The sequence below is a fragment of the Mytilus trossulus genome, chromosome 12, assembly GCF_036588685.1.
Source record: "Mytilus trossulus isolate FHL-02 chromosome 12, PNRI_Mtr1.1.1.hap1, whole genome shotgun sequence".
Lineage (NCBI taxonomy): Eukaryota > Metazoa > Mollusca > Bivalvia > Mytilida > Mytilidae > Mytilus > Mytilus trossulus.
In genome coordinates, this window is record NC_086384.1 from 53445636 (window position 1) to 53589814 (window position 144179).

The window sequence follows — 144179 nt, forward strand, 5'->3', positions numbered from 1 at the left end:
ATCAATCAACAACCAATAGATATAGACTATTTATCGCAGTTTGAAGACAATTTCAATCGGATTATTTTGGAATTAAGATATACTTATATGTTCAATCATGCGTTAAATTAAAAAAATGATGCTGAAGATAATTTTGTTCGTGACAAAAACAAACATGTCAGCATTGCGTTCAATTAATCTGCCAGACATTTAACAGACGTTTGTGAAATTTATTTTTTAGAGATCGATAACTTTATCCTTTCTATTAAAAGAAACATGAAGGTTTTTTTATCAAAAGCCCAGTAGTCAGCACAGCCGAGTTGGCATATGACTTATCGTTGGTATGGTTATAATTATAAATTATCGGTTTACAATACCTCGATTACTGTGGCTGTTTTTGGTCAAACCTGTCTTAATTTAATGCTCTTCAACTTCGAACTCTATCTGACCTTTCATTATTTTATTTTTTTAAATCGAGCGCAATTCATGAGTCTTTTTGTAGATAAATCGCGCCTTTGACTTACAAAAATTTGCGATCCTCGTTTCATTAATGGCTTCACTTATTAGTCCAATTTAATTGTGTATTTTACTACACATGTTTGTAATGTACTAATGAAGATAACGCTTATATTATTAAATCAGAATAAAATAATAGTTTTATCGTTTCAAATCGTACACTTTTGCCTAACCTGTTACTCGTATAATCATTCGACAGATTAACCGGTTAACCGGTAGTTTAAATTAAGGTTTGGAGGCCTTATCAATAGTATCCTACACATCGCTATAAGAAGATGTGGTATGAGTGTCAATGTGACTATATTTCATCCAAGTCATTCATTTACGTTTTTATATTATATTGTATATACCAAAACGGTGTTTCAAAATTTCTCTAGTTGTGTCAGCCTGTAAAAATTTCCGTGTTCTTGTTATCAGAATATATAATCTGTATAGAAATCACACATGATAAATACCCATTAGCATATAAAGGACTAGTCTGGGTCGTTTTACGGTCAACTATACTGGGGAACTATTACTCAATGCAAATATCAGTTCACAGCAGTATATCGTTGTTTTAAACAAGAAAACGTTGCAAAATGAAAGTGTCTTCCTTTTTTGAGGAACATACAGACAGCTATTAGAGTCCGAAAAGTTGTAAAATATCATACCTACCCCTATTTATCTAACCAATAGATAAACAAACACACATCAAAATGCACAGTTATACACAGTTTAAAAGAAGTTCAATTCCAATGACAGAATTGATAACAGAAGAAACTAAGGAAAAGGACAATTATAAACAAATTAACAAAGGACTACTAATTATACACAGTTCCTGACATGCCAGCTCCAAACCTAAATTTAACTGATCGAAAGACTATTTTTTTTTTCGTCATATGAAACTCAAGTTTAATCCCTTCCATTAGGATTTATTATCATACCATTAATTAAAACATAACCAGTACGTATCATGCCAACAACTGGTTTAAGAATAAATATTTTAATTTCCGATGCAAAGACCCTGGGTTGAAGTCATGAAACTTTGCTCAGTACTTGGAGCACCAAAATCATGCTCGAAACATGAAATCCAGCATTTTGATTGGTTGATTTTGGAATACGAGTACAAAAAACTGACTCGAAAGTTTTATGACTTCAAGGCCCTATGAGTAATTCAATGTTAATACCAAAATATGCCATCCTTAATGACCTGACAATAGTTTCGTCAGTATATCCCTTCTGATTAAGTCTGTTTAAAGGTTAGGTAAGCTTTAGAGGTGAATGACGACATTGTGAGCTTTGTATAGAATATTACCATAAAAGATTGGATGTGAAACACCGAAACGCCTGATGTCTCTATGTTTATTTATATTTACGAAAAATTTACTAGCAGCGATGTTTATATATAGCAAATGTTTTGAATAGTTTTTGATATCAAAAATCCTGGTTTAATAATTTTATCAATTTCATAAATATTTTTTTTTCATTTTTTTTATATTTGGAAGTGAAAATATTGTGGACATTAAGGGACCATAAAAATATTTGAAAACATTGTGTAACTAATTATAACTCCTTGTTTTCGGTTGCAACACTATCTAAAATAACCGAATTTATGTATTTTATATGATCATTTATCACGGTAACGCGTAGAACACGTCGTCGTGACGTAACAATTGTATTTTAATAGGTTGAGAGAACTTCCTGCTTCTAATACTGTATTACTTTTTGTATAACTTTTAAATAGAAATCAAATCGGAATCTAAAATCAAAACTTTATATTATAATTTATAAAAAAACTGGGTCAAGGAAGTCCATTTTCGAATCTTGTTCTTTCCATTCCAAACTATGCCGTAATTGTACCAAAGCTAACGTAGTGAATGTTGTTGATCATTGCATGACGCAAAGAAGATTATTTAGGAAACTCGGATTTTTTGATCGAGAACCGTATCGTAAGTTTCACCAGGGCTGTATTGCTATTTGGTTACTATCAGTCGCTGAAGTACTATCCTAAGACGCTAGTACTAAGGTATTACCATGGTTCAAATTGATATTGCATGAAATCTTTTCTTAAAGTGCACTTTTAGTATTCCAGAGTTATGAAGTTCGAATGTATAAAACCGTAGTACAAGCGAATTTTTCGAATAAATACAGCGTCGAAATTGACAAATTGAAATTGGATAAAGATTGAAAGTTCTATTTAACCATCCCGAGACATTAATTACGACAATAGGTATATAAATAAAAATCTCTATCTTTGTTTCAGACAAATGCAATACAGAATTAATTAAATAACTACTTTTGTGGTTCTCGTATCGAAAATGAAAATCTTTTTATTTCTCTAACCCTTTCAATTATGGCTATATATTTTTATTATAGACACTCGTAATATTTTTCAGATCAAAAACTGATATACGAGATAAAAGGCTACAAACAGCATATAAATATTATTTCCTTGATGCGAGGTCAATAATCCAATGACAGAAATATTTCTAACAAATTTATTACGCTTTTCTATAAATTGCCGTCAAAAGCCAGACATTTCCGACGTAATAGGTTTAAAATTGAGCTTTTGATGTCGATATTGGAACGCCGAAGGAAAAAATAACAAAATTATCAGGTTCACAAAGCGTATTGAATTATATTTAGGATTTGGTTGTCATTTAATTTGCGTGAGGGCTAGTCAACTAGATAAATATTTCTAATCTACCTAATAATGCCGGAAGACTGTCATGCCGTACTATTTTCTCAAAGGATAAAACTGATGAAAGATGTGATGAATTATGATAGTTTTAATACTTTCACTTTTTTTATCAAGATTAGTGTTTGTTGGATTATATGATTCCAGACCTGACCATAAAACTTTATAGGACTTCTTTGCACTTTTGTTGACATGTATATTTAAGATTAAAGTACATTTAAAAAGAATAAGAATCAGGAAGCGTTAGAACTCGTTGTAAATGCACTATTCACCGACTATATTACTGTCAGAAACATCTTTGTCTTCACTTAACACTGTAATACAAGCAGCCACGTGGTCCTCGCAACATATGGCTTGCCTTGGCTCACACCAAACAGCCGTATCAAGATCAAAGAAATCCCTCGCTAGGATGCATGCAATATTTGCCACTGGACGTTAAGCAACCTACTATCATCATTTCTCACTAATGTCAGACATCTAGATATCCTCACTACAACTTAAGGTTCGACAACTAGATATCTTAAAAAATAAAGATAGTGAACAACTAGATCTGGCCATTACTAGTGAATGTCAGACAAATATATCTCGTCAAAACAAAATAGATATCGTATCAACAAGTTTATCTCAAACAACTAAATATCGTCAAAACAAGTTTATGTCACACAACTAGATATCGTATCAACAAGCTTATCTCACACAACTTGATATCGTCAAAAAAAAATTATGTCACAAACTAGATATCGTTTAATATGTTTAACCCCGCCGCATTTTTGCGCCTGTCTCAAGTCAGGAGCCTCTGGCCATTGTAAGTTTAAACATATTTATTTATAGTGTATTGGGAAACAAGTTTTGCAACTTATATTAATCCCTTTCCACTTTGCGGGTGCGAGTGCTGCCTTGTAGCGGCATTAGCCTACTCTTTTTCGAAATCTACAAGGGTGTCTTTAACGTGCAAGAGATATGGCTCTCTCTTAACACGGGTCAGCCATTTATCGTCCCCGTCCGACGGACTATCATCGTTTCCCCAAGACCATACTCGCAAATGGTGTCAAGGGAGAGCCGAAAATTGAGTTCCTGAAATTTTCATCCCAAACGGGAATCGAACCAGGAACCTTTGTGTTAGTAGTCCAATGCATTAACCACTACACCACGGCTCTATCTCCTTTGTTAGTCTTGTATTATTTTAATTTTGGTTTCTTGTGTACAATTTAGAAATTAGTATGGCGTTCATTATCACTAAACTAGTATATATTTGTTTAGGGGCGAGACTCCGGGTGCGAGAATTTCTTGCTACATTGAAGACCTGTTGGTGACCTTCTGCTGTTGTTGTTTTCTTTGGTCGGGTTGTTGTCTCCTTGGCACATTCCCCATTTCCATTCTCAATTTTATCGTATCAACAAGCTTATCTCACGCAACTAGATATCGTCAAAACAAGTTTATGTCAGACAACTAGATATCGTAAGAAATAAAGATAGTAAGAAAACTAGATCTCGTCAAAACAAGTGAATGTCACACAAATAGACATCGTCACTACAACTTACACGAGTAAGACAAGCATTCAAAACATCAATGTTGGTAACTTTTACTTGGTTGAAATTTAACAAAAAAAAGAATTAACCATATTACTTTGGCTTATTTTATGACTTGGTCACGCAAATAACAGCCAACTTATTAACCTTCACACCGTTTAATTGGGTGACGTAAATAACAACCAAATATGACGGAAATAACAACAAAATATGATTGGGTGACGGAGATAACAACCAGATATGATTGGGTGACGGAAATTACAACCAAATATGACAGAAATAACGACCAAATATGATTGGGTGACGGAAATAACAACTTTAAAATATGATTGGGTGACGGAAATTACCAACCAAATATGACGGAAATAACTACCAAATATGATTGCGTGACGGAAATAACAACCATATTTGATTAGGTGGCGGAAAGAACAACCAAATATGATTTGGTGACGGAAATAACAACCAAATATGATCAGGTGACGGAAACAACAACCAAATATGATTAGGTGACGGAAATAAAAACCAAATATGATTGGGTGACGGAAATAACAACCAAATATGATTGGATGACGGAAATAACAACCAAATATGATTGGGTGACGGAAATAACTACCAACTACACATGTAGCTGACTTTTCCACAATAATTAAAAAAAAAGAAAATGAAGATATGGTCGAATTTTTATAACAAATATAGGACACGAAAATCTGTGACATTTTTTATTAGAAAAAAAATATTTTGATTTTAAGCAAAGTCGTTGTGAGAAAATATCTAAATTTTTTCAGAGTTAATTTCACGAGTTTTGTGATGACGAATGGGTTGTATATAAAATATCAACTATAACTTGAAATCTCAAGTACAAGAGACCATCTGAAGATGACAACATAGTAGATTTTGTTGATCAATGAAACTAAACAAAAATAAAATGAAATTGTTTAGGAACTTCCTTGAAGTATCTAATTATACACAACAAGTTTTTATTTGTCAACTCCAATTACATGTTATGTAGGATCATAGATACTAGGATTAAATTTTATATTCACGCCAGACGCGCGTTTCGTCTACAAAAGACTCACCAGTGACGCTCGAATCCAAAAAAGATAAAAAGGCCAAAAATAGATTTTTCAAATTTTATACATAAATATCTGTTTCCCGATAAAAATGTTATATGACATGTTTGATAAAAAGATTACGACTGTGTGTAAAAGATTGCCTTCAATGTATATTAACTAATATAAAAGTGTTGCTTCGTCTGAAACAACGCGATCATTTTGACTTTATATGGGGGAAAAAATTGACAAAATATTATGGTCATACATCTTATTACGTCACTGTTCCGACAAGTGCAATGCATCTCACAGCAGCTGTGCTTTGCAAGCAATCAATCACATTAAGTCGATCATAACATTATTTCGATCAGATCAACGACTCTCCACAGGAGAAATGCAGTCTTATTTTAGTATAGCTGCGGTATGTTTATTCATAACTGAAATCTAATTTGATTTTTCTTACAATCGTTTATGATTGACCTTTTCAGATTGTATAATTATAGTATAAATAAAATTGAGAATGGAAATTAGGAATATGTCAAAGAGACAACATCCCAAACAGACAGTATCTTCAGTGAACATTTCAAGTATTGACTTTTTGTTATTTTTAAATCAACTTTGCGTTGCGGAGTAATTGTCGTATGTTTTTTTTTTTTATTAATCCAATATTGGTCGATTGTTTGTTACTACACGTAGTATTTGCTCTTGGGTGTTCTGGGAGATAAATAATGTCTGTCTGTGTTTGTTTTGTTGATAGAAGTTTTATCGGATAAATACAACTTGGATATCATATCAATTTTATTCTACAAGTTAATAAATGAATACAGCTTCAAATATTACAAGATTTTTTTATACTGCCTTTTTGTTCTTGCAAGGGGACAAGCAAATATGAACTGATAGGTGACACTGACTCACTATACTATTAGACTATGATATACTGTTTTTCTACGTCACTGGAGGTCCTGCAATGACTTTCTTTATAGACTCTTTTTAACCTAATTTGGATTATGTACATTACTTGATCTTTCAACACGTTACAATATTTAATCATTTACATGTCGATGCAAGGTTGTCGGGATTTGGCGTCAAATATGAACATTAGTTTTCTATATAGATTATATGTAAGATTGCTTTGACAAAATGCATATATCCAATTTTGCCAATAATATATTGGTACATTCAAACTTTCGCCAAAGTGGAATCATTTAATGATGATACTGATTATTTAGCTAGTGACCCGTGGCAAATATTTCATTATCATTTGGAAGAGCAAATTAAAAATAATTGGTAAAAAGCAGGACTGTGTACGTTGGCTTACTTGGATGTATGATAGAAAATTAAAAGCCAACAGAAAAAAAGGGAATTCCGTTCAAACACGTTTAAATAACAGTTTTTTTCTGTGTGTTTAATTCCTTACTGTGAAATTGAAATGAAGAACAGAGCAAAGTCTATTTAATTTTTATTTTACTACGGCTATGTGAATATACATCTATCACATTAAACTTGTTGTAAAGGCCACAACAGATACAAGTAATAAAAAAAAAGAAGATGTGGTATGATTGCCAATAAGACAACTTTCCACAACAGGATATAAAAAAAGAAGAAGGCCGATAAGACAATGTAAAACAATTTAAACGAGAAAACTAACGGCCTTATTTATGTAAACAAATTAACGAACAACATATATGTAACACATAAACAAACGACAACTACAGAATTTACAGGCTCCTGACTTGTGACAGGCACAAACTAAATAATGTGGCGGGGTTAAATATGTTAGCGGGATCCCAACCCTCCCTTTAAGTTTGTCTCATATATGACTTACATCTAGAAATTAACTTTAAGATGAAGAGTAGCATGCAATCGCTCAATCGTTTGCTTAAAGTTGTTTTGCTGTGCATTTACTGATTTTTGTGTAAACATATTATTTGCATGTGGAGCAGGATCTGCTTACCCTTCCGGAATCCCCGAGATATAATCGTTTTTTTTGTAAGGTTCGTGTTGGTCCGTTACTTTTCAGTCTTTAGTTTTCTATGTTCTCTTTTGGTCGTTTTTGATTTTTTTTTCATGGTATTATTAGTTAAAATTTTTTGTCGATTATGAATTTGAATGAACCTTTGATATCTTTCGCCTGTCTATTAATTAAAAGATACGCTTTCAATAATTATAAAATTAAAATTAAAACCTCAACCGGAATAACATCTTAACTTATCTCATATCTTGCGGTAATAATCCCTGTTGTTTTATTTTAGTAAGAATGTCCAGCATACAGTTATCAAGTATTAATAGAATAGCCAAAGTGATTAAAGATGAAGAATAATGAACGTAAAATTAAAGAATTCACAAATGGTAGAGTAAATGTGACTTTATTTTGAACCAATCTGATAATTACAAGGTCGTTGTCATCTTCAAGGTTACTGACTTGCAACATGATGCGCGTAACATGATGCGCGTATGAGTTATCTAGAGTAAATTTGTTGTTTCAATTAGATTGTTACAAACCTGTATATGTTCATGTCATACTACTCAAGTATAAGGCAAATATCTATCATATTTTTCAATCGGCAATCATCGGGTGAATCCGTTACGGAATCGGCCGAGTTGTGACGAAGTGCATGTTTTTATAACCTTTTAATGAGTTAACTTAGCAGAAAACGATTTCTTCACCATTACCTTAATAAAGTCATTTACAATGGGTGATTTCGCTTCAGTATGATTTAGCCCTTAGCTGTTCGATTCACGCACTTTCTATTTATGATGTGTTTAGAAAATAATCAAAATCAAATTGCAATTTATAAAGCTAAAACTGTCTAATGGAGAGATTTTAATTTCGATTAGACCACCATTAATAGACCGTTAATGAAGTTTATATTGTTTTAGTCTCGTGCAGGTTTAAACCTATGATTTACGTCGTGTTCCGCTGGCAATAAATGCTGTTATGTTGGTAATTAGCTGCATGTTGTTAAAAAGACACAAGTCATTTATCAAAGTGCAATTGCAAGTACAAAAATTACAATAGGTATTATTAGTCAATCCGTTGTAATATATTTACAAAAGTGCACTTTAACAAAAACCTTCAAACCACAAAATTGTATTCTACCGTGATAATGATATTTTTTGACATTGTTCTATCTCATTTTGTAACGATGAAAGTAAAAAAAATATAGTTGATATTTGTCATAAAAATGTTCCACATAAAATTGTAAGGACATGTATGAATTAAAAAGTCGAATAACAAAAGTTATGATTTTGTTTTATTAATATACGAGTTTTTTTTGTTTTGCACAAATTCCATAACTGTTACATCGGAAAATAAAAATACTATTATTTGACATTTATTATATATATAAAAAAAGGGCATCTGGTATTTCTAACTTTTTGATAAAACGCATGTGATCCATTTTCTACATTAACGTTACAAAAACATCTTGAAAAAATAGTCAATATCAATCTTCATATACTAGATATCAGAAGTCATATGTTTATTTTTTAATCGAAAAATAGAATATCAAATATATTCGTCACGTGATTCGTCGATTTTCGTGGATACCATTTTTTATGGACTGATAAATACTAGTATTTCGTACAAATTTGAGTTTGTGAATTTGTCAAAGTTTGTATATAACCTTTTAGAAAATATGCACCTCGTTGAATATTTATATTCGTGGTTTTTCAATTCCTAAGAAATGAAAAATAATGAAAGTACTTTTATAGGAATAACATAAGATACCTAACTTGCCTTTTAAAATTTAACACCTTCATAACCGCTTGTAAGTATTTTTGTCCAATCACAGTGTTTAGTTACATTGACTTAGGTATACAAAATACATGTAGCAATCTAAATTTTGGATGTAAAAACTACTAGCTGCCGACATTTATTTCCCTTCCTTCAAGTTGTACTGCTTGTTTTAATCTTTGAAATAACATATTGTCAAGTTTATCTAAAAACGTATCTAGTCCTAGTTGCTTTTTTGCTTATTATTTAAAAAAAAATATATATTGTTTAAACTAGTATTTAAGAGGTGAAAAATGCATTTCTCAACTTCCACTATACTATATTATACACGCTTTTAATAAACCCAGCTAGGGGCATTATGTGTTTGTGAGTGCGTTTGTTCGTCCGTCCGACCGTCCGTCCATCCGTCTGACCGCTTCAGGTTAAAGTTTTTGGTCAAAGTGGTTTTAAATGAAGTTGAAGTCCAATCAACTTAAAATTTAGTACATATGTTCCCTATGATATGATCCTTCTTTTCGGTTTTCCTCTCATATTCGTATGTTTTGAAATAATACCTGTATCAGTGGTGTATAATCCAGTAAAAATCTTCCATCCCACGACCGCTTCCCGAACCGATTAAAGAGAAATAACCCATACACATTTAAAATATAAATATAATTCACAATGTTACTGTGGAAATCAAATCCATCCCCAGAAGCAGACTATTAGTTACACAGTGTGCAATTGTCCTAATACAAGAATTTATCGGGTCAATTAAATTCATATCGGGTCAATTAAATTCATATCGGGTGAGGCGATAAATTCCGTATTAGGACAATTGAACACTGTGTAATGAATTTATCCTGATTTTGTTATATAACATATCATTATATTTCAAATTCAATTTAAGAACAATATCAACAAATATATTTTAGATATCTAATCTAAAACTGTGACTATAAAGAAACTCTTTTTTTTTTAAATTTATTACGGTCAATGGTATAAGGGAGATAATTCCTATTGACGTAATAAATTAGGGAGATAATTCCAATTGACGTGTTAAAAAATTTATAAGGACAATATCAGCCATTCAAATTGCGAGAAATTACTCAAATCAGAATAACATTTTTAACTTTTCCTATCACTTTGCGTCCGTCGTCCGTCGTCGTTAACTTTGACAAAAAAACTTCTCTGATACTACTGGGTCAAACTAAACCAAACTTGGCCTCAATTATCATTGGGTATCTAGTTTCAGAAGTGTGTCCGGTGACCCGGCCAACCAACCAAGATGACCGCCATGGCTAAAAATAGAACAAAAGGGTAAAATTCAGTTTTTGGCTTATAACTCAAAAAACCAAAGCATTTAGAGCAAATCTGACGGAGTAAAAATGTTTATCAGGTTAAGATCTATCTGCCCTGAAATTTTCAGATGAATCAGACAACCCGTTGTTGGGTTGCTGCCTCTGAGTTGGTAATTTTAAGGAAATTTTACTGTTTTTGGTTATTATCAAGAATATTATAATAGATAGAGATAAACTGTAAACAGCAATAATGTTCAGAAGTAAGATTTGCCAAAAGGTCAACATAATTGAAATGCTCAGTTGACCCCTTTAGGAGTGATTGTCCTTTATAGTCAATTTTTAACCATTTTTCGTAAATCTTAGTAATCTTTTACAAAAATCCTTTCCTCTGATACTACTGGGCCAAATTAATCCAAACTTGGCCACAATCATATTTGGGGTATTTAGTTTAAAAATTGTGTCCAGTGACCCGCTCATTTAACCAAGATGGCCTCAATGGCTAAAAATAGAACATAGGGGTAAAATGCAGTTTTTGGCTTATAACTCAAAAACCAAAGCATTTAGAGCAAATCTGACGGAGTAAAAATGTTTATCAGGTTAAGATCTATCTGCCCTGATATTTTCAGATGAATCAGACAACCCGTTGTTGGGTTGCTGCCTCTGAATTGGTAATTTTTAGGAAATTTTACTGTTTTTGGTTATTATCATGAATATTATGATAGATAGAGATAAACTGTAAACAGCAATAATGTTCAGCAAATTAAGATTTGCAATTAGGTCAACATAATTGAAATGGTCAGTTGATCCCTTTAGGAGTAATTGCCCTTTATAGTCAATTTTCAATAATTTTTCGTAAATCTTAGTAATCTTTTACAAAAATCTTTTCCTCTGAAACTACTGGGCCAATATAAAAAAGAAGATGAATCAATGCAACTTTGGGCTGATAACTCAAAATCAAAAGCATTTAGAGCAAATCTGACATGATACAATTGTTCATCAGGTCAAGATCTATCTGCTCTGAAATTTTCAGATGAATCAAACGACCCGTTGTAGGGTTGCTGCCCCTGAATTTGAAATTTTAAGGGAATTTTGCTGTTTTTGGTTATATCTTGAATATTATTATAGATAGAGATAAACTGTAAACAGCAATAATGTTCAGCAAAGTAAGATTTGCAAATAGGTCAAATAATCGAAATGGTCAGTTGACCCCTTTAGGAGTGATTGTCCTTTATAGTCAATTTTTAACCATTTTTCGTAAATCTTAGTTATCCTTTAACAACTAAGTCAACATGACCGAATTAGTCGTTTGACCCCCTAAGGAGTTATTGTCTTTTATCGTCAATTTTTACCAATTTTCATAAAATTTGTAAATTTTTACTAACATTTTCGACTGAAACTACTCGGCCATGTTCATTATAGACAGAGATAATTGTAAGCAGCAAGAATGTTCAGGAAAGTAAGAGTTACAAACGAATCACCATCACCAAAACACAATTTTGTCATGAATCCATCTGCTTCCTTTGTTTAATATTCACATTAACCAAGGTGAGCGATACAGGCTCTTTAGAGCCTCTAGTTTATTGTGAAACCGTACAAAGTAGCAAATATGTGTTATGACGCATAAATGTAGTGATTTGTACTTTCTAAATTTAATTTTGAAACAATCTTTTTTCACAGAAAACGCCAATTTTTTAGAAAATGTCAAAATATGGAGACCGTAATGGATCGATGTCTTATACGCTTTCGCACATGCTGAGTGTCGATTTCTCACGACATTTTAAAACTCTTTAATCTCGATTTCGAGGGCATCTTCTAGCAGTTCTTATTTTAGTATTGTTTCTTATAAGAACAGCCATGGTGATCTAATGAATAGAATTGAGGTCAAAATTTGTCGAAGACTTGTCACTAATATATATGGACATCTCGGTTGCACAAACAGAAACAGGATTAGGACGTTTGTATAACAGAGGTGGAAACTCGAAAGATCCGAGTACCACTTTAACATTTTATTTTTTATCCCTGTATAGGCGAAGGATAAACGATGATAAACTCGGAGTTTTAAAAATAAACAAAAACAATGGACCCGTAAAATGGAAAATGCAACAGTAGTTGTATACGCTTTTCTATTTACAGTAAAGTCCAAACATATCTAAAAAGTTAAATGACTTTTAAACATCAATGTATCCATTTAATTACGTTCAATCAAGATGTTCTGATATATTATGAATTCCTTATTTGCAATCACTTATCTAATAACAAAAACAAAAACAATTCAGCAACGTAGTTTTGTTGACCTGTCAGCCTTCTCAAGTTCATATTAATGTTTTTCTATTTCCAAATAATGCAACATGTTTTATATTTGCTATATCGTTTTCTGTGTTCTTGAAAATATTAGTTTTTATTGCACTTCATTTTCGCTCTCATGTGGTTTTTTTTTTTTACAATATTTGAGTTAGTTCTTTCACTAAAGTAGGGTTTATTCTATATCTGCTAGAGGTATTAGGGGGTGAGATCTCACAAAACATGTGTAACCCCGCAACATTTTTGCGCCTGTCCAAAGTCAGGAACCTCTGGCCTTTGTTAGTCTTATGTGGTTTAATTTTATTTTAGTTCATTTATAATATGTTTTGGAGTTAAGTATGACGGCCACTTTCACTGAACTAGTACACAATTTTATTTAGGGGTCAGATGAGGAACACCTCCGGGTGCGTGATTTTCTCGCTTCGTTGAGGGCCCTTTGGTGGCCTTCGGCTGTTGTTTGCTCTTTGGTCGGGTTGTTGTCTCTTTGACATATTCCCCATTCCCTTTCTCAATTTTACTTTATGGTCAGAAAACACCATGGACAGCAGGTAAAGGGACGTCATAGAAGGAAGTGGATATTTAAGTGCCAGTGATATTTACATGCCAAAAATATGTTCGATGTTTACTCGAACTTATCCAAGGTTGTATATTATCTGACGGTTAATTTTATTCTCCTTTATCTGACGATAAATGTTATTTTCTCGTAGTAACTGTTGTATGCCGGAACATTTGTTTATCTTTTCAAATATTTCAAACTTTATTTTGAAATAAATGAATCAGATGAGCTATATATCGTAACCTTAACTATGCAATAATTCTTGTTCTGGTTAAGGTCGTTCAACTACGTATCAACATTTTCTTATTTTATTATATAATCCTACGGTCATACAGTTCATTTAGAAATATATTGAACACATTCATTCGGCAATCCTCGGTAGAATCCGCTACTCTACTTCAATATTAGATGCATGCATATTAGATGAGGGTACGGAATCAGCCGAGTTGAGACGATGACAACAAGGTATTCATTCGTCAATCCTCGGTAGAATCCGCTACTATCCTTCCATATTAGATGAGGGTACGGAATCGGCCGAGTTGAGACGATGAGGGTACGGAATCGGCCGAGTTGAGACGATGAGGGTACGGAATCGGCCGATTTGAGACGATGAGAACACGGTATTTTTATGAAGCAGTCTTCTACTGATTAGTAAAGAAGTCATGTATACAAAAATGGTAAGTCTTTGGCTGAATAAACTTTTTTTATGCATTTGATTTTGATTTTTTTTTTAAATCTTTGATTCTTGTTTAAACAGAACCATTAAAGTTTTTGTTCATAAAATAAACTTTGATAACAAAAAATACATATAGATATCTCAAATCATAGTTTTGTAAAATGTGAATGAATTTGTGTAGATATTTCTGTTATTTTTACATTTTTTATTAATAGGGTAAATAGTCAACTTTTGTATTTATTTGTTGACACAATAATCTTTTTTTTTTTACAGATTTTTCAATTGTTCCTCATACTTGGTGTTTTCAATTTGGTGAAATGTCACGCGGGATTTGATTGTTACTGCAACCTGAACCACCCTGAAGCCCTGATATTTAACTGTCCAAATGGACAAGGATTTCCGATAGCAGCCTTACGGTTACCAATGCATGATATCATATACAGGGATGTAGATTTACAGTCGCCATTTTGTGTGCCTTTACTGGTCAACATACAACCACAAGGAACATGGGTTCCAGTTTATACCAAGGGCAAGGTTAGATAATTTTGTTTCTCTCGTAACAAATAATTTGAAAATGCAATTGCAAGTATTTATTCAAAAGAACTTAATAGTATGGTATTTTCTCATTGTTAAAGGCCGTTCAGTTGTTTATAATTGCTTACATCCATTTCGTTTTAACTTTGGTGATACATTTGTCGTGTCTCATTGCCATGCACACATATTAAATACATAAACATATTTTTAATTTTAGTTTCTTGTGTATAATTCGGAGTTTAGTATGACGTCCATCATTACTGTACTAGTATACATTTTTTAAGGAGCCAGCTAAAGGACGCCTCCGGGTGCGGGAGTTTCTTTTACATAGAAGACCCATTAGTGGCCTTCGGCTGTTATCTGCTCTATGGTCGGGTTGTTGTCGCTTTGACTCATTCTCCATTTCCTTTCTCCCTTTTATACCTCGTTCCCTTAATTTTATAGAAGTTATTATTTTTTAGTTTTATAGGAGTTAAGGACAGAAAATCATGTTGGAAAAAGCACGCGGTCAACACTTTTGCAACCATATGACATTAAGGAAACTTTCGAATTTTTCAATTACATTTCAAAGACAAAACATAAAAATTCGTGTTTTCGTTTGTTTTAATCTTAATATTCACCACTTGGATATAAATGTGTGTGAAGGTGAAAACTATATTTGTTTAAAGTATATAAAGTAAAATTTGGTTTGAGGAAACGTCAAATTATTGTCAATACACAGTCGCCCATCCAATAAAATTTTCGTCGCATTTTTTAGAGGACTTAACAGAGCACCTTAAATTTTGTAACATGCTTCAAGGCAGTATGCTAAACTCTGTAAAAAGTTTTCCATTGCTCATCAAAACCCTCAAATTTATCGAGCATTTATATTGCTGGTATCATTAATGAGAAATCGTAGCTCACAGTTCGTTTTGCTTTTTTTTATTCTGTGGAATTTTATTGAACATGACCTTTCATATAGGAAGACATCTCTTGTGGAGAATTGTCTCTTTTGCAATCATACCACATCTTCTTTTTTACAATAACAACCAATACTACTACTCTTTGGTCATAGCAAACGTACGGTTTATTAATTGTGGAAATTGCAGAATATGTATACTATAGAATATAACCTACCTCTAAGTATTATATTTCAGCTTGGTTATTTGAATAAAGATGCTGGTTTTACACAAATGAAATGTCCTGGAATGTTGACTTTTAGTCCAAGTGAGTTTATCAGATGGTCTTATATACTTACCAGTTGATGCACACTACAGATACGGGATTTTCTCGCTATATTGAAGACCCGTTGATGGCCATCGACAGTTATCTGCTCTTTGGTCGGGTTGTTGTCTCTTTGACATATTCCCCATTTCCATTCTCATTTTTATTTATTGAAATGTATGATAAAATTTAATTTACACATAACTTGATCTTATTAATTTAAACATCAATGGATCTAGGAGAATATGAAAATATGTTTCAAAAAGTAATAAAATTATATGTAAAAAGCGCAATATTATATATTACGAACAATGGGCATCTTACATGTAATTCCAACGCAGTCCCGAGATCTCCCGTTTACGACATCATATCTCCCGTTTACAACATCATATCTACAGTTTATCATACATGTATTTCAGTTGAATACCCTACATCCTGTTAGATCTGCGTGTAGAGGTCAACAAACGGTCCAATAATTATAAATTATATATTTAAAAAAAAATAACTTGATGAATCAGTATGGCAGTTAAACAATTATAACTTAAAATGGGAAATGATAAGTGCAAGTTTTTTTAACCAAAAAAATAGTAAACAAGAGGGTATCCATCAATGACACTCAATCAGTATGTGCATGTAGCAAAATAAACCCACACACACAAAAAGCAAAGGTATAGTGCATTTATTGCTGTTCTTCATTTCAAAGTCACAGTGAGGCCCATTTCCTTCATGTCTCTAATACATATACTTTATGAAAGTCTCACCACTTGTTACTGTTAAAATATACAGCTTTTTAAAACACAAGATAACAACAACAGCAACTATATAAAGTGTTTTGAGAGACTATAAAACATTTTTTCTTAAAATTATAATACAAATACAAGTCAACTATCACGAGTATAAAATACATTTTCGCTTTATGAACATTTTTACAGCAGATTTTGGAAGTATACAATACCACATTTTCATTTGTAAAAAGAAATATAATTATTTCATTATCAGTCTCCAGAAATTAGAACGTCAAATGTTGATCTGCTAGAATAAGAAAAGCAACCAATATGTTTTCAGAGCGACCTTCAAAAATAATAAATTCAGAGATCTTCAAAATTGAAGAAGAAAATTTAGAAAGAAAGATTTGAAATAATTATGTGCGTCAGTCTATGTATAAAGTGAGAAGAAAACTGCGTCCGGCTTAACCTTAAAATCAAGCAGAATTTCAGAATATTGAATGATATTGGTGTTGTTACAAATAAAGATGATGACTTTGTATTAGTAACGATCCACAAAGCGGGATTATTTTATAAGGATGCAAGGCTATTTTCTGTGTACAATGTCAGAGGAATTTTTTGCTGATGGTACCTAGTCAATCTTTCAGTTGTTATATAAAAATAAATTAAATTGGCGCAATTAGAGGATTATTTTATTGGCGCAGATGATACCTATAGTTTTGAAAATAAGGTGGCGCAAAAGAAGTATTGGCGCAATTAAGTTGTGGCGCAAATGAGTTACTTTTTGGCTCAAAAAGATATCGCCCATGTACAGACAGCAGTAAAATAAGCAAGAACTCGTATAAACTCAGACAAACCGAAAATCTACTGCTTCACATAAAACATCATAAACAATAAAGGCCTGCATCTTTATAATAAGCAGATTATATTTTCAAGCAAAAACATGACTATTTTTTTTATTAAAGATGTATTTTAAAGTTTTTTGTTTACTTTTTCCTAGATTCACTAATGAAGTCTCCTATATGTCAACACCACATAATTAACACTCCAGGTATGTATATATATAGAGAGAATTAATTTTATTTTGATTTTTTTGGTGTTTTTAACGCCACTTTTAAACACCGCTTTTGTGCAATTTTGTGGCGGCCAGTTGACAGACCTTCAATTGTAAATCTGACAATCCTAGTCTATAAAGATTGTAGTCCAGTGCACCCGCACAACCGGAGGTCGAACTAACAACATCAGTGTTGACTCGCTAATGATTAAAGTGGTAGTACAGTACTAAGACCACACGATCACAGAGGCCGAACTAACAACATCAGTGTTGACTGGCTAATGATTACAGTAGTAGTACACTACTTAGACCACACGATCACAGAAGACCTGGTATTAAATGCGTTACATGCATCGGTCGGAAGTTTTCAATTCATTAGATTTTACTTTTTAAAAAATTTAATGCTGCAAACATCATCAGATATTTGTCGTTGACATTATTGAAATTTGTTGTTTTCTGTTTTCAAAAAGGAAATAACAAAAATACCAAACTCAGAGGAAAATTCCAAATAGAAAGTCCCTGGTCAAATGGCAAAATCAAAAGCTCAAACACATCAAACGAATGGATAACAACTGTCATATTCCTGGCTTGGTTCCGGTATTTTCTTATGGATGGTGGATTGGTCCTGGTTTTATAGCTAGCTAAATCTCACTTGTATGACAGTTGCATCAACTTTCATTATATTGACAACGATGCGTGCATGATACTGGTTCGTTTGGGTAGATACATAGTTATAGTGAATATGATTCATAAGTAACCAGGGCCAATATGACAAAACTAGTACAAATAAGATTTGTATACAGTTTGCTGCAATGTCACATACGTCAAGTTAATGTTGTCATCCATTATATAAACTTACGATATCTTAGAGATTCGCACATGCATGAGCATTCCAATTTCAAATTCTCATTGTTCTAACATAGATATAAATAAATCGGGTGGGGGTCATTTTGGGTAGTAACCAAACTATAACAAAAAGTATTTAAATTTCTTTTGTTGGTATTATAGTGGTTTAAATTCTGAAAGATTAACATAAATATTTTAGTATAACAATTATTTACTATCTTTCATGTATTTATGTTTGTCTTTGGTTTCTAGGATTGAGCGTGACTGGTAACCAGAATGGTGGTCCCGTTACCATACCAACCACAACTACATCTAGTCCTCCAAAAACCAGCTGGATTAAAATTCCTAATCAGCCGAGAACACCTCGACCAACTCAACCAGCTCCATCCACAACAAAGTTACAATGGATCAAAATAACATATCCACATAGACCTACACCAGTCTGGCAACACGTTGGAGGGAAGGGCAATAGTAATGGTAAGCAAGTTTGTAATACGTTTGAACTGTTCCATTACAAATTTTGAATGTCTCAACTCTCATTGGTTTGTCACTTTGAAGCATCGCAACCGGATATAGGTACCCGGAGGCACAAATTTAATGATAGAAACCAGATATGATTATTTACATATAGTATATAAAATAGATGTGGTGTGATTGCCAATGAGACACCTCTCCCCAAGAGTGACCAAATGACAAAGAAATTAACAACTATGGGGGACCGTACGGCCTTCAACAATGAACAAATCCCATATCGCATAGTCAGCTATAAAAGTGAGAAAACTAACGGTCATATATATATATATACAAAATATGAACGAAAAACAAATATGCAACACAACAACAAACGACAACCACTGAATTACAGACTCCTGATTTGGGAAAGGCACATACATACAGAATGTGGGGGGGGGGGGGGGGGGGGTAAACATGTCAGCGGGATCCCAACCCTCCCAAAATCTCGGACAGTGGTGTAACAGTACAACACAAGAACGAAATATTAGAATCAGTTGAAAAATGTCTATTAAACGAGTTATGACAAATGTATGAGACAACTATCTTTTTATAAGAATGTAAGTCGGGATTTTGAGTTTCCCATCATCACAAATTAAAATGTTTACCAAGTAATTTTGTCAATAATTCATAAAAATGTTACGTTAAATGTTACACAGGAAAATAATGATAATAACATTTAAAAATATATTAAATCATCATTGCATGTTGAAATTGCAAAAAAAGATTCTTTGTTTCTGTTTAATTAAAGCAAGGTGTTATGGGCCTGACGTTGAAAACGACGTCCAGAAGAAGCAGTCAATATTTTATCATCTGTCTCGCTCCTGCTCGTCAAATGGTGTAGCGGCTGATGAAGTCACTGCAGCTAAATATTGTTCTGCTCCAGAGCCTAAGAACTGGATACCTGGGAAACAGGTAAGAAAATATCAATCTTCCTTCCATACAGACAAATGACAGAGTTGTCGTCCTTTCCTCCTCAATCTGGACGACAACTCTGTCTGTATGGGAGATTGAGAAAATATCAGAAAAGACTTTTCATAATGTAAACGAACAAAATTATTTATATGTTTTATATGTAGTTGAGAATTTTCATTGTAGGGTAATGTGAATCGTCAAGTTAACCCCTTAAATCATTAATATGGTATGTGTGAAAGTTCATCATGTAAGTAGGACTCTATAAAAATATTGACACGGATTGACAAAGGAACAATGGAAAGACAAACGAAGCGAATTAACAGATGGACGGACGTGGGGAATTTTTCTTTTCTGTATATTGCCTAATTTAGTAAGCAGGTGAAGATAGATATCATCGTAAAACCATTTGTTCATAGCGTTTTGTCTGCAAAAGAATCGCCAGTTATTCTTGAATGAAAATGGTTAAAATCCACATAACGTACGAAGTTGAAGTGCATTATAGATGACCTAAAATTCCGAAAGATACCAAATGTTTTGTTGAGTTCCATATATAGCAACGGGTAATTATTTCCCTGCTGTGTATGACTGGAGGGATACTAGTATAATGTTAATTTTGTCGTGTATTATTTGGTTAGATCATTTAGCCAATTAACTTACATTATGTTCGTTTGTATTGGGTTTTTCTTCTGTTACAGATATATAGCAACTGTAAATCAATTCCAAAGTACACACCCATCTCTACGTTTACAACTGGTACAGCCAACGGTGACGGAACAGCTATCTTCTTAGAGTGTACACAAAAGGGAACACTTATGGTATGTCATTTGAAATTTAAATAATTAAGTTATCAGAAATATAAAAAAAAAGTTTAGCAGAATACGGGTTGTTTAACTTCATGTTGATACCATTTTGTTCTATATTGCAAACTGAACTCAACTATAAGTGATTGATTATTTTTAAAGATTAATTCATAAACCCTGATTATACAAGTTATCAATTACTTTTAACGCTAAAATAACAGTAAAATTCTGAATCTGTGCTTTTGACAGAAGTTGGTGACTTTATAAAGCAACCTTTAGAATCTCGAAAATGAAATCCATGTCCATCAAAGGTTACATTTTCACTAGGTTTTTGTTATGTTATATTTGAATTTCGTCACTATCTGTAATAGTTATGTTTGTATTGGTATTCTGTTATATTTACAAAATATAGCTATTGTATGATGTTACATAGATATAAGAAGATGGGATATGAGTGCAAATGAGACAAATCATCACCTCAATCACAAAATGTAAAAGTATAACTTGATAGGTCAAAGTACTGTCTTCAACGCGAAGCCTTAGCTCACACCGAACAGCAAGCTATTAAGGAACCCCAAAATGACTAGTATGTAACCATTCAAACGGGAAAACCAACCATCTTATTTATATAAAAAAACCTAGAAGTCGTGTAAATTAGGCCGAGACAATTTCGGCTGCCACAGAAAAATGAAGGTATATTGGATATGGACAGATTTTTAACAATGTATCATGCCATCTACGGACCTCGAAGATGTTAAGGGGATTATAGACGTGTAGAAATATGGCACTATCTCTACACGAATCATTGGATTAAAAATTCCAATTCTAACCATACGTGGCTGCGTACTTGTACATTCCGCACAACCAAACGGACGACCCATATTTGTATTCTCCGGTCACCCTTAAAAATAAAATTGATTATGAAGATATTTCAAAATTTTTAAAATTATTTTCATTACAGGTTGTTAGGCAGACATGTAAAAGCAAAATGTTGGAATTAGTAGAAATAAGTCCGACTCTAGATTTGTTCGTTGTTGACTGGTAACGCCACTATTTGCTAGGGTTACATTCAAGACTGAAAGTGAATTGAATTGGAATGACCATTGTACTTTTAAATATATATCGTTTTAAAGAACGTGATGAGTCAAAACTTCTTTTCATTGTTTATTCGCAAAGTGCCAGATTAATTTTAGATATTACTTTTATTATGTTTTCTGGTCTTTGGGTCTGTTCGTCCATCCGTCTGTCCCGCTTCAGGTGAAAATTTTTGGTCAAGGTAGTGTTTGATGAAGTTGAAGTCCAATCAACTTGAAACTTAGTACATATGTTCCCTTTGAAGTGATCTTTCTAATTTAAATGTCAAATTAGATTTTCGACCCCAATTTCGCAGTCCATATAGTGCCTCGGTGGTGTCGTTGTTTGCCTCGAGTGCGTGAGGTCATTTGCTCGAATCCCGGCCGTGTCAAACTATAGGTTTTAAGATTGATATTTGCTGTTTATTTCGATGAGGACGCGTCCTTGATAAGTATGAGCAAAGACTGGTCTGCTCGCAGTCAGAATAAAGTGTCCGGTGTACGTAATCGCTATAGACTGTTACCTTGTGGACAAGCATGTTAAAATCCGCTGTCTAGTACAACACAGGGTCAATATGCATATTATATTAACATGTGCTCGTCTGGAATATGCATTTTAATTTGCCGCTTGACGTTAAGCAGCCATCCATCAACAATAATACAACATCTGGCAAAGAAATACATGTTTTCATTGCCAAAAGTTAACTGAAGGACGCCTTCGTGTCGCTACATTGAAGACCTGTGGGTAACCTTCTGCTGTTGTTTTTTTTTTCTATGGTCCGGTTGTTGTCTCTTTGACACATTCCCCATTTCCATTCTCAATTTTATTGCAAAGGGAAATTATATTTATACCAGAGATTCCTAAACCTATTTGGAACGAAATTTGTTATTATTCAAAATGAGAGATTGTAAACACTCCCTTCCTGTCCCACTATTAATACCCCTCCAAGGTCTTTGTACCCTTCTCGTTGCATTCATACTGTAAGTAAATCATTTCCTGCCATTCTGTTATAACCTCTTCCATTTCCTGCGACATATTATATAACCTTCCCCTTTCCTGATACACACTTTTTGCTCAGTGTTGAAAGCCCCAATGTGATTTTGAATTGAAGAATAACAGAAAAAGGACCGTTACGATGCCTTTTGATTGTTTTTTTAATGTTCGTGAACTGAGCATGTACTACTTCGTATCATGGATACTCCGTTTCCTTTCTTACCTAATGTACTATAAATAAAGGCAGCAGTATTATACCGCTGTTCAAAAGTCATAAATCGACTGAGAGAAACCGAATCTAGGTTATCAACTAAAACTGAGTTAAACACATCAACTTTTCTAGAAAAACAACGAAACAACATTACCACTGCAGTGCAACAAAAAACTAAAACGACAATGCAACACACACAAAAAACACAAAACACAAAAACTATAAAAAAAAAAAGTTTTGTTTATTGTCATTCTGTTCCTTATCTGTGCCAACTACTCTTTAAATATCCCTCTCTTTCGTGTGATAATCTTAGTTTTGCTGCCCTTTGCAATTATTATATAATTAAGATATTGCTCCTTCTTACTAAAATACATACTTTGCTACGCTGTTATGTTTTTTGTTTGTGTGTGTTTTGTTGCTGTGTTTTCTACTAATTTTGTGTCATGTATGGATATCTCATATCATTTTTTTTGCAGGATATGGTTCTATTTGTCATTTTGTATAATTAGTTGGTCCCTTCCCTATGGTACTCAAAGAACTTATCCGTTTCCCTATGATACTATAAAAAAAGGGGCAATTGATACCCGAGGACAGTCAAACTCTTAGATTGAAAATAAACTGACAATGCCATGGCTAAAACATTAAAAAGACAAACAGACAAATACTAGTACACAAGACACTGCACATAAACCGAAAGACTAAGCAACACGAACCCCACTGAAAACTGGGGGTGATCTCAGATGATTCACATGTGGCACCCGTCGTGCTATTTATTTTATTGCAAATCCGGTGAATAGTCTAATTTGGTAGCTCACATTCGTGAAAAGGGAAGGTTATTGTAGCTACGACATAATGAACATATCAGATATCATCTATGAAATGGTTATTCCATAACGGCCAACCAACTCGTCATGGCGTCCGTAAAATTTACGAAGGGATGATTTTAACTTCGCCCTTTGGAAATCATGGTTTAATAGCTTCCTTGTGAGCAGCAGCCCTCTATAAAGAAACTCATGATATGAAATACAAGCCGTGGAATATCGTATCGATTGGGAGATATATACTTCGTTTTCAGGCGCAGCTGGAATGTTGCTACATTTGTATATGTTAGAGTTTCCATACCCTTTCGAGTATCCATATCCTTCCCTTCGATGCGATAAGTATCTCATTCTGACCTGCCATACTCATACTATAAGTAACCATTTTATTGCCAGACTTGCATCACGCTCCTTTTCTTTTTGTATGCTCATCATGACATACTGTAAGTATGCCCCATCATGTCTTACTTTGACTACCTCTGTTCCTTTAATACTATTAATATCCTTCCTCCAAACATGACTTAGTATTTGGAACCTTATTCATACTGTCATGAAAACCCTTTTTAACGTTGGGCGGTCATTTAAGTTTGCTGGGTGTACATGCAGACAGCCTCGTCCACACACAATTGAGACGTTAAATCCGATTAAACTTCGATTATGATTCAAAACATCACGAAAATTATAACCAACTTACCTTTTAAATTAGACAAAGTCTAAGTTTTATGAATTAAATATTATCCAAATCACAAAGATGATGATGGCAAAACGATGCACATTTATCTAATATTAAAAACCACTATCGGACGGAAGTGAATTTCTCATGGACGTCAAGTTGGTTACTTATTCCCTATTCCGGTACACATGAAATCAATTAAAATATTGTAATATTGTAATGTAACATCAATGTACTTTTATTAGATATTCTCCCTGGATACCTAATAACTAATATATCAGGGATACTTAGTGCAATGCTGTACACTAAGTAAATTGTTAACAGCAATAGAGTGCAATAAAATATATTATCCACGTTAAATCCGATGAGTTTTGAAGAGAAAGTGGCTCGCTCTCTTTCAACAATTCTTAGAATGAACCATTGATGGCCTGTTGTAAGTAAAAATTCCTCTTTATGTCTATTTTACCATCATTTTCAAGAGTCAGTCTAAATGGCGCCAGATAGCCATCCCTATATATCAGGACCTACTATTTGATTTTATTGTTGATTTGTTATCGTCCTGATTATGCATGGAATATTTCCCACTGGACGTAAATCAATCAATTATTTGTCAATCAATAGTATCCCCCCTCCCTGTGATCTTGTGTGTATTCCTCCCCTTTCTGTCATAACTAAAACTATCTCTCCCCTTCTTTGTGTTACTGTAAGTATTACTACCCGTTACTGTTATTATGTGACTAAGTTATATCCTGACCTTTCCTATATTGCTCTAAGTATAGTGTTCCTGCCATACTATATATAGCCTACTTTCCTTTACGTACACCTCTCCTTTGTGGCGATACAGTCAGAAACAATATGCTTTCCTGCATGACATACATTTGAATGCTTTGAGTGTCCTTAACTTCGATACTGTAAGTATCCTTCCGCTTTCCCTACAAACTGTAAGTATTCTCTTTAAGTTTCCTGTCATACTTTAATCAATCCAAAAAGGAAGACATTCTAATAATCATAGATGTCGAGGATTATGCCTTAAATGTAACATACTGTGGATTCATTTATTTTCGTGGGTACCAATTTTCGTGGATTACGAAAAACTCACATATTCGAGGATATTTAAATTCGTTGCGTTGGGAAAGTTTGCATGCATTCCTTTGGTAAATTTGTATTTCGTTGAACATTTAAATTCGTGGTTCCCCTGTTCCCACGAAATCCACGAAAATTGGTATCCAACGAATATTAATGAATTTATTGTATTTGAAGATAACATTCAGTTTTATTAGATTGTATATTAAATAGGTAACTAAGAAACTACTTTTTGACAGTTTGGAATTAAACTTTTCTTTTAAAGATTTGTCTGATGAAAAGAAGTGATTTTAATACTCAATCCACCGACACCATCACAAGTCGAGTAAATAAATTTGGGTCCTACATCAAAAAGTCATTAGAACTAAGAACAGGGGACACTGGGCTATTTACTGTTTTTAAAGGATTGTGTATACACAAAAGCAACAGTAGTATATTATTATCATGTGCATTTTAATTATATTGTCTACTTATTATGTGTTTGTCAAAACCTTAATATTGATAAAGGTTATTTGGCAATAAATATTTGATTTTAATCATGTTAATTGAATTGAAACAAAAAATTAAATAATAAAATGCACAAGCAGATCCGAGTCCGAATAACCTATTCATGTTCATCTACGTTAGTTTCCTTTTTACGTCAAAGAGAAACACTTTCCCGGTCTTCATATTACAAACAAGCAGAATATTTTCTTTTCTGTCAAAAGAAATCCCAAACGGCATATTCAATCCATCTGATTCATTTAGAATTTCACGGTAATGTTGACCATCCTCAGATACAACTACTACAGTGTTGGTTTTATACCTAGTCACAAAGACATTCCCCTCATTATCTGTTGTCACACCACCTAAATCTTGAATTTCATCATTTTGAAACTTCCAAATTAACTTTCCATCGAACGAGCAGCAGTATATTGATGACCAGTATATACAGACCAACCTGTCTTTGTCTACTGTAATGTCGTGGATACGGACTGAAGGTGCCGGTATAGTACGCATAACTTTACCTGTCAGGTCCATCACTTGTACTATACTCTTATCAATGACAACGTACAGGTTATTATCATTATATGATATTCCGAGGCATTCACCATTGGTTTTGATTGTACGGATGACAGAACCTGGAGATATATTTATTATCAGTATGTTTCTGTAATAACCACAGGATACTGCTACAGTATAACCATATATCTCTGTTATATTATATGGTTTACAGGACAGAGGAATGAGATGGATATCAGTTCCATCTGAATTACAAATAATAAGTCGATTATTAATAGGATCAGTAAACACTAATGTATTGCCTGCTTTGATACATTCAAGAATGTCCGGATTTGTAGTGATTTTTGATAGTTAACTTCTGACGCAAATTTACCGAAATAGAAAGGGATGTTTGAGTCCGAACGATAACTTCTTCTGCAGTTGGTATGATTTCTGAAATGAATAACAAAGTAACGATTTTTTTTTTTTGAATACATTACTGGTTTAGATTGAACTGCAGTTCATCTCTGAACAGGAAAGAATGTTGTAACATTTTGTTATTGATTGCATACTATAAACACATTAATATTAAATACTTAGTAATTGAATATAACTTAAGTATTTGTTTTTAAAATGACTATTAATTACTAGGAATAAATTAGGAATAATTACCAATTACTAGCTATTACTTAGGTTTTACTAAATATAGAACAATTTACTTGAAACAAGTAATAATTTAATTGACAGTTATTGCTTCATACAAAATTTACTCAAAACAATGAATTACGTATACATACAAATATATTACTTACAGTCATGACTTAAAATCATCTTAAAAATTAAAAACAATAACTCAAACTGTCATAACATGATCATGACAGCTATTTACATTTAGTATATAAACATGTAATATAAAATGTGTCTACTGTGATCAACTCATGGGTTGATTGTTGGAAGCCTACTTTGAGTTTAATCATTAAAGGCAACAGTAGTATACTGCTGTTCAAAAGTCATAAATCGATTGAGAGCAAACAAATCCGGGTCACATCCTTAAGGATGTACCTAACACTTTCACTAAAATGAATTTGGCTCGTTTAATTTTCATAAAATTTGACAAAGTATTTACTTTGACCCTTTAACAAAAATATAAAAATTTCAAACATTTTGAACCAACCGTTTTGTCAGAAAAAAATACACTGGTTATATAGTAGTTTGACAAACACCAATTTTGATCATTTGAGCAGCTTATCATTCCCTTTACAACACAAAGTAATTATAACGTTAAGCTGATTTTACAGAGTTATTTCCCTGTAGTGTTAGGTACCACCTTAAACAGCAGAGGGAAACACATCACCGACAACAGGAACACAAGGAAACAACAAAAAAACTGAAGTGAAACAAAACCCATTCTTTTATTTCAGTTTACTATTAAATAATAGGTATTGGTTCTTCCCTCCAATATAAAGTTTGACCCTAGCACATGATTATCAAATAATACATGTTATACCAATCTTCTTTTATATTCAAGATGATACCTGAGCAGGGTTTTGTTAACATATAATAGGTTTATAATTCCACAATCAATGTAACTGCCTGAAATTTTCTTATTAAAACCGAAGTTTTTAACATCTCTTTGTATAAAAAGAATAATAAAAAAAGAGTCTGTAGTATTTAAGAGTTTTCTCAATATTTAGCAGATCCAAAATAAAAAAAAACTACCTGATCTGTCTAGTACTTGTAAGTTAACACCAAATTCTGCATGTTCTGTTGTATCAATTTCTGCTTCTGATAGCATCGTAGACATAAGTTTGTTTATTTCAGAACGAAGTTCATGAACATTACCTAGGACCTGTTTTGCTATTTCTGCATACATGTTGAGGTCATCAATTGAAATAGCTTTAATTCTGATATTCATGTCTGGTGTTCCGTTTAATCTCAATTCATCTATAGCTTCAAAAACTTTTGTTCTATCCCATGAAGTCGGAATGTCAAGTTGCATGAACACTGGTATAAGGATTTTCTGAACGTCTGAAACATCAGAGTACGAATTTTAAACTCATAAATAATTTTCAAATGTTATCAATAGTTTTCTATAAATCGTGTTGATGTACAAAGATAACAAAAAGTAAAAACACAAAAATCTGAACTCCGAGGAAAATTCAAAAACGAAAAATCAATAATCAAATAGCAAAATAAAAAGCTTAAATAAAGGCAACAGTAGTATACCGCTGTTCAAAACTCGTAAATCTATAGACAAATAAAACAAAATCGGGGTAACAAACTAAAACTGAGGGAAACGCATTAAATATAAGGGGAGAACAACGACACAACATTAAAATGTAACACACACAGAAACGAACTAAGCATTAGACAAAATCCGATGAGAATAACAAATGTAACCTCAAAACCAAATACATAAATTTGGGATAGAAAAGTACCGTGACACGTCTTATAGTCTTCACACTCAAATATAAGGGAAAAAAAAAACAAACGACACAACGGAAACACTACGTTAAAATGTTGCACACACAGAAACGAACTATGATATATCCTGACTTGGTACAGGACATTTTTGAAGATAAAAATGGTGGATTGAACCTGTTTTTGTGGCATGCCAAAACTCGCACTTTAATGGCAATGTTAAATATAACATTGAAATGACAATATAATGTTACGGGACTACAATACAAATAAATAGGAGAACGCCAAAAACGCGCCTTGTCCACAAAAGACTTACCAGTGACGCCCAGAAATAAAAGTTCGAAAGTCAAAGAAAGAGGTACAAAGTTGTACAGCACTGAGGATCAACAGTTGAAAAAGGTTGTGCCAAATACGGCCAGGGTTTTCTGCTTGGAACAAGACCATCCTTATTATTTAGAACAATTAATGCTATTGCAAACAGTAAATTTTATCAAATGAATATAAAAGATATACACGATCAAACTGAAGTATTAACTAAGTACAGAAAACAAAAACAAAATTTATAACACAGACCAACACAAAAAAAGACACACCCGACTTAGTCCAGGCCTTAACACAAAAAGTCATAAAAATGACGTCACATACGAAGTAGTGAAAAGGCACAAAAATTACGTCACATTTGAATTTCTGAAACAGCACAAAAATGACGTCACATTAGAAAAACTATATCTCAAATATAAGATATAATTAGAATTGATTTAAGATTAGAATTGAACTAAATACTGATATAACATTTAAACACAATGCACATTACAATACTTATTAATAGCAATTAAGTTTATGATATATATGTCCGGTTTGTTATGAATCTAACTTCAAACGTAAAACATCGTACAGATTACGTTGAAAAAAAATCAAATATAATAAATGAAGGCGGTGATTCATTTTCTTTACCATAACACATGAATATATTTGAAAAGACGTCAGATAAGAATTACAAATATAACATCAAACTAAATACATAAAATTGGAATAAACAAGTACAGTAAAACGCGTTATAGTAATGCGAATTCACACTCAGCAAAACAGTCACAATCGGGAATAAGCCACGTTCGGTAATTAAAAGATTAGACGACGTAAAGACAAACCACAACCTATCATGTGGTAAAAATTTCCTTAGCTAGTTTGTTAAAGTCACATCGTATGTATCAACCAATTGGTGATGGTGTCCATAAAATTTACAGAGTGTGAATTTTAATCTGTCCTCCTAATAACTTTGTTGGAGCAGCTTCTTTCTAAGCAGCACATTCCTGTATATGAAGTCCGTATAGTGTGAACAAGCAGGAGAAAAAAATTGTGATATGTAAACACCATACGAAGGGGCAGAGGGTATGTTTCTGCTGAGAAATGGGAAATTGATAATTGGGAAGTTGAAATCGTCCCGATTATCATACATTTTCGTGTGAAGTTGTCTATTTCCGTCAATATTGAGCACAAAATCAAGGTATGAAGCAGTCCTTCTAGTATCAGTAGTGTCCCTAATCTCAAGTTCGCTGGGATATATGAGATGTAAGTATTGGATGGAATATGGGGTTATTCAATGATAGAACATCATCAATATATCGGAAAGTAAAATTAAAGAATTTAGCAACTTAAGCTGCTTTTTGTTTGTCTTTTAGAAGATTCTGCTTCATACGAGTACAAAAACAAATCGGCGAGCAGTGGATAACAAGTGTCCTGACTTGATATATTCTTATGTAGAAATTGTGGATTAAACCTGGTTTTCTACCTAGCTAAACCTGTCACTTGTATGACAGTCGCATAAAATAGACCACTTTCCAGTTCGACTTCAGTCAAAAACTTTGGTTTAAGTGAACATCATTCGTGCGTTTATGGGCTTCGTCACTTCCGTTCTACTGTTGATCGAATAGTTGGAAAACTATATTGCACGAATTATTCGGTAAATTGGATTCTCATGATTTACATTCAGCACTGCTATAATTTGGGAATTGTGATTAAGTACCTACAGAACAAAATTATTTCTAGTTAATCCTGCACATTAATGATTACTGAGACGCTCGATGAACGTTAATAGTTTAAAGATACAGGAGATCCTTCAATCTGGTAAATGACGTCAGAAAGGCGCGCATAATTAATGAGGTTTTTTTTCGGTGAATGAAAAAACTCGAAAGTGGTCTGTAGTGACATAGTAGGTAAAAATGTCAAAAATATAGGTACAGCAGTCACCATTGTGTAAAATCTTAATCACTTTAAACCAAACAAAAAAGAAGAAAAAAAGAACAATAGACCATGCACATCAACAAAAATGAAAGACAAGAAAACATAAATTTACAATACTAGTAGCACAATAACACAATGATACTAGTAGTATGTATAAGTACAGACCCAGGTCATGTATCAACGAAACACAAATAGGAATATAGACAAAGCACATTAGCAACACGAGGCCCTCTAAATCTGTCATATTTTCTTCAAAAGCAAATAGATGCATTTTACCAATAATTTTCTTTTAGCCCGAATGTCTATGTTTCTTGGCGTACAAGAAGATAAAATACCAAGGTAAAAAAACCATAAACAACCTGTGTAAAATAGCCAATAAAGAGCAATAACTCCCTAAGGGATCATTTGACAATCTTGTTCCTAACCTTTTTTGGTAGATCTTACTTTGCAGAACATTTTTGCTGTTCACAGATTATCTTTATCTGTAATAATATTCAAGATAATAACAAAAAACTTCAAAATTTCCCCTCAAATAATCAGTATAGTAGCAGCAACCCAACAATAGGTTCTTCGGTTTGTATGAAAATTTAGTGCTGATAGATCTTGGCCATTTAAACAGTTATACCTCTTCCTCTAAATGCTTCTGTTTCTGGGATATAAGCCAAAAACTGCATTTGACCCCTATGTTCTATTTTTATCCATGGCGGTCATGTTGATGAATCAGGAATTCAGATACTCTTCATAAACTAGATTCATAAACGAACATTCATTTAAAGTATTAGGTCACTAGTTTTAGAGGAGAAGTTTTTTAAATGTAAGCAAACTTGATTTCAATGGTTTTACACTAGTATTTTTTTGGACCCTTTATAGCTTGCTGTTCGGTGTAAGCCAAGACTACGTGTACAAGGCCGTGCCTTGACATACAATGGACATTTATACATTGTTACTTGAATGGCGAGATGTCTCATTGGCGTTCATACCACATCTTCCTTTATCCTACATTGTGTAGAATTGTCTTTACAGGACAATAACTCTTTAAAGGGTCAATTGACAATTTTGGTTACTGAACTTTTTTGTAGATTTTACTTTGCTGAACATTATTGTTGTTTACAGTTTATATCCATCTATAATAATATTCAAGGTAATAACACAGCAAAATCTCCTTAACACTACCAATTTAGTGGCAGCAACCCAACAATGAGATGTTCGATTCGTATGAAAATTTCAGGCCTGATAGATCTTGAACAGTTGAACAATTTAATCCTGTCAGATTTGCTCTAACAGCCTTAGTTATTGAAATATAAGGTGTAACACCACTAACTCGGACTCGGCCAGAAAGCACAGAAAGTAGTACATATTTAACACAAAATAGTTCCTACGTGTAACTTTTGAAAATGTGTAGAATATTTATATAAATCATATGCACAAAAACAAACATTTAGACAAAGCACACCAGCAAAAACGAAAGACAAGAATACAAAAAGTTATCATAGAACAGTAACACAATAACGGGATGTATAAGTACAGAGTAACATTGACATATAAACTTGATAACGGGGAATATATCATCGGATTCACAACTCGACCAAAGAGCAGAAAAGAGCCGAAGGCTACAAATTGGACTTCAACACAGAGAAAAAATCCCACATGAGCCCATTACATTGATGCACTATATTATTAGTGTAACCGTGTCACGTAAATCAAATCTAGAGATATGTATGTGTTATAAGCGTGTTTAGATGTTGCATTAGTTTTTTTAATCTACACTGTTATCAGCAATCTAACTCATCAATTTGAATATACCGTATAAGATAACGATTCAGTACATTATACAACCACTAGATATAAGTATATCATACAAAAAAAGGCTAAACAAGTAACAATCATACACGTCAAACTCAGTATGTTTGAGAAACGTGTCAATACAATAATCTTTCCTCCTATACATTTCTAGGAATATGATTGGTTAAAAGCGCCCTCGTGGAGACCGTGTATATTTCATATCAGGTTAGTAGGGAGGCGGAGCTTATCTCATCCACGGTTAGTAGTGGTGTTACGTCCCTTTATATTCCATATTAGGTAGTAGGGAGGCGGGGCGTATTTCATACACTGTAAGTAGCGGTGTTATGTCTTTTTATAAAAGCAACACGGTACTGAGGGAAAATCGTAAAACTTACAACAGACGAAGGAATTGATTACGATTGAAATAAATTCATAAAACTCATTTATATCTAAGAGTTTTTTTAGGATAAATGGAAGTATTTTCTAAATGCTAACAGATGAACAGTATTGAAGACTTGCTCAGTTTCATAGGTCTAAATTTCACACGTTAAGATAGTCGGTAAGATAAATTCGTTGCATAGTGTGATAGTGACATAATACGGTATATATGGGGTCAGTAAATTCAATATATTTACTGACCCAATATATACCGTATTAGGTCACTAGCACACTATGTAACTAATATTATGTAGTATCCTACCTCCTATACATTTCTAGGAATATGATTGGTTGAAAGCGTCCACGTGGAGACCGTGTGTATTTGTTATTAGGTAAGGGTTATTAGGGGGCGGGGCTTATTTCATACACGATTTGTAGTGGTGTTACGTCCCTTTATATGGAGCACACTATGTAAGAAATTATGTTACCGACTATCTTAACATGAAAAATTTAGGCTAGTTACCTATCAAATTAGCAATTATGTTAGCATTAAAAAACTACCTACTTCCATTGATCCTACAAAAACAGATGCCAACAATAACAACTTTTTAGTTTTAAATGTGTATCATGAATTTATTTCCATCTTAATCATCAATTCCTTCGTCTGTTGAAACCTTTAAGATTATTTCTCAGGAACCGTTTTGTTTTTATAAAGGGAAGTAACACCACTGCTAACAGTTTATGAAATAAGCCCCGCCTCCCTATAACCCAATATGGAATATAAAGGGACACAACACCACTATTTACCGTGTATGAAATAAGCCCCGCCTCCCTTCTACCTAATATCAAATATACACAGTCTCCACGAGGACAATATTTTCCTATCATCTTCATAGAAATGTATAGGAGGTAAGATAAAATATAATATTGCAATGAAATGTTCTATCTTAGAATGCATACCTTCTGTTACTAGTTTTCATGCATATTGCTATACTATTTTTTTGTAAGAATGCATACCTTCTTGTTCAGTAGCATCAACCATTTTTACATTCTCCTCACTGCCAAATATGTTTATCATTACATTTATTTTGTCAACCATAGTATTCAGATTGTCTGTAAGAGTAAGAAGGACACAATGATATTCAATATTAACATGGTTATGTTTGTGTACCTAAGCGCGCTTAGAATGACGAAACAATACAACTATTACAAAAGCTCCGAGTTTAAATCAACTCAGTGGTTCACCTGAGATACAATGCTTGTAATTGGGTACGTCTGGCGTGTGTTTAATGTCTACATAAAATATATTGGTGACGATAGAGACCGTTAAATACAGGCAAATATAAAATCAAGATATTGATTCTTGATCCTCAAAACAAGTGTTTGATTGGGTTTTGTGGACCATAAGAGGTTAATCGATATAACTACGGGTATACATATTTTATATACAATTTGGGTATTAAAAAGTAGTACTTAATGTTTTTCTTCTTCGATATAATTGTATAACACCCTTAATAATATGTACATGCTATTTATTAGTTTCTTGGTTAAATCTAAATACCTTCACTACGTACAGGCACATTCAGACATGGATTGAATTAAAACTTATTTGAAAATACTTAAAGGGATAGTTCGCGATTTTTCACTTTTCATCTTATTATGTTCGTTATACCATAAAAAACATATTCACCAAATTTTATTTTGATATGAAAGCTATTAAAAAAGAAAATTGGAAATTATTAATTTTATATCTTCAAACTATCTGACTTATGTGACGTAGTTTAAGACTTTTGGCATGCCGGGAGTGAAATAATTATCATTTAAGTCTTGTTCGTTAACCAACAAATAAATAAATGCGATTTAAAGCGCATCGACGACTTTTGGTGTAGTTATTTACCAACGAAAAATAAGTGGTAGCCATGCAATTTTTAAAATTAGATTGTAGGATTTATGTGTTGATTTTTTATACGAATTGTAGTAAATCATACAACAGAACATTTTTATGATTTTTTTTTCTACAAATACTTTAAACAAACATATGAAACTGACATGATCGATAGTGTATTAAAAATAGATGCTTGTATTCTGACCTTTTTGCTACATTCCAGCCAGACTTGGGGTCAATTACGTTGGAATGTAATTAATTAAATTACACATTACATTGCAAAAATGATCAATTACATCAATTACACATTACACTGTTTTGGAAATGTAATTAATTAAATTACAATTACTTTACTAAAGTAATTAATTAAATTACACATTACATTTCGTCATGGTATTTTTTAACAATTTTATACATGTATAAATAATGCATGTGTAAAATATTCATGTAAGCATAGTTTAAACGTTGCATTTGATAATCATAAGCTATTTTAATGTTTTGTCATTTAGTCTGAATCTCTCTGGTCTGAACACTTTGACATCAAATCTAAATAGTTTTTCGACAGGAGCTAATGCGGCAGATATTGCTTGGTCAGAACATGGAAGTTCTATGATCAGAAAATCATCATATTGAAAGTAAGGGGAATTGGTTCCTATAAACTTGCCAAAACATCAAGGGGTATTTTGACATCTCATAAATGAAGTCATTTAAATTAAACATAATATGAATAAAGATATTATACAGAAATCTTTTTTTTTTTTACATTAAAAATATCAAAAAGTGTGCTTGTCACAATATTGAAAATAATTTTTAGTACAAACAATGTATGTATAATGTCTAAATATTAGCAATATTTTGCTAATTAGATAAAAAAAAAAAAATACATGTAACAGTGGCATTGCCCCTGGACATTTTAATCTGATTAATTGCTGTTTGTTTTTACAGCTGTTAAGTTTTATTTTTATAATCCCTTTGTGTTTACTAATTTGACAAAATGATTGTGTGCAGTGATTTTAAATTCTAAATGAACTGTCTAAGAAAGATTTTCCACAGTGACACATTTTTTTTTTCTGTTTAACAAGGTGATTAATTACTTATCAATCTATTTAGTTAAAAGAAATTTCTAAAAAACTGAACACTAATATATGATTCTCAAATTTTTTTTAATTTAAAATTAAAAAATAATTATTAAAAAAAAAAACCTCTGTAGGTCAAATAAATATTAATTTACATTGTAACTTCAGTATAAATTATAGACTTCATATATATTAAAAAAGTATGTGATATCAATATTTGAAAAAACAAGTATTATTTTACAATTTATATTATTAAACACAAATCCTTATCTTTAACACCATAAAAGTATATGTAATTGAAATGTAATTGAGCATTAAATGCTTCTTTCAATGTAATTAATTAAATTACCATTACATGTAATTAAAAAAATGCTCAATTACACATTGCATTCAATTACATGGAAAATTGTAATGCATTACACTTAATTACCATTACATTTTCAATTACCCCATCCCTGATTCCAGCAAACATTTTCACTTACTTGCACTGTGGAAATAAAATGTGTATTGTTTTGTGACACTTAGTGAATGTTGAATGCGTAGTTAAACTCAAGGCAATTAAAAGATTAGCATTGTGTTATTATAATCTTTGGATCTTCATTCAGTGAAATCTAGGAAATCATTTCAGTTGTGAACCTCATTTCGTATGAATGATAAACGGGAGAGTCGGTGATAGTTTTAGAGACAGAAATTTAAAACAAAAGAGTAAAAATTAATTTACGGGAGTAATACGGTCGCACATTAACTGGATAGCTGTTGTATATTTTAATATTTTGCACAACTTTTTAAGCTCACTTTTAAATGAGTTATGACTTCTGATTACTTTTGTAATGATGAAATACTGAATTGATTTAATTGAATAAATTTATAAATAAAAATAGCCTTCTAATTAAAAGTACCAGGATTATAATTTCATACGCCAGACGCGCGTTTCGTCTACATAAGACTCATCAGTGACGCTCAGATCAAAATAGTTCAAAAAGCCAAATAAATACAAAGTTGAAGAGCATTGAGGACCCAAAATTCCAAAAAGTTGTGCCAAATACGGCTAAGGTAATCTACTCCTGGGGTAAGAAAATCCTTTGTTTTTCGAAAAAATCAAAGTTTTGTAAACAGAAAATTGATTAAAATGACCATATAATTGATATTCATGTCAACATTGAAGTGGTGACTACTGGGCTGGTGATACCCTCGGGGACGAAACTTCCACTAGCAGTGGCATCGACCCAGTAGTGTAAACAGTTATCAAAAGTACCAGGATTATAATTTCATACGCCAGACGCGAGTGTATAAACTAAACATTGTACTGATTTAGATAAGAATCGGCAACCTTTAATATTTCAAACAGATCATTAATAACTGCAATTATATAATTCAGCCCTTCTAAGGCGATCTTTATTTACTTATTTAGGAATTAATGTTCTCATCAAAGTATTTTAAATCTCACAACGCATGAATACTTCAGCTATTTGGGAAAAAAAGATGTTTTAAAGTCATAAGAAACCACAAATTAAAAAAAAAAGACGATTAAACAATATATTTGCGTAAAATATGAAAGATTCGTGCACAGAGGAGTAAGTTTATGATATATACATGCATTGGTTCAAAAATTGGATAAACGTTATTTTTCACCACTCACTCGTTTCATATTTCTTTTAAAAAATGATAAGAAATTTAAGGATCTTCGTGGAATGGAATTGAAAAATTACGAACAGATATTCTTTTCAAGTGTGAAAAAAAACTTCAACAAAATTTATACATAATCGTGAATGTCCTTATTAAAATAGTCTTCGTCTCACAACGTATAATACTTAAGCTATTTGACCAACGATGTTTTTAAAAAAAAAGACAGAACGAATTTTATGTCATCTTTCCCTATTGTTGAACGTTTTTTAACTGGTAAGTATCCACTAAAGTGGACAAGCAGTTTATACTATAAAAAGCTGTCATTGAAGATCAAGAAAGAAAACAAATCCCGAAATTGATTTAAAACTTTGATACTTAATAGTTTTCCTGTATAGTTGTGATGATGACGAATTTTTCCCTTTATTGGAGAACAATCTAATTGATATATAAATCTGTGATTTTACTATGTCCATACCTTCGATGAACCAAAGCAAGCTATATATAGACCTGTATTTAAATAAAATTGGTTCTCTTCTTCTTCTTATTTTGGTGTACTTTACAATAGTCTATCGACATTCGATGATTAAATACTGTTGGCATACGTAAACTAGTCTATTTACAAAACTTTTACCCTAATTTACACAAAATGTATGTTTCTTTCTAATGTTCAATGTTTACATGTATGTTTTTTAAATTGTGCTATAGTTCCGTAACTTTCTATCAAGGCGTATAAACGAATGGTCGACAAGTGCGTATATGTTTTTAATCAATATTTCTTGTATGGTCCAATCTTTCATTCACTATTGACGAGTATAAATTTACATTTTCACAAATTTGAAATAAAACCTTGGAAAAAGTATGTAAATAGATTTTTATTTCATCAAATCTTTCTTTTTTTGTTGGTATTATTTTCTACTTTTATAAATAATGTTCTTTACACAGAAATGGTTTTTATTAACAAACGTACGAGTTTAGAAGAAGAATAAAACTTTAATATCTATGAATTTGAGCATTTTATACAGAATGGACATACTATCAATTTTTGATTATTTTGTGAATGGGAAATTGACGTAAAACTATAACTTTAAACAATATGAATCAGTTGGAAAGGGGTGATTAGCTGCTGAAAACCACCATGATCAACACTACAGGTGCCACTTGTATAACCCTAACAGAGCAATCCATATCAAATTGGTTTTCTTTAAAGTTCGTGTTCTGTCTAGTTTATATAGTTTTCCATGTTTTCTCCGATTTTTTTCTGCAAAGTTAGTTACAAGACACTAACAACTCGCAAATAATTTATTTTAAAAGGCAACCTATGAACCACTATTGTTCAAGGATTTTTATATTGACATTACTTTCTTCCCTTCAATTCGTCGTGAAGGACTTTCTTCTATTAATTTGTTTAAAGTTTCTCGCGCTGGATATGCATTCAATCATTACAACTATAAAGTTAAAGAGGCTCGACGGTATAAAATTTTTAGCAAAATGTTAAACATTATTTTTTCAATTACAAATTTTATTTATTACACTATTAGTTTTAACTTTGTAATATTGTACAAAAACCAATTAAAAAAAAAATCGTTTTGGCCCCAGACACAATGCAAGATGACTTTTAAAATATTTTTATTATTGTAAAAGCTCCAAATTATCTCCTATTGATGCAAAAATGGCGTTTTTTTAACTGATCGGTGACCTATGTTTTTATTAGTTTTTTATAAGCTATACTTAATCTAAACAAGTGTAAAGTTTACGCGGTTTCTGTAATTTAGTTCTATTCTAATTCGATTTTTCCATTATTTCTCCTATTAATAAAACAGAAAAAAAGTGACCGCATGATTTTTATTTTGTTTTTCTATTAAGAATATGATAAAGTTGATAGAAAAATGCTAGTTTCAGAGTCTCTGCATATTCAGAGACCTTTGAAACACTTAATGTATGTACAATTTTTGCAATTCACTTTAAATTTTTAACTTTTGGAATAATTTTTCATTAATTAATACCACAAAGGTCCTTAAATATACGCAATATTTTATTCCAAATTCCATCTTAAATGATAATTATTAGTCAAATCACATTATGATATTCATGTTATTAAATATGTCATAATTACGTATTTTTCGCATGGTTTGCTGACAATAGTTTTCAGTCGATCTACTAAACTGCTGAGGCATGGTATGATGTAAAGCCGCTGCTTTCTCTTTAATGACTTGATTGTGTGCTCTCTTGATAAAATATATACGATATGAAAATAGAAAAATGCAAATACATAAAATATAACTGTAACAAGAGGAAAGATATTTTAGACGACTAGTCGTTATTCCTTGTTGAACCAATTTTACTATGATGATATGATGAGTTTTACATTTGCTATTGCCATACATGTTGGGGAAATCCACACAAATGGGGAATTATTCCCTCGTTGAGGTTTGTTTTTATTGGTATTTATTTTTCTCGTGCAATGTCCTCTGCTGTTTGTATGAAAAAAAGATGTGGGGTGATTATCAATGAGACAACTCTCCATAAGAGACCAAACAATACAGAAATTAACAACTATAGGTCGCGTACGGGATTTGGCTCGATTGTTGTCTATTTTACACATTCCGCATTACCATTCTGTATTTTACCTATTTATTTTAATCAGTTAATAGAAACCCATATTATTTAATTTTTTTATAGAAATAACAAGTTAGAAATATTATTGATGTTATTTCTATGTTATAATGTTTGTAACATACTTTTAATAAAAGAAGTTAAATTTATTCGTCTCATAAAATATTTTATTTTTTACAAAAAAAAATGCAGGGTGGTAAAAATAAAGGCAACAGTATTATACATGTTATACCGCTGTTCGAAATTCATAAATCGATTGAGAAAAAAACAAATTCGGGTTACAAACTAAAACTGAGAGAAATGTGTCAAACATTGAATTCCCTTTCAGAGTACCAGTCAAAACAAAATGTTTCTAGTCCTTCGTGAGTAGTCTCTATAACAATTGGATCATCTGTAAAGATTAAACTAGACATTTTTTTAAAGAATAATGGGCATACCTCTTATACCAAAAATATTATGATAATATTTACTATAACAGTTAAAAAGTGCAGTCTCGGACTGTCACCTTTTTTTTACAGTACCATCACATATTAACAGCTATAACCGTTTTGTCTTAGGGTTATGGTATGGTTGCTGCTTTAGTTTTAATCCTAAGTCATATGACTGTTTATTTAAATGAAATGTGTTATGGTTTTGTATCTTGTTTAATGCAAATATTGTAGGTGATTCGTTCATTGTTCGCACACCATAAATACTAATGCTGTGAGATCTGTTCAAAAATCACAACAAACAATATTAAAGTAAAGATTGCATGTGCAAAAGCCGATGTAAACAAATATTTGTTAAAAAGATAATCCTTTAGATTGACATTGCTCTCAGTTCCGGTTGTTATTCATACCACATTGCATTGCAATGCAGCTTTATATATATGCAATAACTAATCTTACCTCAAATTCTGTGCATTTATTTCTCCAGTAATCTCGACAAATGATTTCATACTTTAACATGTAATCGCCAATTAATGTAAGTTTTTTGGTTTGCATAATGTTTTTCTCTGTTTCAACAGTACATGCACTGCCTATTACCTTAGCTATTCCCATTATGGATCCCTCAAGTCTTGTCCATTGTCTGCTAAATTTATCATCCGTTATTTCTTGCAGATCTGACAGATGAAATATTTTGTTTCGCACGTCTTTAATTTGTTCTATCCAATTATCTACACCTAGCTCGTGTTTTCCACATTTCTGAATTATATAGTTTGCTAGTGTTATATCAACCACTCTGACGTCTATGTTAGCTTTTGCAGAATATTTACAGATGCAAATTTGGATCAATTTATTTCCGACATATTTTCTGTGATCACGAATCTGGTTTCGTTCGTCTGATTTATACAGTATGTGTAATTGCTTCTTTGATATCAGTCTCTCTCCATTGATGCTTAGTATTCTGCATTCGCAACATTGAGATGTTTCATAAATATGAACCAACTTGTGTTTCTCCTTATTCAGAAAATTTTCAAAACTTTCGGATTCGAGTATCTTTTCTTCTATATACTTTGAGATAACAAAGTATGCCACATCAACAATGAGAGCCACTAATTTAAAGTAGTTGTTTCTATGTTGTTCTGTCATATCTATTTTATTTGTTTAGAAGGCTGTCTGAAGAGAAAAGTAATTAAGTGATTAATTGTTTAATACAAGATGATTACAGTTACGTTAATGTGCACAAACGTCTACATTCAACGACAGGGTGCTACACCAGAACGAGGAGGTTTACAGTCGCCGTTTGGAAGGTGTTCTACGTTACGAGACGATTTTGTTTCGACTCATAAGCGACATGTTTTTGTTGCAAAATATCTCTATATTGCAAAATGTCTAATATGTAAAAAAAATATTGGGACTTTGAATGTATTTGAAAAGTAAAAGAGGGACAAAAGATACCAAAGGGACAGTCGAACTCGTAAATCTAAAACAAACTGACAACGCCATGGCTAAAAATGAAAAGACAAACAGAAAAACAATAGTACACATGACTCAACATAGAAAACTAAAGAATAAACAAAAATTCTACCAAAAAGTCGTGCCCATTAAATAAAACACTTTTTCGTTTCTTTGTTTAGCATAAATTTTCTATATATATGCATCTCAGTAGCATGGGTTCGAATCCCGGCGAGGGAAGGACAAAAAATTTGCGAATGCAAATTTGCAGATCTAACATTGTTGGGTTGATATTACGACGAGTTGTATATATATATATATATAAACGAGTCTAAATTGAAAACTACGTTCAAACCTATGACTGCGTTGGATAAAAACCGCAATTTTTATACGTGTGCATGTCAAACAAATTTCGTTGTAGAAGGGTCTAAAAACAGCACAAACAACATTTTCCAAAAGACCAAAAGAGTGAAAAAGTATATTTAAACAAAACGCATTTGACTAACAGGTCGAACAACTGATGTTCTTTAACCCTGCTGACTGCCATTGGCGATTGCCAAATAAAATTGATCACAGCTTGTAACAAAATGGATCTTATTATAAATTTAATACGTCACAGAAAGAAAAAAAATTGTTAACTTGTGGACAGGATGTTGTGCCACAAACATTCGGTGTCAATATTTCTTTGGTACACCATATCCGGATTTCGACAATAAATGTCTCTTCAGTGATGTTAGGGATCGAAACGGTATTTGGAAGGCCATATAAAAAGCACCCTCATTTTTAGAGAAAGTACCCTCATTTTTAGATTAACTCTTGAATTTTAAGAGTCAATATATAGGATGAACGGATCATATAAACCGGAGGGAAAATATGATACATGCCCAAACAAAAAATATAAACGAGTCTAAATTGAAAACTACGTTCAAACCTATGACTGCGTTGGATAAAAACCGCAATTTTTATACGTGTGCATGTCAAACAAATTTCGTTGTAGAAGGGTCTAAAAACAGCACAAACAACATTTTCCAAAAGACCAAAAGAGTGAAAAAGTATATTTAAACAAAACGCATTTGACTAACAGGTCGAACAACTGATGTTCTTTAACCCTGCTGACTGCCATTGGCGATTGCCAAATAAAATAGATCACAGGTTGTAACAAAATGGATCTTATTATAAATTTAATACGTCACAGAAAGAAAATATATATACGAGTCTAAAGTGAAAACTACGTTCAAACCTATGATTGCGTTGGGAAAAAAACGCAATTTTATACGTGTGCATGTAAAACAAATTTCGTTGTAGAAGGGTCTAAAAACGGCACAAACAACATATAAATCGAATTGAATTAATAGATAAGATTTTAAAGCATCCTTCAGCACAATTTCGAAGTATTTATTCGTAGTTGTCAGATTTAACTGTGGAAAGATGACGTTGTGAATAAACTCATCATAGATACCAGAATTGAAAATTTTCATTTACGCCAGACGCCCATTTGGTCTTCAAAAGACTCATCGGTGACGCCAGAATAAAAAAGGTAAAAAAAACAACAAATAAAGTAAGAAGTTGAAGAGCATTGAGGACCAAAAAGTCCTATACGTTTTGCCAAATACAGATAAGGTAATCTATACCTGAGGTAGAGGAGCCAGGTTAGGGGGAGGGGTGGGATCCCAAGTTTTGCAAAATACAGATAAGATAATCTATTCCTGATGTAGAAAAGCCAGGTTATAGGTTAGGGAAGGGTTGGGATCTCGCTAACATGTTTAACCCCGCCACATTATTTATGGTTGTGCCTGTCCCAAGCCAGGAGCCTGTAATTCAGTGGTTGTCGTTTGTTTATGTGTTACATATTTGTTTTCCGTTCATTTTTTTTTTACATAAATGAGGCCGTTAGTTTTCTCGTTTGAATTGTTTTACATTGTCTTATCGGGGCTATGTATAGCTGACTATGTGGTATGGGCTTTGCTCATTGTTGAAGGCCGTACGGTGACCTATAGTTGTAAATGTCTGTTTCATTTTGGTCTTTTGTGGATAGTTGTGTCATTAGCAATCATACCACCTCTTCTTTTTTTATATTTAGTATTTCAAAAGGTCAAAGTTGTGATAACATTTAGTTTATAATTATGAACATATCAATGATAACTCAAGTCATTACAAAAGTGATGACTACTGTCTGGGCGGGTGATACCCTCGGAAAATCAAAACTCCACCAACAATACCATCGACACAGTGGTTGTCAATAAACTCATCATAGATACCAGGATTGATTTTTTTGGTTTACGCCAGACTCATCAGTGACGCTCGATTAAAAAAGATGTTTAAAAAAAAACTAAATAAAGTTGAAGAGCATTGAGGACCAAAAAGTCCTAAAAGTTTTGCCAAATACAGCTAAGACAATCTATTCTTGAGGTTAAAAAAAGCCTTAGTATTGAATAATTCAAAGTTTTGTTAACAGTAAATGTATAATTATGAACATGTCATTGATAACTCAAATCAACACAGAAGAGCTTACTACTGGGCTGGTGATATCCTCTGGGCAAGAAACTCCAACAGCAGTGGCATCGACCCTGTGGTTGTAAATAAACTCGACCATTGACCTTCGGTAGGAAAAAGCCAATCATTTTCAATTATGACGTTGGGGCACGTGGTAGCACAGTACGTGAACTCTCAAACGCGGTGTAGACCGATTAGTGATACCAGTAGCTCAACATTTTAGACCCATCGATACAGGAGCCTCATATTGACTCAAACTTTACGCAACTTTGTGTTCATACTAGAGCTTTCTAACATTTTTTCGGAAAGATATGTACTTACATAAAGTAGTGCCATTGTTCAAGCGATCAAAGTTCACAAATGGTGTTTGAATACATGATTAACGCAACCAATCTGGTCTTTTGATGCGAGAAACAGTAAATTTAGCTTGAAAAGTATGTAATCAGGCGTTTTCGCCTGAAAAACATAAAGTTCCGTTTACCAGTTTGTCAAAGAAGACCACTCTTGAACGGCAACAGTGAAAATATCCAATACTATTGATTGTTACCATAAGTTGTTTAATTGTTAGTTTCCTAACGTCCAAGACAATCCTGTTATAGAACCCGTCAAGAATAAGAGTCTGGGAAATTTGAAACTGCCAGAGGAAAATGAGGATATGTATTGATCAGGACAGACATTAATACTTGCAATATGCTACCTTCAAACCCCCTCAAAGAGTTGTTGCAAGTGCTGTCAACGTGCAACCTACGTTACACTCTCTTCACACAAGGCATTGAATTTAACGTCTCCATTCTGACCGGACGTAATTGCAAATGTGTACATCATGCACAAACGGACATCATTCTTTAGCGAAGGTTATACGGCTGGTCGGAGGGAGACCATTTGGTGACCATATTTTTAGGTGATATGAAATGCTAGTCGTATAAGTTTTATTTTGACTTACCCTTTACAATAACAACACATATTGGTCCCGAGATGTTGTTTGATTATCAAACCATTAAACAAATATAGTATCTCTATACATTTAACATATTATGTATTTTATCTAATCATCCACAACTGAATTTTGTTTAAAGATAATAACAATATTGTCGTGTAAATATTTACCGATTGAAGTTTACGTTGCTGTTGAATGGTCTTAATATCTCACGTTGCTATGTCTTTTCAAAACTCATCATAGGCATTGCAATTTCAAAGTAGTGGGATACTGAAAATGTCTGACGTTTCTTTAGAGATAATTGTATGTCATGTTCATGTTAAAAAAAATTGAATACGAACAATTTGACTTAACAACAATCTTTCCGAAATTATGCATTTACAAACCGAACATTTTTTTATTTACACTTGCACACTTCTGATGTTTGTTTTTTTAATAGAATCTTGTCGGAAGTGAAAACAATGTGGCAAAACAAATGACGTTCATTTTGACAACACCAATGTGAACTGCCAGGGCTAACAGTGTGACGGAACCAGGACAGATGCGGAAAACATAAGGTAATTTTTCACCAGAACAAACCAAATGATCGACAAACAGAATACAGGTTTCGAGATCTTAATTAATTTCAATAACATTTGTATCAAACAATTAATAATGAATCCATAGAATTTATTATTATACTAGTCTTACATTCTTTTGAAAATATTTTCGCATTATATGCTCCGCAAACTATTTGTTAAAACGTTTCGCAGCATCGTGATTGGCAGTAGCACAAAATACTTCTAACAAGAATGTGTCCCTAGGACACGGATGCTCCATCCGCACTGTCATTTCTATGTTCGATGGACAGTGAAAATGAGTTTGGGGGGGGGGGGAGAATCTCGAATCTCTAATTGGGCATTTAAATTAGACAGATCATATCAGACGGAACATGTATACTGAACGGTAAATTCACAAAAATACTGAAATACTGAACTCCGAGGAAATCATATCGGAAAGTCCCTAATCATGTCAAACTTAAATGACAAAACACATCAAAAAAGAATGGACAACTAAGTTTCAAGCTTATTGGACTTGAACTTCATCAAAAACTACCTCGACCAAAAACTTTAAACCGAAGCGGGACGGACGAACAGATGCACAGACCAGAAACCATTATGCCCATCAATTGGACCTAAAAACCACCAAACATACCAACCTTAGCTTTATCCGAACGTACCATATTTGATTGCTAAAGTGTGTTCACCTTTAATTTAGGTCAAGATACCTCAAATAACATATTAACACATACCAACAACACAATATAAATAGAATGAAGTTTGGTTGTGAAAAAAGGCAAATAGAGAGATGAAACTTTCGAATAAGCAGGGGAACAGATCCCAACAGTTGATGATAGACCAGAGAAATGCTTCGACATGGTGTCTTGCCAAGGATACTATAGCCGTTATTGGTATACGAGTGTCCAGAGCCCAACATTGAGGTTTTAGAAAGAAAGATCAGTGCGTGCCTCGGACGTTGGTGTACCAAGAAGTATCAGCAGCATTGCAATTTGTCTTGTATAGTACAGGAACAAAATTGCAATTACCACTCAAGGTGTTGCCTAAAGAGTTTAAAATCACAAAAACACGACAGGTCATGATGTTGATGGACAGCAAAGACGCCAAAGTTAGTGGATCGAAAGTGAATATCTGGACAGGAAGAACATGGGAATCAGAGCAAGCAGAGACAAGACTTAGACAGTGTTATTGTCTGTGTCACAGCATTAGGGAGACACGGATTAGGTATTACACCAATAACACCAAGATGGGATACAGGAAATGAGAAGAAAAAGAGAGATTTGGCACAACATGAAGTACGACAGATAGAAGAAAGCATGAACAAGGCAGTAGGCATGACGCAGCAAGATAGTTGGTTAAATTGGAAGGGCGCTAGAATCAGGGCCTTATCTTAGAGTGAAATTTAGAGTATGGAGGAGTACCGTTTGAGATCTACCGAGTCCATCAAATCTCTATACATGGGGGCTGATAGAAGATCCAATGTGCATCTTATGCAAAGACTAACCAGCATTTCTACAACATGTGGTGATATCATGTCAAGTTGCACCGAGAGTATTTTCAAATATTAAAATGAATAAAAAGGTTAACCTGTTTTGTTATTAATAATATTTTTACAAAGTAACATAGTTGTATTGGTTAAGGTTTAAACTTTAAAAACTTCCTGCGTTCGAAGTCCTTATCTTCAGATATTATCATGTTAGGAAACGCTTAAACCATGACACTTGAGTTATAAGAATGTTTAAATACATCGAAAAATAATAACCGTTTTAACCAAAAATAAAAATAACTACTCAAATATTCATATATCGTATGATGTATCAAATAGACACACGAGTCAAACACTGCACTTCACAAAAACGTTAGAAAAACATCTCCATTGCAAAATTAAAGCATAATGAATGAGACAGCCCGATATATAATTCAGCAATTTTCATGTTTCTTTGTTGCAATTTTGTTTAGTTTTTATAGTGCTAATGATTATAACACAATGTTGTATCTCTATTTTGACATTTTAACCCATTATGTCTGTTTGTTTTTTTCCACACATGGTTGTTAATTTAATGGAATTTTAAGGGATATATATATATATATATATGTTATATAAGTGAGAGGTTAAGCTAGCTATAAAACCAGGTTAAATCCAATTTTTCCTACATGAGGAAATGCATGTGCCTGTTATCCATTTGTTTGAGCTTTTGATTTTTCCATTTGCTCAAGGCAGAAAAAATCTTTACCTGATGAACATTTCTACCTTTTGTTTCACAGATATAAGCCGAAAAACTGCATTTTCCCACCTTGTTCTATTTTAAGCCTTGATGGCCATTTGATAATGACCTAGGTCGTCGGATACATGTTCTAAACTAGATACCCTAAGGATGATTTAGTTTTGAGAAGATTTTATTGTAAGTTGTAAAAATTTACGAAAATTTGGAAATATTGATTTTTAGGACAATAACTCTTTCAGAGGGTTATTGCTAACAAGGACGCTATTAAACCATCCCTTCATAAATTTAACAGAAGCAATCACAAGTTGGTTGACATTTTGTGAATAACCGTTTCACAGATATCCGATATATTCATTATGTAGTAACTAAAAATTACAATCCACTTCCATTTTCACTATGAATGTGACGTACCCAATTTACCAGGGTTTGTAATAATAGTTATCAAAAGTTCCAGGATTATAATTTAGTACGCCAGATGCACGTTTCGTTTACATAAGTCTCATCAGTGACGCTCATATCAAAATAGTTATAAAGCCAAACAAGTACAAAGTTGAAGAGCATTGAGGAACCAAAATTCCCAAAAAGTTGTGACAAACACGGCTAAGGTAATCTATTCCTGGGACAAGAAAATCCTTAGTTTATCATGAGCAACACGACGGGGGCTACATGTGGAGCAGGATCTTTCCTTTCCGAAAAACCTGAGATCACCCCCAGTTTTTGGTGGGGTTCCTGTTGCTTACACTTTAGTTTTTTTTATGTAATGTTTTGTGTGTTCTATTGATTGGCTGGTGTGTTTTTTCTTTTTAATCTAATAAGTTGTCAGTTTATTTTCAACTTGTGAGTTTGAATGTCCCACTATCAGATCTTTCAATTTGGCAACTATGAAATAAAAGTGTTAATATGTGTAACAAACTTTGAACTTTTTTCTTTATTACTGTAAGATGGCATCAGTTTTTACATTTATAATTATTCAGACTGTCAATTTTCAGACAGCCTCACAAATCCATTGTATGATGTTACAAAATAAGATTTTTTTAATAGTACGTTTAAAATTTGCAGTTATTCCATTCAAATAATTTTCACAACAGTAATTAAATTCCATAAAATATAACTTTTCAAGTTTCTTATTTAAGAATTTTAAAATTAGTTTAAATAAGTTTTTCGTTCATGATCATAAAAACGACCATAAATTTGTAATTATTTTAAAAATATAAAATACATATTATGTTCAGAAATATAGTGAACTTAATGTTAATGTAGAATTGGTTTTAGGTTACATTATGCAAAACTTTTATTTTCTCTTTGCATCCAATTCATATTACATAGTTAATGTCAAAATCATTAAATACTCCTATACTATATATCAACATTAAATTATATCAGTTATTTCACTTTTGTCAACTAGTCATTCCTATTTCTGTAATAAAATAGGTCTTTTTGTCCAATCATAATTTCACTTTTCCTTCCCATCATAATTCCACTTAAAACAAAATATCCATAAATAAATCTCAACGTCTCTATCCCTAAATCTGACTGAATGTTATTTGACCGGAGAAAGTGAAAGTTTATGTAAGTGTCTCTTTCCTGTCCTTCTTCTATTGTGAGTTTTCTTAGGACTTAATGGGTCGTCTGATTCTTCACTCTCAGCTTCAACTTGACTGTTGGTCTCTGAAAAATGAATACATTATAATGTTAAAATGAAATATTAACACAGAAATATGTTTAGGGCTATACCAGTAACAAACCTATTGGAGTTGGATAAGACAAGAAATTTAAAGATCTCCTAGAATCATTTTAATTTGTTCTGCTTGGTTCTCATTAAATAAGAAGTTTTTTAGAGGGCGCGGCGCCCGCCCTTTTCCAAGTGGCGCCCTGTGCCCTTTTTACAGTTTCCAGGAGCCCTGCCTTTTTGCAGATCGATTGCTTATTAATTTGTTCGTATGATAATTGATATGATACGCTAATTACTAAATTTTGCCGGGGGAAAAGTTTTATGTCTTTGTTTACGACCCCAAGCTAATTAACGGTTACGACTGGTGTCATAATCTGTTGTTATAGGTAATCCGTTTATTGGATGGGTCATTAATGATCATCAACATCAATTCATTCAAATAGAATCGGTCAGTCGGCAATTATCTTTGAAGAAATGTGCATACAACAACTTGGGCACAATTTGCGATGTTTACCGTAGTTTCATGGAGGAAACGTAATGACAGAAAGTTGAAAACATTGTTTTAATTGTTTTCCGTGAAATAAACAGAAAATTCAGACGTATTTGTCATTGACTGCCTTCATTTTTGATACGAAAATAACAAAATCGGCCGCCATTTTGTAATCATATTTACCAGTCAGAGCTCTGACATAAACAAGTCAGAATAAACTGACTTCTTCAAGTCAGAAAATGTTTTGAAATTCTGACCTGTACGGGTCAATTTTTGTTTTGCGTAGTTTTCCATCGAGTCCGTCAAACCAGAAGTTATTTTGAATTTGCCGCCGATCTAAGACACATACGATCACGTGGTTTTTTGCGAGAGATCACGTGTTTGAGAGTCGTTGTTTTGGGAGTTTCTCGAACGAGAAGTTATTGAAAATATAGTGATTATTTACGTTTTTTTAGTGAAAATCTAGGTCAATGTGGTCATTTTCAGATGGTAATTCATATTACTTCCGTATTTTCATGGCCATTTTAATATTTTTTACGTGTAAAGAAGGTCTTTGCAAGTGATTTTGTTGCTGTTTCATGAAGGCGCGTGACCTGTAAATACGGACGCGTGGCCTTTGAGATGACCTGGTGTCTGACAATTCTGACTTGTTCAGGTCAGAAAATGTTGTTATGATAATGAACTGTTATTTTCGGGAGACAACTCGTGTTGTCTTAAACAGTATTAACATCATTAACCAGTCGGTGCAATTTTAAAAGTGAAATTATTGCTTCAAGATGAACATCGTCACGTGATTTTTCTATTTTTAAACTCAATCATGAATTGACTTTTAAACCTTTCCGAGTTTGCGGCTTATTAAATATATTTGTTTTTTCGTTTCTCCCAATGAGAAAAACGATCTTTTGAATATTGATATTCATGAAAATGAAATGAAAATCGGAATAATTTAAATAAAGGAAAAAGGAAGGGAGGGTTTAACTAAAGATCCAAATATTTTTTTAGTTTTTAAAAAAAAAAAAAAATGATTTTAACTTGAGAACATTAAAAGATTCACAAAACGGGTTTTCAGTTATGATTATGGAATATGATATTAAAAATAAATCAAATGAAATGTAGGGTGAGTCTCAAAGGGATAACCCCTATCCCTGTCATTTAACTTGTGAACAGTCGAGAATCCTGCCCCCTAAACTCAATTTGTTCTCTCTGTAAAGTATCATGAAATATACCAGGCAAGTCTCTATGGGTCGCCCCACCCCTTGTCATTTGAGAAAAATCTTACATCTTGAAAATGATAAGATCCCCTTTAAACCATATATATTCCTTTTTATAATGTCAAATTGATTTGAATGAAATATACTGGGCTAGTCTCTGGGTTTAACCCCCCCTTGCCATTTGTGAATGTTCTCATATTTTGTAAACGGTCGAGATCCCCACCCATAAACCATATATATTCTTGTATGGGAAAATAAAACAAACCCAATGAAATATAGGGGAAGTCCCTTGGGGGGGGGGGGGGTCACACCACCCCTCCTGTGTGAAAACATGTAAATGGTCAAGACCCCACAACTGTACCATATATATAAGTGTAAGTGACAACAAGACAAATCAAATGAAAAATGTCAGGCGACCATGGGAATGACAAATTATTGGAGCTTTGTTTGAGAGACCTCCTAACAGCATCCTGTTACAATTATTTTTATTTGCTGAGAGACCACCTTTTCATATTATATTGATCAGTGTTTCAGCAAACAACAGAATTGTCTATTCAGTATTATTTTCCTCTCACATGAATCACTTCTTATTAATTACATGGCATATATGTTTTCCTATGAAGTTACCGTACGCATCTATAATTCTTACCCCAGATGCATAGCCACATAAAGCATTAACCTTTTATTTAAAATATAGATAGTCTTTGTTTCTACAGAAGTGAGAAGAACATTGGAAGTCAGTATGTTCTGACTCATAAAAGTCTGAATGAAACGCGCGTCTGGCATACTAAATGACAATCCTGGTACTTTTGATAACTATTCTGACTTTAATTCAATAAGACTCAGAATGATCTGAAGATACTGACTTGTTTTTAATGTTAAGAGTATTTTAGAATATGAATGCTCTTGTCATGCTAGTACCATAAGAAATCCTGACAAGATTTTGTTCCCAAAAAATATATATTAAAAATAACAAGTGTACAATTGAACATAATTTCAAAGTTATAAATGTTGCTAAAAAATCTATTTAAAAACACCCAATAGATAGTTATCTTTCAACTTTTACATGTATTTAAAAAACAGTGTAAATATTATGTATAATATGTACCGCTTCTTGAAGGACAACAAAGTCACCAAACTTAGTCTGATTTTCTAAGTATTTTCTCCTTAACATTTTTTTGAAACAGAACATAATTTGACCTATTTAAGTCAGTTTACAGAAGAAGAAAAAAATCCGATCAAACTAGGTTTCTTCATCTTAGCCCCCCCCCTTTTTCTCCTTATCTGAATCTTCTACTGTTGAGTTAATTAATTGATATTTTTTTTTAAGAAACAATTCAGTCAAATGGTTTTTGGAATAATGTTTTTACAATCAAAAGTTTTATATGTTAACATAACAGAAAAAAAGTCATGAAAATACAAAAATAAAATAATTTTTTAAGATATTAATTTGATGAAATTTGTTAACAAAATACATTTGAATATAAAATATACCAAATACATTTTTTTAAAGTCCTCATTATTGTGACTTTAGGGGACCTTATTTCGTCAGTCTTTTATCTGGTTTCCCATACATTTTAAAATCAATATGAAAATCCTAGACTTAAAAGTTGAAATAAGTTTAGTTTTGACTGACTCTTTGAAGTCAGAACATGAATTTGACCTGTTAAAGTCAGTTTACAGAGATAAATTAAATCCAATGAAAACTATGTCTTCTTCTTCTAAGCCCCCCCCCTTTTCCCATTATCTGAATCTGCTACTGTTGGGTTAATTAATTGATAGGTTTATTAGAAACAATTCAGTCAAATCGTTTAAAATTAATATATTCTGATTTTCCAATACATTCTTAAATGCATATGACAATGCCAGACTAAAACATTGTACTAATTAGCTAAAGTGAAGTTTTTGACTGACTCTTTGAAGTCAGAACATAATTTGACCTGTGAAAGTCAGTTGACAGGAAAAAAATGTCCAATCAAAACTAGGTCTTCTTCCTTTAAGCCCCCTCCATATCTGAATCTGCAACTGTTGAGTTAATTAATTCATATTTTTTTTTAAGAATCAATTCAGTCAAATGGTTTTTAAAATAATGTTTTTTTAAAACCAAAAGTTCCAAATCTTAATTTAACAGAAAAAAAGTCATGAAAATACAGAAATAATACAATATTTTTTTTTAAATAATTTGATGAAAATCTTTAGAAATCAAAATGCATTTGAATATTGAATATATCAAATAAAAATGTTCCATCATTTTTAAATCAATATGAAAATCCTGGTCTTAAAAGTTGAAATTAGTTTAGTTTTGACAGACTCTTTGAAGTCAGAACATGATTTGACCTGATAAAGTCAGTTTACAGGGGGGAAAATCCAATTAAACTAGGTTTCTTCATCTTAGCATCCCCCTTTTTCTTTATCTGAATCTGCTACTGTTGATTTTAATTAATTGATAATTTTTTTTAAGAAACAATTCAGTCAAATGGTTTTTAGAATATTTTTTTTACAACTATAAGTTCTATATGTAAAAAATTCATGAAAATGCAGAAATAGAATAATTTTTTAAGATATTAATTTGATATAATTTGTTAACAAAATACATTTAAATATAAAATATACCAAATACATTTTTTTATAGTCCTCATTATTGTGACTTTGGGGGACCTTATTTCGTCAGTCTTTTATCTGGTTTCCCATACATTTTAAAATCAATATGAAAATCCTAGACTTAAAAGTTGAAATAAGTTTAGTTTTGACTGACTCTTTGAAGTCAGAACATGAATTTGACCTGTAAAAGTCAGTTTACAGAGATAAATTAAATCCAATGAAAACTATGCCCCCCCCCCTTTTTCCCCTTATCTGAATCTGCTACTGTTGGGTTAATTAATTGATAGGTTTATTAGAAACGATTCAGTCAAATGGTTAAAAATAATTTATTTTACAACCAAAAGTTCCATGTGTTAACTTACCAGAAAAGAAAGGTCATGAAAATACAGAAATATAATAATAATTTCAAGATGATTTGATGAAATTTGTAAACAAAATATATTTGAATATAAAATATACCAAAGACATTTTTTTATAGTCCTTGTTATTGTGACTTTATTATTGGGTGTCTTTTATCTGATTTTCGAATACATTCTTAAATGCATATGACAATGCCAGACTAAAAAGTTGTACTAATAAGCTAAAGTGAAGTTTTTGACTGACTCTTTGAAGTCAGAACATAATTTGCAAATTATACATTTAAATATTGAATATGCAAAATAAACTTTTTTATAGTCCTCATTATTGATCCGTATGGGGACCTTATTTCCTCTGTCTTTTATCTGGCTTTTCCGTACATTTTTAAATCAATATGAAAAAACTAGACTATAAAGTTGAAATAAGTTTAGTTGGGACTGACTCTTTGAAGTCAGAACACGATTTGACCTGTTAAAGTCAGTTGACAGGGAAAAAATGTCCAATCAAAACTTGGTCTTCTTTCTTTAAGCCCCCTCCATATCTGAATCTGCTACTGTAGAGTTAATTAATTCATTATTTTTTTCAATCTTATTAAAATAAGTTCTCATTACTTGCTCCTTGATTTTTTATATGTCGCACACGGCGACATATAAAAAATTGAGGAGCAAGTGATGAGAACTTATTTTAATAAGATTGAATATTTTTTAAGAAACAATTCAGTCAAATGGTTTTTAAAATAATGTTTTTTTTTTAAAACCAAAAGTTCCAAATATTAATTTAACAGAAAATAGTTATGAAAATACAGAAATATAATAAATTTTTTAAGATACATGTAATTTGAAGAAATTTGTTAACAAAATATATTTGAATTTTAAATACTATTACTAGTATACCATACACTTTTTTATAGTCCACATTTTTGTGACTTTATTATTGGGTGTCTTTTATCTGAGTTTCTTATACATTCTTAAATGCATATGACAATCCCAGACTTAAAGTTGCAATACTTAATTAAAGTATAGTATTTTACTGACTCCTTGAAGTCAGAACATAATGTGACTTGTTCAAGTCAGTTTGCACTTACAGGATTTACCTCAATGAAATATTAAGATATCAAAAATATACCAAATTATCTTTTATATAGTTCTTACAATTGTGACTTAATATTTGTGATTTTTTTTCCTACTTGTATCCATACATTCTAACTATTACATCACAATCATGATAATGCCTGACTTTTACAGAACTTTGCAAACCATTTAGTTTTTGACGGACTCTTTTTAAGTCAGAACATGATTTGACCTGTTCAAGTCAGTTTGAAGAACAAAATTTCAAATCAAAGCTAAGTGATCTTCCTCTTAGTCTTAGCCCCCTTCTGAATCTGCCACTGTTGAGTTTATTTATTAATAAGTTTTTTAAGAAACAATTAAATCAAATGGTCCTTTATCTTAGAGGATCTTGCATGTAGTTTACGTGTCTTTTATCTGACTCTTCCATACATAACATTAATATCATACATGTATGGCAATGCCTGACTTAAAAAATTCAAAATTTCCATAAACTTAGCTTTTGACTGATTTTTTTAAGTAAGAACATGATTTGACCTGTTTAAGTCAATTTGTCTGAACATGCCCATTTGACCTGTTAAAGTCAATTTGCCTGAACATGATTTGACCTGTTAAAGTCAGATTGCAGAACAAATTTTCAAATCAATGATAGGTGTACAATATTAATGAGTTCCTTTAAGCCCTGCTTCTGAATCTGCGAATTTATTATTTGATAAATGTTTAGAAACAATTTAGTCAAATGGTTATTTATTTTAGGGGATCTTAAGATACATTTCCTATATTCTGACGTTCCCATACTTTCATTTAATATCATATGTCAGTGCCCCACTCTAAAAATTGCAATACAATTAGTTTTGGACTGACTGTTAAAAGTCAAAACATGATTTGACTTGTTTAAAAGAAAATGCATTTAAATATTGAATACACCAAATATTTTTTTTATAGTCCTCATTGTGACTTGAGGGGACCTTATTTCCTCTGTGCTATATCTGGCTTTCCAATACATTTTTAAATCAATATGACAGAACTAGACTTGGTTGAAATAAGTTTTGTTTTGACTGACTTTTTTAAGTCAGAACATAGTGTGACTTGTTTGAGTCAGTTAGCACAGCAGTATTTACCTCAATGAAATATTAAAATAATAAATGTTTTGCTCTTGATAAATTTAGCTAAAGGTGGATGAGAATAGATCCTTTATTTTTTCCTTGGAAGATTGAAGGTATTGTCATGGTACTAGTATAAAATGTATCCAATATTGTATTTTGTAAATCTTTTGATATTGACAGAAAATTGTATGATCCATTTTTTCTCCCCTGGTTTTTGTTTGTATTTTGAAATGATTAAATTTAATGAGATAAATATTTTATATTAAGATTCTGGAAAGAAGAAGGTTTGATGAGCCCCACTTTTTAAACTCTTTGATTGGAAACAAGTAATCACTATATTTTTATGGAGATTGATAACAAAGTGGTTGTAATGACTGCTTCAAGTCAGAACAAAAAATGACCTCTCTAAGTCAAAATGCATCAAAAAGGGACATAAATCTAATTAGAATATGACGATATTAAGTCACAATATTTTGTGCAAAAGCTGACCTGTGGAAGTCATTTTATGATAAATTAAAGTCTGACATAAACTGACCTGTACAAGTCATATTCTGTTGAGTGCAAGAAGGGAGACAACACTTACATCAAATTATATCAGACCTAAGGAAGTCATTTTATTCTGACTTGTTTATGTCAGAGCTCTGACTGTTTACATCATATTTACGTGCGGTTTATAATCCTCCAAAGAAGGAGCACACCCGAATAAAGAAAGATAACTCAATCTGATTTTTTTCCTAGCATTGAGTAAGCCATTTACATATTCTTAAATATGTCTACATACTTCTTGCTTAAGAATATATACATGTTTAGGTATTTATTTTGAGTTATGGGAAAAGTTAAAGAGGGGCTTAGTAGCAGTGTTGGTAGGATGCCTTGGTCATCTTTTTCTGTATTCTTTATTTTTAATGCAATTTTTCACTGTTGCTTTTTATCCTAAAGTTGTGCCATTTACAGAGCACAGCTTTTTTGTGCTGTATTGCCATTAAACACAGCAGGGGTAGAAAGGTGAAACTGGTAAAATGTGGCAGACCACAGTATGAAACAGGTCACCTTTCAAAACATACTGCATATAAAGTTCAACTGTGCCAAGCAATGATAAAAAAAAAATTGTGTGACAAGCTGCTTGACAAGTTTTTCAGCCTTAAAAGTAGAAAGATAGAGTTCTTTATGGGCTAATGATGCTGTTCTTGTATAACCTGTGATTCAACGAATAAACACAATGTTTGATTAACATCTTTTATTAAAATATGCCCTTTTCATATTATCATATCGCACGTTAAATGCCCTTTTCAGGATTGGCACCCTGCCCTTTTGAAATCCTAGCTGGAACACTGTAAAAGTATATGATAAATTTAACCAAAGTCCATGTAATTACAATCACGGTTTTAAATGCAAACAAAGGACAAGATTTTACAGTACACATATTTCCATGTGCGTCTTTCAGATGTCATGTTTTTATGCAACCCCTGATTGATAATTTTTTTCACACATGACTAATGACTTCGTTTATTTTGCATCTAGTGTTTTAATGAAAAGGAGTGAACAGAAAAAACATACATAAGCAAACCAAAATTAGAAATACCCAAACTCCTTTTGACAGGCTAAATTGTGACCTTCTGTGGATTTAATTATTTTCCTGGGTATCATATTTTGGGATTCAGAAAACTTGCATTTTTGCGGATATTTGATTTCATGGTTTAAGCCAATCCCTACATACAAATCCTATAGAAAGTTTGTAATACATTAAGAGGGTGCTAGCTATGAGATTTATAAAATATCAAAAGTATAATTTTTTTATTGTTTAATCATAAAATGAAAGTGAAAAAGTGAAAAAGTAATTTGCTTCTATTAGCTAAAATGGTTCAATTTTGTCAAATTAAGCTAATAAACATGGAAAATGAATTATTCACTTGCAAATGAATAATTCCACTTCATTAAATGTGTATTCATGTGAACTCCAATATAATGCATGCATTGTCCGTATACGGCTATTTAAAGGGCAAGAAGGTCACCATTGAAACTGAAACAAAGATTAATAATTTGATTAACTGATTCGATCTTCAAAAAAATCGTTCTTATAAAGGTAAAAACGATGATAAACATAAATTCTTAATCTATAATACAAAATTGAAAAGACCTATAAAAATCCAATTGCACGAATTGCTCAATCTATTTATATCTATGTTTATGTTTACATCGCTTATATGGTCATAGAAGGTCAACTTGATAGTAACTTAGATGGCGTCTTGGCTAAAATTCACACGAAACAAAGCTACATCCTATTGAGACCGTCCTGTAAAGTGTAATTTTTATACTTTTGATAGTTTAGAAATGAATAAAAAATAAGAATTTTAGTCAAATCAGTGAACATGAATTTGGCAGGTAGTGCCCCTTTAAACATTTGAATTTGTGGTTCACCTTCACACACAAAATCCACGAACATTGGTATCCAACGAATAATAATGAATCCACAGTAAATATGTTTACATCCTTATTCTAGGACAGTTTTCTCATTGTCACTACATTGGATTCATTTATTTTCGTGGGTACCAATTTTCATGTTTTGAGGAAAACTTGCATATTCATGGATATTTAATTTCGTGGTTTCGACAAAGTCATCATACGTTCCTTTAAAACCTTTGTAGTTTGATATGTTTGTTGATCATTTAAATTTGTGGTTCCCTTGTACCCACATAATCCATGATATTAGTATTCAACGAATATTAATGAATCCACAGTGTATGTACTGATATACCTTGTGAAGATTTGTCCATGTCAAACATTTCTATATCGCTTTCCTCGTCGGAACTGAAGGACAACTTGGGCTGAGGTTTTTGCCGTGCTCCCCGTCGTGGCGCTGGAGTTCTGTTTTCTTTAAACTCTTCATCACTGTCACTGTCGACTTGACGTCGTTTAGACTTCTTTAACCCTTTGGCTGAAATACAAAATGTAAGCATTACTTTAAAAAAAAAATCCAAGACCTATTAGATATATCAAAACAAAAAAATCACAGCTTCCAGGAAGTTGGGATGCATCATTACATAGCAATATTTCCTGTTCACCACACTCTTCCCCTTTTAAGAAGCAGGCTCAAAATTTCACATTTTTGTACTTCTGAAATTTGGTTTTGTACTGAAAAGTCCAGTCTGGACATTGAAATTTCTTTGTATACAAAAGTATACCTATTAAAGGTAGTGCGGTTATTTAATTTTCATGCTAAATATTTAGAATATCTTTTTCATATTTCCCTGAGATTCTTCCTCTGAGTTACTTATTTTTTTTTAGTTTAAACATATCTATTTATAGTGGATTGGGAAACAAGTTTTTCAACTTATATTAATCCCTTTCCACTTTGCGGGTGCGAGTGCTGCCTTGTAGCGGCATAAGCCTTCTCTTTTTCGAAATCTACAAGGATGTCTTTAACGTGCAAGAGATATGGCTCTCTCTTAACACGGGTCAGCCATTTATCGTCCCCTTCCGACGGACTATCGTCGTTTCCTCAAGACCATACTCGCAAATGGTGTCAAGGTAGAGCCGAAAATTTAGTTCCTGAAATTTTCATCCCGAACGGGAATCGAACCAGGAACCTTTGTGTTAGTAGTCCGATGCACTAATGTATTACTTATGCAAACACTTAAAAATTTAACAATTATACCAAGCATAATGTTCAATTTTACTTTTATAGACATAAATTAAATGGTACAAGCACATTCAAGGGTCTAAGGCAAAACTGATAAACAAGGTTCATACCAGCTGAAAACAGGAATTTCAAAGATAATGCATAGGATACAAAGAAAAGAACCACTCCACTTTAAGGAAAAGGAAAACCCTACAAATTTTAAAGCTGATTGCCAACACATGTTTATCTTAACTTTATATGAAAACACTGTCGAAATAATGTAATAAAGGCTTTTCAATTGCTACCATGGAAAGCTGTGTAACATGCAAAATAATCCTTTGAAGTGTTGCTGTTTACTCAGAATGTATGATAATATATGAAATTAAGTGTTAAAAGTTTAAGGTACTTGACAAATGAAAATGTGTAAAGTAAGGTTTTTTTCAGGACCCAGGTTATACATAACACTTAGGAATTATTTATATAATTATCAGATTGTTAGAGCTATACCAAACAGGTCTAAAAGTTAAAGCTTTCTTATAACTCCCTTGTATCACCTTCTTTTTTGGGAGGGGGAGGGGGTCTATGAATCAGCCTCAATGAATTTCTTTTCAAAAGTCAAAACTTTTATAAAATAATTAAACAACAAAGTTTTCAAACAGCAGAGGAGGGAATAAAATAAATGACAGCACACTAATAAAGAGTTCTGTGCAGAGGAAGAAGCAATGTATGATTAGTTTTAAGCTGTTAGTGCTAAGCCAATTATGTTATTTTTGCAATCTCAATTCGCTTACCCTTCTGGAATTTCACTTCTCGTACCATTTTTTAGGGCGTGATCTTTTCACTGAAAAAAGTTATATTCTCAAAGTTTCAGTAAAAATTTAGCTCAGCAATAAGGAAAAGGTGCAGTTTTTAATTAATTTAATAGAAAATAGATTGTTAAATTTTGTTCTCTCAATGGTTTGTCTAAAATAAAATTTCAAAAATTTCACCAGTTGATTATAAATAGCCAAATAGTTACTAAGATCTATCTTAGAAAGAATGAAAACTAAATTATTTTGACTTTTTCTTGTTTTAAAGTATTATTTGAAAATAAAATCTATCTTAATTCATTTCTTTATGAAAAATGCAAATGAGTCTTGTACTATTTATAGAGCTGATGAAATTTTTGAAGGGTAATATTGAGAGTAAGCAAAAGCAACATGCAACATAGAGTCAATTCTACTGCAGCAGACCAAGCCTCTATAGGATATATCCGTATAGATAGTTATTAATTTGTTATATTGGTATACAAAATTGGTAGATAACTGCTGCCCAGTCAAAGATATCCTTTATCTGTTCAGAAGTTTTCATTTATAGAAAACTTAAAAGGTTTGGAATTATAAATGGGAATACATTAGTATAATAAGTGTATCCACAAATACATTTTGCATAAGTACAATGAGTCAACCAAATATAATGTTCCCATCACTAAGTTGGGAGGGGGTTTTAAAATATTTCTTTATGACCACAGTACAGATTAAATTATTAGTAAGATCTGCTAAACATCCATTGTCCATCTTTTTCTTTAAATGAACAGTTGAATGGAATTCATTAAATAAAATACAAACCAACTAGAAACAACATTTCATGGAAAAGCATCCTTCTCTTTTTATTCTAACTTATGAGGTTTGCCATACAGAAAAGGTTTAAATTTTTGAAAATAAACAGCACTCGTATTTAATGGGCTAATATATTTAACAAAATAATTCTTTACTTTTTATTACAATAAGATGCTCTTCCATGTTATAACCTGAACAATATAACATTATAATATAACAATTACCTGGTGTTTTGCCCGTTTTTCCTCCTTTCTTTTTAAGTTTCTGCGTATCAGTGGCTGCATCAGAAGCCTGACTGGCTTTATGAACTATCTCTTCTTCCTCTAAACCTTTCTGGTGACAAAGTTCTATCCTCTGCTCAAGCTCATCAAGTAAAGCCTATAAAAAGGTATAATGACATATTCATATAAAACTGTTTGAAAATTGAGTTTTATAGGACTCTAACTAATTTGTCGATTTGAAAATCATAGCCAGGTATTCAATTTTTAAATCTTTTTATCAGACTGAGGACTTTTCCATTAAAATGTATGTGGGAGGGTAGGAAGGAAATTTCAAAATATCCTTACAACCAAGAACCTTTTTTTAGATAATTTGTATTTCCGTTTATTTCACTTGATTATTTTGTCACATACAAAAAGACTTTTGACATACTAGTGAAGATTTGTTTTCACATTCATATTCTACTGTAAGTTGGTTTTAATACAAATTAAATAAATGAATAAATCTTTGAACAATTCAGTCCTAAATAGGGTTCTATTTAAAAACCCATCACTTAATGATCCCTGCATGATGCTACAAATAAAATTGAAAATTGAAAAAGGGAATGTGTCAAAGAGACAACCCGACCAAAGAGCAGACAACAGCCAAACATACCTTCATCTCTGGTTTAGCAAAGCTCTTTGATTTGGACATAATTGTACAGAACATTCCATAAACATCATCATCAGCCAACTTGTCACCAAAGCAGGTGAAATTCTCCTGTAGTTTACGTAACCCTTTGATGCTGTAGGACAGCATGGATAAACAGAATGATAGATCTCTCCATTGACGGTCAGTTCTGAAATGATACATTCAAATTAACAATCAAATCTTTGATACTAAAAACAAGACTGTGTGATTTTAATTTTGTCAATTAGGACAGTATAAATAATCAAAATGATAGCTCTTGCTTCTCACGGTCAGTTCTGAAATTTAACATTACTGTTTTTGTTTGTTTCAATCAAATTTCAGATATTATAAACAAGAATGTGTGGATTTTTATTTTCGATGTCTTTCCTGCTTTTGAGCATTTGTCTGGTAAGTAAAAAAATCATTTGATGATTTCCTTGGCAAAGAGATTTTTACAGTGCAAGATCTGACTTAAGTTAAAGGGTTTAATAAAATAGTAATTTCTATAACAGCAAATAATAAATAATATTTTTGTCTAGTGATTTTTTGTTACAGCTTATTTCCTAATGCTTGTAGAGTAAAACGTTGGTAGGCTTGCTTGCTCTGATTATATAAACATTATTTCAAGCTTTGTAATTTACATTGACATCCTCAAACAGAATATGTCATTAATTTAGGCATATTTCAACCTGTATTTATTATACTTCATGTCAAAATGCCAGATTTTGATTGGCTAATACGAGGGTGTCAATTTACTCTATTACCCTTCATGGAGACGCTTGATCAAGTGTGCGCTTTATTAGATACGACTCTATCATATGACAAAAACTCTATCACCCTTCACAGAGACGCTTGATCAAGTGTGCGTTTTATTAAATACGACTCTATCCAATGGCAAATACTCTATTACCCTTCACGGAGATGTTTGATCAAGTGTGCGCTTTATTAAATACGGATGGTTATGTACAAGATGTCATAGTTTATTACTTTGAATTTTAAATTTAATCGACAGTAATAACAGAACATTCAGTATAATAAATTAAATAACACATATCTGAGAGGGTGATAGAGCAGATTGTTACCCCTTCGCCTCAGTTGACAATGTTTTCTCGGGGTAACAATCTGCTCTATCACCCTCTCAGCTATGTGTTATTTATATAATATTATATTTAAATTTGATTGGATGTTATCCCAATTTCAATTGATTGTACAATATATAACCAAAGCAACAAGCTAACCAAAGTCTTGCTAAATACATGCATTAGGAAATAAGCTGTAATCATTAACTATGTTTGATACTTATAGATGATACAGATTGTAATAAAGGTCACTTGATGTTAAAAATAAAGATTCAAACAATCATAATAAGTAGAAAATAAATGGAGAATTTGTCCATCATATCCATGGGACATAGATGATGCCCCACTGGCATAAAAAAAAAAGTTATGCCAATCAAATTCTAACTAGATCTTAGTTTTGAGATAATGAGCATTAGGTTTAAGTTTTAAATTATTTGGTTGAGGCAAACTAAAGTATGAGAATGGAAACCAATTTTTGAACTTACATACAGATGTACAAGGATCATATTAATGCCCCCTTTGCTGCGGTGGGGGCATAAATATAGATAATGAAAACTTACGTTGTAGCTCTGAATCTGTGACATAATTTCTCCACTAAACTCTCACATTGTTTATCTTTCTGTATAAAAGAGAACAAGTACCTGAAAGAAATAACAAAAAAAACCAATCAAGATTACTCAAACAGCTCCTAAAACAAGTTACTTCCTCAAACAGAAATACTTCAAAATACACTATAGATTATAAACCATTATCAAGTCTTGCTATATTCTGAAGTTAAATGTATAAAATTTTATGCCCAATAGTTGCCTCATGTAAAGGCAAAATGCATAAATCGAAGTGCAGACCAAAAAAATTAGTATGATAAAAAAAAATGTTGCACAACCATTTTGTGACAAAAAATTATCAAGCAACAAGGAGACACAATAATCTGAAATGAATTGTCAAATACCTAACATGTATAGCTTCTCAAAACAAAATTCAGTATAATGTATTAAACTAACTACATTTCAAAAGCAGCCTATAAATATAGGAAGATGTGGTAAGAGTGCCAATAAGACAACTCTCCATTCAAGTCACAATTTGTTTGCTTATAATTTTTTGGATAGGACATTGTTCTTTGGAAAATTATATTCAATTTACAAAAATCATAACACTTAAAATATTCATCTAATCTATAGCAGAACACTTCTTTCTACTCACTTCATGATAGTCCTAAAGTTTTCTTCATCAACCCCAATATCTGGATCTGACAAGCGACTGATGACATCTGGCATGATATTGTATACAGCATTACCCTACAATAGGAGAGTAACATTATTATAATGCAATATCATAGAATATAACAATTTTTGACTTTGGAAACAATGTTGTGGAATACCCCTGTGATATTTTAATTGTTTAATAAAATTCTTGAAGGACAGTTCTCTTGTTCCTGGTAATGTTGTCACTTTTGAATTTGAAATATCATTACCCTTCAATAAAATTTAATCTGAGAAATCTATTAGTTAACAATTTACATAATTGATGTAAAGAAGTTAATAAATAGTAAAGGAGTTTAACAGAAAAAAACTAAATTAGACAGATCATAAAACTTTAATCTGCTTTTATTAAATAACCTTTCATTTTTATTCATAATTGTGCTTCTTTGCATTTAACAGCTTTTTATGCGATGTGGGTATTACTCATTGTTGAAAGCTGTACAGTGACTATAGAGTCACTAACTTCTACATTGTCTAATTGACAATAACACAGGTTCTCATTATTTTTAAACTAATCATTCACTCCACATTTAAAGTTTACCTTCTTTGACAGTTCAGAGAAGAACAACTTTGCCAGTCCTGAGATTCTCTCATCATCATCTACAATACACATGGCCATCTCACTGATCTGACCTTTAACCTTCACCATATCATTTAAGATAAGATGTGTCAGTATCTGCATGGTGTTCTTTCTTACATGAGTGGATGTATCTCTCAATCTGTAAAAAAATAAACAACTGTTTTAAGAGAAAAAGTAGAGAATTTAAACAGATCTTGAACCAACTGTTATCTTTAAAATATTATTTGCATTAATATTTGAGTTTGTCGAGCATCAAAAAAATAAAAAAACTGATAAACATCGAACTACCACTGGAAGAGATATCTGGATCGTTTTGGTTCAACTATCAACACCTGGAAAATCTTGCAGATCCTGTACTGCTAGTGGCAAATTTATTGTTGAAAAGGAAAAATTACAGCGTTGAGTTTATAAAGATTATTATTACCGAAAATACAATGATGTTAAAGGTGATGATTTTTATACTTTTCCAAACAGTTTCACAGTGATTTTCATCTGATCACAATTAAGGGAATATATTGTGTTGAGTACTTATAATATTCAAAACAATTGTCAATCCCAGCAGGCCTGTAGCTAGTTATTTCCAAAGGAGGGGTATTTGGACTCGAGAACTCAACTTTTTTAACAGTAACAATTCAAACAGAACGTTGGCTTTAATAGTGCTTATTTGTTTTCAAGGGCAGCAACAGTAAAACTATTTTAGTACAAGAGAGGATAACAGGGCAATTTTACCTTCCATATATGTGTGCTGTCCATGGCTCAATCAAGTTAGGGAACCTGAAAGTCAGATCTCCCAGAGCAATGATTGTGTTGGCCCTGATGACTGGGTTAGAGGATTTCTCCAGGATAGTAAATAACAACTGCAGGTTATCTTCACAAAATGTAGAACTGAAAAACAGAAAAGAAAAGTGGTAAAATCATTTAATTGAGACTTCACAAGACTTGCAATCTGATTCCTTCATTTGTTATCAAGTACAGCAACATATGCATTAAATAATAGGTATTCTTTGTTTATAAATTAATTTGCCCTGGAGTTCTAAAATAGCTTCCTTCTTTTGCTTGGTAAATAATTCCCATAAAACATGATGTAGTCATGCTTGAAAGTCTCTATCAAAATAACATCATTATTTGCATTTTCTTGAAGTTGCTACCACTAAAATTCAATAAAAAGTGTATAGAAATAAAGTTTTGAGGTTTTTGTTTTGTGAATCTAATTGTGAAATACATAAATTATGGATAACTATAACCAGTTATACTAACCTGACCATCATGAACTTTGACATTGCCATGGTAGCTGCTGTTCTCAGCTGTGGACTGGAATATTTAGTCTGGTTCTGACAAATGGTAACCAGTAATGGTCCCAGAATTCCAAGTAGGTTATTTCCTGTTAACAAAAATAAGATGAACATAGTGAATATGTCAGGAAAATATGCATCCACTTTCTGTACATTAAAGAGGTATTATCTTAATACATTATTAACTTTAAAAAAAAATATAATTCATTGATTTAAGAAAAATATTCTGTAAAACTATGTACTGTTTTCACAAATAAATTAAAGTACTCTTTATGATTAAACCATTTCCTATCTGTATACCTGTGACAATTTCCTGCTCACATATCCTTCTGATATATTCCACCTCAGCATCCTCAGCTGCTGCCCCTGCCAAACCAAGTTCATCTTCTATAGCCTCACTTTCAATTCTAGACTACAATTAATAATACATAATTTATGAATTACATGTCGTGTCAACACATATCAATAATTAAAAGAAAATAATGAACCATGCAGGATCAAATATCTTGACCACTTGAACTATTTTTGGTTTAAGTTTTAGGTTTGCTGTACAACTTAAGTCTCCCCCTCATTTTATATTGAACAAAAAAATATCCTCAATTTCAATAAGAGGTTTTATAATAATCAAAGCCTGAAAGGCTGTAAAAGCAATTGCTGCCATGTTTATGTTTTGGGGACTTTTTTTTCATCCACATATATTTAAGAATTAAACAGGACAGGAGTGTTGTCTAGTGAGAATTAAGAAGGTTTTAACTTTATATCAATTAAAGACTTTAGCAGAAAGTCATTTTTAATATGTTTTATATTTCACAAGGAGACAACACGTTTACCAGGCTAAAGTTGGGGTCAAATATACATGTGCTGAAACATATAACTCCAAGAGAAATTATTATGGATTATCCCCTAGTAGTGTTTGTAACTGGGCAATAATTTCCTTTATTGATTTAATTTTCATAATTAATTTAAATTTAACACTTCAGTTAAAACATTTCAACTTTCCAGACGCAAATGTTGAAAAGCGGGAAAGAAACAAAATATTTTACAAGACATAAACATGTAAAAAATAAAATTATATATATTTCAGCTGACTTAAAATAGTTTCATAATGTTACTTTGTCATCATTTCTTAAAAACTAAGTCCCAAACATTATTGCTCAGTTGATATGTGTCATCCTCATGCGGTACGAGATAACTATAATTCTCGTGCAATCCCGAAAAGAGGGGCCATCATAGACAAACATGACATTAAATCGTCATTATACGAACAAGAACAAACAGCTCTAAGTTGCTTTGATATTTATCCAATTTTCAGGAAACATTGTGAAAATGATCTTCAATATTTCGAAAACATGTGAAATAAAATTGCAAACACGGTGGACCGTCGAGGGTCAACAAACGTAGTAGACTCGTCCATTGGAAAGACGAGGATAATGGTTTCATCATTTGTCATGCATACCCAGTTTTGAATATGATATCCAAAAAGGATGTACTTTTTTTAATCTATGAAACTAGAAAATTCCAAATTGTAAATATCTCTTGGTATCTATCACGTTTGGACGGGTCCATTTCATTAGTACGGTGATCGATAAATCTTACGGAGTTATGACAAAAAAGGAAAACAAACTTATTGTTATGTGTTTTTAACAAGGGTTTCGTTCCTCTAAATTATTTGCGCAAACAAATCAACAAAATAGGTCAGTTAACTTTGTCTATTTTTAGATTACAGGTAATCATTTGACACTACGTATAACCTGATAACCTGTGAAGTGATTTTGATTTTACGATAAATTTATGAATGAACGACAATTTTATGAATGAACAAGAGCACCTGACCTCTTTCTTAAAAACACACCAATTAAACATATAAAACCGTATATTATAAAAGATAATTCAGTCAAATTTTCAATACTAAATCAACAACTGAAATGATTCCATATTTTGTTGAAACATCGTACGAACGGAAAACGGAATCGCAGGTATAAAAATGCATTTTTTTTCACTCGGACGTCTATGTTTTTTGATAGTCAAATGGTTGTCCCCCTAAATACAAAAATACATCTACAAGAACGTATGCTGAAACTTCTTAAATCCACTAACGTTTTTCAAAAGTTTCAAGCTATGTATTGCATTAGAAAACATACATAGGTGTTTAAGAATGACAGACCAGGAGCCTGTTTAACAAAATACTATGGCTTGATCTGGGCGGAGTCTCTGATCTGGGTCACAAAGATGGCCATACACGACGGCATGAAAGCAATTGCTTTAAAAATCAAAGTACAGTATATCTGTATATAAATGTCACAGGTTTTTTTTCACTTTAAAAGGAATCAATTTTGCTGCATTCAAATTGATTTTTAGATAAATTGACTAACGTTATCTTGGGTTTTATTTTATAAATAAGACCAACCTTATCTTGTTTTTGATAAATTGATTAACCTCATCTTGTTTTTTTTATAAATAGACTAAACTTATCTTGTTTTTTGATAATTTGACTAACCTTATCTTGTTTTTTGATAATTTGACTAACCTTATCTTGTTTTTTGATAAATTGACTAACTGTATCTTGTTTTTAGATAAATTGACTAACTGTATCTTGTTTTTAGATAAATTGACTAACTGTATCTTGTTTTTTGATAAATTGACTAACTGTATCTTGTTTTTTGATAAATTGACTAACTGTATCTTGTTTTTAGATAAATTGACTAACTGTACCTTGTTTTTAGATAAATTGACTAACCTTATCTTGTTTTTTGGAAGGTTTCTTCTTTTTCTCTTCCTGCACAGCTCTTCGTCTCTTGAGTTCTCCGAGTACACTGTTATCTACATGTATCATCTGACTGAAGGCTATACTACCAGCTATAGAGACCAGTCTGGTCAGTAGTACTGTTACTTCTGTGGTAGAGGAGGCATCATCTGTGGGTTGAGAATCACCTAGGAGAAGAAATAGAAAGATGGTCCCTTAGAAAATAAAATAGTTATAAATTTCAAAATAATTCAATCTAAAGGTCGTTACAAATTCCTCAAGGTCAAATAAAGTCTCTTACATCTCATGCAGAGTATCAATGAAATCAATCTCCTCCTTTGTGAAGATAATACAAGTGAATATTTAATTGGGGGGGGGGGGGGGGGGGGGTAACATTTAGTATTGTCATAAGACTTTTTTTGAGATAGTGAATTTAATGAATGAGTCAAAATGAATCAGGGATATCATATTTCTTGTTGAAATTAACTAAGATACTTCAACTTTTTAGGGGTAATTAGTTGCTGCTATTGGCATCTATAAAATTTGTTGGGAACGTATATGCAGACGATTTTTTTTTTACAGTTTGTCTTTCAATATAAGTTATTTACCTGCTGCTGATAATATTGTAGTTTCTAGTTTGCCTATTGTTATAAGTTTATCAGCTATAGCCTTAATGATGTTCCCACAGATGACATCCGGATGTTCAGATAACTTGTAAACAACTTTTACTGCCTGCTCTGCCAATGCTATCCAGTGATTGTTTTTCTCATCAGCTACATCTAAAAAAGAAATCATACATTAATCCCTGCCCTCTTTGGTTAAATCTTAAATCAAACATTGGTATTTTACATAAAATCTTTACATTCTAAGACATTCTAACAGAAGACTATACAGCACATAAAGACATTCAGATTGATTAATTGAAAAGCAGTGTTTAAAGCCACTTGAAATTCAGAAATTATTGCAGCATGAATAATACAACTATTTAGGAATTACAATAATAATGCATGCTCTGAAATCATATACGACCTTTCTTTATATAACCCATCTTCCAAACTTTATGGAACCAACAGAAATCTATACTCCTGTTAAGTCATTCTTTTCTTTCAATATCTAAAGCCATGAAGAACCTAAATGTTTTCTCTTCCTGATTGATCAAATGTAGGTGAGAGAATACTTTAGATTTTTCTTTATTCCTGGCCTTGAAGGCATAAAACTTTGCTCAGTGCTTGGAGCATAAAAATCATGCTCGAAACATGAAATCCAACAATTGGATTGGTTGAATTTCGAGTCTGAGTACAAAAATCATGCTCGAAAGTTTTATGACCATGAGGCCTGAAGTTTGAAAAAATAAAACACTTTTATTCAAAATAGTCTTTTTCTCGTTTACTTTTTTCCCCATAAAACTTACTATCAATAAGTAGTTCTGACAGTCTAGTAAACATTTCATGGTCCTCAGGCAATCTGTAAGGTTTCTTGGCAACAGCTCCTTTTGCCTGAAAAGTAATAACAATTTGTAATAATCCACTAACAAAGGCTTACAATTAATGCTAGCAAGTAAACATATGGCTGTTGCAATTATTATTTTCAATTCTTTTGATAAGACTTGTAAAACTGAAAACCAAATATTGACTTGGTTTCTTTACGTATGTGTTTAGATGTAAATTGAAAACAAAGAAGATCATGTGTAAGGTCAAATCATCTGGGTAATAGCCCTGCCTTTTCGTTTACAGCTACTACCAATTGATATATTCTTTATTTTTCTCATGTTAGCATTGTGATAAAAAGATTTAAATTGAAGAAGACCAAAAGGTGAAAAGTGAAGAAGACCACAAATGCTAAGTTAACACTGTGGAAGCTCCAATGAAGGAAACAATGACAAACTGGGTTTTAGAAGGGGTTTAATGTCTGCTCATGGAAATGTTTCCATATTGTGGTAAGTTATTCTATAAATTCAAACAAATTGGTTCATATATAAATTTAAAAACTTAATTTGTGGTTCCATCAATTATATTTGTCCAACAATAGCACACACAACATGCAAAATGAGACAGTATCTGTGAACGTTCTTAACAAATTATTTCTGAGTAAGCATCAAACTTGTCTAATAATCCTACCTTTTTGTCTAGTCCTAGTTTAAGTAGTGTAATACAAGTATCTTTGGCCAGTATAAAATCTTTTGTAGCACGACTGCCCAGTCCTTCTTTAACCAGTATTTCAACATTACTCTGAACTATCTTGGCATTGGCTCTGAATAATTAAAATAACACTTATTGTTTTCATATGAATAAACTATCTTATAATATTCTTCACAGCAAAAGGGAATTGTGAATCGTGAGATACTGGACAGGCACAAGTAATAAAAAGAGGTCATAGCTTTCAATGAGGCTCATCTTGTAAGAATATGAAAATTACATACATTCAAAGAAACTGTATTTGATGGAAAGGTAATCAAAAATTTGGGTAACTGTGGCCTACATTTCAATTGATTGTTGACTCTCAATTACTTACAATTTACTTTTTCAGCATTTATTGACTAATGGGTAATTTCATAATTGTTTGTACACATAATTCAAGTTATGCAATTACTTATATATCATAATTCAGGAAATAAGTTACACTATTCAAAAAGTTCACCAAGAATGCATTACATTTTGATATGGTATATATCTTACCCTGCTGCCATGGATAACAACATTAAGGCTGCCCTACTATCTTGCTGGGTGGTATTAGGGACTTTCATAGTAAATCTTTCCCACAACATCTGTATAACTGATTGGTCAAGCTCTTCAGACTTCACAAATTCTACAATCTGAAAACAGAAAGGCGTCATCATAAATCTCCTTATTTAGGATTCATATACATTTTTCACAATGTTGTAAACTACATGAACTATGAACTTGTATGTTTTGGTCTGATTTCATTTTTATTGCCTTTTTCTAATATATTTGTTTTCATAAAGATGTACAAAAGTAATTATTAGACAGGAGTACAACATCAAATAGAACTTCCATTTTAAATTTGTACAATACTATTGCAATCTATAATCTTAAGCAAAATGCTTACCAATCCTTCCAGAGAAGTTAAATCTCCCATAGTAGCACCATCAACTAATGCTGACAAATTCTTCACAATCGTTAAGGATTTTGATCTGAAAAAAAAGAGTAAGCAAATCTCAATATTGGGATTTAAAGCATTAGTTTAAGTGTTCAATTTATTGCCAGATTTAGGCAGAATTCCAGTTCATTTTAAATTTTGAAATAATTTATGTAATTTTTCATGCACAAACCAAATACAAGATCTCAAGTATACCAATTGAAAAGCATCTTTTCATAAATTTGTATTAAGCACCATGAGTACCTTGCCCGTAGTTAAGTATAAATTAGCAGGCACATGATTAAACAATTTATACAACTGCAAAATAAAAAGTAGCAATTTCAAGCATAGTTTGCAAGACTTTACAATAGCACATATTTGCCAAAGCTATTTACCTCTGATTAGAATCTGCTGGGCTGAGATACAGTCTTTTGTAGGCACCAACAACAGCATCTTTAATTCCAGACTCTCGGCTCCAGATCAAGGGTAACATTCTCCTGATCCCCATCATCATTATACCTAGCCCAAACTCAAAACCAGTTATGAAGAACTCAACTGCTTCAAGAACATCTGTAATGGACTTAGACCCAAGGAGCTGGCAAATCATTGGAACAGCCTTCTGTATTTGTGTGGCAAAAAGTAATGAATCCTGAAAAAAGTGTAAAATTTAAGTTTCAATTAGTGAAACAACACAATTACTATATTGAATTTTAACCAATCATTTATTAATCAATGAAAACAAATGTTTAAACTGTGAAACAACACATATATATTATATATCAGCTTTTAACCAATCATTTATTTATCAATGCAATATAAAAAAGAAGATGTGGTATGATTGCCAATGAGACAACTATCCACAAAAGACCAAAATGACACAAACATTAACAACTATAGGTCACCGTACGGCCTTCAACGATGAGCAAAGCCCATACTGCATAGCAAGCTATAAAAGGCCCCAATTAGACAATGTAAAACAATTCAAACAATAAAACTAATGGCCTTATTTATGTAAACTAGAGGCTCTAAAGAACCTGTGTCGCTCACCTTGGTCTATGTGAATATTAAACAAAGGAAGCAGATTGAAAATTGACTACAAAGGTCAATAACTCCTACAGGGGTCAATTGACCATTTCGTTCATGTTGACTTATTTGTAGATCTTACTTTGCTGAACATTATTGCTGTTTACAGTTTACCTATATCTGTAATAATATTCAACATAATAACCAAAAACAGCAAAATTTCCTTAAAATTACCAATTCAGGGGCCGCAACCCAAAAACAGGTTGTCCAATTCATCTGAAAATTTCAGGGCAGATAGATCTTGACCTGATTAACAATTTTACTTCATGTCAGATTTGCTCTAAATTATTTGGTTTTTTAGTTATAAGCCAAAAACTGCATTTTACCCTTATGTTCTATTTATAGCCATGGCGGTCATCTTGGTTAGTTGGCGGGGTCACCGGACACAATTTTTAAACTAGATACCCCAATGATGATTGTGGCCAAGTTTCAAATAATTTGGCCCAGCAGTTTCAGAGGAGAAGATTTTTCTAAAAGATAACTAAGATTTACGAAAAATGGTTAAAAATTGACTATAAAGGGCAATAACTCCTACAGTGGTCAACTGATCATTTTGGTCATGTTGACTTATTTGTAGATCTTACTTTGCTGAACATTATTGCTTATTACAGTTTATCTCTATCTGAAATAATATTCAAGATAATAACCAAAAACAACAAAATTTCCTTAAAATTACCAATTCAGGGGCAGCAACCTAACAACGGAATGTCAGATTCATCTGAAAATTTCAGGGCAGATAGATCTTAACCTGATTAACAATATTACCCCATGTCAGATTTGCGCTAAATGCTTTGTTTTTTGAGTTATAAGCCAAAAACTGCATTTTACCCCTATGTTCTATTTATAGCCATGGCAGCCATCTTGGTTAGTTGGCGGGGTCACCGGACACAATTTTTAAACTAGATACCCCAATGATGATTGTGGCCAAGTTTGGTTAAATTTGGCCTAGTAGTTTCAGAGAAGATTTTTGTAAAAGTTAACGCAGGACGACGACGACGGACGCCAAGTGATGAGAAAAGCTCACTTGGCCCTTTGGGCCAGGTGAGCTAAAAAATGAAAGAATGAACTGTTTTAAACTGTGAAACAACACAATAACTATAATGAATTTTAACCAATTAAAATTGAGAATGGAAATGGGGAATATTTCAAAGAGACAACAACCCGACCAAAGAGCAGACAACAGCCGAATGGGTCTTCAATGCAGCAAGAATCTCCCACACCCAGAGGTGTGCTTCAGCTGGCCCCTTATTTATAATCAATGAAATGAATTGTCTAAACTGTGAAACACCACAATAACTATATCCAATATTAGCAAGTTATTTTAATATGAATCCATAAAATGATGAATTTTTTAAACTGTAAAAGAAAGGTAAATAAGAATATGTCCCTAGTACACAGATGCCCCATCTGCACTATAATTTTCTATGTTCAATGGACTGTGAAAATGGGGAAAATTTTGCATTAAAATTAAAAAGATCATGTCATAAGGAACATATGTACCAAGTTTCAAGTTGATTGGACTTCAACTCCAACAAAAAAATACCTTGAGCAAAAACTTTAACCTGAAGCGGGATGGATAAACTGACGCCAAGACCAGAAAACATAATGCCTATAAATGGGGCATAATTATTTTTTTTTTTAAACTTGGTTGATGGAATTCAACAACACATGTCCACCAAAAATAGACATAAAATTGTCAGAAATCCTCAGATATAAACAAACAGGTCCTTTGTATATAGATATAGGAAGATGTGGTGTGAGTGCCAATGAGACAACTCTCCATCCAAATAACAATTTAAAAATTAAACCATTATAGGTTAAAGTACGGCCTTCAACACGGAGCCTTGGCTCACACCGAAAGGTCCTTTGTGAATACTAGAAGTGTCTGATATATAACAAACCTTTAAGTACTGTACAACAATCTGTTGTTTTGATATTTCATTAACCACATGATCATCAGCTGGTTGTTGTTGTTCAGATAAAACCAAGTTAGGCTTTTGCAATTCTGTTAATAAAAACCAAAAAAAATAAATGATTATTTTCAACAAAGATTTAGTAAATATAGTTATAAATTAGGCTCTTAATTTTCTCATTGAATTAGGGCCTTATAGTTTATGTTTTTTTTTATAATTGCATATATTTGCTTTGTAGGAACAATCATACCACAACTCCTCATTAATATATTAAAGTTTTGTTTCCAACAAGAGAGTACTTTAGATTTGTCATTTGATAACAAAGTACTGCAAATTCATATGTTGAAACACATCTTTATGTCTATCATGGGAATACAAGAACCATGAGTTTAGAAGGTCAAGCTAAAAACTTATTTCCTATAGATTTTTACATTTGGAATGTGTGATAACTTGAAAATAAAGTATCAATGAAAATAGGTTTTTTTTCTGAATCCACAAAAATAAATATTTCTACGTAACAGTGTGTATGGAACTGTACAATACCTGAGAATATCTTGTACAAATATTCCAAAGTCTTTTCTAAGCTCTTTAAATCTGGTTCTTCTTCACCTCTAATAAAAATAAATAAAATACCATGAAGATCTTATGTTTATGATACTATGAATTTACTATGTGGTAAAATATAACAACCATAACTAGGGATCAATTTTCCTAACAATAAACCGATACTTTCTGGTATCTTGCATTTTTTGTTTGCAAGATAATTAATCATGAAATGTAATACAATTTTGATGATTATGTTCAATAAATGCTAATATGCATATCTTGTATTAAGAGCAGCTTTTCTTTGACTTATGTGAGTAGACATACAGAAAAATCCTTTTGACAACATTATGAATGTTCATTAAAATCATAAAACTTTTTTATACAATTCAGACATGAAATTCCATGAATGGCTTACACGAAGTTTTTGAAAAGAACAAGGTTCTCTCAAGCATTGTTTTTTTAATACTCATTTTGTGGAGAATTCCCACTTAAACACTAACAAATAGAGAATCATTTGGTCAGATTAGACTTCTTTACCTGATGGTTTGTGGAACGGACTACTTCTGATATGTATGAGTGACTACTTCTGATATGGGGAGTGACTACTTCTGATATGTAGGAGGGACTACTTCTGATATGTGTGAGTGACTACTTCTGATATGTGTGAGTGACTACTTCTGATATGGGGATTGACTACTTCTGATATGTAGGAGGGACTACTTCTAATATGTGGTAGGGGCTACTTCTGGAAGTTTTAGTGTTGGAAAGTCTTTTACTTACTCCTCTTCATCCTGAGAACTTCCACCAACAAAAACAGGAATCTGTGGGAAGACATCTAACAAGGCCCAGGTCAAGGTCACAGCATCTTCATATTTCTCTTCCAAGATCAGGTTGTTGATTTGTTTAATGACGCTAAAAACACAAAATTTGGAGTGAAATAAGCAGTACTGATATTGTAAGTTAGCGATTGTAATTAAAAGAAATGAAATGCACAACACACAACTCTACAGCAAACAAATCTATATTGCTGTTAGGTTGCTCTGAAATACCTCATTTTTTTCCTTACAATTTTTTTTGCCTTTTTTAAATTTTTGCCCGTTCCACTTTTAATCTATAAATCAGAACCTTTCCAATACTCATTTCAGTTTTATTTTCAGAATCTATATAAAAAAATATGTACCTCTTTTAAAACTTTAAATTAATTTGTAAGTTTTAAAAAATTTGAATATAAACTATCAATATAAGTCACCATATTTCATTTTAATTTTCAGGAGTTTCATTCCTTCTAAATCTGTCCATTCCCACTTCTAGATGTCCCTCACCCTTGAAAGTTTCCATTGTTGCAAAATCTGTCTCTTACCTTTCAGAAGTTTCATTTTCTGGAATCTTTCCATTATTTCCACCCTCTTCTTCTTCATCTTCCTCCTTATCATGCAGACTTTTAATCGCACGCCTTAACTTTGTTTTCAATGGTTTCCATTCCTCATCTATCTTCTGAGTGACTGGATCTACAGAATCATCATTTATAGGAATTATCTTCTATTTAACTACCAAATTTTGTAAAAACTAGATTGTTAAATTACCTTACTGAAATATTATTTGTGATCAAAGACAACTTAATATATATCTTATTCAGAATCACTCAGAAATTTGAGACAAGAATTACCTCCCTTCTGTCACAGCTTTTTGTTGGATGCACCCAAGCATCAAGATTTTGAAAAAAAATTCACAAAATATTGTATAAACACTTTTTGGGCTCTCAATCAAAGAACAATTATCCAAATACTATTTACAGTTTGACATGAAATTTCTCTCATCAGTTTATTGACTACTCAAAATAAAATTATTATAACCAAATATATAAATTTACTCATAAATTCAGGGCTCAGGCTACCAGGCGAAGTGGGCGAAGAAGTCGCTTTCCCGACCATCACTTCGCTTTCCCCGACCCCCAAAAGCGAAAAGAAGTCGCCCTGTTCTTGATGATACTCGCTTTCAGTCGCTTCCATCATCAGACATTTTCAATTTTTACCAAGTTGATGAAACATCAATCTTTTATTGATATATAAGAAATTTAGACATAAACGATTCATTATCTTAAGAAAAGAGGTTGAAACATTGTCTTTAAAGTCTGTAGCAGGTTATTTGATAAAAATACAACTTGTTATCACTTCGTGCATTTCCGCTTGTTCCGGTGCTTGTTACTCGAAAACGTACATCAACCTATATTTCGGCGGCAAAATAAGTTTGTTACTTCATTTAAACGTGATACAAGTTGCCTCCAGTAAGTGTTTAATCCATTTATTGCATTAAAAACATAATGTTCCCTTCCAAATAACTTGTCAAACATCGTTTATTTTTGTAAATTTTCTTGCATTCGTCCGCCATTGACCGCCATTGACCAATTTCCAAACTACGGATCTCAACCGGACCAGCTATGACCAAAATCCGTACTTTTACAATAATTACTACGGACGCACAGATGGAACAGCTGACAGAAGAATATTGATCCCAAAGGGAAAATTATGTATTCCATGCGAATTAAAAGACTTTTGGTTACATCTAATTGATTGGTGTATATAATTCTCTATATTTTTTATGGATTGTTTCAAACTATTGATTAAAGTTGTTTAACTCTGAGACTATCATGACTATTATACTATTATCAATATATTATGGCCCAGCTTAATAACTTTTATTTTTTTTAATGAAAAACACTGATTTTCATACACAAGATAGTTTTGAATTAAATTGTTATTGATATATTAAAATTTCTTTACCTTTTTAAGATTTTTTTTAGTGCTAGATACTAAATATTTAATTGGTAGTTTCTCACAAGAACCTGAGTAAAACTTAACAACTTTTAATTTGAAATGTTGCTTTAATTGTATACTCAGATATGAATTGAACATTATAAAAAGAACATTATTTACATATGACCCTTTATACTATATATGCTATAGTATAATCCAAACATTGTAGCGCACCGCGCAAAAGAGCACTTCTCTTTCAAATCTCACCACTTCTCCCTATCAGTTTTAAAAAGAGAAGTCACTTCTCCCTATAATTCTGAAGTAGTGTGAGCCCTGAAATTGTGATCCATGTAAATTTCCAACAAAATCTATAAAGTGAATTTATGCCCATTATCCTTTCTTTTCAATGTCAATTGTCATAATGAATTTTGGTACATTAAGTTTATAGCAATACCTGTTTGTGATGAATCTGTCTCCATCTCCTCATCTCCACCAGCCATCTCCTTTAACTTCAACTTTTCTTTCTCATAATTCTCCTTTAGTTCCTCCACTGATAACTGTACAATACATTAAGTATATTGATCATCACATTGTAACATTACTATTTTTACCCTGCAATATTATCTTTTTCATATTTGTTAGGGACGACATCAACAGATCAATGTAGGATAAAAAACTTAACTCAAATAGTTTGGGGATGGGGGTTCAAAATTGCTTCAAGTTTTGTTAATTTAAAATCGATTTTAAATATATCCATATAGGTAAATATTTTTTTCTTAAATTAAGTTAAGAGGGGGGTGGGTGGGATCAGTGAAAAAACTATGTGAATTAAGTTTTGTATCCTTCATTGAACTTTTGATGTCCCTTTAGTGGATTAAACAAAAAATCATTGCTATAATACTTGGTAAAAATATTTATGTTGAAACAAGACAGATTTCAGTTATTAGTTTTTAAGTGCTCTCTCTGCTTTTCTCAAAGTTCTGTATTGTACAAGTAAAGCAGTTGTGGACTATTTGTGTTTAATAATTTTTTATTTCAGCTGTCCAATCCCAAATATGATAGCAAGCTATGACCATGTATAAATACCTTTGCAGCAAATGGATTACACTTGATGAACGCTGTGACCAGTTGTATTGAATTCTTCCTCACTTGACTGGATTTATCTGCTAATCTTCCAATTACTAAAGTCAACACTTTATCCTGCCACGTCAGCGGTAAACACTAAAAACAGAACATAAATATTCCTTAGATTCTACTTTCAGCTTTAATTTGATATTAAGGTGGTACCTATCACTACAGGGAGATAACTCTGTAAAATCAGATAAACGTTTTAATTACGTTGTGTTGTTAAGGGAATATTTAGCTTCTCAATGATCAAAATTAGTGTTTATCAAACTGCTATAAAACCAGTGCATTTTCTGATAAAATGGTTGGTTCAAATATTTTGAAATTTTTGTCAAAGGGTGAAAGTAAATACTTTGTTAAAATTTTATGAAAATTAAATGTGTCAAACTAATTTTAGTGAGGTGTTGGGTACCATCTTAAACAAGTTAGAGCTTTTCTTTAATACTGTCTTTCTTTCTTTTAATTTGATATAAAAGGTGAATGAAAGAACTGTAAGGTTTTCAACCAATGAGAAATTGTAAAACTGTAAATTAATCAAAGAGCTGAATAGCTCTGAGGGGAAAGACAGCCCTTGTTTATATTTAATTATGTGTTTGGAAAAAGGGGGGTATCTTTTGATAGTTTTCATATGAAGAATGAAAAAGAGAACAGCTAGAACGTACATGTAGAAAGGTTGACAATATTGAAATCAATTGTTGTTTACGTAATTTCATTTCCTTAGTTTTAGATTCAATAGACAACTTTCGAGTTCATCCGTCACCGGAAAAAACTCGTCAATTGTACGCGCCTTTATCGCAGTCATCTGTGCGTTTAGGGGCGTCGTCACTTCCTTACAAGGTTGAGCGAGTGGTTTGAAAATTATAATTCTATATTGTACGAATTATTCGGCAAATTGAATTCTAAAAATAGACAATCAACACTGCTGTCATTAGGGAATTGTCAGTAAGTACCTACAGAGTAACCATTATTTCTAGTTTATCCTGCACAAAAACGATCACTAAGACGCTTGATGAACTTAAATAGTGCAGGGATACAGGCGAGCCCCTCTATCTGGTAAATGACGTCATAAAGGCGTGCATAATTGACGAGTTTTTGCCGGTGACGGATGAACTCGAAAGTGGTCTATTTGGACCAATGGAAGAGATCAGCATCTTCCAAATCTAAACATTTGATTTAAGTTGATAGCTATTTATCTAAAACTCAACTGAATTCTGTGATTTCACAACAACTACAATATTTTTTGAAATCTTGATTGTGTACCACTGAACTGCAGGCTAGGGCCATTTTCCATTTTTTGTGACAGTACTCTTGGATTTATAAGTTTTTTCTTTAGAAAGTGTGGACTGAAAAAACTATTCAGTTTTAAATTTCCATTGTTAAAGCTCTCATCACAAGGAAACAGGTACTAATAAAAAAATAATATGAGTGATGTAAACTGTGTGAAGCTTGTTTCCAAATTTTAATTTTGAAATATTTGTAAATAATAAATATGTTTAAACTACAAAATGCAAATTTTTATTATTTTTTTTTTAACATTACAATGATTCTGTAGGTACACAACAATTGAGTTTTAATAGAAGACTACTAATCCAATGAAATGTCACATTTGAAGTGTTTAAATACATTAACTTTTATTTAAGTGGATAATTACTCATCAATTGAGGTGCTCCTGAATTGGAGGAAGATTCTCAGAATTTTTACAGAAAAAAGTGGTCTCACTAATTAGCGACAAGAAGAATTTTAGCGACAAAAAGCGACAAGAAGATTTTTTTCTTGTCGCTTAATAGTCTTCTTGACGCTTCTTGTCGCTTTTTGACGCTTCTAGTCTCTAATTAGTGAGACCCGGAAAAAGTAATAAAATCGTTTCTTTCCCCTGTCTCATGTAACCCCACGATCTTTGTTTATTTTGAAAGTTGTTGACCTACAAATTAAATTATTGCATGTTGATGTTTAAATTATCTACAGTAAACAATATTATGTTTAGATTTAACAAATACAAATTTGTAATTAGTGCACGATCTCTAAGAATGATTAAAAATAACCAGTGCACTGGTAAAGGATATCCCTGCTTCTTCCAAGAATGACGTCACTATAAAATACAATTGAGGTTGGATATATTTAGAATATTTCGTCATACTAATTTTTCCGGATTGTAAAATAAACGTAAATAGTGTAAAGGAGAGTTCAAGATACGATAATTTCGTGAAAAACAGAAGGGAAATGTGTAAAAAAGTGTTTAAAGTCAAACTGTTCATTTCTGGGTCTCCTTCTCTTCAATCTAAGTAAGATTTGTTGCAGGGTTTTCCACACTACAACATGTATAAAAACAAAATGAATGATGTGAGGGAGTGTCACTCTGGTCAACCCCATAGGGGATTGACGGCTTGAAGCCGTCTTTCCCCCAAAAGTACATTGACCTATAATGGTTTACTTTTTCAAAATTGTTATTTGGATGGAGAGTTGTCTCATTGGCACTCACACCACATCTTCCTATATCTATTTATTAGATTGTTTACCTTTTCATTAACGATATTCCACCAGATCTGTAATAATTTACTTCTTACAAAAGCGTTGACATCATGGATATGTTCCTGAATAACAAAATCATCAAAATATCATAATCAAATGTAAGACACTAAAATTCTCTGAAATAAGATGAAAACAAGAATGTGTCCTCAGTACACGAATTGGGATAAAAACTCTAATTTGGCATTAAAATTAGAAAGATCATATCATAAGGAACATGTGTACTAAGTTTGAAGTTGATTGGACTTCAACTTCATCAAAAACTACCTTGACCAAAAACTTTAACCTGAAGCGGGACAGACGGACGAACGGACGGACGCACAGACCAGAAAACATAATGCCCCTCTACTATCGTAGGTGGGGCATAATAAAATTAAATGGTGTGTTTAAGAATGCATCAATATTCTTAAGGCAGGACTTTTAACAAATACCACATGAATACAGAAACGAGATGAAAAAAATTATCAGCCAGATTTGTCAGAGAAAATAATAAAATAAAAATTTTAAATCATGTATTTCTGAAAAATTATGTTACAACTTTATTCTTATAAATGATTGAAGCCCTAAAAGATAAAATTAAATTCATGAAATTGTTGTACATACTGTTAGACATTCTAAGAACTGGTCCCTGGTTAACTTCATTTTATTGTCCAGATCATCTTTACTGAGAACTTTCAGTAGAATTTCACCCATCACTCCAAGTACACCATTCCTCAAGGTATAGGACTAAAAATAACAGACATAGCATGGTTGAGATTACATAAAATAACAGAAATAACAGGGTTAAGATTACATACAATAAATATTCTCTGAAAACAAATCATAGAGGCTTAGTTAAACATTTAAGGAATCAGATGTTCAGTAGTTGTCATTTGCTTATGTTGTTCATAAAGAGTTTCTCACTTTTAAATAGATTAGACAATAGATTTCCTGTTTAAAGGGTTTTAGACTAGTCATTTTGGGGCCCTTTATAGCTTGTTGTTCATGTGAGCCAAGGCTCCATGTTGAAGACCGTACCCATACTCAGCCAACCATGTTCGTCAAAGTTTCATATAATTACTCGCCAAAAATTAAAACTAAAAATAAACAATGAAACTGCGAGCTACTGCTCACTGATGATACCCCCGCCACAAGTGGATAGTATTAATAGTGTAAAAATATGCAAGTGTTCGGTAAACAGGAAGTTGTCGAGTGATGAATCTGAAAACGCATCACACAGTAAAGCTGACTTATATAAATCCTGAAACCAAATTTAAAAAAATCTTTGTATTGTAGTTCCTGAGAAAATGTGACGAAACTTGGCTATCATGTGTAAAATCATACAAGTGTTCGGTAAACAGGAAGTTGTCGAGTGATGAATCTGAAAACGCATCACACGGTATAGCTGACATATATAAATGTTGATACCAAATTACAGAAAGGGTGGATGTGTAGTTCCTGAGAAAAATGTGACGAAAATTTTCAACTTGGCTATCATGTGTAAAATCATACAAGTGTTCGGTAAACAGGAAGTTGTCAAGTGATGAATCTGAAAACGCATCACATGGTATGGCTGACATATATAAATGTTGATACCAAATTACAGAAAGGGTGGATGTGTAGTTCCTGAGAAAAATGTAACGAAAGTTTCGTGGGACGGACTGACTGACGGACGGACAGACAGAGGTAAAACAGTATACCCCCCTTTTTTAAAGCGGGGGTATAAAACAGTATACCCCCCCTTTTTTAAAGCGGGGGTATAATTAAGGACTGGAAGTATATTTACATAATATTTATGTTATATGAATGTAAGGCACAATTACTACATAAGCAAGCTACATACCAAAATCAATAACAACAAGAACGTACCCTGTCCTATAATGGTTTACTTTTATAAATTGTGTCTTGGATGGAAAATTGTCTCAATAGCACTCATACAATATCTTCCTATATCTATTTAAAATTGTATTGAAATTAAACAAAAAATATTTAAACTTTAGAGAGATTTTTCACACTATGTATTCTCATGTTGAGTTTTTTTTTTATGTAACTGAGTTTGAACGGGTTGATTGTTCATACTTTTGTTAACAAGCAAATTACTTTCATCTATCAAGATTTCCACTGACAGTAGAACAAAATGACCCCTCATTTAAACAAGACATAATTACTTATTCTATCAATACAGTTTTAGCATGCTACTAGCTTAAAGACTAAGCTATTCATTATTTCTGTTGAAAATGATGTAGTTGATCTAAATTCATAATTTGTATTTTTTTTTTAATTTAGAAAACATGAGTATAAAAGCAAACCTCCTCATCCAGATGGCACATCAAAACACTAATACTAGGTAACATCACTAAAGGTATCTTCTCAGCTACTTCAACAAGGAATGCTGATATACATCTTGTGCCAGACGGATCTCTAGCAATGTCTTTAGGGTCAAGACGACCTACTTCTCTACAAGTACAAGGTAAAAATGGTTTTACAGAAATTCAGCTCCATTACAATGAATTCATTGATAATTTTAAGAATATAAGAAAACTTAAGAAACAAAAAGTTCATCAGCAAATTTTTACCTCAGAAAGGATCTGCTTACCCTTCTGGAGCATGTGGGATCCCCCTATTTTTGGTAGGATTCATGTTGCTTAGTCTTTAGTTTTCTATGTTGTGTCTTGTGTACCAATAATTGTCTGTTTCTTTTTTAGCCATGGCAATGTCAGTTTATTTTCGATCTATGACATTGACTGTCCCTCTTGTATCTTTCGCCCCTCTTTTACAATGCTATTTTAACTCAAAAGCAAAATCTTTTTTAAGGTCTTAGATCTTTAGATACAAATTTAAAATTGTTTGATATGTAATTACAGTGATTGTGAACTTGATTGTGACATTTTGATGAGTTTTAATTCCTATGGTTTGGATGCATACAAAGCAGGTTAGTTTTTATTTCAATGCACTTATGGAGTTCATGAGATTCCCCCCTTTTTGTTAACTACTGATTGGTATGTCATTATTTCATTTATGAAAATAAATATAAATAAACTATTGTTACTTAAAACTAACCTCATTATTTCTTGTATGACACTTTTGTTTCCGAGTTCATTGGTAATAATTTCTACTGTGTGGGCTAGAGGTGACACCAAATGCTCAAAATGTTGAAGTAATTGTAAGATCTTTAAACTAGCACCTAAAAATAGAAAAAATATGTTATATCTTTGTACACCTTACTGTTGACAGGTTAAACAAATATATATACTTAAAGGGAAACAATTCAATGCAGAAAGTACTGATTTTGCAGCGATCAGATGAAATTTCTATTTTCTTTATAACAGCATTATGAACATTAATTTGGAGAAGCAATGTACATTTCAAAATAAAGAAACTCAAACTAAGAATGATAAGTTAGTTTAAAATCTTACTGAGTCCATGATTATATCTTTTAGCCATGACACCAATCAGATGACTGATAGCATCTCTGGTCTCCTTAGATGTCACTCTGGTTATACTTGGGTTCTCTAATAATCTGTACCCACAGTTTGTTACAAGACTGGAAAATAAAATAATATAATCTGGTAATTCCATGTATACATTTGTGGCATGGTTTAATATGGGTGTTTTTTATCACTTAAAAAAAAGATACTCAAAAGGTACATAATAAACATCAAAAGCACAAATATTAATGGAAAAACTTTTTCTTATAACATTGACTTTTAATGTAAACCATGTAGAAAATTGAAAAGAGCTATTGAGGGATTAATTGTTTGCAGTGCAAAGATCTGTGTTTACAAAACATATCGTTGTATACATTTGAGGATAGAAAAAACAGGATTTATTTCCCATGTGTAATTAAGGTTTTTAATTAACTCAGAAATCAAGTCATTTCATTGCAACCAATGAAATACTAGCATTTATATACCTAACATTTTTGTGGATGAAGCATATACATATCACTATTCATGTTGAAAATCTTTTTCAATATAAGCTTTAAATATTTCTTTGAACCTACGTAACAAATTCCTCTTCCACTATAGGTGGATCCCAGAGTCTGTGGATGTTAGGAGTAACCAGATGTAACAGTACTTTAATTCCACATTCCTTCTCTTTGTCCCAGTCTATTCCAGAGTCACTAGGCTTCTTTTTACCTCTCCTTCCCTGTAACAAATTATGTCATAAATATAAACAGTAGGCTTAATTTGTTTCTGTAACCTGCTTATCACATTGACAGTTGAGGCATTTATTGTCTACCGTAGATACTCGCTTATAAGTCGGAAGTTTGGGAGTAAAATTCAGAACCCAGAGAGGGGTACCGACTTTTAAGCGAGATCTAGCGACCAGAGGAAAAATCCAAGCTCGAGAAAAGGGGTCAGGAGTGAATTTCCTGGTAAAAACTACGTTGGTGATTACCAAACCTACATAAACCCCTAAATTAAAAGTTTTTGGCGAAAATAAATGACTACAATACTGTCTTTGTGTTTTATTTGTTCTCTGTTAACCTTTTTCTGACAATTTGTGCCGACTGTTTCCGGTTTGTGTATTAATTTTCATGGTCAAATGGTTTGTGCATAAACCCAAAAGAAAGAGCCAAGAACCAAAAATGTAAACGAGATTACAATGTACCAACTATGTAAAAGGAAGTATTCAGCAGAGTTATTGTGTCATTGTTGTGATATTATGATATCAATTCAATACTTATAAATCATACAATAATAAAAAAATAATTTTGATAGTCATTCCCAAGATCGAAATATTATTCATTAAAATGTCTCAGGTAAACACAAAGATTACAAAATTAATTGGCAAGCCAATATAATCCATTGATAACCCCTAATTAAGAGACAAAGAGTTTTATTCACTAAAGGTGTGAAAAATATCAGTGATAGGTGAACAGATGACACTAATGAGTTGGGAGTTATTTTAATATAAAGTTGATTAGCTTCACTTAATTTTCATAATCCTTTAATCATCGCAATATAAAAAGAATTATGAGGTCTACATGCTTCTTTAACACTGAGTTATGTGTGCTGGGAAAAATATTGATTGACTTTAAAAAAAATTAGGTTCATATTGATTTATGTTCGCTTTTCTCAAACAGTAGGTTGTTAGTCATACCCTACAAAATCATTGATGCATTACGTAAACAACACATGGCTAATCTGTAATCAAACAGTAAACAAAACAACAGGAATAAATACATCTTTATTATTAACAGCTATATAAATTATCAAAATCAACATCAACTAAATTCAAATCAAACAAACATTCATGCAGAAAATGAATATAATTCCTGTATTTGCATTGGTTTTACCGGCGTTCAGTAACTGTCAGCTGCAAAAAAATATCCCAATTTTGTCCGACTTATACGAGGGTCAACACTAAATCCTCAGAATTTGAAGCTGAAAAGGGCATCCGACTAATAGTCAGATCGACTAATAGGCGAGTATCTACGGTAGATTAAATTAGTTAAAACATATTTTATCTGCTGAATTAAAAGCAAAAATGAATTAGACACAAGTAAATCACAATAAAGATTAAATTTACACGGACTTTTCATCAAAAATATAAGAACATCTAACAAAAAAGTTTCTTTATACTAATAATCATGATTCTAAATAGCAAGATATATAACCAATTCAAAAACTGTTTTCAGTTCTGTATTCAACTTAGACCATTCTGTAGCACTCAGTATTTTCAATTCCACTCATTAAAATTTATCAACTAGATGTTATATATGGACCATAATTTGGTATTCGGCCTTTGGTTTCTTTTTGTATCCTTTTTTATAAGTTCTAAAATTTTAACTTTTATTTTGTGGGTTGTGTTGGTGTTAGAATAGTATGAATGGAACAATTGAGTTTTCAAGTCATGCATGGTAAAAGTTTACTTCTCCTTTGACAAGTTTATTGCGTTTCTGATAAGTGTTTGCAGAACATGAATAAAAAATATTAATTAAAAACTGTGACAAAGATTCCAACTTTGTACATTCCAAGTGTAACGGTATATTAACATGTATTTTTTATTAAATTAAAATTATTCACCTAAAATATCCAGTAATATTTACTGCTGAAGTTAAATCAATCCAACGAGCATTGGTACAATGATAAGAGACGTAATTTCGATTGATTTTTCCAAGGACTCTTCACGTCATTATCAGGAAACGAAGTGTGTTCTAACGTCTTTCAAATATGAAATCGATTTTATCAAGTCATTGGGCATTTATTTTCACACAGGATCGTATGTAACATTATGCACATATGAAAAATAACAGACCACCGGCGCAATCTCTTTGACAAATGTATTTTCCTCTTTTAAACAAGACGAAACAAGTCTACAGATTATGTTTGCTAACATCCTGTTGGAAACAAAAACAATGTTTAGACCTAGTATTTCGTACATCCGGCCGTAATGGCGTTATCACATGTTAGTCACATGTTTCCTGTATGACCGGAAATGGTTAGAACTTAAGGACAAAAACAATTTTAATAAATAACTGGACTTCTGTTTTGTGTGAAATGTAACGCATAACGACAACGTAATTTTCTTACTTAATTATTACGAAGATCAAAACAAGAATGTAAATCATCTCGGATTTACCTGTTTGAAAATCTCGTGAGAGTTCATATTTGCATATTGTTTTTAAGAATTCTATTACAACAAAGAAGATTACATCATTTGAAAATTGCGTTATGATATCGGACACAAAAATCACGCCACTGTTTTTACATCTGCTACATAAATACTTATAGTTCACGGCATTTTCTTCTCACTATTCTTATTGGTCGATGTTCTTTGTTATTTGAAAGCAAAAGTTACGAATTTGCCGGTGACGATTATCTATAAATCAGTCAGCGTTATGCTCTTCGGAAGCAACAAATAACGCGAGAAACTACACAAAAATACGGTTGTAGAATCTTTGAAATTCGTATATTTTAATTTTTTTTCTAGGGAAGAGTAGCATACACTTGTATGTTGATAAAAATAATGGCATCTTTAGATGTAGTTGCAACTTTTCTTACAGTAATTCACATTTTATCACTTTTCTATAGTTATAGGAAACGGAGCCCAATAGCAAATTATGGTCCATATATATATAATTTTTTTTATAAATATAAATATATAGATTTTGCATACAGCTTTATATGGTATGTGAAAAAATCTATTTATCGCTTTTATATTCTGACATATCATAAATCAAATTCTTGCTAATAGGAGTACAGATGCATAATAAGCATGATTAAATTCTTGAAATATTAATAAAGAGCATGGCAATCTGACAGTACAAAACAATTTAAAATGTGTAATACCTTTCCCCCAACAACTTGACTTGCACTCGGCTGTGTGTCTTCTGCTTCAAAGATCTCAAAGAACTGAGAGAGGAGATAACAAATCATCTTCACCATGTTAGACCCATCTTTCCTCACCTCTGGCTCAATACTGGTCTCGTCTAATGTAGTGGCAAGGTTATTGACAAAACTCTGAGCAACTGCAAAGTCAATTTATGTAATGTACTTCCAAATTAAAGATTAAATAAATGAATAATTGGTTAGTATCTATATTGTCATCTTCTTTATTGTACAGTAATAAATCACTAGTTAACTAAGGATATACTTAGTGATTTTTTTCCTGATTTCAGTCTTTTCAAGCTTTCAAATCATGATTTTTTGGGGGTAAATATGAAGGTTGACACTTGCTTTTTGGTTAAAATTATATATTTTCAATGTGTTAGAGCACCATTAATTTGTAAATTATCTCCCTTGTTTACATGTAAATAAAATATTGCCCTTAAAAATGAATTAAATTAAAATATTGTTGTAAATGTCAAATTCTCTCCCTCATTTATATGTAAATACATACATGTATTGCTCTTATAAATGGATAAAATCAATAATGGTGAATTTACTTTTAATGAGGAGCTGCCATGCCTCTTCCTTCAGGTCACCACTAACATCTTTCTGTAAACTGAAAAAAACAAAATCAAAACCTATCATTGCCATCATTCAATGAACATAGTGCCTTGAACTCCTTATCATTTACAGAGTGTGATGTTTGATTTCTATAGCTAGCTACCACTTAATGCTCATGTCACTGCTGCATTCAAATTTTGAAATAATAATCCTAATAATTAAATATAATAATAAATATCCACAAAATATAACTGAGAAAGAAAGCTATTAATGAAACTAATGACTTTCCCTAATTTTTTAAACTATATTTTTGAAGTAAAAAATAATGACCATTGAAAATAATGAATTTGTGCTGAAGAAATAGTGAATAGAATACAAACCATACAACACTGAACAGAGTATCAAACTTGTGTAAAAGACATTTGCTGCCCTGGCTCCTGAATGCAGTCTTCAATTCTGTAAAGACAAAAAATATCTATTAATCTTAATAGAGCACTTTGTTCTTGTAAGTTTAAGGGGGAAAATAAATAAAGATGGTAAAAATTTTAATAGAGATTGAAATACTGCTGTTTTCTACTTGTTTATGTTTATATAAACTTGTATAAAAGAAGGAAACATGGTATCATTGGCCAATCAGAAAACTATCCTCAAAAGTTAAAATCATCATGATCATTGATGTGGTCTATTTGATTGAAAGCCATTTTTAAACACAATTAACAGAAAAAGAATAAATTTTGTTTTGTTTTATAAACATTGTTTGATCTTATATTTGTAATTTTTTCTTTAATTATATATAGAAATGGTACAACAGCAATAGATAAATAAAGAAAAGATGCAAACAGATAGACAACAACAGCTGCATCAACATGATCAACACTAGTTTTAATTGTCATCAACTAACATGTGTTAATTACCTTGTAGAGCACCTGGTATTTCTCTAAGTGTGGCAATCTCACTGACAACAAAGTGATCTATACCTGTTCTGTTTAACAAGTCATCTCGAGAAGAGGGAATTACAAATTCAAAACTCATTTTTAAAACTGAAAAAAGAGAAAAGTAAAAGTATTATTAAATCATATTTAGTTAATTTATTCAATAGAAATAGACATCATAACAACATTTTAGATTTGTACAGTGATTGCAATTAACAATTTCAAATCTCATTTCACAATTGTTAGACAAGACAGTTTCATTTTAACCAAGCAGAAAAGATGAAAGAGCAGGGCTTACAAACACCGTGTGGGGTATGGTTATAATCAGAATCTGATTCATGGGATGTCAGAAATATTTTTTTTTAACCCAGATAACCCCTACCATTGAAGTTGTCATAATTTTTTTTTTTTTAATTTTCATTTTTTTATTGAAATCTGTACATTTGTTAGTAATGAAAACATTGAATACCGGTACCTTATCCCGGCATCGTTAATGTTAGCAATAGATCATGTAAATATATATGTGTTAGCATTTGTTAGTTCATTTTACAAAAAAATATATCAGCTGTAGTTACAATATAATACAACATTTTTCATTTGCAATAAAAAATAACATAATAAAAGTTCAAAAATAAGGACCACAAATACATGAATTCATCATATTAGAATAATCATTTTAACAAACATACAGATATTCAAGATTTTTTCGTTTTTTTAAGAATGGAAAATTTGAGGTTAAATTAATCAATTTATATTAATCAAAATTTTAAAATAAATAAAAAAAAATAAAAAATTAATACAGAAAAAATAGTTGAAGTTGTCATAATTAATCAGTTTTACACTAGTACATTTCCTCCTTAATAGATTATTCAACATGATTTCATATTTCAAAGTTTATTCATAAGGCCTAAGTGAATATAATGACATTACATGTTTTATTAGTTTAGTTTAAACCTATTTATTTACAGTGGATTGGGAAACAAGTAATTATTACTTATATTAATCCCTTTTCACTTTAAGGGTGTGAGTGCTGCCTTGTAGCGGCATTAGCCTGCTCTTTATCGAAACTACAAGGGTGTCTTTAATGTGCAAGAGATATTACTCTCTCTTAACAAAGGTCAGGCATTTATCTTCCCCTTCTGACAAACTTTCGTCATTTGTCAAGAAAGAGCTGAAATGTAAGTACATTTTGTAGCTAAAATATTTTCCCCAGAACGTGGATATAAACATTGTAATATCAATCAAACACATTTCAAAACAAATGTAACTTTCATGATGACACAGAGGCTTCTTCGATAAGGTGGACAAAGGTCAGAGTTTGGTACTCTCAGACTCTACTCTATGGCCATGGAAGGTAAAGGCACATTTTACACCTGACCAGGCTGTAGAGGTCCCTGATAACTATCATAAAACATTGTTATTACTTGTGGAAGTTATGCTTTTGAAGATCTTTGTAACATTAAAAAAAAACACTATTTTTCAGGTAAGGTTGCTGTTTTTGAAATGCATGTCGACGAAGATAAACGGACTATATATCTAAACTGTATTCAATTCACTATATTGATTTCTAAAAAGTTTTAACATTTAACAAACTTTCAATAACTTAAGCTTGCAAATTATCATGGAAACCCCCCTTTTTTATGTTGAGCCGAGTTATGAGTTCACAGCTTCTTGTATTTACTTTTTAACTTTACTCATCTAAAATCAATGATAAGTATAATAGAATAACTTGTTACGTGGACTCTTACTTCTTTAAACTTCCTAAGCGTCACTACTAAACTGGCATCATTCTACAATGTTTACAAACTTTGAAAATTTCAACTTTCCGCCTTTCCCAGCGTGAGATATCGACCAATCAAATTGAAGCTTTATATTTACATCTTATAGAAGTTGAAAAAATTACCGACCAAAGGAAAATAGAATTATAATTTCGAAATGATATGTCTATTTCAAACCAAATTTTGGACCTAGAATTGATTTTGTTAAAAAGTAAAATTTGAATAGACCAATCAATTTGAAAATCTATTTAAAGTTCCGACAACCGGAAGTAATCATTAATCTCCAAACCGAAAGTGACCGGCATGAGAAAATCTTTTAACAACGAGATGGACAAAAATGAATAATTTTAAGCCCTTTTATCTTATCCTTTTATTGTTATCGTCTGTGATATTGTTATATTTAAGTTTTAAAAGTATTGTTTTACTCACAGTTTTAGCAGTTGCTGTCATATGGGGCTCGAATGTCGTAAACGGCTCCTGGAAAAATACAAACACTCAAAAATTAACAGCATTTAAATTGAAAAAGCCAAAGCCATTCTCACATGAAAAGAAAACCAAAATAAAATTAAGCAACAAGAAGAACAGTTACGATCCATCATTCAAACAGTTTTTTAATGCAAACAGTGAAGCAGAAATGCCATCCACAGTCAAACTGACACCAGGCCCAAATCGACAAAAAACATCAATTAACAGAAATCAAACTTTTTCATCAACGTCTCCATATCTCAGGACATCATTGCTAAACAGTTCATGCTCCTTTCTAGAGCGCTCTGATGGAAACTTGTCCATGTCAACAGCAAATGGACATTCAAGATCTCCTGCACCATTTTTACCATCGATCAAAAGAGCACTTGGGGTATCAGAATACTCACCAAGGTAATTGTTAGTATGAGGCAGGTGCTGCCAGGGAAGAGAATTTGCTAATTATCAGTTATTGGGTTACATTGACCAACCCAGACCTGCCAACTTTTGAAAATCTCCATGGGGGATTTAGTGCGCGACAAGAATTTTAGGGGTAACAATTTTATCAACTTTTCTGTGAGCATTGTTTTTTACTCCTAAAATAGTCTTCTTTTTCTTTTGGTTTACTAATGATGAGCTTGTAGGCCTTGATTTCTTTTATTTGCATGATTCTTATACTATTTATTAAATTATAAAATTGACAGAATAACTGATAAAATGGCATTAAAAATAAAGGATTCAAAGTAGAGACCCCCCTCTTCCCCCTCCAAAGACCTTCTCATCTATTAACCTTGACTCAAAACACCTAAAACTACATGTCCTAAAGTAAGAAGGATGAAGACAGATTTTGATTTAGTCAGGCTTACTCATGGTCTTATCAGTATCAATGAGAAAATGGATAACATTTGAGTTATCTTTCTTTGTATTCAGAGGTGCTCTTACCGGCGGAGGCTTATACAGTAACACAGTAGAAGTGTATACAAAATGGCGTCGATTTTAAATCAACTGACACACGATGTCTGGTTTAAAAAAAATAAAACAGATTTCAAGATAAACGATGTTTTCTTGAGAGTTCATTACAGTTCTCATCTTTTTATTAATTATGATTTTGCTGTGGAACTACGGCAAATGTTGCAAATTGTGCTTGTATGATAAATTGATTAAAATTGAAAGGCTGTTTGACCAAATTTGTGTATACAAATTAATTTTGAGGACCCTTACGACCCATTAGGTAATCTGATTACATACAACCACTAATTTTGACACCTGTTGTGACTGTTGATTAGTGTAGGGTCATTAACATGTCATAATATGTCCCCAGGTAAAAGAATTGATTTTTTTTAAATTGATCAGAAAAACTTCAAGATTGGTAAACGATAATTTTTTCGGGTATATTTGTTGAAAATCGGGATTTTGACTAATTTTACGATCCCGATATAGGGATTCGGGTTGAGGGGTAAAAATCGGTATGATACCGCGAAAATCGGGATAGTTGGCAGGTCTGCCAACCTCACAGTGATCAGCAACTTGACAATTTTAACCTACATTCATAATCATGATAATTAAAATGTAAAAATTCACATACCTACATGTACCTACCTGGATTATTGCGGCGATCATTAAGTTGAAAACTTCTTTTGCCGCCTCATAATTTACTTTATATAAAATTACTTATTTTAACTGTGAGCTGTTCGCATAAATAGAACGAATAATTTTTCTGTACTGCTATACATCATGTACCAGGCCTCTACATTATCATTTTTTCTCACTTGTCCCTTCGGACAAGTTGCAAGAAAATCAACTTGTCCGAACTCTCAACTCACTTGTCCGAATTTATAATTGAAAATCCTCCATATTGATTAAACATGGTATATGCAATAATAACACTTGCCCTTTGATTGTACCTAATAAAGATTAATAAAGGGAGCATTTTGTTATGTTATATGAAGGCCACATCAAAATTCATTATATTATTTCAGACTGAAGGCTTATTTGCAAGACTGAGCTCTCTGACTCATAGTCACTATCATGTGTCAATCATTAAATCATATTTCTTCTTATACCACTAGGTTCTCCTATTCATGGATCTATATTCATTCTGAAGTAGTGGTATGGTTTAAACCAAATACACCTGACACCTTGTTTACAAATAAACCCTTTTTATTTATTGATGGTGCCAAACAAGATTTTACAATTTATCTTGATTTTTACATACATTGATATATGATCATGAAGTATATAAAACATTTTAGTAAAAAATCTGCCTTTTTAGATTTTATTTAATTTTTACATCTTAACTTATTATTTTAACATAAAGATCTTATTAAATAAAACCTTTTTTAATTTATGTTATGCCTAAAAGAAAAATCAAATGATACAAACTTTTAATTTAAAATTTAAAAGTTAAGGTAAAACTCCATATCATGCATATGGAGGTGCTCCTAATTCAAGAGGCTTATACTAAAAAGAAACAGTTACACTGGTTTCCTTCCCCTTACTTATTTTCCCCTGGTCAATGGCTGCCAGCATGTTCAAATACGTTCAATCAGAGACATATTATACAATTTTATATGTTTCTGGTTCAATCAATGAATATTTATTTCATTTTGTATGATCAATAAAACAATCATTCATATTTTTAGGAATGTATAAGTCTTGAATTTGATCTATTAATATCTGATATCGATTTTTTCACTTGTCCCATCGGACAAGTAGTATGATGAATCTACTTGCCCGACACCTATTTCCACTTGTCCCGGACAATCGGACAAGCGGTAATGTCGAGCCCTGTGTACATGTTGTACGATGGTTTCCACAATGTTTTAAATACTTGTCGCATACATTTATATACTGCTGCATTTATATTAAAATGTTATGTAGGATTTAACTTCTTCCCATTCCAATGTTCATCATTAATATGATTTTTTTAAATATTGACAGATTCTGCGCAAACTTTTACTGTTGAAAGCTATATAATATTAAGACTATTCCATTAAGTAGGATTAAACTTCTTCCCATTCCAAAATGTTCATCATTAATATGATTTTTTTTTTAAATATTGACAGATTCTGCACAAACTTTTACTGTTGAAATCTATATAATATTAAGACTATTCCATTAGACTATTATGTAGGATTAAACTTCTTCCCATTCCAATGTTCATCATTAATATGATTTTTAAAAATATTGACAGATTCTGCACAAACTGTTACGGTTGAAAGACTATTCCATTGATCAATGATCCTTTGTGAAAATGAATGGAGACGCTGAGTTGAATTACACCTCTTTTTACTTAATTTCCAAGGATGTCCTCTAGTAGAATTTGTAGATAACTCAAACATATTTTGCCATTTAATATTATCTATCCCATGTAAAGCTTTATAAACTTGTATCATATCATAACGATCTCTTCTGTATTCAAGTGTTGGAAGGCCCAAGGCTCTCAATCTTTCAACATAACTTAACATTTTTATACTAGGCACTAATTTGGTAGCTCAACGCTGGATCTTTTCAATTCTCCTTATATCTTTCTTTAATTATGGTGACCACACTGTAGTGGAGTATTCCAACAAGGGACGTATAATTGACTTGTATAAAATAATAAACATATCTTTTTCCAAATAGTCGAAGGAAATACGGATTAATGCCAAGACTCTCTGGGCTTTATTCACACAGTTAGTAATATGTTTATCAAACTTTAGGTTAGGCTCAAAAGTTATTCCTAAGTCCTTTTCTTCAGTAACAGGATTAACCTGGACATAATCATCCTCATTATCTAATATTGTGTATCTAGCATTGTCTAGACAAGTTGTTATTTTGACCAAAATGCATAACTTTACATTTACTTGCATTAAATGAAAATTTCCATTTTCTGGACCAATCACATAGTCTATCTAAATCGGCTTGCAAGTCCTGGTGTTGTTGCTCATTATCTACAGATGAATAAATTTTTGTGTCGTCTGCAAAAACCTTAATCAACCCAGCAACTGCATCCGGCATATCATTAATAAACGCCAAAAATAGTACGGGCCCCAGTACGCTGCCCTGGGGTACGCCACTTATCACTTCAGCTCTAGTAGAGTATGTATTATTAAGTCTAACTCACTGGGATCTATTGTTAAAAAACATTTTATCCAATCCAAAACTTTTCCTTGAATTCCTAGATTGTAAAGTTTGCCAATAAGACGCTCATGAGGCACAGTGTCAAAAGCACGACTAAAATCTAAATAAATTGCATCCACTGAACAAAAATTATCCAATAACGATGCTGCAGAATCAAGCATTAATTAACAACGACCAATGAAGGCTCTGTGGGATAAACCAAAACATTTTTGATGGTGCGGCTATGCACACCTAATGTTTATTTTAAAAACTTTATTGACATGTAATTGGTCAATTGGTAAATTTTTGTAACATAAACCTGGATAAAGTGCTCAACCCTCCAGAAGTAATCCTTAACCTACTGTATATGTCTTATGTCAAAATGATGCAAATATCTCTTTGAGTAGGTATTTTGGTACTGGAAAAATCTTAAATTAATTATCCTAATATATAAACAGAAGTAAATTATCGCATTTGAATGTACTTCAACCTTCAAAGACCTGTACACAGTAGAAGTTAATACATGTGCAATCAAATGACAATGTGTCCATCTTTAGAAGTTTTAAGTGTACAGCTACTAGACCAGCAAAGACCATATAATGTATGATTCAAAAGAAATCTAGTACAATGATGCTTTCAAATGAATTCATTAAAGGTTGAAGTCTTTCTGTAAATTACATTTTTACATTAAAACTACAAAGTTGAAAAATATGTTGTCATATATGCAAAATGCCATTTAAAAAAATTAAATTGACAAAATCTTAATCAATGTCAACCCAAATGACTGGCATGTGACATATTTACAAGATATGTTAAGCTTCCAAAAACTTGTTACCATAAAAAGTGCTGAAAGTTACGTTAAACGTTTTACACAATAACAATTAATCATATTTTTTAGGAAAAGACAATTGGTCATTCATTCAAATAAAGTTCTATATTTATAAATGTGCATACTAATTAGTTTTAAATGTTTATTTTCAGACAGGAAAATTCAGTTGTTCCTCCATCTTATCAAAACTATCCTTCACAAGCATCACCAGGATTCGTTCCAGCAGTTAGACTTATAAAGCGAGAAAGGTCACATTTAGGTCACCAGAAATCACCATCAGTTAGGAGTTCCAATGTAGTGAGGATTGCTCCACCAGAGCCACATAAATTGTCAAGTCCAAGGTAGGATTTTATAAGAATGAAATTAGGTATAATGAGTAATAATCAAGTGGGCCTCTTTTTATTTTTTTTAAAGCTTTGTATATCCTTAGAAAAAACCAGCTACAAACACAAATATTGCTATCATTTATTGGTAAAATATTGAAGCTAAATAAAGATTAGTATACCACTGTTCGAAATTCATAAATTGATTGAAAAAAAAACCAAACTGGGTTCCAAACTAAAACTGAGGGAATTGCATCAAAAATAAAATGAGAACTACAACACAAAAGAAACACAACACTAAAATGTAACAAACACAGAAACAAACTATAATATAACAATGGCCATTTTCCTGACTTGGTACAGGACATTTTAATTTAAAAAAAAAGTAAAGTTTAAATTAGTCAAGGAAGGAACTTAAAAAACTTTTACTCACGTCAGAACTTGAACATGTTGAATATTGATTCACAGGAAATTACAAACACACATACATCACTCAGGAATATAAGCAGATTGTAGTAGATGCAAATCTGAGCTGTTACACATGTATGATATGTGTGCAACAGATAACCCCCATCAGTGTAACTGTTTTCTATTCTATGTTATCTAACATGTCTAAACTGGACTACTTAACAGGATTGCAAAAAACAAGACTTCCATCATTTAAAAAAAAATTGTACACAAGGAAATTGACAGTCCATCTGAAATCCAGTTGGAAATTTTTAGATTTTTGCTCTTCATTCATATCTATTATTAAAGATTATCTTGTTAATTGATCAAAGTTTATTTATCAGATAGAAATGACTGAAAATGGCATTAAACACCAATAACGAATTAATCATTTCTGAAAGACAAAACTCACCCCAGTTTTAGTGTTCATAAATTTAGAAGAAAAATGTTATATTTTTTTTCAGATTATTTCATATACAAACAAGTAGTACTGATTCAAGGAGGACACCTGACACTCAAGCTGTTATACAAGCTTTAAAAGAAAAAAGGTAAACTAGCTAATTGTATTCTTACTTATCATGCTTATGTTGTAAATAAAGACATGCTTTTACATTATATTGATATTCAGGGTGAAAAAAGGTAATTTATTCATTAAAAACAATAGAGCAAACATATAATCAATGCAATGAAAATTTGTAATTTTATAGATTTTTCCTCAACCTACATTTTTGTACATGACCTAAGCTGTCGCAACTTTTGCATTTATATTAACATTGAAAATATCTGTATTTACTGTAAATTTTTGTCATTTTGCTGGTATTTAAAGTATTTTTATCTTTTAAATTGTTAATGTTAAAAGCTTTCCAATAGTTCATTATTTGCATTAATATGTATTTATTTTATTTTCGAAGTAGAACTTACAGGAAAGACAGGAAATTTGTCTTCTCCTTTGGGCTATGACATGTTTCTGCATTATTAATTATTGTAACCCTATTTCAGTTTGAAGAGAAGTTATGGCAGATATGACCTTGACCTTGATACCTCCTACACAGATTACCCAGTACAGAAGGCCAAGAGAAGGTAGGTCTGGATTATTTAAAGTTCCTGTTCTTTCTTTAAATATGATTGACTTGCCGTGATTACAGAGTTGGGGTAATTGTAATTGTAATCGTTAATCAGCTGTAATTGATTACAATTTTTCAAGTAATCATTGTAATCATTAATCAGCCATAAATCTAATTACATGTAATTTAATTTAATCAATTACTTTTCAAAATACCCTGTAATCATGATTACTTTATGATTACATTCTGATTACAATGATAAAAATCTTAAACTGTGTTTATGTTCAATAAAGGAAACTTTTTGTTGTTCTTATTCAATTTATATTGAACATGTTAAGATAGTTTGGTTTACTTATTTTTTTATAAAGCATGACAATTGATTTGTATATTTCAGTAAAAAATAAACTGTTACAGTATTGAAAATTTTTTTGTTTTGATTTTTTTTAGACGACAAGACAGTCAACAATCAAACTCCTCAACTTCCTCTTTGCCACCATTGCCTGATAGTCTGCCTGACCTGTCCTCGTCAGGTTATACAATACCTCGCCTAGAAACACCAACGTTAAAGAGGTCAGCTCTCATTGACGACTGGGATGATTCCTGTAGTGCTAAAAAGTTAAGAAAAGATGGACGTGTTAATTCTATACTCAGTTCCTTAAGTTCTAGTCAGAGGGTAGCAGAAAAGGAAGTAAGTTTCTCATGCAGTGTATTATGGGTAAAAAGTTAGGAAAGATGGATGTATTAATTCTATACTAAGTTCCTAAAGTTCTAGTCAAAGGGTAGCAGAAAAGGAAGTAAGTTTCTCATGCAGTGTATTATGGGTAAAAAGTAATTAAGAGATCATTGAGACCATCTTATATAAAAAAAACGACGGAGATATGGCATGTATGGTATGATTTCCAATGAGACAACTATTCAATAGATACCAAATGCCATAAATGGCAGCAACTTTAGGATTAAGGGCCCTGACATAAATAAAATGTGAAACCATTCAAATGAAAAAACTAACCCAAGACAGTGGTGCAAGGACAACATAAGAAATGTAAAATAACTGTTAAATGGCTCAACTCAACAAATCAGTACTAAGCAAGTAACAATTGGTTTCCATTCTTTTACTTCAATTTGCTTAAACCATATGTTAATACAGCTGAAGGCCTATTTCCACCAAACACGCATCAAGTTTTGAATTGTTTGTGGTGTCATTTTCACTGTCATGAGTTATGTCCCTTAATTCATTTTGTAAATGAAAAAATAGTGAATTTTCTGTTTCCGCACTAATTTTTTACTTTGCCTCAACCAAATTTTATGAAATAAAACAATTCTTTTTACCATTAAAATCAGATCAAATTCAAATTTTTGATTGTTTTTCACCTTTGTTTTTTGTAACAATTCCTATGTTTTATTTCAGGTTCAAGTTAAAAGAAAAGTATCAACAAATGGCAAAGAAAATAGTCCGTCTATATCCAAACTGGCAAAGAAAGACACAACAGAAAAAGTATCACTAGACAGGTAAGCTACACATTTCATTTCTTTTCACAAAACTTTATTATTTTCATGTTCAGAAGGTGCCTAACTGAGAGTTTACCACTGCAAATTCTCCACATGAAATGCGATATGATTATAAGGGATTTCTTAGATAAGCCACAATTTTAACACTTCTTCCTTTCATTATAAATAAAACCTAATATGTTCTTGTTGACAGATCTGACACAGTTATAATATCAACTACAGAAGGTGCTGAGGACACACCCTCTAAAGAAACAGATACACCTATCAAGGACACATCACTCGATTCTTCTGTGGTAAGTTTGTGTAATAAACTTGATTGTCAAACATTGTAAACAAAGTCAGATTACCAGTTCTTTGATTTATCATGTCACAAAGGTATCTGTCTCAGTCTCGTTCAGACAAACTGGTTCTTTATACTATGCTATATTATTTGAGTCAATTTCTTTATTATACTACTGTGGATTCATTCACATTCATTTTCATGGATACCAATTTTCGAGGAATGAGGAAAAATTGTATTTCTATGATATTTGATTTTTTGGTGAAGCTGAATTCAAAATACTAGCCTATATAATAATGGTTCTCTTAAATTGGTGATTTAAGTCTAAATTAATCTATTGTTTGTTTTCCCAATCCTGACCCTGCCAAGCCATGTGTAGGAAGGTAGGTAGGGAAATAATTTTATTTTTTCTAAAAAGCTTGAACAATATCGGACGATGTGGCAAGCCTGAAAATCATAAATGAATAAAATAATTTTCGACTTAGTTTTGATAAAAAAAATTCATGAGTAGCACCTTTTTTGCAGGGTCAGTCGAGATTGGGGAAACAAACAATACATTTTAGGCCTTACCTTTTCCCAAGATATCCACTAAAAGTGATATTCAACAAATGAAAATAAATCCACAGAATCCTATATGTCAGTTGGATCCAGTTGAAATGTCCATTGTTGTTTTTTAACATGTGCTTCCTTTCAGAAACACAGAACATATTTGTTGTTGAGCTTGTATTTTAATTTGCTTCTTATTTTCAAAACATTTGATACCATATATTTATACAGTCATCATCAATATTAGCCATCTTTAATTTCAGACTGTAGATAAACCAAAGATGGTAACACTCAACCAAAGCTTCTCAGCCAGAAAAAGGCAGACATCTTTATACTCAGGGCTCAATAAAAGTTTCCAGAAGGTACGATCATATCATCTATTTCATGACTCAAGATACTTCTCTTTTATGAGAGAAGTTTGGAATCTGCTTTGTAAAATTCAGTCAAAAACAAATTTATCCGTTCTTTTAATGCCTCCTCCGCTGCAACGGGGGATTAAGTTTTACCCATCCCAAAATTGGTTTCCCTTCTCTAACTTCAGTTTTCCTCAACCAAATGATATGAAACTTACCCCTACACAATGCTTATTACCATAAAACACATCAAGTTTGAATTTTGGTGGCGTCACTTTTACTGTTCTACAGTAAACTGTTCTAATGTTCAGGGGAAATTACTTTTTTGAAATCTACAAATTTTCAGATTTCAATATGGATTTTTTTTCAATTGCATTATACAAAAAAAATATAGACTTGCAATAAGAAAGATTATAAGTAATATGCCTTGTTTTCTATATACAGGTTCCACATGCTAATGTTATAGCTAGTATGGAAGACTATGAAAATGATATGGGTGCTGAAAAGAAGAGAGTTCAAGACATGCTAGAAGGAATCCATCAGGCTGAGACGGAGAAAGAAAAGGAAAAAGGTAAAGCCATATACTTTGAAAGGGATCTAGGATTCTGTCTGCTTTTCTGTTTCATATCTTTTGAATACATCAGAGGATATTAAGGACACTTTAGGTTTTGTTGGGATATCTGTACAGTCAAGGTCACATAATCAGATCACCATATTCAAATATTCAATCATGTTGCAGACCATACTTTGAGTATGTTCAAGGTTACTGAAATGACACTTAATAATTTTAGCCAACCACCATTGAATAGAATGGAATCTTAAAACATAAAAGCTGTAAGGATTCTTGTAAGGTTCAAACATTAGCATAGTTCCTGTACATTTGTAAAATATTTTCAGTGCATTTCAATTAAATTCTCAGCTGATAACTTCTCTCAATTTTACAAAAGCAACTGATGTGTGTTAATCAGTCAGCGTTCAATTATTATTATTCTGTTTTATGAATAATGACAAATTCTTTCATTGTGTGAGGTTCTAACTTTGCACTATTTGCTTTCTTTGTCAACACTTTATCAACATTTTTACTACAATTTTATTACTTGTGTTATATTTACAGAGGCAAGCAAAAATCCAACGGCATTTGGAACATCAGTAAAAGCAAGTGAAACAGTACCTACAATTGCACAGGGTGAGCTCACATGTCTATTGTGTTGTAAATTTTCCAATTAATGTGGATTCATTATATTTCGTTGAATACCAATTTTTCGTTGACTTCATGGGTACAGGGAAACCACGAATTTTAATGTTCAACGAATTGCAAATTTTCTGTATGATTAAATGCAGACTTTTGGAAAACCACGAAATCAAATATTCACAAAAATGCAAGTTTTCTTCAATCCACAAAAATTGGTACCCACGAAAAAAAAAATGAAATCACAGTAGTAGGTATAAAATGAGATGTGGGATATATATTACAACTTTTAAAATAGAAAAAGAGGTCAAATACAATCCAAGACATTATATACATTTAGAGGTCAATGTAAATTCTTTGATAAAATAAACATTTAGAGGTCACTACAATCCATGACAATATATAGATATAAGAAGATGTGGTATGAGTGCCAAGTAGACAATCTATTACAATATGTACACTTAGAAGTCACCATACAATCTGACAATGAACAACCTTCACATAATATTTTCTTTTTCCTCATTGACCTTATGTTTTGTCCAGTTGGTGGACACAGATTTATGTTATCTTATATTAGAACATCAATATAAAATTTCAATCATGGTCCTTATTGTTAGAAATAGTAAGAGATTATAGGTCAAAGCTATGTACATCAAAAAATTCATTTAAAAATAAATTCAATTAAGCGCTTTTTACATCATACTTAAAAAAAAATCTTTCATTTTAGTTTCAGGGTTTCAGACATCTTCTTTAGTAACAACAGCAACCTCTACTGTATCTTCTGCTGGTTTGTCCTTGACCTCTACTGGATCCGTACCATCATCTACTTCTACAAGCACTGTAACAACGTCTGCAGCATCCATGATGTTTAAATTTGCTACTGTTAAAAGTTCTAGTCCACTCAAAACAACAACACAAGGTGGTCTTATGTCAGGTTCATCGCCTATTGGAGGAATTAATAGTAGTGCCGGAGGAAATACTACTACAGTTACTTCAGCAGGGATGGCTCTTTCTACTGGATTCTCTGTTTCTGCAGTATCTGCAAGTGGTGCTTCTAAAACAGCAGTACCTCCTTTTGGATTGAGTACAGCACCAGGAACAAGTGCACCGTCAGGATTAAATTTTGGAACAACTGTTACTCCAGCTTCTTCTACATCGATACAATCTGGATTTAATTTTGGATCTCAGCCAGCTGGGTTGTCTTCTGTTCCAGGTTTTGGAGCCACATCTACGGCCACTCCTACTGTGACGACAACAGCACCACCATCCTACGGTTTCAATACAAATGTAACCACTGCTCCTTTGGCTACACCAGCACCATCAGGTTTTAATTTTGGTTCTGCCACCTCTGCTCCTGGTGCTCCTGGAAGTGGACAGACAGCCTCAGTATTTGGAACACAACAAGGTGCTCCAGCTTTTGGAGCCCAAACTCAGGCATCACAACCATTTGGATCTCAGCCCCCGCCTGCATATGGATCATCAACACCTTCATTTGGTGCTGCACAGCCTCAATCCACAGCGGCTTCATTTGGTATGCAGCCATCTACTAATGCCACAACTACCACAAATTCTACCGGCACTAACCCAACAGCTTCAACATTCAACTTTAAACCGTTTAATAATCAAACACCTGCTCAGCAGCCAACAACACAGCCTGCCATGTTTGGAAGTCAGCCTAGTGCAGGTATTTCATCCTTTGGGTCGGCAGGATCTACTGCTACAACAACTCCAGGATTTGGAGGCACACCATCCTCGTTTGGGCAAGCTACTTCTACTGCTCCCTCAGGAGGAGGATTTAACTTTGGAGCAAGCACTCCATCTTTTGGAAGTCAAGGAACGTCTGGTTTTGGTCAAACCAGTGCTTCTAGTGCTAAACAATTTGGGACAGCAGGATTTGGAGCTGCATCAACACAGTCTGGATTCTCTGCCACCACTGCAAGCACCACATTTGGTCAGGGAACATCAAATATGTTTGGCACAACTACCACAACAGCAAGTTCATTTGGTCAAGGGTCATCTAGCTTTGGGACAACTTCATCCGTCAGTGGATTCGGGACCGCTGGACCATTTGGACAAAGTTCTGTACCAAAATCAACAAGTAGTGCCTCATTTGGACCATCAGGAACCACGTTTGGACAAGGGAGTACAACATCAGGACCAACCTTTGGTCAAGGGAGCACAATATCAGGAGCAACCTTTGGTCAAGGGAGTACAACATCAGGACCAACATTTGGTCAAGGGAGTACAACAGCAGGACCAACATTTGGTCAAGGAAATACGTCATTTGGAACTACTACTAAAACTACAGCCAGTGGTTTCGGAGGTACTTCAGGATTCTCATTTGGCCAAGCCTCCAATACTTTTGGCACTGCTAGTACACAGGCAAGTGGTTCTGGAAACTTTGCTTTTGGAACACCAGCAAAAACAACTCAGCCAGCTGCTAATTCAGCCTATAATTTTGCCTCGTCTAGTGGAGTGCCCTCTACTCCAAACAATAAACCTGGTGGAGGATTTGATTTCTCAGCCTCAACAACTCCATCAAACCAAGGAGGAGGAGGAGGAGGTTATAATTTCAGTAAGTTTATCTTTGACATGCTTATATTTGATCTTATGCTTAAAGATAATTTGAGGCAAATTTCCAATAAACTTCAAATGAAATGGATTTAAGCAATTTTTGGCAACTTTACAGTCTTCAACAATAAGATAAACATATATTGTAGTCCGCTTTTAAAGACCCTGACATGAAAAATTTGAAACAATTGAGAAATCTTCACCTTAATTAACAACAAATCAATTACCAAAAAAACAAAAATGACAAACATCAACCAACATCAACCTGAATTATAGGCTTGTTAACAAGCATTTTTAAAATCCAGATTAGCTTGTTGGTCTGGTACAAAATAATTAGGGTAACATGTTCAAGTCCCGATATGCATGTAATAATTGCCCCCAGGACTCTTTAACACCAATCCACCAACATAGAAGAAATAATAATAGCTATAAACTAATTCAACATAAATCAGCTTTAATACAATGTACTTGAGAATTTAACTAAAGTGTTGAATTTCCTTGGTCCATTTCTAGGTGCCAATGCAAGCTTCGTAACTCCAACAGGAATGGCAACACCTGTCTTTGGAACACCCACTGGAGGAGGTACACCTAACATGTTTAGTGTAGGGGGTACAGGAAGTATACCAAAGCCAAGAGTAGCTCGAAGGGGGAGGAGACCTGTGCGTGGACGTTGATCTCAACAAAACTAGTGATATTACCTATAGGTCTTCATGGTGAACTATAGTTTTAAAAAAGACTTAGGAGAAACATGGTAACTCAAATAATCAAAGAGATATATGTCCTAGATAAAGTGACAGTTGAGAGAAGTAACAATTGTTTTAACAGGAGATTGACATTAATAATCATGTATAAGATTACAGTGTACATGGACAATTGGCCAAAGTCTTTCTTCAGATCTGTTAAAATTGTCTGAATGTCTCACATATATCAGGTTGTCTATGCTATGCTTTTCGTTAATGATGAATAGAAACTTGCATTGTCCAGGAGAAAAATCTTTATTGCTCAAAGACCTATTCAAGTTAGCTTATTGTAAGAAAGTCAAATTGATGACTTATTCAGACTTTGCAGATCTAGAGATATGGTAGAAAGGGCTATTGATCAAATTTTGTTATACATGTATGCATTTATACAGAAGGACACATTAAAGACTAATTTCTTTGTCTCAGAAATATTTTAGTTTTGAAGTTATTCAGAATGATTAAATATTCCTCAAAAGCATGTGTATAATAAAAATATTTTGATTTCTGTTTGGCTGAAAACAGAAGAAAATATCTTACTACACCTAGAGACGAACTACAATATGTTAATGGTTTTTAATTTGAATTTCATTTTCTTGTTAAAAAGGAATCTGATGTAATTTTTGTTCCTGTGCAATTATTACATAACTTTTGTTAGGTACATGACATGCCTTATTGGCAATCATATCACATTTATTTTTTGGTACTAGTGCCTTCCCTAATTTCAATATTAGGGAATTTTGTGTTGAATATTTATTTATTGTGAACTTTAAAATGTATGGTATTAAATGATATGTTGCATTTGTACTTATTAATTTGTTGTCACACAGAAGAATAGTGTTCAGACATTATAATTGTTGCCATTTTTTGTGCTACAAAAATTGAGGATAATGATTTTTTTTTATTGGTGCTCTTAAATTATGTGAATTTGGCAATTAAGAGTTTGACTTGAGGTATTTACACTTGTTGTTTAATGAAGATTGCATGGTGACCTATAGATATGTAATTTTGTACTCTGATATTGCTGTCTCAGTAACAAACACATTGTGAGAGCTTAAGTTAATTTTCCTTTGGTTTAAGATGTATGCTATAAAAAAGGGTAATTTTATAAATAGCATTGAATGAAATGCAAGGAAAAAATGTATGAAAAGAGCTGTACTTTCATTGAAATTTTATATAGTAAATGATATTAAGGATCATTAATAAACAATGGAAACATCTTTAACAATATTATGTTATCATGGTATATTTTATTTTTACATCAGGAAGTTTTTGTACAAGTACTTGACAAAAAAAATATTTTGTAGTTAATAAATACAATCATGATTAAATAAAATAAAGCTGTTATTACTGTTTGTTGTCATTTCATCCATTAAAATTATTCTGACTGGAGATAACATAACTATAGATTCTAACTGGAGATAACATTACTGTAGATTCTGACTGAAGATAACATTACTGTAGATTCTGACTGAAGATAACATTACTGTAGATTCTGACTGAAGATAACATTACTGTAGATTCTGACTGGAGATAATGTTACTGTAGATTCTGACTGGAGATAACATTACTGTAGATTCTGACTGAAGATAACATTACTGTAGATTCTGACTGGAGATAACATTACTGGAGATTCTGACTGGAGATAACATTACTGTAGATTCTGACTGAAGATAATATTACTGTAGATTCTGACTGAAGATAACATTACTGTAGATTCTGACTGAAGATAACATTACTGTAGATTCTGACTGAAGATAACATTACTGTAGATTCTGACTGGAGATAACATTACTGTAGATTCTGACTGTAGATAATGTTACTGTAGATTCTGACTGAAGATAACATTACTGTAGATTCTGACTGGAGATAACACTACTGTAGATTCTGACTGGAGATAACATTACTGTAGATTCTGACTGAAGATAACATTACTGTAGATTCTGACTGGAGATAACATTACTGTAGATTCTGACTGAAGATAACATTACTGTAGATTCTGACTGGAGATAACATTACTGTAGATTCTGACTGGAGATAACATTACTGTAGATTCTGACTGAAGATAACATTACTGTAGATTCTGACTGAAGATAATATTACTGTAGATTCTGACTGGAGATAACATTACTGGAGATTCTGACTGGAGATAACATTACTGGAGATTCTGACTGGAGATAACATTACTGGAGATTCTGACTGGAGATAACATTACTGTAGATTCTGACTGGAGATAACATTACTGTAGATTCTGACTGGAGATAACATTACTGTAGATTCTGACTGGAGATGACATTACTGTAGATTCTGACTGGAGATAACATTACTGGAGATTCTGACTGGAGATAACATTACTGGAGATTCTGACTGAAGATAACATTACTGTAGATTCTGACTGGAGATAACATTACTGTAGATTCTAACTGAAGATAACATTACTGTAGATTCTGATTTGGATAACATTACTGTAGATTCTGACTGAAGATAACACTACTGTAGATTCTGACTGGAGATAACATTACTGTAGATTCTGACTGAAGATAACATTACTGTAGATTCTGACTGAAGATAACATTACTGTAGATTCTGACTGGAGATAACATTACTGTAGATTCTGACTGGAGATAACATTACTGTAGATTCTGACAGGAGATAACATTACTGTTGATTCTGACTGAAGATAACATTACTGTAGATTCTGACAGGAGATAACATTACTGTAGATTCTGACTGAAGATAACATTACTGTAGATTCTGACTAAAGATAACATTACTGTAGATTCTGACTGGAGATAACATTACTGTAGATTCTGACTGGAGATAACATTACTGTAGATTCTGACTGGAGATAACATTACTGTAGATTCTGACTGGAGATGACATTACTGTAGATTCTGACTGGAGATAACATTACTGGAGATAACATTACTGGAGATTCTGACTGGAGATAACATTACTGGAGATTCTGACTGAAGATAACATTACTGTAGATTCTGACTGGAGATAACATTACTGTAGATTCTAACTGAAGATAACATTACTGTAGATTCTGATTTGGATAACATTACTGTAGATTCTGACTGAAGATAACACTACTGTAGATTCTGACTGGAGATAACATTACTGTAGATTCTGACTGAAGATAACATTACTGTAGATTCTGACTGAAGATAACATTACTGTAGATTCTGACTGGAGATAACATTACTGTAGATTCTGACTGGAGATAACATTACTGTAGATTCTAACTGGAGATAACATTACTGTAGATTCTGACTGGAGATAACATTACTGTAGATTCTGACAGGAGATAACATTACTGTTGATTCTGACTGAAGATAACATTACTGTAGATTCTGACAGGAGATAACATTACTGTAGATTCTGACTGAAGATAACATTACTGTAGATTCTGACTAAAGATAACATTACTGTAGATTCTGACTGGAGATAACATTACTGTAGATTCTGACTGGAGATAACATTACTGGAGATTCTGACTGGAGATAATATTACTGTAGATTCTGACTGAAGATAACATTACTGTAGATTCTAACTGGAGATAACATTACTGTAGATTCTGACTGGAGATAACATTACTGTAGATTCTGACTGGAGATAACATTACTGTAGATTCTGACTGTAGATAATGTTACTGTAGATTTATTTATTTTTCGTGGGAACTCATTTTCATGAATACCTGATATTTGTTTGTAGATATTTCTATAGAACTTTTGCAATTCGCTGAACATTGATTTTGTTGTTTTCCTGTTCCCACGAAATCAACAAAAATGTGCTTCCAATTATAATGAATCCACAGTACCTAACATTTAATGAAAATATATCCTAAGGTTGAAATAAGGGGACATTGATTTACATGATCCTTGAAAAAAAATTATTATTTGAAACATTGTAAATTTCAATGAAATGTGTCAAAGAGCAGGACACAGCCCAATGCCATTAATGGGTCTTCAACACAGCAATTAAACTTCAATATAAACTCAGAAGTTCAACCAAGTTCAACAATGTTTAAGTAATAAAATATGTAAAATCTAGTATAGTATTAAACAATGAGTGTGCATGTACAGTGATAACACATTGAACAAGTGTGTATGAACAGCCATTACATATTCAACAATGAGTGTGCATGTATGTGATTACATATTAATTAAACCATGAGTGTGCATGTACGGAGATTATATATTTAACAATGTGTGTGATTAACAGCGATTACATAATCACCAATGAGTGCATGTACAGCGATTAAATATTAAACAATGAGTGTGATGTAAGGAGATTACATATTGATCAATCGGTGCATGTACCGTGATTAAATATTTAACAATGAGTGTGCATGTACAGTCATTACACATTCATTAATCAGTATGCATGTACTGCGATTACATATTCAACATTTATCCCTAAAAATCGTTTCAATTTTTGCAGTAGCATTTGAGCCATAGCTTTTGGTTGCTCCAATGTGGCTTTTATTTTGTTTATTTGACCTTTGACCTAAATGTATATTTGGTATTGCCACCAGGTTTCATTCTGAAGGTTGTGCATTGAATAGGGAGATCTGGTATGATTGCTAATTGGACACCTCCTCCACAAAAGATTGACATAGAAAATAAAAAACTGTAGTTCACTGTACGGTCTTCAACAGTGAGCATAATTAGCTACAAAAGACCCTTTTTTATGTAAAAGGTAATGAACAAAAACAAATTTGATACATAGAAACAAACGACAACCACTGAATAAGATGCTCTTGACTCGGGGGCAAGGCACATACAGAATGTGGCAAGTATTTCTCATACCTTTTTTTGGTGTTTTTTCGAAAATAGCAGTCAGAGGAGCAGGATCTGCTTACACTTCCGGAGCACCCCTAGTTTTTGGTGGGTTTTTGTTGTTTATTCTTTAGTTTTCTATGTTATGTCATGTGCACTATTGTTTGTCTTTTTTCATTTTTAGCCATTGGGTTGTAAGTTTGTTTTCAATTTATGAGTTTGACTGTCCCTCTTTTACATGTTGTGAATATCTAGAGAAAGTCTAATTTAATATTTTGAATTCTTAATAATGTCAAACCCCACCCCCCGTGATTTTTTTTCAGCAACAAATTCATAAGTCATAATTAGCCAGTTCAAATGCATTATGAAAATAAAAACTCCAACGAATCTGCATAACTTATATATTTGTCCTATAACTGTCTTTTCCGCACGTGTTATGATTTGAAATCTCTTTCTGAGTGCAATGCTTTCATAAAGCTTCTGTAGATGTAATGTAAATATCAATATAAGATATGAAAAAAAATATTTTGATTCCCCATTTATAAAACTATACAACACAAGCTCAAAAGAGCTTTTGACTGCTTTAAAAAGTATAGAGACAGATGAAAAACTCAAATGAATATATGATATATGTACAAATCGTTATAAAAATTTGATATCTAAAAACTAAGAAATCATAAATTAGCACTAAAATTATATTTTGAGTCCTTTAGATTGTTCAAGTCCCTGAAATACACTGGAGCTCTCCCGTTAAGAATTTTGTAAGTCTCAAATGTTTTTTTGTCCTGATTCTTTTCACCTGTAGAGTTGTAACTCTTGTCATATCTAGAGGGATTTCATATGATTAGGTATAATCCTCATGTACAAAGCAGAGCGCTCTCTCGCGCACCTTTTCCAACATCTTAGAATTGGTGTCCGTGTAGACGACACAAAATTACAAGTATGGTATATTTTCAGTTTATTTTTACCTATATATCTATTCAAAGTGACAAAAACGGTTATTTTGTCTTTCATAAATTCGGTCGCATATTGACTCTTATGAGCTCAAAAGTGCACACAGATTAAATTCTGTTAAAATTAGAATCTATTAACCATAACCACAGCTCAATTACTCTGTTCTTATATGTTGTTCGTGAATATTTAAACTTGCTTTGTGTTGTTAATTTGGCACAAAATTCACAGAAAAAGAATTGGAAGCTTTGCCTTGTCAATAAATAACATTATGTTTTGTGACTTATGTTTTATTTTGCGTAGAAAACAGCCTAAATAGGTGTGTCAATGGTTCAACAACTGAACGCTATAATGCCCCAAATACCCGTGTTTTCCTGTTCATTCTTATATGACGTGCTTCTTTCGCTTTTTCTTTTCTTTCCAATAAAATTTGTTTGCACATGCGTATACTACAGAAAAAAGAATTTTATCAAATTGGCATGCATTTAATATATTTCATTAACCTAAAACACTTTTAAACTCTTAAAGGATGCACATGTTCCCCATACTAGTATATATGTTGCTTATATATGGTTCGTGTTGATCAGCCTTTAGTGTTCTATGTACTATTATTTGTCTGTTTGTCTTTTTCATTTTTAGCCATGGCGTTGTCAGTTTATTTTCGATTTATCAGTTTGACTGTTCCTTTGGTACCTTTCGCCCTTCTTTCGTTATATTATGACTACAATGTGTTATAACTGCAATTGATATATTTGATTCGTTTGTTGTGTTTTGTCGTTTGATTTTGCCATTTGATTAGAAACTTTCAATTTGAATTTTCCTCGGAGTTCGGTATTTTTGTTATTTTACTTTTTGGGGGCATATGCGACAACGTTCATGATGCATGGCTGTTAATACACCTCCCTCTGAAAAAAAAACACATTGCAAGTCGCCTGATTGTTTACAAACAAAAAAGGGAGATTCATAGAAAAATCTTCACAAACGCTTTACACGATTCACTGTCGCTCGGGGAAAAATAATGAAGAATATATGCCTACCCATGTTAAAACTACAATAAAGTATAACTTGCATCAATTTTTTCTGAAATTAAACATCAAACACAAGGTAAATACCATTCAACAAAGTTTTGAGGTTAAAATTTTCAAATGTAAAAATCAAAACCTCAAACATATCAAACGAATGGACAAAGCACATTAGTAAGACAAAACCAAGGGACATTTACATCAACAATTACAAATAAGAAATAAGAAACAACACGAATTCCACTAAAAACCGGGAGTGAAATCAGATGCTCCGGGAGGGTAGCAAAAATGAAAGACAAAAATATAATACAAAAGTTTACCATTGAACTAAACCGAGGGAGATATAGATATACAACATATTAATCCTGGTATCAATAATGAGTTTATCTATAGCATGTGTGTCTAATGAGTATCTGCAATTTCCCAGCTTACCTATAATATTTCAATTAATAAATCTAAGTCTAGCCCTACCACGTGATACTTTACAAACTTTGTTTCATGTTTTGAGCATAAATGATAAAGGTTAATGGGAAATTCGTGTGCACAAATATGAGATCATATATTCCTGCCATGTTATGTTTTAATTTAAACGCTGTGTTTAGCATTGCAATAAAACCAGGTTCAACCTATAATATTTCTTAAAATGTCATATCCTAAGGAATATCGCAGTTGCTATCTAATAGCTCGTTTCTATGTATGTTGCAATGTCGTTTGATTTTTGTTTCACTTGAGTGATTCTGTTGTGACGTTGTTTCCTCTTATAGTTGATGTGTTTCTTCGGTTTATATACTACTGTTAAATGTTCCAATCATTATGCGTTTACTTTTGTACATTGGCTAGAGGTATAGGGGAGGGTTGAGATCTCATTAACATGTTTAACCCCGCCGCATTTTTGCGCCTGTCACAGGTCAGGAGCTTCTGGCCTTTGTTAGTCTTGCATTATTTTAATTTTAGTTTCTTGTGTACAATTTGGAAATTAGTATGGCGTTCATTATTACTGAACTAGTTTATATTTGTTTAGGGGCCAGCTGAAGGTCGCCACCGGGTGCGGGAATTTATCGCTACATTGAAGACCTGTTGGTGACCTTCTGCTGTTGTTTTTTCTACGGTAGGGTTGATGTCTCTTTGACACATTCCCCATTTCCATTCTCAATTTTATGTTCCATTATTTATTAAATTCTTTTTGTGAACAAATAAATCCCTTGCATAATGAAAATAAGACACTATCAAATACCAATTGAACTGGCTTAACTTTATCAAAGGCATTCATGTAATAAAAAAAAGTAAAAATACACTGAACAAATAAATTTGTACAATATGTTGCAATTACTTACACTCGTCAACAGAGTATAAGATAAACAAACAAAATATATTATTATTGATTATGCAGTAAGAATGTCAAACATGAAACAATCCCGTCTTCAATATATAGTGTTAGCATTGGTTAGATTTTCCATATAACAAAACTATGAATACTTTCAGAATTTCATCATTCTTTCAATCACGCACATCCACATTCCTTGCGCTTCGGTTTAGTACAAATTTTATTAACGCAGACACTGCAAGCACATTTGCAGTAACATTTCTGTTGGCAGTATGGACACACCAAACGCGCTGAAATATAGACCCAACAATAATCAGATGAGTAAAGTCAAAATTTTATGATACATAAAGATATGAATAAAATATAACTATTGATTAATTTGTCTTAATAGGTAAACCGTGCCTCAGGTAGATGTTTTTTTTATTTTTCTAATAATTAGATTTTTTATCAACAGAGAATTTCAGAAAAAAAAAGTGTTATAAATCATGTCGCTGAAAAATGAGCTGATGACCTACAGGTCAGCCATGATATCGCCCTAGTGCTTGTAAACGGGATCAACAGTTATATTTCCATTCGTCACAGCTCTTTCCTTGATTTTTCTCCATTGGAACCACTCAATACCTATTACATGTTATTTCAACCGTTTGATGTATCTGAATAAGATTTATATTAATTTCTTCTGGCCATATACCGTAATCCCTTCCTAAATTTTACGGACACCATCACTAGTTGGTTGACATAAGCAACATGACGGGTGCCCCATGTGAAGCAGGATCTGCTTGCCGTTCCGGAGCACCTGAGAACACACCTAGTATTTTGTGGGGTTCGTGTTGCTTATTCTTTAGTTTTCTATGTTGTGTCATGTGTTCTCTTGGTTTATCTGTCTGTTTGTTTTCTTTCATTTTTAGCCAGGCGTTGTCAGTTTATTTTCGATATATGAGTATGCCTGTCCCTCTGGTATCTTTCGTCCTTCTTTTTTCATGGTCATCTTAAAACTGATAGCGTGTCGATTTCAGTGGTTCTTCCTTATAACTCTTTTGGAGCGGTTTCGGAGTCAAGAGCATACATCTGCAGACAACATCTGTATATCTGAACACGAAGGAGCGTAACGCATTAATTGAGATATGTAAACGCTATACTATTGGGCAGATGAGTCACTGCAGAGAAATGTGAAGTTTGTGTTTGAAAAGTTGAAATCATAAAGTTTGTCTACCAATCTTGTTTGAAGTTCAATTATCTCCCAGATGAAGCTTCATATATGAGTTAAAACTGATATTTAATAATATATTTATCAATTATGGACTTATGACGAGGTCAATAGGTCATATATAGAACTGTTCAGATTAAATTGGCCAAGGACGAAGGTCCATATATAACGTATTGACTAAGTGAAAGTCCTTAATTTATATATTAAAATAATTATGTAAAAAGTTTGAAAATAACATTGACTCGATGTTACTATTTTTGGAAAGGGTTTGGACTCGATGTTACCATTTTTGGAAAGGATTTGGACTCGATGTTACTATTTTTGGAAAGGATTTGGACTCGATGTTACTATTTTTGGAAAGGATTTGGACTCGATGTTACTATTTTTGGAAAGGATTTGGACTCGATGTTACTGTTAATGCTCTTCAACTTTGTACTTGTTTGGCTTTATTACTATTTTGATCTGAGCGTCACTGATGAATCTTATGTAGACGAAACGTGCGTCTGGCGTATTAAGTTATAATCCTGGTACCTTTGATAAATATTATCTATTTTTTTTTGTCGTCACATACCTGGACAGATCTCCAGAAGTCGTTGTTTTCTACTATTTTATTGACGTTTATTCCTAGTTTGCCATTATATACCTATACGTTTTATATAAATATAGAAAGGTGGATTGTTTAGATCCAAAAAAATCTTCTACTTGGAATTGTTAATTTATTTTTCTAAATCCAACGACCGTATTAAAAGCATTGAATTGAATAAGCACAATAAGTATCTTTAACATTCGTGAACTGTTGAAATTTAATACAAGAACCTGCATTAAATGATAACCATTTACTTGGTTACAGTGTACATTGAAACAGCGAAACTTTCTTGAATTAATACAAGGGCACATGCGGTCTTTGTTTGTATCAAAGTATTGCCGGTTGCAGTATAAAAAACAGTATCCAGTAACATAACATATTGTATTTTTTTAAAACTTGAATCAGTCTTCTAATAAATTAATTCTCCAAAAATTTATTTAAAGTAAACGTACGTAAAAAGCCTCCACGTCCTCCACCTGGGTCCTTCGTTATTGCTGTATCCCCTCCTCCTCCTCCTCCTCCTCTTCCCCCTTTTCCTTCTCTTCCTCTTTCTCCTCCTTTTCCTCCGTACCCTTTTCCTCCTTCTCCTCCGTATCCGCTTCCTCCTCCACCTCCTCCATCACCAAGCTGTCGCCCATAGGTACATATCAGTAAGGAGAAAAATAATGTAAAAGTAAATCTTGTTATTATCCCATCCATTCTCTAAAGTGTATCAGTTATGCGATGTTGTTTATTTGTCAGAATGCGTCTTTTTTGTCTTATCTTGACATCCTCATTTATCAATTGAGTACAAGTTAACATGACGTAAGGTCACATGGAAATAGACTAGCTATACGGATGTTAATATATTTAAAATGACTATGTACATGTTTTTCGCTTGTGCTCTTCCCTTTCCTTCAGGATTTTCAAAATATAGTTAACGACACAAAAATCGCATCACCGCATTACTAATGTAAACATATTTTATTAATTAAATTCAAGTTAGATAATAACCATAATTCGTCATAAACATATTAATACAAATGAATAATTAATGGGATATAGAAACAAGCTGTTAACTTATGTAAATGAAAACATTCTATATGATTGTGCAGTACTCAAAAAGTAGAATGTATAATATTATAAAAAAATATGTTACACTACATTATAAATAAACACAAAATGTAAAAACACAAGAAGAAGAAAAATGATCAGATATATCAGAAACACAATAATGAAAAGTACATGTATGTTTCTGAACGGACAAACTAATTTTTGATATACATATACACAGTAGACCTGTTGAACAAGGTGTTTGAAATCACTCGTCAAATATGTTATTCCTGATTATGGATGTTGGAACTGCAATGAATACTTCGATGTTTTTTCATAGCTGAGTACCAGTGCACCGTATAGCACAATTTCGTTGTTATTTTTAAATATTCAATAGAATATTCATAACAAAATTCAAAAGTCAAGGTTTCAATTAATCTTTATGGCCACACTCCAGATCAGCAATATTTTTATGTCAGGATTAATGTATAATACAAATGACAGCAATATTAGAACACAATAACTACGAAAAGTGTCCGCATAAATTCAGAGTGCCATCATGTCATCTTGTTATTCAACATATTGTCTCGCAACATTGTTTCAGTAGTGTTGATACCTCAAACTGACTCCTATAACAAGAAAACTTGACCGCATCAACCACAAGTGACCATATTTGCACTTTATTTCGGAAATCTATATAGCCGCATAGTAAATCAGCAATAATTGCATGTCCGGTGGATTGCATAATTCTGATGAAGGCAACATTAGGAAAAATGAATGAACAATTTTTTTCGTCTTAATTTGAGTGTCAGTATTTCAAATCTGTATTCATAATATTGAACCGTCATAAAGGTAACTAGTTCAAGATGGTGTGTATAAAAAAAAATACGTGTGTTTGACCGCACTGACATGTCTCAATTCATTTATCTATAACAAAAACAAAAATAACAAAAAGTACATGAGGTTCTCTTCTTGGAATAGTATACTAATTACTGTTGATATATACTGTCGGTTGATTGATTTTGTTTGTAGCTAAACTTTAAATAGCATATTCATATTTCATATGCACAACAAGTATATTTTTTGGACGTTTTATGTATCATTCATAATCGGCAAATACAAATCTGCCAAAATTGACGATATTATTAATATTTGTACGACACTTTATGAATCTGGAAATTGTTCAATTTTTGTTAAAATATTTTGTCGAAAACAAAATCGTAAATTCAATGCAAATAAGGTGAATAACGATGGAATAGCCATGTAATGCATACACATGATAAAGTAAAATTTTCAAGTGAACTATAAAAAGAAGGGAACGAAGCAACGTCGACAATGATGTTGAAATCCCATGATATAATAATTTTGTTCCGATGCGTGGGATCACCATTCGTTCTGCCTTCTAATTAAACAAAATTCATTTATTTTATTCGCCAACTGGTCTGGTCAGTAGCAGACCTGTCAATAGGTTAACCGACCACAGGTCTTGTCGGGGACAGAGCTGTCCTCTGGACTGGTCAAAAGCAGACTTGCTCACAGGTCTGGTATGGATCAGACCTATCAATAGGTCTGCAGCAGTCCTATAAAAGAAGACCATAGGTCTGGTTCGCCAACGAAGAAGTTATCTTATTCGTCTGCTTAACATTTCTCAAGTTAACTCAAAAAGCAGTCAACAAGTCTGCTTAAAGTTTATATGTATGGCCAACAAAGAAAGACAAAGAGAAAAACAACTGTACACAAAACACAAAATAAAATAAATCAAAGACTGAGACCAACACGAACTTCACCACAAAAATAGGAATGATCTTAAGTGGGCGTAAGTAGATCAATGTTGCATCCAGTTTTGTTGATTAAAATCCCAATAGTCGACTTCTTATTGAGAATGGTCCTTATGTGGGTGGTTGAATGTAATCATATTTTTTGACACCTCTATTAAAAATAGAGGGATTTATACCGTTTTGTTTTTGATTGTACGCTTTTCAAAATATAATAGAAAATCATTGCTACCTTTTAATATCAAACATAACAAAACATTATACATTTAGTTCTATCGACTACAATTATTGTTAAAATTGTTATGTTGTATTTTTTTAAATTGTAAACCGCCAGGTAACCGTGGTACTTTTATCCACCTGCATTTCGTGCATTATTTAATATGAGTATTTATGTAATTTCGTCTCTTATGGAAGATTTATATGTATACCATTTTGTACCTCACGTGAGATTTATATGTATGCCATTCTGTAGATCACGAAAGATTTATATGTATGACATTCTGTTGACCACGAAAGTTTTATATGTATGCGATTATGTAGACCACGAAAGATTTATATGTATGCCATTCTGTAGACCACGAAAAATTTATATGTATGCCATTCTGTAGATCACGAAAGATTTATATGTATGTCATTCTGTAGACCACGAAAGATTTAAATGTATGCGATTCTGTAGACCATGAAAGATTTAAATGTATGCAATTCTGTAGACCATGAAAGATTTAAATGTACGCAATTCTGTAGACCACGAAAGATTTATATGTATGTAATTCTGTAGACCACGAAAGATTTATATGTATGCAATTCCGTAGACCACGAAAGATTTATATGTATGCAATTCTGTAGACCATGAAAGATTTATATATATGCCTTTCTGTAGACCACGAAAGATTTATATATATGCCTTTCTGTAGACCACGAAAGATTTATATGTATGCCATTCTGTAGACCACGAAAAAATTATATGTTTGCCATTCTGTAGACCACGAAAGTTTTATATGTATGCCATGTTGTACCATATATTTCTCAAAGTGATCAAGCAATCGAAAATGGTCACATAAGGTGCAAATTGAGAAAACATATTTTTTTTATTTATGACTTTCGTCTTTAAGAAATGTTATCTTGTGTCCCTTTGAGCTGAATTTCCTGGCAAGAAATGTTAATACCTATAACAGCACTATTATAAAATGTTTCGCAGAACGCATTTTGATACGACTGCAGAAGTCGAACACTGAACAGGTAAGGCAAGTATGGACACAATGCTCAAGAAAGATTCAGCACTGAATTTGGATTGTGATCCACTATTTGAGATCACAAAGGTTTCTGACAGCGAATAAAGGCGGCATTAGAATGTTTGAATTAATTTGGACATTAACATATAATGATTCAAATTCAAATCCAAATACATGGTAAGTTTTATAATATAAAATAACGTTTAAATTTCAAGTTTTAATAATGTTCAACAAAGTTTAATTTAAATAGATTAATTTGATAACGGAATGCAAAATATTGAAATATACTGTACATACGCGGTTAGATTCGGCATGTCAAAAGAAAATATTGCAATTTTAGTTTAGTTCAAATAAAATAAAATAAATTTTTTGACCCTCTGAACCTTTTGTAAACCAATTAAGAAACATGGACCAACATTCAAAATCTCTATGCGCGCTTGGATTCATCATATCAAAGAACTCCTTTAATTCTCTGAATTAAACTTCAATAGAATAATAATGAAGGAATAATCAATTTATATAAAGTATTAGAAAAGTATTGACTTTTTCATTAATACCCAATTGATAAGTGCCATAACGTCATTTAATCAATCTAAACCTTTCATTCTTAATATGGGACCTTGTGCTACAATTTCATGGTACTGTTACGCTTCTCAGGCTATTATCCGGATAGCAGAAAATACTTGATTCCTTGTCTTCTAAAATCAATTCAAACCTCCTTTTTGAGTGTGATATAATTTCATAGAAAACAATACACTAATACAACAGACATTGTCCCAAAATTATGTGTAAACTGTAAGATATGAAGAATCTTTCCTCTTTTGATCTATACTTGTATTTAATCAAATCTTTATAAATTTTATAATAGCAGTTTTCCTTAAACTTCTTCAAATGGTCTCTTAGTTATGTTATTTTTTTGAACCAGATTTTTGATGACAATGAATTCTTACCGGTGGTATCTCTTTAGGAAATACTATAATTTTGATCAATGTTATATGATTAACATACCCCACATTACACATGTAGTCATGTTGTTACTGTCTTTTCTATGAAAACTAAAATATTTTTAAATAGTTCGAAATGTAATTTTATACTACGGTAGCACCTACTTTGAAAACAGTTTTGCACTTCGAATAATCCAAATGAAGTGAAATAAAGAAAGAATCAAAGCAATAGAGGCTAGGATCTTTCATGCCAGGTTCTTAATAAAACAGCACCATCATTAGTTAAAGTACGTTGAGAACAGAAATGCATTACGATCATGTAAAAATACTTCTACATAATGTAATGATACAATTTCGCACACAATAAAAAAAATAATTCACAGACAAAATATATTTAATATCAATCACATAGTAAATAGAAGAATGCATTCTAATATGAAAAATCAATTATCCAGTCTACAATCATTAGTGTTAGATTGTTAAATGGTTCTTTTGAATTTTTTCACATCAGTCCGGATCCCATGCAGTTACAATCCGTGACGGTCGGTTTGTAACACTGTTTATTTACGCTATATGCGCAAACACAGTCGCAGTTACATTTCTGTTGGCAGTATCGACACACCAATCGAGCTGAAAATAAATAGATCCGTTCTCAATCAGCCAAGTAAAGTCAAAGCTGCCTGATAAGGATCAATCTTTTTTTTAAAAACAAGCAGCTACCATTATTTCTCACTACAGAAAGGATTTTCTCATATAAAAATAGTCGAAGAAGATTGAGATCTTAAACCGGCTTCAAGTTTTACACAAAACAAAGTGTTAAGGGTATTTTTTTTTGGCACATTTTTCTTCAGAACTTGAAAATTTATGATTTTGTGACCATTTTCAAAATAATAATGTGAATATTTGGTAATGTTTATATCTGTAAGTTATAATTGATAAGCATTTATCTTGTTTACAGAAACTTTAAATCACAAAAAGAAGACTATATGCTTAATCAGTTTTCTACATTTTAAAATGGCTGTACCACGTCAGGAATATGACAGTTGTTGTCTATTCGTTTGATGTGTTTTAGCATTTGATTTTGCCATTTGATTTGTGACTTTCCATTTTGATTTCTTCTCAGAGTTCATTATTTTTGTGATTTGACTTTTTATTAAATTTTAGATTCTTTACCATAATGTGCTGAAAAATCTAATAAATGGTCAACTAATGAATTATGAAATCTAGGTTGTATATTCCCGTGCTTGCATTTCCTATCATGATTTTCTTGATAGAGGGTTACTGCTCACAGGGAAGCTATTAAACCAAGAGTTCCAAATGGTGAAGTTGAAATCATCCCTTCGTAAATTTTACGGACGCCATCACGAGTTGGTTGACCGTTATGGAATAACCGTTTCACAAATGATATCGGATATGTTCCTTACGTCGTAGCTACAATCCCCTTCCCTTTCATGAATTTGACCTACCGAATTAGACTATTTACCGGATTTGTAATCACATAAGCAACACGACGGGTGCCGCATGTGGAGCAGGATCTGCTTACCCTTCCGGAGCACCTGAGATCACCCCTAGTTTTTGGTGGGGTTCGTGTTGTTTATTCTTTAGTTTTCTATGTTGTGTCATTTGTACTATTGTTTTTCTGTTTGTCTTTTTCATTTTTAGCCATGGCGTTGTCAGTTTGTTTTAGATTTACGAGTTTGACTGTCCCTTTGGTGTCTTTCGTCCCTCTTTTTTTGTAGCTAAATAAAAGACGGACGAAAGATACCAGAGGGACAGTCTAACTCATAAATCGAAAATAAACTGACAACGCCATGGCTAAAAATGAAAAGGACAAACAGAGAAATTATAGTACACACGACACACCATCGAAAATTAAAGAATCAACAACACGAACCCCACCAAAAACTAGGGTTGTTCTCATGTGCTCTGGAAGGGTAAGCAGATCCTGCTCCACATGTGGCTCCCGTCGTGTTGCTTATGAGATAAAAAAAAATCGGTAAATAGTATAATTCGGTAGGTCACATTTATGAAAGGAAAGGGGATTGTAGTTACGCCGTTAGGAACATATCCGATATCATTTGTGAAACGGTTATTCCATAACGGTTAACCAACTCGTGATGGGGTCCCTAAAATTTACGAAGAGATGATTTCAACTTCATCATTTGGAACTCTTGATAAAAGATATGAGAACACAATTGGAGTTGTTTGTTATACTATCAAGAGGACTGAAAAATCAAGAAACAATACATTATGTTAAATATAAGCGGTACTTTTATAATTTTGTATAATTTTGTATTGATATTTCTGCCTTTTTTGTAGAATTATCTCCCATCCCAATGCAAATCTCAATAGGAACTTTAAAATCGTGATTTTGTAGTTTTCCTCAAGTGTATATTTTTGCTTTGTATATTTTGGGTATAAGACTCAAGATTAAAACTGAAATATCTTCTGTTGCAATAACTTCAAGATTCGGGTCAATTTTATGCTATATTGACTGGACTATTAGTACAAATGTATGAAAATATTACATAAAAATTTCATTAAAATATGATATAATCTGTCAAACTTGTTTAACAGAAATCTTAAATCCTTCCTGTAGTTCAATTACCCTCTATTGACTTAAATCAAAACTATACTACTTACGCGGTGGTTGTCCTGTGTTAGGTCTTAATTCTCCATTAGGACATATCAGTAATAAATCAAAAGTAAAGAAGTCAATTTTGTAAAGCTACCAACCATCATTGTAACTTTATGCCAATTATTACCTATATGCACGCGTCATCTTTGTCCTTACTTGAAATTACCCAATTTATCAAATTAAATACTAGTCTAGGTAATTTAACATGGAAGTAAACTTAGCAAGATTAATGTTAGGGCATTTAGAATGCCTTTAATAGATTTTTTGCATATATTACTGCGTTTCCTTAAGGACATTTCAAAATATATTTAACGACATAAGAACGCATCATCTCTTTGTATCTATCATCTTTGTATCATTTGAACGCATCATCTCATTCGTTTTTGATGCGTTTTGTTTTTTGATTTTGCCATGTGATTATGGACTTTCCAAATTGATTTTCCTCTGAGTTCAGTATTTTTGTGATTTTACTTTTTTTTTGTAAACATTGTCACATCTAAATGAAAACATTAAAAAAAAAAAAAGCATCCTCGGAAAAAGAACTTATAGATACAACAGCATTTTCAAATGAAAATAAAAAGAGTACAGCATTAATCAAAATATATGATCGGTAAAAGTGCGGCTAACTAGCAGAAAACAGATATGTTTTGCCGGCTGCCTGCAGCCAATTAAACAAAAAATTGAAATATTATAAGGCCACTTGAAATATAGAAATTGTGGATTAAACCTGGGTTTATAGCTAAACCTGTACGCCAGTTGACACAAACCACCTCTTTTTGTCAGCTGTAACAAAAATCAAACTTGATTTGTAAGTCATCATTAGCATAATGTACTACACAAAACAACTTCAAATGTACACGAATTACAAACGCAGTAGTGCTGAGTACAATCATATATTTTAATTATTAGTTGTACGTTCAAGAAAGTTATTCCACCATAAAATAAAAACACCACACGAACGTAAGATATCCTTCCAAGTGCGCTTGATATAGTGAAGGCAGTGATGCCACGATAGCACTAGAGCATTAGTTCAAATCAATTTCGAATAAATATCTTAATTGAATTACATGTTCTGAAGCAATTCTTTTGTGGATCAGTATAGTTATCGTCAGTTTTTACACGTTTCATAATTTATTTTTAGCTTTCCTACAAACGTATATAGTTGTCTGTCTTTAATAACAGGAATGCAATGACTGATATGAGGTTACAACATTAAGCGGTTTAAACGTGTTTACAAAATCTTTTTATGTAAGATAATGTGAAAATCAAGATTGTAGTCACATATTCATAAGTCTACATATTTGAATGTTTAAACTTATTTTAATTTAATTGAGAGATATCAATCTTATATGTTATTGTTGATACTGTACAAATGCTGTTTAAACTTACGAATTTTGTCAACTTATAAGTTCAATGGGATCGAATAGCTTATATTACAAACTTTGTAATTGTGTTATATTTATTAATACATGTTAACAAACCACTTTAACAGACACATTTACTTACTAGTACTTGCTATTCATCAAAGTTGAGACAAATCTTTATGGACAGATTTGGAGTGTATTTTTGATAAAGCGATTGTAAAAAGAGAAAAAAATACAAAGAACTGCACGAATAAGCAGGAAATCAATATTTACAAATAAAAGAGAAATAATGTATATGAGGCATTGCGCTTAAATAATTGGTTTACTTTCGTTCAGAATTTAAAGTTTTCATTAAATCAGTTTTTAATTTTCATGTTTGAGTACTTTAACCAAAATTGGATAAACAAGGTGTGTGAAATTGTTCATACATCACGTATTTCAGCATGAACTAGTGAATAAAAATTATAAATGATGATGTCACATATTAAAAACTGTTTTCAACAAAGTCAATACAATGTCTATATTCTAAATATATTTGTAAGATGAAGAGTAGTTTCAATAGCTATTAGGTATAACAATATATCAGGTAAAATCAAACAAAGACAGAGGTGAACAACAATTAATATCAAACATAAACACGTTTCAGTTGTGTCCACGCATTGCAATACAATTTGTCTTTCTCGTACAATTTTAATATTCAGCAATTATAACTTTTTGTAATAGCTATCAAGTGATCAAAATTTCTTGCACCATCATTAAAATTAAGTGCTCAAATATTTTGGAATATTACAAGGCATATATTCGTTACAACAAAGGGGCAATCATATTTTTCGGTGGAACACATCCTTGTATTTGAAATAAAGGAGTTAATACATTTAAATCTTACAAAACTCATAAAAGGAGACAAAATTTGTTATTGACTTTTTTTTTACATAAAACTAAGGAGATAAAGTGTATGCAGATAGCGGTAGAGGAAAACTATCAACAGTAAGATTATTCGGCGAACTAAGATCTATATATATTCACTCATAACTGTCAATCCATTCCTTAATGGAAGTAATTTTTTTACCAATGTGTAGCTTTAACAATGTGCTCAGGTCCGGTTCAGGAATTTGTGTCTGATGTTTTGGGTCCAAAACACCAAAAGACACCAAAAGACTTCAACAGCTCGTTAAAGGGTATTTACCAAACTTTAAACACATTCAGTAATTCTAGATTTATTCTTGTTCTATAAGAGACCCAAATAATACTAATGCAAATAATTATAGGGTGAAGTCCGAGTCAGCTTTTTCCCGCTATATTTTTCAAAATTAGATATCTCGGAAAGGAGGGCCATAACTTTTTTTTGTGTCTTATTTTGTATCTTTACTAATGCACTTTGGACTTATAGTATCGAATGTAAATTTTACATATTTTTAATTTCACCTACGTACATCTTTAAATGATTTATCTTGCAAAGTAGAACAGATAAACAGAATCTGTAACAGAAAAAAGAACATTATATTCTTCAAATATGACACCCCAACGGAATTTGATTGATTCCTTGTTGAAGAGTTAGCTCTTACTTCATGACGTCTACTTAAATTTTCACTTTTACTGACTTGAAAACTATAACAGATACAGACTGTTACTTACATATTGTATCTGACATATTTTATATGACATATTTTATATGACATATTTTATATGACATATTTTATATGACATATTGTGTATGACATATTGTATATGACATATTGTATATGTCATATTGTATATGACATATTGTATATGTCATATTGTATATGACATATTGTATATGACATATTGTATATGTCATATTGTATATGACATATTGAATATGACATATTGTATATGACATATTGTATATGACATATTGTATATGACATACATATATTACATATTTTATTTGACATATTTTATATGACATATTGTATATGCAGGTATATTATCAATTAATGATTTTGATCTGTTCACTGCATCGTTCTGTTACTTTGGTTGATATGAAATAATAAACCTGCATGGAGTTATTTTCTTTCAAAACGATACATATAGGTCTTTCTTTTCAATAATATTCCAGAAGATACCAAGATTTCATGTAAATCTTTTCTTGATTGAAAAGCAAACTTTAATTTACTTAAACATTTAATGTGTTTGATAGTTATCCTTTATTGTGATTAATAGGGGTTTTATTTTTTTAATTTTCTAGGTTTGATGCAATAACAATCCTTCTACTTCGTACTTTATTTGGCCTTTTTAACTTTTTCGGAAACGAGCGTCACTGATCAGTCTTTTGTAGACGAAACGCGCGTCTGGCGTATATACAAAATTTAGTCCTGGTATATATGCTGAGTTTATCTTTCTTCTGTGTACTGGACTGAAATTCCAAAAATCGTCGTTGACGGACATTTTACTTTTTAAAACAAATAATGTGAAGTTTTGTAAATTTATTGCTACAAAAAAAGAACACAAAGAAATGATTTCATAGTGCAAAATTTGTCTAAATACTTTTAAAAAAAAACCAGATTTAATACATTCTTGCGTAGGATTTCGAATATCTTATTGATTCATATTGTGTTGGAAATCAATAGTTCCAAAATCAAAATTTATATCCGAAGCACCTACACGAGGAACAGTTTTAAGGTTAAAGAGCCTCTTTGCAAACATTACCACTATCACAAAGGTAAGATTGACACAGAAATGTACAAGAGAGTTAATTAGTACATGCACTAAATTTTTGAACCGGGAATATAGAGCTTTTTGATGTAAAAAAAAGTGCAAATGGTTATATAAACAATCTGTATATTGAGTTGACTTAAATCCTCAATTTCCCAAACTGGTTCAATCCGATTAAGTATAGTAACGCTAAATCATATAACTGAATTGTGCAGTTGATGAAATCGAATATCTTTTAAGTGCAATTGATAAAATGGAATATCATCTAATTCATTTTCAAGACCTGATTTTGAAACTCGTGACTATCAAAGTTGCATCTTCTGACTAAATATTTGTATTCCTCATCTCAGATATGGGTTTAGCAACGAATCCTTTCACCTCAATTACTCATGAATGTTATGTTAAGATGAAGATTCTGAAAATCACAGACGCATCTACCGACAAACTATTATTTCTCCACGAGTAGTATCTCAGATATGGACTCTAACGCAAACTTTAATCAGTCACTCATATGTGAAATGTAGGTAAAGATAACCTTATTTTTATCAGGATCCCTTGGTTATTCAAGACGCATCTATGAACAAAATTTCTTGAACTATGACTCATACTCCCAACAGATAGATTGAGAGCTGTGGTTAGTTCATCGGACTACTAACACAAAGGTTCCTGGTTAGAATCACGTTCCGGGATGAACACTTCAGAGGCTGCATTTTCGGACCATGACACCATTTGCGAGTGTGGTCTTTAGAAACGTTGATTGTCCGTCGTAACTTCGTTGACAAAAAATATAAAAATCTTTAAGAAACAAATATTAAATTATTCCTCTCAGAAAAGGTTGAAATCCTAGACATAATGTTTTCATATCTATTCGCTTTTATTGAGATTTAAAATTATCAACAAACATTCATAAAAATAGGAATATAGCTTTGTATGACATTAGACCATGCATTCTGCTCAAACCGATACGAAGAGTCATCTTGAACTTACTACCAGTTATGAAAAAAGATTGATCATTGTTGAACACCTCATGGTGACTTAAAATTGAAGGGCAAAAAAAAAGTTTCATATTTGGATTTTACCATGTATTGATATTACTATTGTCTCATGTACCTGTCATATTTTCATTCGGTATACGACAGACTAAAAAAACAAAACATCAGAAAGCTTCAGACAGTATATCAAATTATTCTCTTCGTAACAACTGACAAATCCTAGACAAAATGTTTTCATTACAATCTATAGAGTTGCAGTTAAATTACAAAGTATTAACAAACACCAAATGAATATTTGAGAGGCTGGAAAATTACTTGCAGTTACTGAAACATGTTTCCTATAAACACTCACGAGATCGTTTATGTTGGAAGCCAAGATATCTTTATTATGATTGTTTTTCTAAATAATGATAACTGTATATATAATAATCAAAATATAATATAAAATAACTATCTACAGAAAATAACGCAAACTATAGATCAATTCAATGTTCAAGAGTGGTTGTAAGAACATGGTACCTGGTTTGTGAAATCCCCAAATACTGGTCACACATTATGTGCATGATGCAACAATGAACACACATTATCATAAATTATTTGGCATCTTCTCATATAAAAATAAATAAATAAAAAATATTTCTTTTTATTACTTAAAATCTTGATTTTCATGTACATTTTCCGCAGAAAATATTAATGTAGATCCGCAGAAACTCATGAAACAATCTCAAACCAATATCATACGATGGACCGGGTTAGTTCCGGCCCGTAATGAAGCTTGAAAGACGACATATATGGTCTCGTATAAAATGAGTCATACATTCAGTTACAATTACTCGATTCAAAAGTTTGAAATTAACAAACTATCTTAATACATAAAAAATGTCAAACATGAAACAATACCGTCTACAATATATAGTGTTAGAATTCTTCAGAGATTCGATATAACAAAATTATGTATACAATCAGAATTACATCATTCGTTCAATCACGCACATCCACATTCCTTGCGCTTAGGTTCGGAACACATTTTATCAACGCAGAAACTGCAAGCACATTTGCAGAAGCATTTCTGTTGGCAGTATGGACACACCAAACGAGCTGAAAAATAGATCTGTCAACAATCAGCAAAGTAAATTCAAAACTGTATGACTGACATATCAATATATAAATAGAAATTACACTTTATATATGTGTCTTAGTTTAACCAAGCCAAAGGTAGATAGGATCTTTTTTTAATAATTGAATATTTTATCAACAGACAATATAAGAAAAATGTGTTATACATCATGTCACTGAAAAATGAGCTGATGACCTACAGGTCTTTTGATCCAACAGCAATAATATCACCCTAGTGGTTGTAAACGATAACAACAGTTATATTTCGGTACGTCATTGTGCTGTTCCGGATTTATTTTCATCGGATACACTCAATACCTATAAACTTAATTTCTTCTAGTTGTCTGCCAATAGGCCGTTATAACATGGGATTCAGCACATGGCACTGTCGAGTTGGTATTTAATTTGAAACCTTAATTTTGGTGTTATTAGCGTTATTTGGGGTTGGTTATGTGTATAGAGTTGAGCAGTCTATCGGCGTTAGTAATTGTAGAAGAATTGGTATTGTCAATATTACACTTCAACAAGCCATGATACAAACGGTAAATTTGATCTATACGACATGTTGTGTGATGTATTGTGAGAGCAGGTTACGTAGCAAAAACAATCAGTAAAATAGTCAAATATAGCAATCAACCTGATTGTAATAGTAAATTTAAAAATGATGTAGTATCGACTAAGATATGGTATATGCCAACCTTATCGTAATACCAATATTAAAACTTATGTAGTATTGACAAAGACATACGGTATTGGTAAACCTGATCGTTATGGTAACAGTAAAACCTATGTAGAATCGATTTCAGTGGCTCTGCCTTTCAACTCTTGGAGCAGTTTCGGGGTCAGGACGAAATATATGTATATACATGAAGGATCGTAACGCATTAATTGAGATATGTAAACGCTATACACTAACCCGGATGAGTTACTGCAGAGAAATGTAAAGTTTATGTTTGAAAAGAAAGTTGAAATCATAAAGTTTGTCAACGAATCTTTTTTGAAGTTGTCCATATCGATCAATATCGAGGACAATTTCAATTAACTCCAAGATAATGCTTCATATTTGAGTTACAACTTATATCTAATAATATATTTATCAATCATGGACTTTTGACAAGGTTAATACGTTGTATATGTACCATTCGTGCTACTCTTTTTCTTAATGTCTAGAAATGTAAGGTCCATAAGTATATCACAGCTCTATTATCTAAATGGATCATAAGGTTTTATACAATGCATTGACACTCTTATTTAGTTTTTTGTCGTCAAATACCTGCACAGATCTTCAGAAGTCGTTGTTTTCAACTATCTTATTGATGTTTATTCCTAGTTTCCCCTTATATACCTATACGTTTTATATAATATAAAAAAGAAGATGTGGTATGATTGCCAATGAGAAAACTATCCACAAAAGACCAAAATGACACAAATATTAACAACTGTAGGTCACCGTACGGCCTTCAACAATGAGCAAAGCACATAAACATAGAAAGGTGGCTTGTATAGATCCAAAATAACTCTTCTACTTGAAATTGTTGATTCCAAAAATGCTCAATGTAGCTGGGAAACAAACAAAGAACAATATTGAGTAACAATTAAAACAATCTTCATTGCCTCGAGCTCCCTGTTGTTGTGTTTGATTAGAACCTTGATAGGTTACCACAAGGGATTTAGTATTCCAAATCCAACAACCGTATTAAAAGCATGGAATTGAATAAGCACAATAAATATCTTCAACATTCGTGAACTGTTGAAATTAATACAAAAACCTGCATTAAATGATGCCAATATATTTGGTAACAGTGTATATTGAAACATTTAGATACTTTTTCCTTGAAATTATGCAAGGACTCAGGCGGTCTTTGATTGCATCAAAGTATGACGGTTGCAGTATAAAAACAGTATCCAGTAAAGTAAAATATTGCTTTTTAAAACTTGGATCACTTTTCTAATGAAATAACTCTTCACAAATTATTTAAATTAAACGTACGTGTTAAGCCTTCTCGTCCTCCTTCTGGGTGCCTCATTTCTCCTCCTAATGCTGAGTTTATTCCTCCTCTTCCTAGTGCTGAGTTCATTCCTCCTCATCCTAATGCTGAGTTCATTCCTCCTCCTCCTCATGCTGAGTTCATTCCTCCTCTTCCTAGTGCTGAGTTCATTCCTCCTCCTCCTCCTGATTCTGAGTTCAATCCTCTTCCTCCTAATGCTGAGTTCATTCCTCCTCCTCCTAATGCTGAGTTCATTCCTCCTCCTCCTCATAATGCTGATGCTGAGTTCATTCCTCCTCCTCCTAATGCTGAGTTCATTCCTCCTCCTCCTGATGCTGAATTTATTCCTCTTCCTCATAATGCTGAGTTCATTCCTCCTCCTCCTAATGTTGAGTTCATTTCTCCTCCTCCTGATGCTGAGTTCATTCTACCTCCTCCTAATGCTGAGTTCATTCCTCCTCCTCCTAATGCTGAATTAATTCCTTCTCATCATATTGCTGAGTTCATTCCCCCTCCTTCTCCTAATGCTGAGTTCATTCCTCCTCCTCCTAATGCTGAGTTCATTCCTCTTCCTCCTAACGCTGAGTTCATTCCCCCTCCTCCTCTTAATGCTGAGTTCATTCCTCCTCCTCCTAATGCTGAGTTCATTCCTCCTCCTCCTAACGCTGAGTTCTTTCCTCCTCTTCTTAATGCTGAGTTCATTCCTCCTCCTCCTAATGCTGAGTTCATTCCTCCTCCTCCTAACGCTGAGTTCATTCCTCCTCTTAATGCTGAGTTCTTTCCTCCTCCTCCTCATGCTGAGTTCAATCCAGCTCCTCCTAATGCTGAGTTCATTCATCCTCCTCCTCATGCTGAGTTCATTCCTCCTCCTCCTCCTGATTCTGAGTTCAATCCTCCTCCTCCTAATGCTGAGTTCATTCCCTCCTCCTAATACTGAGATCATTACTCCTCTTCCTCATAATGCTGAGTTCATTCCTCCTCCTCCTAAAGTTGAGTTCATTTCTCCTCCTCCTTATGCTGAGTTCATTCCTCCTTCTCCTAATACTGAGTTCATTCCTCCTCCTCCTAATGCTGAGTTAATTCCTTCTCCTCATATTGCTGAGTTCCTCCCCCTCCTTCCCCTAATGCTGAGTTGATTCCTCCTCCTCCTTAATGCTGAGTTCATTCCTCATCCCCCTCCTAATGCTGATGCTGATTTCAATCCTCCTCCTCCTAATGCTGAGTTCATTCCTGCTCCTCCTAATGCTGAGTTCATTCATCCTCCTCCTGATGCGGAGTTCATTCCTCCTCCTCCTCCTGATTCTGAGTTCAATCCTCCTCCTCCTAATGCTGAGTTCATTCCTCCTCCTCCTAATGCTGAGTTCATTCCCTCCTCCTAATACTGAGATCATTACTCCTCCTCCTCCTGAGGCTGAGTTCATTCCTCCTCCTCCTCCTAATGCTGATGCTGAGTTCATTCCCCTCCTCCTCTTGATGCTGAGTTAATTTCTCCTCCTCCTCCTGATTCTGAGTTCAATCCTCCTCCTCCTAATGCTGAGTTCACTCCTCCTCCTCCTAATGCTGAGTTCATTCCTCCTCCTCCTAATGCTGAGTTCATTCCCCCTCCTCCTCTTGATGCTGAGTTCATTCCTCCTCCTCCTAATGCTGAGTTCATTCCTCCTCCTTCTGATGCTGAGTTCATTCCTCCTCCTAATACTGAGTTCATTCCTCCTCCTCCTCCTGATTCTGAGTTCAATCCTCCTCCTCCTAATGCTGAGTTCACTCCTCCTCCTCCTAATGCTGAGTTCATTCCTCCTCCTCCTAATGCTGAGTTCATTCCCCCTCCTCCTCTTGATGCTGAGTTCATTCCTCCTCCTCCTAATGCTGAGTTCATTCCTCCTCCTTCTGATGCTGAGTTCATTCCTCCTCCTAATACTGAGTTCATTCCTCCTCCTTCTAATGCTGAGTTCATTTCTCCTCCTAATGCTGAGTTCATTCCTCCTCCTCCTAATGCTGAGTTCATTCCTTCTCCTCATGATGCTGAGTTCATTCCTTCTCCTAATGCTGAGTTCATTCCTCCTCCTCCTAATGCTAAGTTTATTCCTCCTCCTCCTCCAATGCTGAGTTCATTCCTCCTCCTCCTGATGTTGAGTTCATTCCTCCTCCTTCTTATGCTGAGTTCATTCCTCCTCCTCCTCATAATGCTGATGCTGAGTTCATTCCCCCTCCTCCTCTTGATGCTGAGTTCATTCCTCCTCCTCCTCCTAATGCTGATGCTGAGGTCATTCCTCCTCCTCCTTATGCTGAGTGTATTCCTCCTCCTCCTAATGCTGAGTTCATTCCTCCTCTTCTGATGCTGAGTTCATTCCTCCTCCTCCTAATGCTGAGTTCATTCCTCCTCCTCCTAATGCTGAGTTCAATCCTCCTCCTCCTCCTAATGCTGATGCTGAATTCATTCTTTCTCCTCCTAATGCTGATGCTGAATTCATTCTTTCTCCTCCTAATGCTGAGTTCATTCCTCCTCCTCCTGATGCTGAGTTCATTCCTCCTCTTCCTAATGCTGAGTTCATTCCTCCTCCTCCTCCGAATGCTGATGCTGAGTTCATTCCTCTTCCTTCTTATGCTGAGTTCATTCCTCCTCTTCTTAAAGCTGAGTTCATTCCTCCTCCTCCTCATGCTGAGTTCATTCCTCTTCCTCATAATGCTGAGTTCATTTCTCCTCCTCCTCATGCTGAGTTCATTCCTCCTCTTCCTAATTCTGAGTTCTTTCCTCCTCCTCCTAATGCTGAGTTTATTCCTTCTCCTCCTAATGCTGAATTCATTCCTCCTCCTCCTCCTTCTCCTGTCCATCCTCCTCCTACACCTCCCCATCCTCCTCCTTCAAGTTGTTGTCCATAAGTATCACTAGTAACCCTAACTTAGCTTGAACGGACAAAAACGTGTTAACGCTATTTAAATGAGATTAATTGTTATTTGATAAAGATTGACAAAAATTAAAAAATATTTTTAATTCATTTCAATTCATTTCAATTCATTTTAACGCCAGTCAAATAGATTTCTTTGCGGTGAATCAATTGAAATCAAGTTGCTGGTAATGTACGTCAAACTATTAGGCCACGCCCCCGTTAAACTATTTCAAACTGGCATCAATTCGTTTTAAACATCGTTGAGACCCGAGCTTTGTACAGGTAAATCACTCAAGCAAGACAAACTTTATTTATTTATCGTTTTTTTTCATCAACTTCAATCGAATTTAGTTATATGCGTGTATTCTCAGTTAAGTCGCATGCTTCACAATTTTAACAAATGAATGAACAATACATGTGACATTAAAGAAATTTAGATAAAAACATTAAAATATTGATGCACGGTTTAAGAAATGTGAATCTGTTGAAAATAAAATAGTAGTATTATAGTGTTATTAACTGGCTGTTTCTGTATTGGCACTGGTATAGATTCAAGGTTTGCTGTATTGGCCTCGAGACCCGTAGGGTCGAGGGCCAATATAGCTGACCGAGAATCTATACCAGTGCCAATACAGAAACAGCCAGTTCATAACACTTTTATTAAATGATTATAAGAGAATTAAAACCGGAAGTGAACGACCCGTATAAGCCCATGGGCCAATACAGCTTTTTTCCCGCTTTTTTCTGTATTGGCCCTGTTTTTTCCGTTTCAAAACTTTAAGACGTTACAAAACATTGCACATCATTTAACCTGTTTATTTTATGACTTTAATTTAAAAAAATATTATACAAATGTTTTATGCATAACGATACTTCCAAAGTTAAGTAATGGCGTAAGAAAATTGAAAACCGGAAGTGAACGTCCTGTATTAGCCCTAGGGCTAATACGGCTTTTTTCCCGCTTTTTTCTGTATTGGCCCTGTTTTTTTCTGTATTGGCCCTGTTCGAAGAGCAATATTAAATCTTGATTTATATCGACAGTGGAACGTTTTTAGTATTGCACATGCTGATTTATCCGTATAAGGGCTTATTTGCTCATATCATTTAATAAAACATAATTTGAATTTGCCAAAATGCAGTAGATCTTTATCTCACATATTCGTTTTAAAAGTTGCTAATTGCTATGAAAACTCGTGGAATCTAAGTAACGTGTGGTACTTTGCAATTGCTTACGAAACTTTAGGTATTCCTGAATATTTATCTTTTCTGTTTTTCTGTTTTACTATATTGTACTCGTAAATAAGATATGTAACGGAAATAAAAGTAACTTCACAGAAATTATTCATTGGGCATATAATTTAAATCTTATATTTTCGGTAGACAACAAATATTCACTAGCTGTATATTAATATATGAAATTGCTTGTAAGGAAAACAATGTTTTGTTAAATAATAAAATTGATGAAGATAATGTTGACATTTGTTGAATTTTAATAATAAACAGTTAAGTCTTGCTCAAAATTATAAATGAAGTAACAGATCAATGAGCTTTTAAACTATGTTAAATTGTAATACCGGTCGCTGGAGCAAAACAGGCGTAAATTGTGGAAGAGCATATAATGGACGAGCATATTGAAGCGTTGTTACGATTCGTATATTATCGTGCTATCATGCACCTTGACGTACAAAAATTCTTGTAATAAATGAACATGTATCCTGTATATATGAGATAAATTTTAGTTTGGGATACCAACGGGTAGGTTTAGTTAAACGATCTTAACTGGCTATTAGTCGGCATTCTCTTATGCCTTTTAATATGCTCTAGCGTTAAATCAAGTCTGTTAAGACTGTTTTGGACAAACCTAGACCAATCATAAAAAGTAACGTTTAAAAATTTCAGATCGGGTCAAGATCCGTTTAGTGTGTCAGAATGATATTAGGAGTTACGCCCTTTTATGTGGATGATACATTGCATTATAAATGCTAAAATAAAAAAAAAGTATATTATTTTTAATTATGAAACATAAAATCATTCGTTGATATTATTTAAAAAAAAAAAAAGGAATTGAAAATTTTAAACGTAACACTAATAAAAGAGTGACAACAACATCTTAAATGTGTATTAATGTGGTTTTTTTGGGGTTTTTTTTTTGGTTGTCTTAATGTACTTTAATCATTCTAATCATTTTCTGTGCTATATTTTGTAATTCATTCATTTGATTGTATAGCGGCACCTTGATTGGTAAATAAAATTATCTTATCTTATCTTATCTTATCTTATCTTATCTTATAAATTTCATACGTCCAATTCACGTTTCTGGATTTTACTTCATCCGGAACGATCAATAACGCAAAATACAAATATTTTATAAGTAAGATCATTTATATAGTTAATTTTGAATTCGTTATCCTCTTTAGGCCGCATTAGGGAACCGTGTCTCCGTTTAAACTAAGCTTCTGAAACTGCTCTTAGTCCGTGAAGTGAGAGTAATAAAACTATAATAAAAACAGAAATGAAGGACCCCGTCAAGATCCTCATAGATTTAAACATTACATATGTATGACATAAATTTAAGTGTAGCATTGAGTATATGTCTTAGTCTCTTAGTACATTTGTTTGTAAATGTGCTTATCCTATCTTTCATTTGAATAAAAAAACTTATTTAATATAAATATGTATTTCTTTGTTTGTTCAGATTGCACTATTATAAATAATTCTTCTTCGTCTTCTACCTCTAAACTGTTAAATTAGCGTATTTATGCGTTAAATATACGGTCTATAAAGATTTAGTTCGATGGCGCTTGTTAATAATCTAAAGGTAATAAAATGAACGATCCATAAAATAACGTGGCAATTACAATGGCTATTTCACAGTTATATCATACGTTCACTCGTAATGGTATCATACATGTTCCTCCGTGTGTGGTGTATAAGGTTCTAAATCATGTTTTTATAGCTTCTTTCAAACACTATTGACGACGTTGTTCAAACTACATGCACATATCACAAAACCGCAAATTAAATATAGTTAAAAAGATTATACGATTTTGAAAATGCATTTTTTTTCTATCAAAAATGTAGGGTCGTGTATGTGTTACTCTAAGTGTTTACCTAAAATGTATTGAATTGAAAAAGAATAGATTTGTTCTCAAATATTAAACAAATGAAACATTTTCCGAAAACAAATTCCACATAATAACGTTTTGTCCTTTAATTCTTTTTTGGGGTGTCCGTTAAAATACCGAAAAAGTCCCCCTTAGTGCACATAGAACAAAAAATGCACTAAAGGACCTGATGGAATGATACAATTGGCACAAAAGACATTGCATATACAAATCAACGTTTAAAAAAAAAACAATTTCAAATTTTATAATCACATTTAGACAGTGATTTTATATTTTATCGACACGCGCCACACTCAATTGACAGTAATATATAAAAAATCATGTTCGTTCAACCTTGACCCGTTTTGAATACACTAGTATCCTGGATTTTTCTAATAAAATAGGACAGAAGCTTGTTAATGATTATGATAGCTTAAAAAAAATGTTTATCCGTATTTTTATTTATAACTATTTTTTTTGGTTTTCAAGTTCTGTAAGCTGATATACATGCACTCTTGTTAGAGTTTAAAAAAAAAATCACATTTTCCAGTCGGGGCCTTTTAGTGATCGGTCGACTATATGGAAGGGGTTTTCTCGTTATTGAAGGCCGGATTGTTGCCTATAATTGCTTACATCCACTTCAGTTTAGGAGGTTGAGCGTACACACACATGCATGCTTATCACGTCATCTTCTTTCTGGGAAAATCCCAAGTCAGTGGCCTGTAGTTCAGTGGTTGCCGTTGGTTCATGTCTGGCATATTATTTTATTTTTGTTTTTGTAAATTGTTGTTTTTTTCTAGATAAGGCCGTTAGTTTTCGAATTTAATTGTTCAAAATTTGTTTATGTTGGGACCTTATATATATATATATATATATAGCCGATTATAAGGTATGGTCGCCCAATATAGCTTACATGTGTATGTTCCGGACCATATGAGTATTTGGACCATACGCGTATGGTCATGACCATATGCGTATACTCATATGGTCCGACCATACGCGTATGGTCCGACCGTACGCGTATGGTCGGACCATATGAGTATAATACTCGTTTGGTTATTAACGGGCCGGACCATATGAGTATTTGGACCATATAGGTATATTTATTTTTTCCAAATGACATTATAAACGTTTCAATAATACAAAAACTTTATCTAAAAAAACAGTGATGGTTTAAAACATGACAATTTTTTAATTTTATAATCCAAAAAACTACGTAAAAATTTAATATTGATGCCATAGTTAGTTTTCATCGCTAGTAACATTTATGCATGTAGGCTTGGATGACATTCACTTCCACACGGTATCATAGCTTTTTTGCATTTGCAAGAAATTTGTGCGCGATCTTTTTCATTTACACATTTCGTTTGCGAGTGAAAAACAAGCCTTTTTTGCAGCTGTGTACAGTGATACCGAGGTCTTTGGCAATTCTGATGTTTACGGTGTTTTTAAGAAGCTCTAGATCTCAAGTATCGTAAAATGATTGACTGCAATACACCATCTTCACAACACAACTTAAATAAACTAATAGTATGCTACTTTCCAGTGACTTCTTATGTAATAGTTCATTAAGAAATTTTTGGAATTTAATTTTTTAGTCGACATATTGCCATTTACTCGTAATAACAAATCGGTAATGACCATCGGTAATGACCATCGGTATAAAATGTGTTTACTTTAAATTTGACAATTAAGTAAAATAAACAATGTGAAACTTCTTATTTTTATTTAGCTTATCTTTTTATTATAATATAATGATACAATAACCTATATGATAGCGTCTTTTGAATGAACGGTCATACCATATGAAGAGTTTAGAAGTATTAAAAGTAAACTGTAACAGAGTGTTAATTACCCCGACCATACGCGTATGGTCCGACCATACGCGTATGGTCGGACCATATGAGTATATACCCATATGGTCATGACCATACGCGTATGGTCCAAATACTCATATGGTCCGGAACATGTACATCCAATTAATTTGATGGATAGTTGTATAATTGCAAATCATATCACATCTCCTTAATTTTTTTTTATTGAAAATGAGCTTTGATAAGTTGGACAAGCGATTGTACAGGAAAGGCCCAAGTGATAGTACAGTAAACTCGTAAGCGATTGTACAGTCAATTAATTTATCCGATATTGAAAAAATTATAATTTGTGAATCTCTACTTGTGCAATGGCTTTTAAACTTTCAGACAGGTAAGACCATATAACAGAAATAGTACTTTAAAAATTTCTGGACTCAACGATGTGTATTTCAATGATTATTGACATTTTTATCGCTGTTGTGTGACAGTTCTGATCGATATATTAAAAGCTCCTCCGGTGTATATAAAGTGCGAATCCAGCTAGTTCATTTTTACTGTTATATGCGGGTATGTCTATTGTAGAATAAAGGATCACGGGAAAACTGTATTTGTTTACGTTTTGAAAATATCAAGTTAAAGGATTGTAAGTTAAGTTTTAACATATTTTCATTGTGATATGTCTTTATAATATACAAACATAGCATTAAACTTCAAATAAGTGTTATAAAAGCATCATAATATACATGTAGCATATCGATTATTGAAAGCGATCCATTTTAACTATAGATGCGATGAATTATCACTGTTAGTGCAGTCATTATTAATGTAGAATTTTCAAAGATGCGAGGAATTTTTATTGTAGAATTATGTAATAAACTTAGTTGATGACTTTAGGATTTATGATACATGTACTTTCAAATTGAAATACAAACTCCTCATTCATTCTTCATCAAATATATAGCTTTTAAAACTTGTAACAAAAGCGATTCTCAAAATGTCATATTGTATTCTTCAGATTACGTTTCTTCTTGATTTTAAATTATGTAGGGAATCACCGGTGCGTGACAGCAGTGGGCCCTCTTAGGCAGTCAGTGGGCCCCTACTTATGAAAAATTCTAGATCCGCGAATAGAATCTACCGCAGAGGTTAAACCATGCACATTTGGGTTATTGTACACGAAATGCATGCTACAATTCATTTTTGTTGATTGTAGACCCTTTGGAACTCTATGTGGGCTATTTCAGCAACTAGGCAAAAAATCCTCAAACTAGATACACGGTTAGATTCAGCATGTCAACGAATTCGAAATATTTATATTAAAGGACTTTTGTCTATAAATTTGGACCCCCACAAAATTGAAAAAGGGACCAAAAATATAAAAAAAAATGCATGCATTGGATACATTTGTTATTGAAGGCATGACTGTAACAATAGGATGAATATACAAAAATATCTTATTTTGGGGTCTCATTGGGGGGTTCTGATCCCGGATCCCGCTTACTGTTTTGGCAGATTCCCGTATTCCGCTTATTGTTTTGTCAGATATCCGTATCCCGCTTATACTATGCAGTTCTAATTTTTTGTAATTATCCGTGTCCCGCTAGACTTCGTTTCCCGTTTTTCACTACACAATCATTTGACTTTCACCTGTCACGCTTGCAAAAAATCGGCAAACTGACGTGACGCTTATACCCAAATGCGACCCACTATTTTACTATTTTTTTTTAAAAGTAGCATGGATTTTTTGATCCCTTTTTATCCAGTCTCGTTTCGTTTTTGAGTCATATATAGATGTCGTATGTGACAATGAGACAACTCTCCATCCGAGTCACAATTTATAAAATTAGACCCTTATACGTCAAAATACGGTCTTCAAAATGGAGTCTTGGCTCACACCGAACAGCAAGTTATAAAGGGCTCCAGTGTAAAACCTTTTAAACGGAAAAACAAAGGTGCAATCTATATCAAGATATACGTAATTAGCGGTGAAGTGTCATGGAAATGGATAAAAAAAATAAGGATAAAGATCCCTATACGCTTTATAAGAAACTAAATGGAATACATTTGAAATAAGTGTTATTTTCTAATGAATTTATTAGAGTGTTTTAAAACCAAACTTTCCTCCGTAAGTTAAATTTTATCAAATCTCTCTCTTACTTTATCTATTGTTTGAGCAAGTCAGCTAAATTAAAGCTTTACAGCTAATTTCCTAATGCATGTAAAGCAAAACTTTGGTTGGCTTATTGCTTTTTTGTATAATTGTTTATACAAACTTTGTAAATAAGATTGACATTTTTAAACAATATGAATAGG

General features: G+C 32.4%; 6 protein-coding genes across 8 annotated transcripts; 3 read left to right on the forward strand and 3 right to left on the reverse strand.

The window, feature by feature from the left end:
* The first annotated feature begins 14205 nt into the window (after positions 1-14205).
* LOC134693721 (uncharacterized) lies at positions 14206-21982 on the forward strand. Its single transcript, XM_063554622.1, has 8 exons — positions 14206-14300; positions 14573-14833; positions 15970-16039; positions 17762-17812; positions 18914-19138; positions 19923-20086; positions 20782-20901; positions 21848-21982. The coding sequence occupies exons 1-8, from the start codon at positions 14286-14288 to the stop codon at positions 21929-21931; spliced, it is 990 nt and encodes a 329-aa protein (XP_063410692.1). The 5' UTR covers positions 14206-14285; the 3' UTR covers positions 21932-21982.
* A 27747-nt stretch (positions 21983-49729) lies between these two features.
* On the reverse strand, positions 49730-94188 carry LOC134692846 (condensin complex subunit 1-like). Of its 3 annotated transcripts, none has more exons than XM_063553447.1 (34): positions 93992-94175; positions 92226-92351; positions 91692-91767; positions 91308-91366; positions 90712-90890; positions 87417-87562; positions 86830-86957; positions 86474-86597; positions 85723-85870; positions 84038-84160; positions 83425-83499; positions 80870-81004; positions 80238-80340; positions 78391-78538; positions 77811-77942; positions 77028-77095; positions 76473-76576; positions 73884-74137; positions 73459-73543; positions 73068-73204; positions 72510-72642; positions 71804-71888; positions 71001-71171; positions 70387-70580; positions 67950-68061; positions 67615-67738; positions 67087-67242; positions 66319-66496; positions 65719-65813; positions 65079-65159; positions 63425-63608; positions 62776-62929; positions 60090-60269; positions 49730-50498 (listed from the first exon to the last, which is right to left on the reverse strand). In XM_063553447.1, the coding sequence occupies exons 2-34, from the start codon at positions 92341-92343 to the stop codon at positions 50371-50373; spliced, it is 4317 nt and encodes a 1438-aa protein (XP_063409517.1). In that variant the 5' UTR covers positions 92344-92351; positions 93992-94175; the 3' UTR covers positions 49730-50370. The 3 variants fall into 3 exon arrangements, with proteins under 3 accessions (XP_063409517.1, XP_063409518.1, XP_063409519.1); XM_063553448.1 differs by lacking the exon at positions 93992-94175 and adding an exon at positions 93925-93943; XM_063553449.1 differs by lacking the exon at positions 49730-50498 and adding an exon at positions 61745-61794 and having other exon boundaries at positions 93992-94188.
* An 89-nt stretch (positions 94189-94277) lies between these two features.
* On the forward strand, positions 94278-109782 carry LOC134692847 (nuclear pore complex protein DDB_G0274915-like). Its single transcript, XM_063553451.1, has 12 exons — positions 94278-94897; positions 99566-99754; positions 100648-100731; positions 101183-101263; positions 101695-101935; positions 102656-102756; positions 102950-103049; positions 103846-103944; positions 104380-104506; positions 105050-105121; positions 105852-107699; positions 108209-109782. Exons 1-12 carry the CDS (start codon positions 94359-94361, stop codon positions 108367-108369), a joined length of 3642 nt encoding a protein of 1213 aa, XP_063409521.1. The 5' UTR covers positions 94278-94358; the 3' UTR covers positions 108370-109782.
* A 6658-nt stretch (positions 109783-116440) lies between these two features.
* Positions 116441-119068, reverse strand: LOC134693722 (probable H/ACA ribonucleoprotein complex subunit 1). Its single transcript, XM_063554623.1, has 2 exons — positions 118759-119068; positions 116441-116803 (listed from the first exon to the last, which is right to left on the reverse strand). The coding sequence occupies exons 1-2, from the start codon at positions 119003-119005 to the stop codon at positions 116691-116693; spliced, it is 360 nt and encodes a 119-aa protein (XP_063410693.1). The 5' UTR covers positions 119006-119068; the 3' UTR covers positions 116441-116690.
* A 12971-nt stretch (positions 119069-132039) lies between these two features.
* LOC134692577 (uncharacterized) lies at positions 132040-134994 on the forward strand. Its single transcript, XM_063553035.1, has 2 exons — positions 132040-132102; positions 134074-134994. Exons 1-2 carry the CDS (start codon positions 132040-132042, stop codon positions 134992-134994), a joined length of 984 nt encoding a protein of 327 aa, XP_063409105.1.
* A 522-nt stretch (positions 134995-135516) lies between these two features.
* Positions 135517-136065, reverse strand: LOC134692578 (acanthoscurrin-2-like). Its single transcript, XM_063553036.1, has one exon. It carries the CDS (start codon positions 136063-136065, stop codon positions 135517-135519), a length of 549 nt encoding a protein of 182 aa, XP_063409106.1.
* Between the last annotated feature and the right edge of the window lie 8114 nt (positions 136066-144179).

Bases quoted from the DNA above. Each gene is read 5' to 3' on its own strand.
- LOC134693721 (XM_063554622.1), top strand. The intron at 16,040-17,761 runs GTGAGTTTATCA...ACTTTTTCCTAG, and splicing joins AATGTTGACTTTTAGTCCAA to ATTCACTAATGAAGTCTCCT. The intron at 20,902-21,847 runs GTATGTCATTTG...TTTTCATTACAG, and splicing joins CACAAAAGGGAACACTTATG to GTTGTTAGGCAGACATGTAA.
- LOC134692846 (XM_063553447.1), bottom strand. From the start codon at position 92,343: ATGAGTTTTGAATTTGTAATTCCCTCTTCTCGAGATGACTTGTTAAAC. The intron at 91,367-91,691 runs GTTTGTATTCTA...TGTTTTTTTCAG, and splicing joins ACTCTGTTCAGTGTTGTATG to TTTACAGAAAGATGTTAGTG. The intron at 87,563-90,711 runs GTATTACACATT...AATTTGTTACAG, and splicing joins GTCAAGTTGTTGGGGGAAAG to GGAAGGAGAGGTAAAAAGAA.
- LOC134692847 (XM_063553451.1), top strand. From the start codon at position 94,359: ATGAATAATTTTAAGCCCTTTTATCTTATCCTTTTATTGTTATCGTCT. The intron at 101,936-102,655 runs GTAAGTTTCTCA...GTTTTATTTCAG, and splicing joins AGAGGGTAGCAGAAAAGGAA to GTTCAAGTTAAAAGAAAAGT. The intron at 102,757-102,949 runs GTAAGCTACACA...TCTTGTTGACAG, and splicing joins GAAAAAGTATCACTAGACAG to ATCTGACACAGTTATAATAT.
- LOC134693722 (XM_063554623.1), bottom strand. From the start codon at position 119,005: ATGGATGGGATAATAACAAGATTTACTTTTACATTATTTTTCTCCTTA. The intron at 116,804-118,758 runs GTACGTTTACTT...TCTATATTTCAG, and splicing joins AGGACGTGGAGGCTTTTTAC to CGCGTTTGGTGTGTCCATAC.
- LOC134692577 (XM_063553035.1), top strand. From the start codon at position 132,040: ATGGACACACCAAACGAGCTGAAAAATAGATCTGTCAACAATCAGCAA. The intron at 132,103-134,073 runs GTATGACTGACA...GTACGTGTTAAG, and splicing joins AGCAAAGTAAATTCAAAACT to CCTTCTCGTCCTCCTTCTGG.
- LOC134692578 (XM_063553036.1), bottom strand. From the start codon at position 136,065: ATGAACTCAGCATTAGGAGGAGGAGGAATGAACTCAGCATTAGGAGGA.